The sequence below is a fragment of the Urocitellus parryii genome, chromosome 1 (assembly GCF_045843805.1).
Source record: "Urocitellus parryii isolate mUroPar1 chromosome 1, mUroPar1.hap1, whole genome shotgun sequence".
Taxonomy (NCBI): Eukaryota; Metazoa; Chordata; class Mammalia; order Rodentia; family Sciuridae; genus Urocitellus; species Urocitellus parryii.
Window position 1 is genome coordinate 270,100,206 of NC_135531.1, and position 144,179 is coordinate 270,244,384.

The 144,179-nt window shown below is 41.3% G+C and overlaps 2 protein-coding genes across 2 annotated transcripts in view; both read right to left on the reverse strand.

The window, feature by feature from the left end:
• Positions 1–20,432: 20,432 nt before the first annotated feature.
• On the reverse strand, positions 20,433–72,393 carry Ap1s3 (adaptor related protein complex 1 subunit sigma 3). Its single transcript, XM_026390447.2, has 5 exons — positions 72,333–72,393; positions 34,593–34,771; positions 33,175–33,283; positions 25,162–25,299; positions 20,433–20,676 (listed from the first exon to the last, which is right to left on the reverse strand). Exons 1-5 carry the CDS (start codon positions 72,333–72,335, stop codon positions 20,641–20,643), a joined length of 465 nt encoding a protein of 154 aa, XP_026246232.2. The 5' UTR covers positions 72,336–72,393; the 3' UTR covers positions 20,433–20,640.
• Positions 72,394–105,423: 33,030 nt separating this feature from the next.
• The window catches only part of Wdfy1 (WD repeat and FYVE domain containing 1), a 46,350-nt gene continuing 7,594 nt past the window's right edge, over positions 105,424–144,179 (reverse strand). The window contains exons 2-12 of the mRNA XM_026390367.2: positions 135,822–135,889; positions 131,025–131,098; positions 126,122–126,176; positions 122,381–122,531; positions 120,500–120,612; positions 118,459–118,585; positions 117,257–117,362; positions 113,398–113,499; positions 111,511–111,641; positions 109,481–109,589; positions 105,424–108,711 (exon numbers count right to left, since the gene is read on the reverse strand). Coding sequence (XP_026246152.1) covers positions 108,652–108,711; positions 109,481–109,589; positions 111,511–111,641; positions 113,398–113,499; positions 117,257–117,362; positions 118,459–118,585; positions 120,500–120,612; positions 122,381–122,531; positions 126,122–126,176; positions 131,025–131,098; positions 135,822–135,889 — 1,096 coding nt within the window. The 3' untranslated portion in view covers positions 105,424–108,651. The remainder of the gene's footprint in view (positions 108,712–109,480; positions 109,590–111,510; positions 111,642–113,397; positions 113,500–117,256; positions 117,363–118,458; positions 118,586–120,499; positions 120,613–122,380; positions 122,532–126,121; positions 126,177–131,024; positions 131,099–135,821; positions 135,890–144,179) is intronic.

The following is a 144,179-nucleotide window of genomic DNA, read 5'->3' on the forward strand; positions in this document are numbered from 1 at the left end:
GGAGCTGCTGCTTGCTTCCTCTACCCAGCATCACAAGTGAGTATCATACATCACATGTCACTAGTCTGGGAAGAGATCCAAATCTGAAGTATGGTTTCCACTGAATGTATGTTGCTTTTGCATCATCATAAAGCCAAAAAAAAAAACCCCACAAATTAAACCTCAAAGTCAAGGACTGCCTGCACAGTCTATGTGCATAAATCTAATGGCAGAACTTCAGGCACTGCGATGGGAGAGAAAGACAATAGGTTTGAAGGACTTTCGGAACAATGTAAGGTAGGCACATATATACTATTGATGTGAAAAGCTTCTTCTAATTAGTTTGATGCTGATCCTGACCCAGTTCAGGCCTCAGTGTAACACTGTCAGCCAAACACACAGGACTGATGAGTAACGGGAAATAAATTACAATTTTCCAAATTATAATGAGAGAGAGACCTGCCCTGTGAACTATCACGCTAGCAGAGGGCACTTTCCTAGCACACAGGTCTGCCAAGGAGAGCAAATTGATGAGAAGATTCCTGACAAATACTAAATAAGAGTTGAGCTGATATTTTCAATGAACTCTGAGAAGCTAGTGAGTGGCCTTTTTCTTCTCTAAACAGAGAAAACCTTGGTCACTGAGAATGAGAATCCCAGTTCTTTGGGAAATACCTAGTTATCATAGATAAACTGTAATTCTCTGACTTTCTTTTGTGAAGTTGATATAAATTTACATCTTCTGAATTCCTTATCTTTATTTGACTCCAAAATTTCTTGCTCTGCCCCCTTTTCCTTAGGGGGCATCCCTATACTGGATGTTTTATCAGTCTGCCTGAGATTCTGCCTGCTTTAATCCTGGAGAGAATTTTAATCAAACATCTGCCCGATAGTTCTCCAAGCTATTCTAATATTTAGTCTGGAATCTCCCAAAGTTGGATGTACATCAAGAAAGTAAGACTATTTCTGGGGTTCACACTAAGTCAATCCAAGCTCCTAGCATCTGTTGGACATGCACAAACACATACAAAGTAGAAGGGGGCTCATCAGTCAATTTTCCAGATCAGAAATAGGCAGGCACTTCCTCATTATCAAAATATAGATTTACAGTTTTAGAGGTGGAGTCTCCAAATGAAGCGAAGGTTAAGTGTTGGGCATATTTTGATTTTCACTCTGTAGAAAACTGCGTGTTTTGATAGTAACAATAACCCCAATTACAAAGAATTGAAGTACAAAGAGGTTAAATGACTGCAGTGCTGTCACCGCTCGTGATAAAGCTGAGATCTGAACCAAATTCTGTTTCAGAAGGTTCTCTGCACTCCCTACAGTGTGTCAGGGTTCAAATGCTGCTGCCTCTTGGCTCTAGGAATCAGCAACTATATTGCAACTGACTTGCTCTGACTTCCTTTTCTAAAGTTTATACAAACCATAGGTTTGCATCTTTGTCAAGAAAAGTGAGAATTAGTTGCATGAAGGACAACCTACCCGTTCCTTAATATCACATTCTCTTGTACATTTATTTCCTTTTATGATTCCCAAAATAAGTCAAATGAATTTCCCAACATGCCAGATATAACTGAATGCTCCTACAACCCTCAATGAACCTTCATTTTCTAGCCCCACCATCTACTTTCTTCTGCGCTTTCTCTCTTCTTCTCAGATATCTGAATCTCCTCAGAGCCCCAGGCCCAGCTCTGAACTATCCCTACTCCAAGCTTCTAGATTCCAACAATCCCAACCGCTTTCTTGGTTCCCTAATTTAGTTTCCACCTCTGTGATATGATGCTTCTGGATTCCTTTGTACCCTATTAAACCATTTTTAACATTAAATTCTCTGCTAAAATAACTGATACCTGTGTGTTCATGACCATATCTTGATGGATTCAGTAGCCTTTACCAGGATTGGAATTCTCTCCAACCTCACACGTATTGTGTTAAGACAACTGAAGTACTTGGTATTTTCTGCTCATGGAAGTCCAACCAACACAATGGCATTACAGCTGTGGACCAGTGTGTCATTGTTTGGAATGTCAAAATCATCAAGTATCTCTGCAGATACATTGTGGGGTATAATAAGAAAGATGACAAAGCCCTGACCCTATACTAAGAAGATATACACTCTTGGCCCTGTCAGGTCAACACAAATTACAAACTGGTATGGAGAAAACTAGGTCAATCACTGAAAAACAAGTGTCAAGGGCTGCAAGATTTGCATCAGTAAAAAGATACCTCTGGACAGATGCTACCCTCAGAGTCCTCAGCCAATTCAGTTTCTGATAATCCACAGGTTTTCCTGGCATCTGCTTTCCTTGTGCACAAGTGGAAAAGGCAATGATATAATTGTGGATGTGACAAATTTAACCACCCCGACGTCTTACGTCTACGTCTCTGAGGTCCTTTGGGGAGATGACTTAGAGGAAGATGTACTTGTGACTTCCTGGTATGCGTGGGTTTAGGAGTGTGTGAAGGTTTAAATCAACCAGTAATTATATCTTCTGGGAACTCTTCATCTATTGGGCATTGAGTGAAAGATGCAAAGATGATGACACAAAGGGTCTGCCCTCAAGGAGTGATTTTTTTTTTTTTCTGAAAGAGGACAACAAGTAGAAGTAAATATACACAGATAAATTGTAATGTGATCAGTAAGTAGCATAATGGAGACATTAGATGACACAGGAGTACTCATTCAGGAACAAATCTATCATTTTTAGAAAAGGCCCCTGAGACACTAACAGTCTTCCTTCCGATTGGCTCGAAGCCCACATTAGCATTACAATCCAAATCGTGTTACAGTGGGACGGTGGGTGGGTTCTTTCTCTCCTCTATGCTTTCTTGCATTTTCCGGACTCTCTGTAATATGCTTACACGTATGATTTGAACAAATCTTATTTTAAAATCCTTTAAAATAAAATCCCATTCCATTTGCTAGCGACTCAATAATCCTCCTTCTCCTCTGTTTCCCAAAGTCTGATACAAGTGAGGACGGTGATGGTGACGGTGATGGATGGTGACCTAGCTCTAGCAGTGACCAGCTATGTGATCTGAGCTCTCTCTCTGCATTAGCTTCTTCAAAAGTAAAGTGAAAATGATAAGAATATTTCCTGGGTGAGGCTGAAATGAAATGCGTGAAGAGATTCAAAGCCTCTAGACTGTTAGAATTCAACAAATAGTAGCAATAATAAAAACTAACAAATAAAAAAAAATCAAGCTCAACTGGTATTTATTGAAGCCTCACTGTGCCAGGCACTATGCTAGCATTACAGTGGTTTATGTCGTCTACCCTCCACAACCAGATGTATGTTAACGAGGATGTGATTTTAATTTCAACCACTTCAGCTACACACAGAGGTTTGAGTAGTAGACACCTTCACCAGCTGCTCATTCTACAATTCCTGCAGATCCTTCCACCTAGAAAACAATGGCACAGATTATATCTTAACACCGCAAGCTTGGGTCTTTCCTCAGCACAGAGGCAGAAGCTTTGAACTCCTCCAAGGCGACCTAATCTTGCCTCCACTATTTCACCCATTGGAGTAGAAGCTGACTCCAGTTTTGACTCAATGGCAACTCGCTGTCACATGATCTAAGTACTGCCACAGCTCTGTGACTAACTTTCAATGAGGCTTTGTTCTATAATTAAAAAGAAGGAGAAGAAAGAAAAGGGAAGGGGAAGTGGGAGGGCTAGGGAAGAAGAAAGGAAAAGGTGCAAAAATAACTACTTTGAATATGCTCCTCTCTGGAAGTAACAGGTAGGGGTGCTTTTAACTGTAAGTATAGATGTTTCTAATAAAATATTCCTTGCTTCTGGTTCATCCAGATAAAACTAGATCAAAAAATAAAAAGCCAATACAAGAAGGACAGGCTGAAATGGGAGCTTGATAGAAAGCACGAGATAAACTTTGGGTCACGGTTTATACAAATTGCCTGGAGCTCTTGACCCTGTATTTAGCCTTCTGAATTGAAGCCCACACACCATCACAGTCACCGAGGAGCTGGGCATAACTAATGGGCGGGCTGCTGAGTGTCTTTGAAGGCATAAGTCACACATCAACATCAGTCTTGTTCCTTTCTTTGAGTCATTCCCTCTCCAGGGACCATTTCAAGTCATCTGTGAATAGACAGTTTAGCTAACTAAAAATTTTAATTGTCTTAAAATTGATCCTGTAAAAATAAAGCAACTGAGCCTAGGGAAATTGTATTCTCTTTTCTAGGTGTTTTTCTTTCTTGTTGCCTTGTCCATCAGCACCATAGCAAGTCCTTCACTTCAGGATGGGCTGACTATCGTGAACATATTCTTGTACCTTCAGAAAGGACCCGTCACCACTGCTGTGCACCAAGCCTTGTCATCAAGCTCTGGAGATAAAATGGTGATCCACACAGAGCCTCTGGTTTCAGGGAATGCATGGTCTGGAGGGGAACAGACAGATTCACACTCTGGCCACAGAGGATGCTGAGACAGGAAGCACCAGATGGTGGGAAGCACCCAGTCTGACGGTATACCCAGGAAGTGTGGAGGCCATGATCAGGAAAGGCCCCCTGGGGGACACGTGGGCTGAGATAAAAAGAATTTAACATCAGCCCTTTCTCCAACAGATGTTTACTGAGGATCAGCTCTGCACATTATAGACCCTGTGGGACAGGACCGAATAAGAAAAAAAACCCTGCCCTCAGGTAGCTTATACAGAGAGATGAAAAAGGAATGACAAATATATACTACAGCATTAGGTAGTGAGGATGGCTCAAGGAAATGAAAGCAAAGCAAGTAAAGAAATAGCAATAAAGCAATTAAACAATGATATAGTTTCAATAATAAATCAATAGAAAACAATGGAAGAGTCTGGAACTGCCACTTTGAGTAGCAGCATTGAAGCACACACTCCAATATGGTAGGGAAGCCAGCCACCAGTCTTTACTGACAAATGGCAGCTATAACAAACCACAGGGGAACCTCTGTGGCATACAACCCTGAGCTTGTCCTCCGGCACAGCCAGGGGGTTTAGCCAGGTGGCTCTGCTGATCATAGGGTGACTCACAAATCAGGGGTGAAACCAACATGAGCAGAGAAAAAGGGCAAGCAACTTGAGTCTAGAGGAGGTGGCAGGAGCTACATTCCTGTAGGTGACAATTTTAAAAAAATGGGGATTTGAATTAAGGTGTAATGGGAAGCTTTTGGAGGCTTTTGAGAAAGGAAGTGCCATGATTGAGATGATTGTTTGAAAAAGATCCCAGAATAGACCATAGTGAGTCAAGCAGGGCAGTGACCAGCTGAGGGGCCATTATGATATCCTGGCCACAAGTTGGGGTAGTTTGAAGTAAAGTAGAAAAGGCAAAGGAGATGAAAAGAGTCAGAGTTTCAAAAATATCTTAAAGATGCATCTGGAAAGCCTTAGAGGTGAGTCAGTGGAGGTGGAGGTGGAGGTGGGTCAGTGAGGGACAGAAGTAATTAAGTCCTAAAAGTGGACCCTCCAGGAAGCCTGTGTTAGTCAGCTTCTCATCACAGTCCCACAGCACCATGTGATCAAAACACCTGATAAGAGCAACACAGAGGAGGGAGCTTTGTTCTGTTAAGAGGTTCAGTGCATGGTTGGCCTGCTCCAAGGCAGAAATATCATGGCAGAAGAGCATGGTGGAGGAAGGCTGCTCTGCTCATGGCAGTAGGGAAGGAGAGAGAGAGAGAGAGAGAGAGAGAGACAGATGGGAAGGGGCCAGGGGATATAGTCCAGGCCACACCCCCAGTGACCTACTTTCCCATCAATTCCCACCTACCTACAGTTACCATCCAGTAGGCCATTCAAATTATTAATCCACCAAGTGGATTAATCCACTAATGAGGTTATAGCTTTCCATATTGTAATCATTTCACCTCTGAACATTCCTGCAATGCTTAACTCCCCAGCTTTGCAGGGGACACTATGGTTCTAAACCATAACACAGCCCCACAGCAACACACATGCATTCTCTTGGCTATCCCAGACACTTGCTTAGAGAAATGACATTGCCCCTGTCTTGCCACTCTGACAGGTGGCTACCAGCAGATTCAATATAAAATGGCCCAGTCATAAAGTTCGGCTGTGAGTGAGATCACTAAGGGCATAACCAAAGGGATGAGAACAGGATTGGGGACAGCTGTCTCTGGCTTGAACCCAGGCTCTCCTGGCTGCTGCTGAGGAAGACAAGTTTCATCATGGCTCAAGGTAACTCACAGCTGTTGTGGGTTTGTGTCCTCCCCTGTCACTGGTGTGCTCTGTCAGTGCTAGGGGAAGGGCCTGAGAGGTCATAGCTGATTGAAAGATTTGGGCTGTTTATGTGGACTTGCTACCTAGAAGTGAGCTGCTTTGCAGCAAGGCAGGAGAACCCCCAGAGGTCACCAGGAGAGCCTGGGGTGGGGCTCCATAGCAGCCTTCAGAGAGGGGCCACTGAACGACCCTAAAGGTGAGTGGCTTGTTTCTCAGTGTTGCACAGATTAGCTCTGCTGGACTAGAAGCTCTAACCCACCACAATTTCTCTTCTAGGTCACAAATTCAGAGTGGCCCTGTGCAGAACCCTCTGAATCAACAAGAACATCAGGACTTTGAAGTTTCTGAAAGACACAGCCACATTCCTCTACCGCCCTCCTCCTCGGGTTCCAACTCCCATGCCTCCATTTTGAACCCATTCTTGACCAGTATGGGAACATGCAAAAGTCCATCTTTAAAAACGTGGCCTCTTGTTGAGCTATTTCATTGGCAAAATTTCTCAACACATGCATCATCCATCCACTCATCAATGTCTTGGACTATTTTTTTTCTGATCAGGTGTGTATTTCAGAAGAATATTGGTTGTCAATGAGGCAACTCAGTTCCATTCACTTACATATCCATAACTGGGTTTACCTGACATTGACTTCCTAAATGTCAGACATGAACCTCTTTTTCACATACTTTTCTTCATTGAATTCCTATGACAAACTTAAAAGAAAAGGGAATTTCCTTTTTTTTTCAGTTTTACTGATGAGTAAAAACAAGAAATTGGACAAAACCCAAAGTCCCACAGAAAATAACCGCAGAGCTAGGATTCCAACGCAGAGCCAACTCCACAACTTTACATATGACATTATGCAAATAATCCTACTGTATTTCTAGCACTGAACTGGGCGTCTGGATGTGTATCACAGGTCCATGTGTATAATTTTATGTTCAGCGGTAAACTCACACCCTAGTCTCTTTTTACCCTTTAAAATAAATACATTGAATCATAACTTGATCTTATTTTAAGCCCTTTCATCTAAAACTATCAGTATTTTTTGTGCTTATTTTTCAAAACTCAATATACATAGGACGGGGCATGCATTCCTTTTTCTTTTTTCCCCCAGAAACACTTGTAAGCAAAGTTTGGGGTCCCCTCACCCCATTCAGACCTTTGAGGTAGCAGTGTTGGGCATTTCTCTGGATTCTTTTTGCTCTTTTTTTATGCCCAGGATCCATCTCCCTTCTTCTCCAAACACTGTAATTTCCATGTGGGCAATTTCCACACTGCCACGTTGGATACAGGCATAATCTTGGCAATGGTATGATTCTGACAACCTAACTATCTCTGTAGACACTGAAGGGTGCTTTTGTCTACCCTCTCCCTGGCATAGCCACGGGTGGTTATGTGATCACACTGGAACCATTTATACTGAAACTCGGGGGCCTGCAGGACACAAGACACCAGAATGATCTCAGATCAAATCTGGTGGTGCTTTGGGCAACATGGCGGCAAGAGTTCTGGGGCACCAGTAGCTGCATAGCATGGTGTCTGTGCAGGCAGCAGCTCCTCAGCTGTTTTTGCAGAGCAGTGTCCACTGTGGTCCTGCTGCTGAGCTCTCTGGAGCTACCCTGGGTCTTGCCCTTTCCCCAGCCTAGCTTTCTTGACTTTGGCTTCTTGACTGTCATCAAAGTGATATGATTTCTGACATCCTTGCAATGATTTTTTTTCTTTTCCTCTTTCCTTCCCTTTCTTTTCAACTCTTCTCTCCTCCCCTCTTCTTCTGTCCCCTCCCCTCACCTCTTGTCTTCTCTCGCTCCTTCTTTCTTATATTAAAGCCATTGCTTGCAATCAAGAACCATGCTTATATGCCAAGTATTCCTAGTGTCTGAGATATTTTTTCCATTTGTTCATCTAAAACTAATCTTTAAAATCACCTTCAAATGTTGTCTGCAAATCCCACAAGAAGGCTGGTCTTATTAAATCATCATCATTCTTACCTAAAAGATTTTTACCTAAGTCAGTCATCTACCACATTCACCAAGCTTGACTTCAAAAAATTTCCAAGTGTGGAGGTGCCAACAAATGATCTGGGGAGAATGGTGGGTTGTCTATTAACATCTACATGAACTTGGTTGAATCAACACTTCCTATGCCTCCATTCCCTTATCTGTAAAATGACACTTTTTAGAGTTGTGAGGTCCCCTCACACAGTAGCTGTCCCATAAGTCATGGCTAACAGGCATCATCCCTGAGGTGAGTTCCAAAAGAGGAATTGTGACTTGTGTGTGAGCAAGACCAGCAACAGGACCAGACTCAGCAGAGATCCTTCCAAAGTGAAACCAGCATTCAACTGCATATTTGCTCTGGCACTTTGGCTTTAGAATCAGTCATAAATAAACAAAAGCTGCATAAAATGGCTACTGAGTCCATCTCTGTTTGGCTTCACCCAAGACTGGTGTTGTCCTTCTCCTACCCCTGAACCACCAACCAGTGAACAAGGAAGGAGATACACAAAGCACTTGTGGATGTTCCTGGAGGCCCAGGTTTGGCCTGACACTGTGCCCCAATGGGTCTCTCCATCTCAAGCTGATTGTTCTATTCCAAGCTCATTCATTGATTCTTGTCCTAGTGTAATTCACCCCAAGTCCTCTTTTCTCATTCATTGATTCTTGTCCTAGTATAATTCACCCCAAGTCCTCTTTTGACTTAAGTGGGGTATTCCTAAAGTATGGGTGTCTGAACAGACGCATGGGTGAAGAAGGAATGAGCGAACAAATCTCCCTTTTCCCTGGATCTTATCCTGTGACCATCTGAACAAATCTGCCACCTGACTCTTGGCTTGTGTCATCCACTATCCGGCTATGATTCTAATCACCTCTGGTGAGAGGCATCTGGTGTTAGAAGTGCACTCTCTGAAGCTGTTCAGAACTCATTTTCTGTGGCACTGTGTTACTCCCCATGGTAGGAAAGACATGGACACAGCACTGTCACAGCCACAGCCTTGCTCCATGTGATTCCTAGAGCTTTTGTTTTTCTCTCAAGAGAGAAGAAGGAGGAGGAGGAAGACGGGGAGACTAAACCACATAAACAAAGCTCGCCTGCTCCATACACGCATGTATTGTAACTTGAGGAAAAATAATACACTTTGTGGAGACATCTTTATTTCCAAAGAAAAATGTAGACTCAAATCAGTTCAACATATTGACAAATATTAATTGGGAACCACTACAGATTCATTCATTTACTCATTTGCACATTAAAAATCTGCTTATGGGGATGGAGATGTGGCTTAGTGGTATGAAGCTTGCCTTGTGCAAGGCCCCAGGTTCAATCCCCAGAACCTCAAAAAAAAAAAAAAAATCTACACAAAGAAATAAAAATCTACTTTCAGAGAGGAAAAGGGCCAGGGATTAGGAAGAGGGGAAGGAGGGGAGAAGTACTGGGGAGTTATATTGGCTAAACTGTATCATACTGTGTGCATGTATGAATATGTAACACCAAATCCCTCCTTTATGTACAACTATAATGCACCAATAAAAAAAAAAGTAGAAAGAAAAAAGTCTGCATTCACAACATGCCAGTTATGAGTTATGGATACCAAGAGTCCACTCCTTGCCTTCTGAGGCCCCTCACAGTGCCGTGTGGTATGCAATACACCTACCAAGAGCAAAAGGCAATTAACAAAAAGGAGGGGTGCCTTATCTACCTGGGGAGGTCCAAGAGGGTGACCCTTAGGTCCTGAAGATGAGAAGGTATCCTCCTACAGATAATGGGAAAAGGACAACTCAGGAAGCTACTGGGGAGGCCAGGCTCTCTGCTAAGCAGTGTTCTAGGACCTGTCCTCAAAGAATGTATTCTGGTGAAGGAGAAGAGGCAGATGGGATAGAAAATCAGTGCATAAATACACACACATAGGTAGATAAATAGGTAAACAAACAAACCAGTAGGGTAATTGCAGATAATGTGTCATAGAGAAAAAGAAACAGGGTTGTGGAAAAGAAAGTAACTGTGGGGAGACCCCGCTGCTACTCAACTTCTGGGATCCAGTAAGGGCTCTCTGAGGAGGCGACATGTAAGCTTGAGGTTCCCCAAAATGCATAAGAAAGCATATCACTTATTGGGGCACAGGGGAAGGTGAGGAACCAAGAACAGTGAGACTGGATAGTTCATGAAAAGACCTGACTCCACACCAAGGAGCAGAGACATTTTCCATCTTATAGGAACAGGGAGCCAAGGCAGGGTTCAGAGCCCCAGAGAGCTAGATCTGATCTGGATTGTAACTCTCCTGGGAAGTCACTGGCATTAGGCCTGGGTTCAGAAATCCTTCTCAAATTCTCCCTCATCAGAAAGACTGAAACATTATTGAGTTAATAATGTAAATTATATTTGATGCTGTTCAACAAAACATATTATGTCCCTGATTATATTTCTGGCCACGGCTCTGAGGCCAAACTTACAGGAACAACCAATGAGGCCATGAATCTCCATAGATGCAGGGACTCTGTGGAGAACACCTTGTGGTGTCCAGATTCAGAGAGACCCACGCTGCAATTACAGTAATGAATTCCACACATCCACCACATTCTCTGCAGAATGTGGTAGTCGGGCTCCAATGGGAGGCCAGGAATGGAGATGCTTCCTTAGACAGGAAACAGAGTGTCCTGGGATAGAACAAGCCCCCAAGTAGACTGGTATGCAACACACCTACCAGGAGCAATAGGCAATTAACAAAAGGAGGGGTGCCTTATCTACCTGGGGAGGTCCAAGAGGGTGACCCTTAGGTCCTGAAGATGAGAACGTGGCCCTGGGTGTCACCTCCCTACTACAATTGTCTTAAAATTCAGAGAGCACAGGTACCAGGAGGTGTCTGGATCCACCCTTTTAAGTAAAGTTCATCTTCTTCAAAGCAGGATATCATCATGTTTTAAATGTGTAGCTTCATCAGCAGCTGCATCAGGCACAGGAGTTTTAAAATGTTGGTATCTGGGAAGCCCATAATGGCTTCTGAGCACCAGCAAAATACAGAAGAACAGGCCCGGAGCCTTTCTCCACTTCAGCCCCACTTTATTGGGGGAGAAATATCCTCTCACATGAATTAATAGCACATAGCGATTTGTTTATTCTGGGCATTTAGATGGCTTTCAGTCTTTGAATCTACCATATAACTAGTGCAAAGCTCATCCAGATTTTCTGCCTTATGGGTTTTTCTCTAAGGTAAGACCAGGAGTAAGCAAGTTTGTTGTAGAAGGAGCCAGAGAGTAGAAACTTTAGGTTTTATGGACCTCAAAGTCTGTCTCCTCCTCCTCCTTTCCAACTCCTTCTCCTTTTTTATTCTTCTAACAACCCTTTAAAAATATAAAGACCATTCTTATCTTTGTGGCTAGTCAACAGTCCACAGATTGGATTTTGTCTGTGGAAAATTGTTTGCTAACGGTGTTGGCAGTAATGTGGAGAGACAGGCTTGCTGGCCTCCAGGTCACATGAGATCTTAGCCTGCTGGGGCTATTAGGTTCCAGGGATCACAAATGGCCTGTGGCCTGTTGAATCTGGGTAATCCTATCATTTTAGGATTATCCTTATTATGTCAAGGGAAGAAACTATTTTGAACCTAAAATTTGTCTAAGTTTCTATTTTGTTAGGTTTGTCCTTTTGGTGCCCAGGGTATTATTAGCTCCATGATTACTCTGTCTGGCAAAGCAAGAAAGTTGTCCTGGCCAACTGCATGCCTGTGGCTCCCAGGGAAGGCTTTGAGAGAGGTGTCAAGGGAGAAGCTATGTGAACACAGGGACAAAGATGTCCACCCCAGGAACCCATGGAAATCCATAAGGAAATTCTCTTCTTTCAATATAATATGTAAGAAATGGTATTAAAGTGCAACTTCTGTCATCTGCTCACATAATGTTGCCCAGTTGCAGGCTATTTTCTTTGTTTTAGCTCCATGAAGCTATTTTGAGTCATGAGTCCTCTTCCCTACTAAAAGCCAGGCCAGCACTCCTGATGCTCATGAGACGGATCCAGAAGAGAAATCCAGAGCCGCAGCCAGTATTTGTGCAGAATTCACCAGGCTCCAGTTCCTCCCTCGAGTCCAGAGGAGGAAAACAAGGCAGGGAAAAGCAGTTTCCGAAGCTGGCAAGTGGCAGAGTCTAGTTATAGACCTTGATATTCCAGGTCCAAATCCCAAGTCTTCAATCAGTTAAGAAACTCTACATGCTAATTCCTGGCCTTTGTGGAGTGAAATAGTGAAACAATTCCCCAGGCCTTGGAGGACTCAGATAACCTCCTCACCTTCCCCCCAGAAGGGATGGATGGATCTAGCAAGACTCTCAGACTTGCTGCCTTGGCAGTTAGAAACCCCAAATCTACACAATTCCCAGTGATATATAGTGGCATAAACAATCATATATATATATGTGTGTGTGTGTGTGTGTGTGTGTGTGTCCCCTTCCCTTGGGAACATGAAGATACCTTTTAAATCAGAAAAAAACAAAGCCTTACTTACACTGATTCCAATGTTAGAGGAGAGTCTGTCTTTGCCTCAGCCATGGCAATTCTGATTCTCTCTGCATAATCCCAATAGAGCATGAGGAAGGTCTGGCCTTCTCCCAGAACCCTCAAACATCTTCTCAAATGCTCCCTCCAGTTGTCTCTGCCTGGTCTCCCTAGATCTCTGTAGAAACATACCATGCTACCAAAAACAGCATTTGAATCAGGTGGGGTATGGGTGTTTCTATTCACTCTAAATTCAGGCTCAATAATTCACTAGCAGGACTCACAGAAACCCAAAGTTACTCTAGTTGCAATTACAGAAAAAGTAGAGATTAGAATCTCCAAAAGGAAAAGGAACAGGAGGCAAGAAGCCAGGTGCAATGTTATAGATGTCCCCTCTCCGTGATGTCCCATGAAATGTATTTAATCTACCAACAACAGTGTTTGACAATGTGTGGCCAACCACTGAGCCTGGTGTCCAGGGGTTTTACAGAGAGTTCCTTGCAACAGATTCCAGGCCATAACTCAGAGCAAACGTGGGGTTCACAATAAATCTCACCATTAGGACAAACATAACTGGTCACACTGGTGGCACAAGTCATGGTCCAAGGCCTGCAGCATGTAAAAAAAAAAAAAAAAAATACTCTTATCAGAACATCCAAGGGCCCAGAGGTTACCTCCCCAAAGCCAGCCAATTCTGAAAGCAGGTTTTCATTTGGAATGTGCAGGATTTGAGCAACACACACCCAAGTTAACTCTTTCATGAACGGGTATCTTCAGAGAAAAATTATGTCACCTCAAGTGGCTCCATTCAAGGACTAAAAAGAGACAGTGAGACCCTGATCCGTAGTGAATGCGTCCAGGGTGATGTGGTGGTGGGAACCTCACAACCACTGTCTAAACACACTTCCTTGAAGCATTTTTATTTACGTAAGTAATGAGCGAGTAACGCCTCTGCATAGCAGTAGGAAGCTCACCGCCTCGGCCTTGGAGAGGTTCATGGTTCTGAGGAGGTACCCATTGCCACTGCCTGGTCATGTTTTCTGACCCATGGTGCTCTTTATTCCTGTGGCACCCCATAACATCCACCTGTGCTGGGGAAGAAAGTGGTTTCCCAGGAGTCGAGGTTGAGCTGAGCCCTGAGTAGTGATCCAGTTCCCGGGCCAGCAGTGAGGGGAGCAATCCCAAGGCAGTCAGCGAGTGGTAGGGTCACGAGAGCTCGGGGCACTGGGCTTGGAGACTGCCAGACTAAGGAGGCTGCTTTCCCGTGTCCTCTCTACTGCCCCACGTTTGTCAGGCTGACTGTTACAAGGTCGCTGTTGTAAGGCAGATCCCTCCTCCAACCTTTTTATATCAGCAGAGAAAACAATCCTATTTGTGGCACATTTCCTTGGAAGGAGGCTCCCCTGGGGACAAAGGACCCCTGAGGACACCTGTAGTCAATGTACATCACCTCCGCCTGCCACAACACACTGGCTGGGAAGCCCAGGTGGAAGGCAGGCTGTCTATGGAGAGGCGATGGCGAAGGAGTCCTGGTATGAATGATCTGCTTTCCCTAAGGACAATTAAGCAAGAAAGAGCCTAATATGCTTTCCCCATCAATTTATTTCCCATTTAGTTTTATTTCTCTAAATATTAATATTTGCATTATGATTTCTAATGAAGCCATTGAGAGTAAAGAAGTCAGTCCCATTGGATATGTTTTAAAAATAAATTCTCCGTTGTCCCATGAACACTTTATCATGAAGTCTGATTTTCTACTGCCTATAATTAATTTGCCTTTCTCACTCAAATGTAACTATCTAGAAGGATGGGAAGAAGTCAGAATCAAGGTTTGACTTTGGCTCTCAGGCCTCCTTCGCAATTGCTGTTCACTCTAAATTCTTGTTTCCATTATATTTCCCACTATATAAATAACAAAAAAAAAAAAAGAGACAATCAAATAAATGGGAATCTTTACATTTATCCAACATGAAATGCCACATTCTTTCTTTCACTATTGCCTGCCTTTCCTTATCTACTCATCTGTTTAAAATTTTTTTTTTAAAGAAAGAAACTGCTTTCCTGTCCCTTATGAGTAATATCTTAGCAAGGTCTGGTGTACCAGGTAATTGGCAGTCGATCATTCCCATGGCAACTACCACTTTCGGCTGCAGTCCAGCTTCCTTTAAAGGTATTTTTCCTTTCTGTTTACAAGTGTGCCTTCCCAGGCTTTGTTTTCATATCACTTGCATTTGCACCGATTTCATAGAGTGTCTATGAGAGAAAGTCAACGTGTTTTTGTAGCAGAGGATAAAAGGAAGACTGCTCCTACCCTGTGCATGAGGAAAAAAATAAGAATTGAAAAGGACGCTTGTATTCTTAAAAAGCTGTCCTTTGAAATAACCAAGTGCTACAGTCATAATCGATGTGACATAATTAAAAATACAGAAAGAGCTCATCATTGGGTAGTCACGTTAAAAAAAAAAGAAAAGAAAAAACACTGTTCTTCTCTGTACAACCCCATCAACCAAACATGGCTTCTCTTCCATCATGTTGGCGAGAGAGGGCTGTGCCACCCAGATGAATGGCTTCTCACAGATGGTACGGAATGAAGGCGGCCCTGGAAAGGTGGTAGATCAGCTTTTGGTCCCACCCACTTGTTTCTTTCACAAGGACACAAAACTCATCCTTCAGATCACCACTGAGTCCTCAGTTTTAATTTTGATCACTTTACCACAAGGACAACTGTAGCCAAGGAATCATTATGTGGAACTTAGTCTTTTGGATTCATTTTTCCCCCATTTTTTATTGATGCATTATAATTATACATAATGGTGGGATTCATTGTTACATATTTGCATATCAGCATTCAACTTTCATTGTAACACTTATTGGTGTCTTACTGTGTGAAAGGCACTGATGTGAATGGTTGGGACCCAGCTATAGACAAAATAGAAAAAAATCTTGAACAATAGAGTATCATCTGTCACCTGAACTTTTAAAATTTTATCATGCTTCAGAAGTGCAATGCTTTAATGTTCTTTATGAACTCAAGACAATATAAGAGATAATACAGTCCTTCTTGGCCCAAAATAAACTTTCCTGGTGATGTTCCCTGGAAACGAACAGACTGCTTGCTGGCTTCGTGAACTTCTTGTGTTTCTAGCCCAGGAGTATTAAGAAAACCACATGGTTTAAAGGAGAGGTTTTCAATCTGATAGCTATTAGGAATGGTGCGTGTTTAGGACATCAATAGGCCACTTAGGAAATCTGAAAAGACTCCCTCTCTGTCTCTATCTCTGTCTCACACACACCCTGAATTTTTTATGTCAGCAAGAGGTAAGACACATATTTAAATATCTATCATTTCATATCTGGAGCCACAGTTACCCTGGGAGACACCAATATTATGCAAAGAGAGTAGAAAGAAAGGATGAGACAAGAGGGGATTCCTGAAGAAAGTGACACTTGAGTATTTAAGAAACTGGCTCTACAAGATGGAGCTTATGGCATTTGAGGTAAAAGGAATAAATTGAACAAGAAAGAGCCAAGGAGAAAGTAACATATCAAACTGGAAGAAGTGTGAAGGAGGGTGGATTAGGTGACTTACAAGTTCAGAAGTAGTCAGATCAAAGTATTCCCCAAAGCAGACTCAGCCAAGCATGGTAGCACGGGCCTGTAAACTCAGCGACCTGAGAGGCTGAGGCAGGAGGAGCTCTACATCAAGTCAGCCTGGGCAACTTGGCAAGATTCTGTAATCTTCCCACCCCCACCCCCCAAAAAAATTAAGGGATAGGGATGTGGCTTAGTGGAAAGACATCCCTGGGTTTCATCCCCAGTGAGATAGATAGATAGATAGATAGATAGATAGATAGATAGATAGATAGATATTTTTTTAAGGCAGAGTAAAGTGTTGCAAAAGCAACCACAGAAGCAGGGTATAAATCCAGTATGGGGATCAAATGCAAATGTTCCAGGGTTAGGCTAGAGTGATGGGTAGGTAGGTAGAGTAATAGGAGCAGACTCTGCAACTCCATGCAGAAAAGCAGGCCCAACACTGCCAGCTCTTACAAGTTTTAGAAGAAACTAGATCTAATTTTTATAAGATCACATAAATTTTTACACAGTGAGAAAGTAAAATTGTATGCAAGATTAGGGTGGCCTGTGGGACCCACGTTCTATTTATGAAAACTTATGTGACATATGAATGACAACATCATACTTCCGCTTCTCTGTTTGGGTGTGTCTTCTTAGTAGCCAGCTCTGTTTATTATCCACTTGCTTCATGCATTAGGTGGGGGTGGGCTCCAGACTGTGGCCAACACCCAGGAGTTCAGTGGCTTCACACGACACAAGTCCAAGTCCGTTTCTACCACACACATCATGCCACGTGGCTGGCCTAGATGGCTGCCTTTCCTGACAGCTTCGTTTTAGGTTTCCTCCGTCTCACGACTCTGCCTTTCTGGATCCTGGAGTCTTTTCCTTGAGCTGTGAAGAGGGAAAGTCAGAGAATGGAGGGCCACATTCATGAGCCAGACCTGCAATGGGGCTCATATTACTTTGACCCACATTCCACGGGTCATAATTCTGTCATTTATAAGCTCAACTTCAAAAGAGGCTGGGAAATAAAGCATAGGTCTATGCCCAGGGGGAAACAGGAAGTGACTTGGTAAATAACCCTCCAGTCTCTGCCTATTTTTCAGTGTTATTTTCATCCAGTGCTTGCTGTTTCTTCCTCAGCCCAAAACCAAACGTGAAGCTCTTTTCTCATGGTGAGATACCACCAAGGGTGACATGATAAGCTTTAGCTAAATGTTGGAAGCAGTCACAGAGCTCAGTAGTTTTTCCAGACTATTATTCAACACTAGCAGAATATGTATTCTTTCTCTGATTTCTCCTCCCTCTAAAAGGTGACACAAATCCCACCTGCACAAGTCAGCAACACAAACTTGGTCATTCACCTTTTGCCTGTATTCCAGGAGCAACTCTTTTCTTTACCCCTATAATATAATCAATCATCTCAAGTGTTCCCAACACACTTCACCTGCATCATTTAAAAGGGCGAAAAACATGCCTCGAATATCATTAGCTTGTACTTTATACCAAGAAAACAGACTCATCAAATACTTTCATGGGTAATACCTTTGAACAGTCAAAGTTTTATTAAACAAATGTTTAGCACTGGGACCTGATCAAAGAATAAATGTTAAAGTCCTGATTTCCTTTCCTCTTCTGTACAATGAGAGGTTTGAACTAGCTGACCTCACGACTCACGATCCCACCTGACTCTGATGTTCCACCCATTCTAAAGAGCAAGCCCATGAGGTTTATCAGGGGCAGCCAGGACCAGCATGCAGATCCCCAGGTCCTAGTGATCCCCATTGTGATGCTCTAGCTGAATACAAATAGGATGCTTAGCATTATGGCTCAAAGCATCCCTGCAAGTACACTAAGGTCCACTTGTTTTCCTTGAGAAACAGCAGAAAAGCATATAGAGAGAGATTAAGAAAAGTTAGGCTCTAAATTTAAACAATGACTGCACCATTAAATGTAGGTTTAAAAAAATCAGATTATCGAAATGCACAGGAATAGTGACCAAGAAGTCAGTAGGAACAAGTTGCTGTCCCTACTTGGGAAGTTTCTTCTTCATGGAAAGTAGCAAGAAAATGATAGGGACTTGGGCCAAAACTTAGGGGTGGCAATTTCAAGCATTAAAAATCTGGTTAAAAATATATATTCATAACAACACATTCAAGTTTCTCATTAAAATTTTTTAAAATATTTTATTTGGAAGCATTATACAAGCTGAATGTTTATTGCCATTCCTTGCACTTGGTACCCTTGTTATAATTATACAATATAAAGAAAACGTAATGACTATTTTCACCAAAACCCATAAAAGATGCCCCCCAAATTCCTCAAACTTACCCCAGTGTGCCCCAAAGACATAATCATTTTCTGTATGTGACAGGAAGTCTGAGAATATCTATGCATAGCTAGACAGTCTCTAATATGGAATTATCCAGAACATATTTAGTACATTTAATGAGGTTCAAAAAATACCTTCATCCAAAAATAATAGAAAGGAACCAGAAAAACTGTGATATATTTACATGAAAGTACAAAATCTTTTATAAAATTGTCTTGAAAAACAGAGTTTTACCATATTTACCAAAAAAAAAAAAGTTAAAGAACTAAAGAAACAGTAAACACAGTGATAAAAAATGATAAACTTCAGTCTGATGCCATAATTGCAATCATATTATTAATTTGAGGAAATAGTTAAAAACCCAGTGATTATTCCGTATACTAATCTGAATTATTTCCTTTAAATAATGGTTATATTGGGGAATTGGTCAAGTTAGCCCTCTGTTCTTGTCCTCCCATCTTGCCTTTTTCCCTGAAGCACTCTCCTGAGATGACCCACAGAGGACGTATTTCCATCATGTTCTATGAGGGGATGCCATATGGAATCTGCTGGCTTGCCTTAAGAAAAGCACTAGGAGGCACTGACAGCTCCACTATGAGCGATACCAGCCCTTGAGACTCCCATTGAAAATGTACAGGTAAGATTTCAGAGAAAGGCACCAAGACAGAACAGTGCAAGCTATTTCCCCATAATGCGTAGGATCACATTTTTGTGTTTTGTTTTGTTTTTTTGGAAACGAGGACTGAACCCAGGGGCACTTAACCACTGAGCCACATCCCCAGTCCTTTTTTATGTTTTATTTAGAGATAGGGTCTCGATGCATTACTTAGGTCCTTTCTAAATTGCTGAGGCTGGCTTTGAACTCACAATCCTTCTGCCTCAACTTAATTGAGCCACTGGGATTAAGGCATGTGCCACCAGGCCCAGCTCAGATCATATTTAGTACCTAGTCATGTAGAATTTTCATTCCAGGAAGCATTAAGGTAACATATTTACAGTAATGACAAGCAGAAAATTTGGGGAGGGGAGGAGGAAAATCATCCACCATTTAGACTGCAATGATAGCTAATAAATGCCCTTAGTAAGCTTAATAAGCAATGACTTAAAATATATTAAATTTACATTAAAAATATTTGAAATAAAACCTCTCAAGCAACTAAGAGTGCTTTTAACATAAGAGATTTTTAAGATAGTAGTAGCAATAATAATTATTGCATTGTTATTAATCCCTAATATACTATTTTTATAATAAAGAATGTCATAGACACTAGATCTCTGGATCTCTAAAAATCTTAATAAATATATAGAGTTTGTAGAAAACATAACCTTACTGGAATGTCCCTTATATTCAATTAAAAGGTAAAATTAAAACCTCAGCCTAGGTAGCAGCTCCTAAAGCCTCAAGAACACTTGTTAAGTTCTATACTTTCTTTGGTTATCGTCTCTAATTCCAATGCTCAAAAAATAAATGAATTCAGAACATTAAAATAAGATACATTGTATCTGGTCTGAAATTACAGTATTATTAAGTATTTGAAAAATATCCAGCATTAGGTATGAACTCAACTATTAACATAAGTTTGAATTAATATATACTTTTAAAAATTAAATATTTAGGAAAGGCATTAATAATATATACTTTACTTTCAGAAGCACAGGTTATCAACAATACAGTTTTCAACCTGTCAGTAGGAGGTCAAATGCAATGCAAATATACTGCAATCATTTTTTTCAAAATTAGCTTTAATATATCACATGGAGTTAAAACATTGCAAACAACTATTCATCCATTGGGTTATTCAACAGTCGTTTCAAGAAACCAGGCACACAAAATGTACTCATATATAGTATAATACAGATGTGTAGCAATTATAAATATATCATGTTAAATGACTTCAATTTGTGCTAGTTAACAAAGAATCCCTTTAAGTTATTTTTGGCATGGTGCCAGAGGCTTTGTCAAGACTGACTGTAAGGCATTGCTTGTTTGTAAATTTATAATTCATAGCACTCGGAGTCTTCAAGTAGATGTACAGTTAAAATGTAGGTTTGTTCATGTATTCTTCCATTGTCTGAAAGAGAACAATGAATTAGAACAATTTTCCCTTTAAGCCGCATTCTGTAGCAAACAGTAAAATCTTTTTCATTCTTTTGGATATATTTTGCCATTATTGAAAAAAGTTTTCAAAAGCATTTGTGGACATAAATCTTTGCCTTCTGATAGAGAAAGGTGGTTTGAAGTTTAAGCATCACTTGTACACATGACCTTATGGCTGGAAAAGCTAAGCTTGATCATCCGATGAGTGTCTGCTAAGAGAAAAGCAGAAACCACACCTGCCAAGAAGCACTGTTGACTCAAGGTGAATGTGTCTGCTAAAGAATCATGAGGACCGCATCCAGGAATGTGTCTAGGGAGGCCTGAAGGGCACTTGCAGAGCACATGTCCTGCTCCCTACACTGTGCAGAACATCCTTGGCACACTTACTGCCAAGACATAAATGATACATACATCATGATTCTGCAGAACGGTGGCCATGGGTTTTGAAAGGCTTTCCTCCTAAGTATACAAATCATGGTTTTTCATCCTACTCATCAGTTACCAAGTTTGCCAATAAGAGACAGCTCCATATTTCTTTTCCAGCATTTTTTTTAAAAAAGTGTTTAAAGAGATTCACAATCATAGATACAGTAATGTTGCAAGTACTATACTGTACAAGATGGGTTGACTTTCCATCGCCCTCCCTCCTACCACAAATACCATATGTTGTTTGAGAAACACCATAGCCCCAGGTTGAATCAATAAAAGAGCTCAGAAGGGCAGCAAGTCTTTCCTGGGCAATACCCTGCCTCTTCTGTGCTGAGTTGCCAGCAGTTCTATTAGCAACCCCTTCCTCACTTGTTCTTAAGTTCAGACCTCAGCGTCTGTGACTCATTCGAACCTGCCAGGAGAGACACTGACAGCATGAGCCAAATAGACCAAGGTCATAGCCAACCAAGATCACCAGGGGGAGACCGTAGTTAGAAATCAGCTTTTCTAACTGCTTCTATCTGCCTTCTAGAATTCAGTGATCTTCTGCTGAAAATACTGCTACTAAATCACCCACACTTTCTTCAAAAGCTCTTAGGCCTCCTAAAAAGCATTGGCCAATAGAGGCCCATATCCTTAAGGCTTCTGTCCTGTATCTCCTCCTAAAGATGTCACCCATGTCTTTTAACTTAGCTGGGGTATCATGCCAGCTAACAGACCATGACAGTTTTATGAAACATGGAATTCATACCCTTTGAAAGGAACACAAAATTACAAATATAAAATTAAGTATAAAGTTTACTTGAAATGATGAGAGGTTATTAATATTTAAAAGATGGCAAATATAACAAAATCCAGAATAGCATGCTATTCTCATTGATTAATGGCCAATGCTCTTCTAACATATCTTAGATTCACTGTAGGGCTATATAAAATACCTTCCTTTTGCAAATTTGACTAAAATGCATGACAATATGAGTACATAGTTCCTTTCTGCAGTCTTGAAGAAGCCTGAGTCAGTCAAAGGCCCTGGAGTTGACACCTCACTGGCTTCGGGGCTCACTGGCCTCTAGCTATCAGCACTGCTCACACTACCAGATGACACAGGCTGCTGACTGCTGTGCTGACTGCCTTGCCTGAGCCCAACTGTCACTCAATCTACATGAACCAGCAACCTCAGAGGTGGTATTTTCTTGAGTTTGTCACTTGAAAGGTTTGGAGCAGACTTTTAAGACAGAAACATCCCTAAAGAGGTGTGCCCTTACCTTTGCAAGAAGAGGGCTGGAGTGTTACCTTGGGACACCTTCTGGCTCTGTCTAGCACTGTGGTGTGCATCTTGTGCATTCTTCACTGTACATGCTATGCCTACTGCACTCTGGTTTGGCTTAGCTGTTAATGTGCTAAGAATGGTGACAGTGTAGGGGCACACTGAGCAGGTTGCTTTCACATACCATTTGACTCTCCCTTCTTTATGTCATCTCTTTGTGTAAGACATCTGCTGATGACTGCCCCTACTGGTAATTCTAGGAATTGCAATCCCTGTGGGTAGTTATCTCTTAGTTGGAATTTCCTTTGTTTCTAACAACTTTATGTCATCCCCTATCCACCTTGTTACTCCCTCCCAAATAAGTCATCCTCAACCAATTAAATTTTGACTTTCCTTATTGTCAACATCTAGCCCTGGTACACTCAGAATAAGCCTGGAGCATCTAGAGCTTTGAGACTCTGAGACCATGAGGTCTTATTAAATGAGTAAAGACAGCTTTTATTTATTTATTTTTATCCTAAAAAACTTAATTTATTAAGTAGATTGAGGAAAAGACTCCGGACCTACTTGGAGAAGGTACTGTGTTCTTAAAGTAAAATCAATGTCATGAAGACCTTTCCTAGCCTACAGTAACAACAAACATTTGCTTAGGTCCAAAGGACAGGGAATCAAGAAAGCACTTTTTTTTTCCTTTTTTGCCTTTATGCAATTATTTTCTCCTACTCATTCTAAACTTTGTGAATCAGGCAAGATAGATAAAGTTAATTTTCAGCAAGCTCACCAAAATGCCCATGAACTTCACTGAAGGGAGTACCAGAGCCCAAAAAAGACACTAGTGACACTTTCTCTATTGGTGGGTGCTATTTATTCAATCAGAGCTATTTAAAGGCAGCATGACATTGCTACTTACTGGGGAACATAGGGTTAAATGCAGGTCCCTGAGACCCACCCATCAAGTTTGTCCACTCAATCACCAGGGACTTGAACTATCATGTCCCTTAATGTGAAAGAATTTACTCGTAAAATACCTGCTTTTCATATTTAGATGAAACTAGAAACACCACATTCACTACAATCTCTTTAATACTCTCTTTCCTACAGAAAGGGGAAATTTCAAAATAATCCAGGTCTGTCTTGGCCCCAATTCAGGAAGCTTTAATTATTGAAGCACCAAAGACCCTGTGAGGAGTCTTTTCCTCCTGTATAGAGATTCCACGTTAGGTACCCTAAGGACAGCATTTTAAATAACCTCTCCCTCTCACCCTCGCTACTCCTCCTCCAGCATATTTTACAAAATATGAGATTCCATGGGATTTCCAAACCACAGATTTCTCTAGTACCTTGTAAAAATCCCCTTCCAGTGGCATTTTGGAGAGAGCCAAGTAAACCTCAGAGAATTGAAATGCATTTTTAAGGTGAGAACACCTCTAGTAATAAATGCATGGCCTCACATGGAGGCACACGGAGCTGCTTATGGGTGCTCACTCAAATAGGTGTCCTTTTTCAGGTCCACTCCCCTAGAGACTGATGCCCTCCATGAGCAGGAGCAAGAAATCAGCTCAAAGGAGTACCAAACATGCTGGAAATCATTCCTAATGTTGTTAACTTAATCAGCCTCTTATTTCCAAAGAGCAGAAAGAATGGCTTTAATGCCAATTTTAAGAAGGTACTTAAGGATGCTCTGGATCCTTTTGACCTGCTGTTATGAAAACAAAGATGCAAAGACCCCACTGACACTCTGGGAGAAGGACCTAGCCTTGGCCAAGCTGGGATGGAACCCAACCCCACCCCCCCCCAGGCACATGCCTGAGCCCGGGCTGATCAAATCATCTGGTTTTGGAGAGCAGAGGTCAGTGGATCTAACTGCTCTTTATCACAGTGTCCATGGGAGGACTGAAGGAGGTAGCATAGGCTAAGTTCCCCATTAGATATGATGCAAATCTGGGCTGCTACTAAAAGAAAAATCCCACAATATAAGAATCACAGAGAGTCAGGAGCAGTACCAAATGGATTCTTCAGAGCCCATTTATATCTCAGCAAGCATCCACAGTGCTTCCAATTTATTTATGCAAACAGGAGCACACGTTTGGCCTTCCCAGGAGGTGTAAGAAATTTTAATTAAAATGATAAATGCCATGTTCAATAACAAAGACCTAATATTCCTGGCAAATGAAATAACTATGTACTGCTATTCTCGTTTCTCAGGCAGCACAGATATTTCAGTGAAAGTCTTTTTATACATCCCATAACATTATTTTTTCAAAGGATAACACCAAGAATTTGATACCTTTTTGATAGTGAGATATCCTAACACTAAAATGTTCATCCAAACAGGACCCATCTGCTTGGGTTCAAATCTGTATTGCCCATTTATTAACTGTGTAAACCTGAGCAGGTCATTAATCTTCTGATGCCTCTATTTACTCATCTGTAAAATGGAGTAACAGTAACTTCTTAGAGTTACTGAAAGAAACAAGCTAATACATGTGAATTGCTTAGAAACTATACTCAGCACAAAGTACCAACAGAATGGTGGTTAATATAATATTTTTTTGAACCTGAGGTCATGTTTGACCACATTCCCATTTTATTTTTTGAGATGGGGTGTCACTAAATTGCCCAGGCTGGCCTTGAACTTGCAATTCTCTTGTTTTAGTCTCCTGAGTAGCTGGGATTACAGGGCTACCCTGTAATCTTATTAACAGTATCGTCACCACCACCATCATCATCATCTTTTCCTATGGCACGGAAAATTGTACTGACCTCTTGTAACATATCAGAGTCTTCAATAGCTTTGACAGCAGTTTTCTTGGATGTTTCCTGAATTTCTCCACCTATTATAAATTCATCAAGGATAAAATATGCCTTTTCAAAATTAAAGATAATATCCAGCTCGCAGACCTGGTGGGACAAAAACAAATGTTTTGATAAAGTGGCAGCAGCAGCAGTGGAGACCCTCCCCAGCAGCCCCAGCTTTCCCACAGCTGCACCCATGCACACCCAAAGACGGGAGGATCAGATGGTATTTTAAGCACAGAAAAGTAGAACTAAGGAATCCCAGGCCCTTAATAAAAGTAAAACCACATTCTATTAAAGCAGACCTTGTCCTTAGAAAATAATATTTTATGCTGCAACAAGAAATTTGAGACTCAGTGGAAGAAGGAGGCTACTCAGCTCCTCTACCCACCTGCAGCAAATAATTGAACCCTGGCTGCGTTTCAGGCACAAGGGCAGAATTTCATTTCTCCTACCCTTTGGTCTGAAAATCTTGGCTTTAGGACTTTCTCCTAGCTTTAAAAGCTCACTCTGCAAATTAGCTCAAAAATGCTAATTTTTCTCAAAATTAGCCCACAAAACAATGTTTTTTAAAATTTAGAGTGTATCAACCTCTCCCAGAAGCCCCATCCCCAGGGTTTCTGGGTCAGGGCCAGAGTGCCACCCTAACAGATTCCTAGAGAATGCTTCTGGCCAGCTGGACTTCACATTAAGAACCACTGTCACAGACTAATGCAGAGTCTGATAGATCTCAGTGTGTAAGTATAGAAAGTGTCAAGGCTACTGTCATACTCCAAATCGGGCTCATTTCCTAGGCTTCCACCAGACAGCAGCTCAAGCACTATCCTTGTGGGTCTTCTGCCTTATTCCAAAGATTTTGACACCTGACCTTCTCTTTGTACCCATAGTACACCCACCCACCTAGAGCTGCCCTCTTTTGTTGGCTCATTCAAAGTCTCCAGTCCTCCACCACCCTGACCTCACTCAGGAGCATCTGATACATTTCACCAATCTGCCTCCTGAACCTCCTCTCCCTTGCTCCCCTGACCTTGGCATGCTCATTAATGCCTGTCCACCTCTATCTCTGATGATTCTTTCTCAGGCTCCTCAGATGATTTGTCTCCTCCTCCCCAATTAAGAAATATTTATGAGTACTTGGGACCTATCAATCATCAGAACAGATGACATCTCTGCCACACACTGCCTAGATTCTGGCCATCTATCTTCTCCTTAAATATTCTGTTCCTCAGCACAGCCTCTTCTCTTTGCAATATTCACATTCGCCCAGACGATCTCGTGGGCTCTCAGAGCTCTGTCCAGCACCCAAGTGGCTCAACACACTCTGATGTCCAGCCTGATCTCCATCTGGGGTATCAGGGTAGACATTTCTACCTGGATATTCCTCCATCCAGATCGCCATGCCACACATCGATCTGAACTCTTCCTAATTGCTCAATCTAACCCCTTCTAGAGTTCAGTTCATTTTACCCTCCCCTCATTCCTTTCCATCCCTTGGGCTTGCCCTCCCCTTTAGTAACCAATTCCTATTGACTCTACCATCTAAATAATCCCTATCCTTCCCTCTCTCCTCCCACAATCCCCCCCACACCCCCTGTTCCACTTCACAGCTGCTCAGACCTACAACACCCCTCACTGGGCCCATTGTGATGAGCTTCCAGGTGGTGTCTGTGCCTGCTCAGAACCATCCATCACTCACACTGCTAAAACACTGATCTTGTACCTCTCTGGCATGAGGTCATGTTCAGGACCAGGTTCAGTTCCTTACGAGCACACAGGGATCTGACTATCCATCCAGGCCCTGCTCTCTGCTCTCCTGTGCCCATGCTTCTCCTGAGCTACAGCCACAGGTACCACAAACTTGCCATGTTCTTTCATGCCTTCGCCCTGGCACATTCCAGCAATTCCTAGAATGTTCTACCAAATGCCCTTTCTTTTATCTTGCTGCTGGCAAAACCAAGCTCATATTTCAAAGCCAAACTGAAAAGTCTCAGATGCAATGATTTCCCCAAATCCTCTTCCCATTCAGATTCCACATGGCTTCCCCTCCGTTCTCACATCTGGGCACTGGTGTGTTCTAACCTACTGTCCGTAAGGCAGAGACCCTGTTTCAGTCAGCTTTATGTCCCTAGAATCTGGCACACAGTGGAGCACAATAATTTTGGAATGCAATGAATCTGGAGTAAATGAATGAGTTGGCTATCATACAGCCTTGTTTTTATCACACCAGGGATTAATGACTCCCCAGATAAACAATTCTCTGATTCCACCAAATGCTATAACTTTATATAAAATGGGTGTCAATATTTTAGCAAATTGCTCCATATATTTAGAATTCAGGTCAATAAACTTACAACACAGAACTGGTTTATGTTGACAGATAGAATTGAATCTAGAAGCATATGAACAAATGGATAGAATGCCACTGTAATGGATGGCCAGCTCAGAAAAACTCATCTAACTCATCAGCAAAGGTTACAATCTCCTCATTCATTAGAAAACAGCATTCATCAACAATAAGCAGATAGAGAGGAAAATAGATTATCTGTATTTATCCCTTCCTCCCTCAAGAGTCTCTCTTTATGTGTGTATGTGTGTGCCCACATAAACATATATGAATAATTCTAAAATTAAAATCTGTCCACTAAAACATCACCCTATCACTTCCCAGACCAATAGGTTTCCCTCTTGAGATCCCCCATCAGGGAGAAAATGGCATGATAAAAGGGTATGTCCACAGTTTATGAACTCTTTGTTTTACTTCTCATTGTAAGAATTTGAATGAGAGTGGAATGAAGTTTTCCAAGTGAAAATCTGGACAGATCAGAAAACAGTGTGCACCATGCACCACTATAAACAAGGGGGAATTACAGCACACACCAGGGAGGAGATCTGCAACATAAATGATGATGGGGAAGGGGAAGGAGATAGTGTCCATGACACAAAAAGAATCCTTGCAAATATCTAAGATTAGTATCGCAATTGGAAAAAAAAAATTTTAAAGTAAAGACTGTTTAAGAAACAGTTCAGACAAAGCAAGAAAGGGAAAATGCCAGCACACATTTAATGCGGCCTGTAGCTCGCTAGCAATCAGAGAAATGCAAATGTAAATTAAAACAACATTCACTGCTGCTAACGTATGGATATATAGGTTTTTGCACCCACTGTGAGTGGAATTTATGGATTTTATAGACTATTTCAGAGGGTCAAATTGTAGTATCTATCAATTGTAAACATTGTAAAACTTCCACAAAGAATTTCTCATATTATACTCAAACCAGTGTACCAAATATAATGAACAACAAAGATTATGGTAGTATCATTTTTTTTATCATTGGTTGTTCAAAACTTTACATAGTTCTTGACATATCATATTTCACACATTTGATTCAAGTGGGTTATGAACTCCCATTTTTACCCTGTATACAGATTGCAGAATCACATCGGTTACACATCCACTTTTTTACATATTGCCATACTAGTGTCTGATGTGTTCTGCTGCCTTTCCTATAGTATCATTTTTAATGATAATTTGAAACAACTTAAATTCTATCCATAGGAAGTCGTTAAAATAAAATATGTATACACCCACAGGGGCATGGGAATTCTATATAGGTATTGGGAAGAAGGAGATTTACAGGGATAGATATGGAAAGAGCTTCAAGATAGACTTGTAAGGAACAACAACAACAACAACAACAAAAAAAAAGTTGCAGAGTCACATGCATAATGCAATCCCATTTATCTAAGAATAAAAATTATGTATGTCTTGAAGGACATGAAAAATGTGCATTACTTTGTAATTTTCAGCAATATAACTAAACAAAAAGAAATCACAGTAGATTAGACATCCACACACAGGAAAGAGGGTATGAGAAGTAAGCAGTTACCAGAGGTCAGGAGAGGCAGAAGTCGGGAGTTACAGGAGCGATAGCAAAGGAGCCTTAGGGTGCAAGGTGGATGTACATCAGGAATCCAAGATAGACGGGAGCCTCATCAGGACAAACCAGCAATCAGAGTCTAGCAAGTGGACCCAACAGATACTAATGCAAGTTCTCTAGGAATTTGTGACACCCCACTCTGAGAGCGGCACCTATCCCCAGGCCCGTGGGGTCTCCTCCAGTAGCCATGGGGCAACAAATTTACTGCACCTAGTTTCAAGGGATAAGAATAAGGTAAGGTGGTATGCAGATCCAGTTACATAAAAACATACATACTTTGATATACAGTTACTACCTCTAGATCATTGAGAGAAATGAATAAACAAGTTCATTGTCATTATGGAGAATTCTGATAATGAGCAAATATTTCGTATACAGCAACTTCAAAATGCTATTCTCTGGTTAATCTTTGAGACTAACTCCAACTGAGAATAAGAGATAACATCCCTGGAGAACCTTATGCAAAATTCAAGTTTCTTCAGTTATTGCTTCATTACTCAAATACTTCTAAATTCCTCAAGATTCTGCCTCAATGCTTACAAGACTCCACTCTACCTAATTATGTGAACACCTGTGGCTTCCTGCACCATGTTAATATAACATGAACCTCTGTACTCATTTTTTCCTTATGTTATCTATAGCATCAAGAATAAAGTTGACAACAGCAGAATCTTGACTTCCTTCTTGTGTTTTACTATAACACGGCTTGTGGGTCTTTTCTTTTGGCAGAAGCCCTGCTGCAGTGAAGTTATTTCTGGCATTTCACCAACTAAATCCTTTTGAGTAGAGTCTAAAAGCACCTGCCCTTAACTGAATTTTGTTCCAACGTCAATACAAAAAAATTCAAACTGCATGCAGAAAATGCTTCAGACAATAAGAAACTACATAAATACTATAAAGCTATGTATAAAATAAAAAGTTATAATACAACATATGACTATACGGCAATTTAGAGTTTATAAAGTTTTGCTCTTTACTTTCTCTTTGACCCTCATAGCGAGCAGCTCCATGAGGCTAGCAAAGCAAATACTTCTATTAACCTTTCTGAATGCCATTTTTCTCATCTGTAAAATGGAGATAGATGATGGGTCTTAAATCATGGGTGAGTTAGTACAAGCTGACAACAGGACTCGGCAGGATGCTTAGTGGTCCCTACATGAAGTTCAAAAACTTGCTGGGATGGCCACATCTGGGTACTCTGAGTGCATCAGTAAAACTTCATACCACAATCAGTAATGGAAAGTTTGGTAGGTATCTAAATCCTCAAACAGACGCTTATCTACTGTGAGACTCTAAGGCATTTCTTCTTAGCCTCTATAAATTGGGGTTAATGCTACTTACTGAAGATCGAAAGATTAACTAGTTAATCCTTGTAAATCTCCTTGGAATTGAAAAGTGCTAAAAAATACATAACTTAAATTAGTAAAACCAGAGATTTTGATTTCTCTGTCTTTGGAAGATAATATTTGCCTGAGTTATAAGAGATGCTAAGGACAATGCTTTACCTTGGATAATAAAAGGGCATGGTTAAAGGGAACACAAGAGGAAAAGACATATTATTTCTGAGATGATGTCAATGAAAATCGGCACTTTGCTCATCACTGTTAATTAATAAGAATTGAACACCTACTGGGCACAGAGCCTTGAAGGGCTCTTAGCTGCTCTTAGCTTAATCAAAGATTCATTGATTTTTTTAGTGAATTACATTTTGGCTCATGACAAAGATCGAGCTTCTAAAGGATACCAGAATAGGCTGGAAAATTAATGTTAGAGAGCTGGGAATTCACTCTGACTTTCCTTCTACTTTGACTGGACAAAACATTGGTGAAGGTCATTCAAATTCTCTCGAGATGTGACATGCTCTGAAATACTTGGTTGAATTTCGGTTAGATACACCGAGATCAAAACTCAGCCTCAGTTCACATTATCACCCTTGGTTTAATCTAAGAAAACAGAACAGGTCAAATCAGAGTTCAGAAACAAGGGAGAGAAGACAGGTGATGGGAAATTTTGGACTTCAGAAAACTCTTCCAGACCCTTGCAAAGGGCCATGTCTGTAGTTTATTTCAAAGGAAAAATAGCAAAATGCTAGAATTCATAGAAATAAAAGAAAGTGTTAAATTATCTCACATTTGAAACGTTACTTTACATCTGTAAATCACTCTTTAAAAAATGAAAACTCGGTGAAGCAGGAGAAGGAAAAAGAAAAAATGGCATAGCTGTCTTATTACTTCCATATCGACCCACAATTAAAATCCTTGAAGCAGCATTTTAGGACTAAAACATCATTTACAAGGGAGGAAAAGGTGGGGGAAGGGAAGGAGAGAAAATTCTTTCAGAACCTCTCCCAGGACTCATTCTTAAGAAAACTATTGCAACAAATCTGATAAAGCCCTGATCAACTCTGCAAAAACTGCTTTTTCCATTACAGGGAACACAGAAGACTCTTCTGGGAACAAATTCTCCTAACTTTTCTTGATTAAAAAAAAAAAAAAAAAGTCTTTAGTGAGCAAGAGGATAGGGCAGAGAATATTACGAGAGAAAGACATTTTCCAAATCCAATGATATGTTTCTTGAAATGGTGAACTAGATTAAATGATTGGCTAAAATCTGGCTCAGAGCTGGTTACAATGGATGGAAGAAAACAAACAAGACAAAGTCAGGACTTCAGTGACTTGCAACTTGGTGGTGAGGCAGCTCTTGTGTTAGGAGTGCTTTGACCTGTGCCATGTCCTGAAGGACTGGCGATGGCAGGTATGCGCAGTAGGAACATCACAAGGTTGGAGGAACGGCCAGGGACTGAGTTCTGAAAGCTGAAATGCCAACCTAGGAGGTTTGAATTCTATTCACGACAGATAATGAAAAATGACTGCAAAGGGAGGCCATGCCTAAGAAAGACGGCCAAGAAAGAAACAGAACAACCCAGAAACAGAAAGGACCCAATGGGAAGTTTAGAAAGGAAGGCAAAACTGAAATCCCAAGTGAACCTCTGCTAGTGAGAGTGGAAGGGAAGAGATGGATGGTAGTCTAATTTGAATAGACAGAGGTAGATTCTACAAAAGGGTAGGAAAAAAAAAATAAAAGAACCCTATCCTTGGGCACCGGAGAATTCTGGAACATAATAAATTTCAACCTCAAGATAGAACAGGTAGGTTCTAGACTGTGAGATGCCCAGTGAAGCCCATCACCAGAGATGCAAAGAAGAGCCAGCTGGTGAAGGATTTCAGGAGAGAGAGTCAGTAGATACACCAGGAGAGTAGGAAGGAAAGCAGGGCATTTAGAGGGCAAGATACAAAGGACAAGAGCCAGCAGAAATCATTGCCATGGCAAAATAAAGAGGAGGGAACTTAAAGAACACATTGCAATGAGGAAGGATCCAGGGCTGCAGAGAGGGGAGGGAAGGTGGGGACTCAGGAAATGTCACTGGTGTTGACCAGCAGGGAGAGCTCAATGGTGGCTTTGTGATCTCTCTGGAGCAGAAAAGACAGAACCCCTGCTGTATGCTAATGTTGAATGAATGGGCTGAAGGTTCAGGCAGATCGGGTATGATATGAAATAAGGATAATATTGGTATAGTATGTTACTTGGCAGCAAATGCAAAAGGATTCTGGAACAGCAACGTGAACAGAAAGGATTTGGGCTTTTTCTGTTTGGTGTTTTATTTTTCCTTACATATTAACAACATTAAAGAATATTTGTAGCATGGGATAAAAGGCCAGAAAAGGGCTAAAAAGTCAAAAGGAAGAGAGATATCAAAGCCAGTAAGGAATGAGGAAGAGAGCATCAAGGACCCTCCATGACTAAGTTCTGGTTCAGTGAAAAAGGTAAAGACCCACCCCCTCCAGAAAGGTTTGTCTTTCATTTACTAAGAATAACAGGTAGGGAGAAAAGCTGTGTTCCGATCCAAGGTGGACTCGTACTATCCTGGGAACAAATGCAATTCATATTTCAGACTTGGGAGAGAGAAGGAGTGTAATAAGAGAGAGAACTGAAGCAGGAGCTGAGATGGAGACTGAGTCTAACAGAGCAGAGCAACACTTACGTTTCCAAAGTATTTGTCCAGCAACTCCACATAACGGTGAACGATCTCTAGTGTCAAAAGCTCATTGTCTTGATTTTCTACTGCACAGCAAAAATACAAACTAGCATACCTTGAAAAAAATAAAGAAAGCAAAACAGGATGAGACGTTAAACAACCAAAAGATGGTTTTTCCCAATGAATACACAGTCCCCTCCACTTCTCCAGAGAGTCTCCCCTTCCAAGAATTAAATTATTATTCATCACATCCAATATGCTCCCTAAATATGAAACAGAATATATACAAACATTGTGGTGATCACATCACTTCTGTTAATTACATGAAAGGCTCTCAACACAATTTTACCTTGAAGAGCTATTATCAGGGGGACAGAATTCTTTGGTCCCTGGAAATCAGGGTGAGTAAAATTCTCTCCAGCTTATAAACTGTGCTTTGTAAAATCCAAAGCCCTGACCCATGCTCTCAGGGGCCCTTGCTTCGTGCCCTGGTACTTCATAAGGCTCTTCAGTCTTTCGGTAGACATCCCTCAATTTGTCAGCTCTGAGCGTGGACCCAGCAGAAGGATCAGCACCTGATGCTAACTTACTCCATTAAATATCAGTCTGCAGAGGTCACCTCCATTTTTCCTTCTAGGTTTTATAAGCACCCTCTGCAAGGACACTTCTAATGTTTGCTTTCCTCCTGGAAACCACGGTGTGAGGCTGGATGCAGGTTCAGTCAGGTTGGCCATGTTCTGGTCCTACTCAGGCATCAAGCTTCTGGTCTCCATGGGCAAAATCACTCCCTCGCAGGGCTCAGTTTTCTCATTTATAGAGATTCCTTTCTAGGATAGTCTTACCGTTTCAAACAGATGCAGTAAAAAGAATATATAGGCTTTAAAGCCAGAAAAACCCAGATTTGAGTTCTGGCTCTACCAATTACCAGTCAGTTACTGTGACTGGAAATTAATTCCTTGAACTGTGTCTTCCGTTTACCCAAGTACAAATATGAATAATATGTATATAAAAAGCTGCTCCAGTAAACACAGTCCCCATCTCTCTAGCACATGAGCCTGAATTGTCTCCATAGCATGTTACTTACTAAAATATCTTACTTAAACCAAGGAGTACACTCTGTGACAGCAGGAGAGTTACTTGTCTGTATCTGTGGCCATAAGTCAGAATGCCGGGAATATGACAGGGGTTCATCCAATATTTCCTGAATCCATCTATGCACAATCAACATACGGTACTAGTCTTTAGAATCCATCCTAGCCCATGGAAGTCATTTTAATAATAAGAGTTCTTGGCTAGTTGGCTTAAAGGTACAAATATCTGAGCCTCAGCCTTCCAAGACTTCAGGTGTTGTAACCTAATATGTTCACGATTAGAACAAACCAAAGCAACAGTGAGAAATCCAGTTCTTATAAAATTACTCACACCTTTTATAAACAAGTTTTAGCTCCTTCCAGTCAATAAAACTGCTTGTCCTGTGACCACGAGAGAGAATAATCTGAACAATTTCCCGAGTGACCTTTTTCCTTTCTTTGTCGGGGAGGGTGGTGTACCATTTCTGCAGCCGCAATTTCCCTTGTCGACTGAAGAGCAATATGAAATGTATCTAGAACAAATAAAAAAACAGGGAAAACCAGAACTTGGTCAACCGAGTCATTCTGCAGAGACACAGAAATTCAGTGGGGTTCACAGGGGAATATAAATGAGAACAGATGAGAAACATTATCATGAAAATCATCTCATTTGACAAATGACATGCAACCCATCAGAGAAAAAAAGTGATGTGCACATCACAAACATAGCTTACTTCTATTATAGGGGATGGATTCTGTTTTAAACTTCAATTCCTTTTTAAGACTTCAAGAATCATTTAATGACAAATATATCAAGGGAGTAGTAGTAGTAGTCCTTGAAGAAAATAAGCAGGGCAGGGAGAATGTTAAAATCAGTGGAAGGATTTACTTTAAAAGTTACATCCTAGTTACAGATCACAATTATAGAAACATAATGATGATATAGAAATAAAGGAGAGAAGGAGAGAAAATAAGGATGAGGTAGGGGAAAGAGAAACCGAGAAGGGGACCATATTTAGGTCTTAAATCTGAGCTCTGCACTCTACTTTGTGGGCTCCTTGGCTGAGAGCTTTGGATCAGCCATCTCAAGTTGCAACTGTCCTTGGCATCGCGGCAGATTTTTTTTTAACAATTTAGATAGCATGATGGCTATACTAGGAAGCAGCCTGATTTTATTTTCAAATGTTTCAAAATGTATATTTGCAATGAAAGTTTATATTTAAATAAATTCTAAAAGCTTTCAATGAGGGGAAGACATTGTAACATCTAGAAATATACTTTTAGTACTTGGATGGATGGTAGATTTTATTTTCAGAAATTGTCAGATGGCTGATGCTTATCTTAGGAGAGATTAAATTTCCTCAACCCACAGTATTAGAGGGTCAGGCTTAAAAATCATTATTTTGGTTTTTAAAAAAATAAAATGCATTGTTTTGGTTAAATGTGTCATAGAGGGGAAAATATATGCTGGAAACCAAAAGTAATTACATTTAAAATTTTTTAACAAATATTTAACTCTTCTTTTACTGAAGGATTTGGCTCTAAATGTTATAACTTAGGCCTAACATCTCCCAAGGTGGGATAGCTGGGGCCCAGACTAAAACAATTCTTCCTTCAAAGCTTCCCCAAACCCCAACCTACAGAATGTGAGGACTTAATAGCTGATTTTCTGTCTTAGAAATAAAATATCTATGATAGCAAGATCCTGAGGACTAAGACATCCATTGGTGATGAGAAACCAAATTAAAAAGCCCTCCTTATTCTGCAGCTTTAAGAAAAACCATCTTCAGACTGAAATTTTAAATACCTGCTTTGCACAGAGCACTTTCTTAAATACCCATTTCACCATCAGCACAGGTATAAATAACTCAGTAATGGAACACAGTAGATATTTCCTAGGAATCATATGGAGAAGGTATTTTTGGTTCGCAGAGATATCATGAAAGTGACTGCTATTTTATAAGTATAAAATTGAATGACTGAGAGATCAGAAACCTCAAGTTCTTGAGGTTATAAAAATGTGCACCAAGTTCAAAAGAAGCAACAGATCAACTCAAGTTTATCCATGAATTGCATGGCCTAAGACGTGGTTGGAAGATCTAGTCCTCAAGTTCTGTTCTAGTGAAGAACCAGGCTTGTGCTGTGGAGGCCGGTACCTCTCCAATCTCAAAAACACAGCTTAAGCCAACGGGGAAGAATGAATTGTAGTGATTCGCCTCCAGCAATTAATTTTATCCTATTTATCAGTTTAGTCCTTCAGGGCACACTTGACTAACTTGTTTCAAGAGGTTAACTAAATACTGTTTTTGATTAGCATTAGCTTGAGAGTAGGGAAAAAAAAAAAAAAGCAAACGGGAGGGTTTTTTCCAGTATTTGCAGAGATAGTCAACTTCAAGTTGATGTCAAAAACAAACTTCACCAGTTTCAGAAAAGAACACCCCAATGTCCCTTTTTAGCAATATTTCTGGGAAGAACAAAAATAACAGGCTGATAATACTCTCCCATAAAATCAACGCTCCACAAAGACCTCCCATCCTCACCTCAAAAGGGGATACTTCTGCCAGTCACCATTTTGAGGGGTCTAGTTCACAGATGATCCCACAAATCCAAAGATATCAGAAGAATCAAGACTTCCTTGCCCCCAGAGTATCCACTGGAGCAATTCCTCACCTCAAAGGGCAGAACCTCAAATTCTCAGTAAGATCCAGGAGTTGAACTATTCTGGGTGTTTTCTTATTATATACTTTTTAATGCCTACAGTTGCCACTCAGTAAGAAGGGTGGCCTGATCAGGTTATAGCCCTCACAATCGAATTCTGTCACCACTAATGTTCCTGCATCAGCACAGGAGCTTTTGGGGACCCCCTCGGGTCCAAACTGTAACAGGCATTATAGCAAAAATGCACTGTACTTGCAAACAAAGGATATGAAGGCGATATATTATTAATAGTTATTATATATTAATAGTTGCTACTATTAATATTAAAATTATTAATAATCATTATTTTAGAACAGTGGAATTATAAATGTTATTTTCTTCTTTGTACTTGACTGGATTTTCCAAAATTCATATGTATGATTCTATGACTAGAAAAAAAATGCTTAATAAAAAGAATCTTAGTGATTTCAATAAAAATCAGTCAGCAAGGCCTAATACTAAGTAAATGTCAAAGTTCTTTCAACAAATAAAATTATACCTCAAAGAGATGGCATGCAATTCAGGGGAACCTGCAGGGTGGCAAGAGCAATCGGGTCTGTGTGGCTGCCAGAGATCAGACGGGGAGAGGAGCTTGGTGGGGCTGAGCAGAGGGCTGTCGGCGCAGGGAAGGTACCCATGTGAGCTGTGACGGCGGGGGGTGTGGCTTTACCAAGGTTTCCAGCTGCTAGAATGTCCAAGACGAAAAGAGGACCTTAAAGGGCTTTGGGTGGACTTACTACTGAGTGGACTTTGAGTGATAATGATGAGTCAGTGTAGGTTCATCAGATATCACAGAGGTGCCCCCAGGTTCAGGGTGGAGACTGTGGGGGAGGCTACAGGTGTAGGGGGAGGGGTGTATGGAACATCTGTCTGCCTTCTACTTAATTTTGCTATGAAAATACCTCTAAAAATAAAAAGGACAAACTAACTAGACCAAATGCCTTCCCGCCACAGGACTAAGATGCCAGCCGTGCATAAGGATAGAGATGGCAGTTAAGGAGTACATAAAAATGAGCATCACTGCCTTGTCAGGACCCTCTAATCTTTATTTCTGATTTCAAAGCAATGTTATTTAATTCTGGCAACAAAATGAAGAGAAGGAGGGAGGGAGGGAGGGAGGGAGGAAGCATGAACATGTGGTTTAGGGTCTCTTCACGCTACCTGGAGCACTGTTTTGCAACATCAGGCTGTGACCTCCTGTGTTGTGAAATAAACAGCAGATCCCAATCGCCTGTTTTGAGTGAAACAGAGCCTGACAGAAGACACGCCTCAGAGCAGTCACACCTGTTAAGGGTTAAGGATTGTGACCAGAAACTTTTGTTCCAATGGCATATACTTGTACTAAGTAGAGGTTCAAAACCCATTTTCCTGCTATCATTCATGGCTAAAAGAAGGAAGAGAAGAAAGAGGAGGAGTGAGGGGAAAGGACAAGGAGAAAGATGACAAGCATATGAACACAGCAACAAGGTCACTGACAACAAAGTGAAAAGTAAAAGAAATGTTTAATATAGAAAAGCAACTTTTTATTTAGTGTTAATATTTCAACTCAGAAGAATATTGGGTACCAGGAAGAAGAAAAAAGTGTATATATGTGTGTATACATGTATATAAATACACACATTTATATTTTAAAAGTTTACACACACACACACACACACACACACACACACACACACACTTTTTTTTCCAAGTACGGGAAACAATTATTTGGATAGGACTCTGTATGTGCCAAACCATTACATTTTAAATAGTCAGAAAGCCAACCTTCAAGAAGGGCAGTAAAGATTAAATAGCTAAAGTCCTTATGAAAAATAGAAAGATACCACCTTTGAAGCAGAAATGGATTGAAGCTTCTTTTTTGTCATGCTGACACACTAAATAATCAAGTAAAATGGAGAAAAATACCTCCTTCGGTTACAGGTGTCAGTTTGAAAGCCCTTCATGGGGCAATCAGCACCCTCACCTCGTTTCAAGATTAACCCAAGATAATCTCAGGAGAAGTAATCACATCAGCAGCTAAAATAAATGGATTTCAGAGACATCTGTTGGCATAAATAATTTATTCATTTGACCATTATTTGTGGTGTGCCTAGGAGGTGCACTACAAAACAGACACGTATAAGAGAATTGGTTTTCCCCCTGGGAAGCTCATAATTGTGATACGAAATCAAAAGAAATTTCAAGGTAAACATATGGAATTAAGCACAGGCTTTTATCTCCTCTCCTACCCCAACTACCACTGATGGGGCAAGAGTGGAATTGAAAATAAATGTATCAAGCCCCTGAGACTAAGAATGGCAGGGGAGGTGGGGGTAGCCTTTGGATGATGGAAAGGAGACAGAGTGTGATGGAGACTTAGTAAAGCAGGGGCAGCTATGACGGAACAAGGTGGTCTCCAGAGAGAAGCAGCTAGTTCTTGTCAGCGAATGCCTGAGAGCAACACTTGGAGGCACATATCCTTAGAAAATGGGGGCTGAGGAAAAGTCCTGGAAACAGGAGGCTGACCCAGAAATCTTCTGGTAGAAAACTGGTATTTGCTATTTGCAGAATTTTCAGGGTAAGAGCCAAGTGAGAACACAAGTCCATGCACATACGCCTACACACGCACACACACACACACATACACACACACACACAGCAATACATTCCCAATGGCTTTGTTAAAGGACACGGAAATTTAAGGAAGGTCGTGCACTGGAAAACCTAGGCACAGCTTCAGCACAGACATGTGAAAAGCGTGTTGCCCTACGATCTTGCGTGTCAAGATATCACACGAGGCAACAGGAATTTCTCAGCTCCATTAAAATCCTGTGGGACCACTGTCATATATTGCTGTCCATTCTTAACAAAAATCTCACGATGTGCATGACTGTGCACTTCAGAGTTGTATCAACACTCTGAGGACTGGCACAAACCATCTAGGTCCTTAAGTCATTATAGACGCCTGCAACCCTCCTGGATCTTACACCAAATCCAGAGGCAGCAAAGCCCTGCATCTTCATTTAAGAAAAGAAAGTGTTTCTGAGCCTCCACCTCCAGCTTTTTTTCTAACATAAAATTTCTTCATTCAAGAAACTGATTCCTGTACATAATGGTGGGATTTGTTGATATGCAAACAACATAACATAAGTTGGGCGATATCATTACCTAATATTTCCCCTCCCCTCCCCTAGGCAAGGTCCCTCTCCTCTCCTCTACTAGTCTCCCTTCAGATTTCATGAGATCTCTACCATCTCCGCACAACCTCTCTTTTCTTTTCCTTTTTCCTCTCTAGCTTCCACGAATAAGAGAAAACAAAGACACTTGACATTCTGAGCTTGACTTATTTCACTTAACATAATGTTCCCAAGTTCCATCTATTTTCCTACAATTGCTTAATTTCATTTTTCTTTATGGCTGCATGAAATTTAATTGTATATACATACCACATTTTCTTTATCTATTTATCCCTTGATGGACACCTAGCCTTGTTCCATAGTTTGGCTATTGTGAATAGTGCTGATATAAACATGGGTATGTACATATCTCTGTAGCATGATGACTTTAATTTGGGGGAGTGGTGTAGCTAGGTCATATGGTGCTGCCTCCAATATTTCTTAAGAAACAATTGGAGGATGTCCCCCAGAAAAGGAAGGAGTAAATGCAAGAGTGTCTATTCTCTTGGGCAAAATCCAAAGTGAAATCCAAATTGAAATCCAAAGTGAAAGTGTGGTGCAAGGGAAGGTGAGAATGATGTGATGTGGTGCTTGGCCAAGAAAGCAACCCCTGTAGAGGGAAGGGGAGGGTGGGGGAGGAAGCATCCAGAGTGAAGGCAAAAAAGGAAGAGGATGTTCTGTATAGTTGAAAAGTATTGACAGGCTTCTGAAAGACCTGCCAGTGCATTGGAGAAGAAATAGTGACAGATAAACAGAAAACTAGGCAAGTGGAAAAAAATGAGATTATCAATCTAGGAAAAAATGATACAAGAAAGAAATCATGATCATGGTTCTTAAGACTATGTTGAAGAGAGAAAGTGTGGGGTGGTGTGTGTGTGTGTGTATGTTGGGTGAGGGAGGGGTGAATGGAAGAGAAGGAATGCTCAGTTACCCTAATGGGAAGAAGTCAGGAGATAGTGTAAACAACCAGCACAGCACATTACTTAGAAATATAAACAGCAAAAGAAAAGGTTGTAATTATTTAAATTAGTTGCCTCTGAGAGAAAAGCCTAGAAACCAACAGGGGGTCCTTTTTTATCACAAATTATTTGACTTTGGAAACTATGTGCATGTGCATGTACTGGATTACAAAATAAAAGGTAATTTTAAAAAGAATAAATTAGGGGGATGGAATATCTATTGATAAACCTTATTCTGGATGTTGTCATCCCCTCTCCTTCCCCAGAGAAAATGCACAAGTTTAGAAGGCAAACACATAAATACATTAATTGTTCTAAACTATTCGGTCTACACTAACATTTGATTTTTTCTGATGTAGTTTTATTTTTCAACCTGTACCAGCTCGTGGAATAAGGAGATTCCAGGTGGAGTAGGACATTTTAGTATATGTCTTGATTTTACTTCAAGGCAAATAACATTTGGCCTGAATTCTTGTATTCCTAATACGGTTTTTTTTTTCTCTGCATGGTTGAGGTATAAGTGAGGAATAAAAATTGTATACATGTGGCATAAAATGTGATGTTTTGATATATGTATACTTTGCGAAATGATTACCACCAGCTAACTAACATCACCCCCTAGTTATCCTGTGTGTGTGTGTGTGTGTGTGTGTGTGTACTGAGAACACTTCACATCTACTGTCTTAAGAATAAAAGCATATACTACCTTATTCCTAACTACAGGGCCATGCTGTCTATGTTATTGGCAGAAACCATTTATCCTCGCTGAAACTTTGGACCCTTTGGCCAAAGCGTCCCATTTCACTTTCCCACCTAACACAATTTTTAAAGAGAGGACTGTTAGAAGTTTTTGCTGATTCTGTGACTCTCCTTCATGTTTTAATAAGTCACTTTGTGTGCCCCTCATCCTTTGCCTTTGGATTAAAGAAGTCTCACCTCTTAAGCTTCTTTTCCTATCCTGGGTTTCTTAATTCCCTTATCATTTTGTGTTTCTTCCTGAATAACTTCATTCCTTGCTCATAACAGGGACTCAAATATTGGAGGAACTATTGAATTTTGAGATGTGTCAACTAGTCTTGGATAAATATTCAGGGTAAAAAAAAAATCACCTTGAGTTTTTGATAAGGGTTATAGAACACTACACTTTTCTTAAAATAGCTTTCCTTATAAAGCTTAGGATTCTATTGGGCATCATAAACTCACCACTGGGGTTACTATCTGTTATGGTTTGAATCTAAGATATTTCCCAAAAGATTGAGAGAATCAGCCATGTTCAGAAACGGGATGATTAAATTATAAGAGCTATAACCTAATCAGTGGAATAATCCATTTTGGTGGATTAGTGGATTAATCCATTTGATGAGTTCATAATTTGAAAGGACTATTACAGTGTGGGTGGTAACTGTAGGTAGATAGGGCATGACTAGAGGAAGTGGGTCACCAGGGGAGGGTATCCTTGAGGACTATACCTTGTCCCTGGCTGCTCCCTCTCTTTCTTCTTTTCTGCTTCCCAGATACCATGAGCTGAGCAGCTTTCCCCAGCCATGCCCTTGTACCAAGATGTCATGCCTTATTTCAGGTCCAGAACAATAGAGTGTGCCAATGATGAGATGAGACTACTAAAATCATGAGCCCAAAATAAATTTTTCCTCCTCAAGGTGTTCTTGTCAACAGTTATTTTGGTCATAGTGATAAAAATCTGACTAACAGAGTGACCCTCTGAAACCCACTGGCCTTATGCTACAAATTAATATTTTAGTTCTTTCAGATGTATTACATGTCAGTCCAACCAACATGGTGTTTCTGGTTTGGTCCAAGGTGTGCTACACTGTAGTTATCCCTAGGTCATCTAGGTATGGCTCAGGGCATGCTGAGCATTTATTAATAGACAAAGCCACATCCCCGGCCAGAGGTACGTGAGCAGTAGAGTAGTTGGGATGTTAGAGGGGAAGATTTTGACAATCAGAGGATGAAATGACATTATACACACTAAGCTCTTGTGCAGAATGTGGCGTGAAGCACTCTAGTAAATCACTAGTCACTAGGGTATCATCCAGGAATTGGCCCCTCCCACTCACTATCATTGAGGTCAACAGAAACCACTCTCCCTTACCCCTTTGGAATCATACTGTTATCATCCCCTCACTGTTTTCACTCACAGCTCCCATATCCTGATGGGAAGAGTCTGTGACTGCATCTCACAGGTCTCCATGAAGGCCTTCTGAGATTCCCTGACAGCAAACCACCCAACTTCTGGCTGACTGCTACCTTATTCAGTCACCTCATCTCATTAATCACCTCTCCCAGAAACAGCCCAAGCTTGCAGATGAAGCACTCACGGTTCTTTTCTTCCTTATGCCTGTTGAACAATGGCCTTCTGATCATGTATTTAATGATCCTGTGCAAGGTGCTTACTTTCAGGTTCCCCATTTTTTAACTTATGTTTGTACATTTTTTTTACTGTCTTTTCTATAATTAACAGCAGCTATTTTTTAAATTTTATTTTTAGTGTTTACCTTCCCTGCTGATTGTCAACTTGAACTGCATCACTCCTTCATGGTGAATTACTGCTCTGTCCCTCCAGTTCCCATGCACAGAAGCGGCTCAGGGAAGGGGGAGTTAGAAGACAGGTGAGGCACTGAATAAAAGGTCAGCCCCCCTCTCCTGGCCCCATGTCATCAGCTATGAAAGGAGAAGAGGTCACATGTTCAAATACCTTTCCTGGGTTGGGCAGAGGCAGGTAACATATTAAATGTGAGTAAAGATTCAAGTAATAAAATAGAGGGTGGAAGAGACAACAGCCACTGCAAAGCACACATTCCAGAGAAAGTGGCAGCCACAACTCAGCCATAGGTGTTGCTAAGAAAAAAACAACAAGATACTGTTGCCCATTGTCTAGAAAACCTGAAATCTGGATGATCATGTGAAGTGTTGGGATTGTTCTAATGTCAGCAGTTAATTATTATAATAACCAAGAATGCATCATTCAAGCTCAACAAAGCACTGTGAGTGAGCTTGTCCACAGGCTGCTTTGGGCTGCAGGCCTCACTGCAGCCGCTGAACCAGATGACCAGGGAGACTCACTGCGCCAGCATTCGGCAGATTTACTAGGAGCAAAAGATTTCTCTCTTTTGTGGTTTTGAAAACGACCCATATAAGGAGGCGATCCTCTGACCCCAGGATCTTACTTCCTCATCTCCTCCTAATATTATTATAAAATCTGTTCTGGGACAAGTTTCTTCTGTTAATGTTTATTCACCAAATTTTACAAGTTTTGCCCCCCTCAAGATTTCTAGCCTAGGTTTCTGTTGCAAAAGAAAATATATGTGAATAATTAAAATCTGCACAACCGCAGACCTTTGTCACAAAACAAAATATAGGAAAGAGACCACATTGATGGGTGTATTTCAGTTCTTTTCCCAGTCCTTGCACACCATCTGGTGGCAGAACTCTCTGCTTGTAACAGGTGAAGTGCTCTGTGAAGGAGGCAAGTTGAGGAAGTTGGTTGCAGGGGGGAACAAATGGAATGATGCAAAACAACACATTGAAGTATGCTGATTATGTGCCAGCTCAGAGTAATCCACACATTAAAGAGTAACTACTGAGAACTAGCCAGAGGCCACCTAGATGTAAAACTTAATTACCTCTATGAAGAAAATTCCTCATAAAATTGTCTGTTATCCATCAGCCTCTATTGTACGATAACATTTACCAGAAAAGAAGAAAAAAGGACAAATATACTGTTAGAGTGGATATACTGAAAGGACAAGACAATTTTATGTCTTCTTTTTTTTCCATTCCTAAAAACCATCATGATTGTTTTCTCCATCATTACAATTCAACTTCACAAAACCAAATCATCTACATTCCATAGATAAAGTCAGTAGATTCCATTCAACTTAGCAAATATTTATTCAGTATCTACCACAGTGAGGTATTTCAAAATTAAATAATCACTCATTCCTAGACTCACGAAATAAAAGGACATTTATTAGGACAACAGAGCTGGCATGAAGCAAGCCATCTCGGCTTAAAACTACAGAAATCTCCTTATGAATGTAGATGTAAAAATACTCAACAAAATATTAGCAAATCATATGTAATAATATACAAAAGAGAATTATACACCATGACCAGTGGGATTTATTCCAGGTATGCAAGGCTAGTTCAAATTTTAAAATCAATTAATGCATCCTATTATATCAAAGGGCTAAAGAATAAAAATTGCATGGTCATATCAATAGATGTGGAAAGAGCATTTGGCAAAATCCAACACCCATGCACATTAACCCTCTTAGCACATTGGGAATAGGAGGAAATGTCCTCAATGTGATTAAGAATCTGTACAAAATCTAGAGCTAACATTATAGTTAGTGGTGAGGACATTATAGTTAGTGGTGAGGAACTAGCAGGAACAAGAATATTCAGTACCTTAGAACACTTTTGCTTGTCCCCCCCTAAAAAAAAAAGCTAAAACACTGACTTCTCTTTATTTTTCCCATTTATGCAAGCAATTATAACTAGATCGATCCTTTGCTAACATCAGAGAGATACTATAATAGTTGACAGTTGAAAGGTTCTGAGCATATGGATGCCAGCCACCATGCCAAACATTTCACATGTAATACTTTATTTAATCTTCTCCCAAGCTGAAAGTGGTCATTATTATTATTATCACCTTTGATTAATAAGGAAACTGGAGCTCAAAAAATGTAAGCACTTTACTTCAAGTTGATCAGCTAGAAGTTTCCAGAGTTAGGCATTTAACTCCAAAGCTCACTCTCTCAATAGCTGTGCAATGTGGCCTTTTGGGGGAAATTTTTTTAAATTAATAAATAAGTAAAGTGGCTCCAATTAGGCTGGTCTCAACCACTTTTAAATAAAGTATGATATTGAATCATCTTTACAATAATGACAGATCTTAAAGCTCCTTTGCCCCATCCAATGCAAAAGGTTTCTGCGCCAATCATAAAAACAAGTAGGAGACTCCAAAATGTCCTATGCTTACAGAGATTAAGATAAAAGAACTAAATTCAACTCAAAACAATAATGACTTTAGCACTGAATCACTCCAAGTCATGACTATTACATATATCACAGAAGAGAAAATCAGATGGGTGGGGAAAGTTCTGAACAAAGTTGGTTGAATAGGCAACTTTTTGCTAGCAGAAAAACATATCTGAAGTCATCATCTGAGTAGTTTAACTAGATCAAACATGGGCCCTTATCTCTTCTTGTACAAATGAGAACGAGGAACCTGAACTTGGAAAAAATTACCCTACCAAGGAGCCACTACTTCCTGTGGGATGATTAGATAACTAAACAGGCTTTACATTGGTAGAAAAATCTTTTCTCTAACAGAAATAGAGTAAGAAGATGGCAAGGAGGAGAGAAAGAAGGTGCAGCTGTCACCTTTGTGCTTCCTAAAGCCTCCTTGTGGTGCAAAACCATATCTAACTTCTTGTGCTTTGTAAAAAGTGCAATTTGAAAATCAATGCCGTTCTCGAAGGTGGACTCTCAACTGTTTTGCTTTGAAATCTCAATGAGTTGGGTTTTCTTTTTCCTATTATACTTTTTAACCATTGTATTATACGTAATTTGGCTATTTCTTTTCAGAACTTTTGCAAATAATGATTCTGAGATTAAGTCTCAATATGTTTGGTGCCTTCACCAGTCTGAGTATACCAGAAACTTCCACTTCTAATGCTGATTGGACAAGGACAGAATCAAAATGGTGCAAGAGAGTTCACTCTCTGTTAAGTAGAGATTATACCAAATCACACAGAGAACCAAAAAGAATGTCACACTTCTGGCCTCTAAAAAAAGAAAAGAAAGCTAGACTTGATTCAAGCACTAGAGAAACCGCATAGCTCTCTAGCAGGCATGGCTGCCAAGTTAAAAAGAAACTAGACCGGTTCCAACTGAGTAAGTAACCACATGCCTTCATTATTGACAGTGCTAAGCCCAAAGAACACCTCCCAGTGCCCTCCAGCAAATGCAAATTCATGCCACCAGAGACTGATGGTCATAGTTCAGGTTTTGATATAAACAAAGGATTATCTTTATATCACTTTTATTTAAAATTTTTATATATTTTATATCATTTTACCTAAATATAAAATAAACCAGATTCTCCCCTTTCCTTACTGCCAGAGTTGCCTTTATGCCTTCAGTATTTACAATATATGTATTTATCATGTATATATATGAATATGAATATACACACGTGTATGTAGGGAGATGTGATTAAGACTTAACTTTCTTTTGGGGGCTCCAAAAACTTGAAATATCATTCATGTTTACTTTTACATTTCAAGAAAAAAAAAAAAACCAATAGCATAGAACATTGCCATGGTTCTCTCATATTTTTTGCTGTTTTTTTTTTTTTTTTTTTTGGTGGGGGGGGTTGCGGCCGGGTACCGGGAATTGAACTCAAGGACCACTGAGCCACACCCGCAGCCCTATTTTGTATTTTATTTAGAGACAGGGTCTCACTGAGTTGCATAGTGCCTTGCTTTTGCTGGCTTTGAACTCGCCATCCTCCTGCCTCAGTCTCCCCAGCAGCTGGGATTACAGGGGTCTGGCTAGATTTTTTTTTTTAACCTCCCTTTTTATGTGTGTGTTTTTTCCCACATTTTCCATAGTAATTTAGGTTTGCTGACATAATTTTTAAAAAAATGTAAGCTAAGATTGCTGCATAAACAAAGAATACAGTATCTACTCGAGGAATACAGTATCTACTTCTTCCAGGAATGCAAGAACTGGGCTTCCCCGCAGGCCAGCAGTCAGAGGCAGCGGCCTCACCAGCACGCTGCGCTTACCGCTCCACCCAGGAACTGTGGCTTTGCCCAGAACCTGCGAGCGAGCATCCCTTAATCCGAGTGAATGGATAGTTTACATAAATTCTTCCCCACAGTGGCTCATAAGTAAGACCCAGAGCACAGGAAACCCGCATGGCTAAGATGCGGCTCCCAGGGTTCAGACAGCCCAGTCTTGCCATTGGGATTGTTGGCAGCTGCCAGCCAACAGGACCCTGAGGGCCCAAGGCAGCTGGGCAGAGCAGCGCTGCTCAGTCCTCTCCCTTCGCAGGCCACCCCGCTGAGTCCTCCCTGTCCTCCCTGCGCAGACCCCGCCCCTGTCCTCTCAATGTAGACCCCACCACTGTCCTCCCTGTTCAGACCCCTCACCCTCACCCCCTGACCCCAACCCACCTCCTCCCTTTGCAATCCCTCTCCCGGTCCTCCCTGTTGTGACCCCGCCCCCTCACACCTGACCCCACCCACCCCTCCTCCCTGTACGACCCCTCCCCCTGTCTGCCCTCTGTCCTCTCTGTGCGGTCCCCTCCCTCTGGACAAATTTTTAAATCATAGCCTAAGTAATAGAAATTTCATCTGCAGAGGGGGAAGAGGGTCACTTTCGTCAGTCAATAGGTCACCTGAAACACTGCAGAAGAGCTCTTTTTAATAACCTTTTCATTAGAAATTTGTAGGATGTCTAATTCCTAATTTTCAATATCTCATCTTTTCTGACGGCAGACCTAAAAGATGCCTAATTTCTGACACTCTATGGCACACTAGACTATGCGCTAGAAAACAATTCAGGCAGCTAAATTTCATTAGAAATACTTAATTTCCTTCAAGATACTCAATTTATTTTTTAAAAAACTGTGGCAGACTAGTGGAATTTTAAGTGGATCACATTTAGTAAAATGGTAACAAACTATTTCCAACCACTGCTTCTTACAATCTGCTATTAATGAAAGAGCTAGATATATTTTGGTCATAGAAAGGACCTGTTCCTGCTCAAAATACTCTCTCCAGGGAGAGCCAGACCCTTACAATGGCCTAAAAGCCCTACTCAGCATGCCTCTCAGGCCTCCAATGTCATAATCCATTCTTCCTCTGGCTGACCCTACTGCAGCCACACAGGCATGCTCTACCTCAGGGACATGTCTTCTGCTCAAAGTACTTTCCCCAAATATTTCATGGGTCACTCTTTCGCCACCATCAAATCTGTTCAAATTCTTCTTCTCGGTAAAGCCTACCCCACACCCTACATAAATGCATCACCACCAGAGTGCACCACTCTTATTCTCCAACCCCACACTGTCAGTATTCATGGTACTTATGATCTGTCGTTTTATGTATTTATTATGTTACTGTCATTATTTCACACTCGACGTGTGAAGTCTACGGGGCTGTGATTTTTGTCTCTCAGTTCTAGAGAGAAGCCACTGGCCAAAGTCCCATTTCTCAGTAAACTGTTGAGGCAGAACAAGAATCTAGAGACCCTGACCTCAAACCAAAGCAAAAAGCAGCTGCACCAGTGAAAGTCTATAGACTAAGTGGCTTAATACATGACAGAGGGCAAATAAGTGGCACCTGACCCCACCCCACTCTCTTGTAGTTTCCTAAACACACTGTGCCTAAGATTGCTCCTGGACCCCAAAAGCAGTATTATTTCCTTTCTTGAAACAACACACAAAATAATGGCTACCTAAATGAAAATACGCACTATCTCATTAGAAAGAAAAGAAAAACCTAATCAACAAATAATTTGCAATGCACTGAAAACTCCTACTAACTCAGCATTCATTAGCTACCTTAGAATAGGCCACTTTGGCATTAGACTGCACCCTAGTGGACTCACTCATGGCAAGGCAATACTCATTCAAGAAGACATTCAGTTTTTACTATGCTTTCATTTTGACTCCATTTTTGAAACTGTTCAGATGTTTACGTTTTTATTGTGACAAAATAGATATAATACAAAATTTGCCCTTCTAGCCATCTTTACACGTAGAGGTTAGTGGCACTGGTGCAGCTACAGTGGTGCAGCCACCCCATTCATAGAGCCCAGTGTTGAGGTTCATCCCCACTCTTATAGGGGTGGGGATTTCCTCCTTTCTATGGCTCAGTAGTACTCCATTGCACACATTACACATGCCTCAGTGTGCTCATCCATTCCTCCTTCAGTGGACACCTAGTCTCCTCCTCTTGTCTACTGTGAATGACGCTGGCTGCCATGGGTACGGATGTACAAGTACCTCTCAGAGTCCCTGCTGTCAAGTCCTGCTGGATGCTATGGCAGTGCTCTGTCTGATTTTTCGAGGCTGCCCTGCTGTTTCTCACAGTGCTTCCCACTTGGCATCTCACCAGCAGAGCACAGGCTCCAGTTTCCTGTCCTCAACAAATCTAGATTCTCTGCATTTGTGTCGGTAGCCATCCTAATGAGTATGAGATGCTATCTCATTGTGTTTTTGATTTGCGTTTCCCTAGTGATTTGTGATTCTGAGCATCTTTTTATGAGCAACTCAGTCCTTTGTACTTCTTCTTTGGAAACATACCTGCTCCAGCCCTTTGCCCTTGTGCATTGGCTCTTTGGGGCCCATCTCCAATACTTCCATCTACAAACTTGGGGGAGCTTTGGGTCAATGGTTACTCAGGGCTTGGGTTTATGCCCTGAGGCCTCTTGGACATAAGGGGTAGAAAATCAGAATACGTGACTTGGTATTTTGGGGGGCTAAGTGGTTTAAGGCCTGCTTGTTTTCTGCCTATTTACCACTGAGCCAGTAAAATAATCGCCTTAGAAAGCAACAGGGCACGCTGGCACAAGAAATGCTCAACAGCTTGGATTCTGCCAAGACCCGTTTCTGTGTGATTACGCAAGGTGACTGGCATCTTGGGGGGATGAACTTGACACAATGTCCAAGGTTCCTTTCAACTCTAACTACCTGACACTAGACATCTACCCACAGGCAGCGGTAACCCTGCATTCTTGAGAATAGAATATGGAGAGGGGTTCTTGGTCATAAATCATTTTTTCCATATTTCTTAGAAACCAAATGCCACAGATTACAAAATATCACATTTATTGGCCAAAGTCTTCCCCATCTGCATACATGCGTGTGAGTCTTTGTAAGGAAGGAACAGCGCGCGGATGTGGCTCCTTCCTATCCACTGCCCTTAGAGAAGTGGTTTTTAAGTGTGGGGTATTTTTTTTAATCATAAAAATTTTAGAAACAAATAAAAGTTAATTACAAAGAGACAAAAGTAAAATCTGAGCAGCTCCATTAGAGTCTGGGGAGCTTCGTGGGTTTCCATGGAGCTTGCATATTATAAAACCTCAATGAGCAATTTTTTCTATGACTTCCAAAGTCTGTCTATTAAAAGTTTTGCCTATAGATGTAAACATGCAGTCTTCTCATGGGTCTGCATTTTCTGTATAAGCCAAAGAATAAGAAAGGAAGTAGATATTGGGAAAGGAAGAATAGTACAGCAAACAAAAATAACATATTGCTATTGTGCATTATCTGGAACATTATTTATTACATGTCAGTTATGTGCTAAGGGTTTTGATACCTGTATCCAAAAAACACATGAACAATGATTATAATTATGATATAATTGTTATTTTTCATCTTTTAAGACAAGGTAATGGGGCTGGGGGTGTAACTCATTGGTAGAACACTTGCCTAGCATGCACAAAGCCCTGGGTTAAATCCCCAGCACCACAAAAAAAAAAATATATATATATATATATATATATATATATATATATATATATATATATATATATATATATGAAAGAGGTATCAGAGGCTCTGAGAATTGAAGTAACTCACTATACAGCTATATAAATGGGAAAACAGCTTAGATGCCAGGCAGGCTAGCAAAATATCCCCAACTCAAAATGTTTTTACCAACTGTAGTCCTGCTTTGAGGATACAAGAAAACTAAACCCACTTTGACACAGCCCTGCATCCCTTCCCTAAAACACTTTCCAAAAGATGGACCTCAGAGCCACAAAGGGTCTCATATTTAGAACTATGGCATTATACAGGCTGTCCTAGAGAAAGCCCAAGGAAGCCCAAAGACAGAGACATTCTCCACGTGTCTATAAACATGTATCCCATTACTAAGCCAAGCTCCCAGCATGCACAGTGGGCCTACAACATTTTTGTAAATCCTTAAAACTTTTTGCAAAAGGCAAAATGAAGTACCTGGTTTTTTATGCATGATACATGCCTCAACTTGTTAAGCGACAGACTTTAAAATGTGCCACAATATTGATTTGGACTCCTCTTTATTTTTTCACATGCCTAAGGCTTCAAGAAATGAAGTTGGCCTGGGGTTTCCGAGCCTGAGAAGCCCAGACCTTCTGTGACTGAGAGGAAGACGGTACTAGCAAGTTAGAGAAAAACCACTAGGCAGAAGCTGTGGTGACAGGGGCATCACTAGGTGACTCTCATTCTGAGCCTTATTTTCTGTTAACAGTGGGAAGTGGTCATCTCTGCCTTTCCTTTTCTGTCCCACCACATCTAGTTCACAGATGCCCTTGTCTCTCTGCACGCTAGATGCCACTTAATTCTGAATCCAAATATACTTGAAAGGTACTATTTAAACCGTCCCTGGCCCTCCTGGCCAAAATGATCTGAAGCATATCCTGGAGACTCATTTTCCAAGGACCCTACCCAGCTTCACAAACCAAACTCTTGCTGATCATGTAAACATACACTATTTGCAAAACATTCTCCTGTTTCAAAGATAGAAACTATTAGTTATACTTCAATCAAAAGGAGGCTTGTACATTAAACTACAAAATATCACATGATCTCTAAGATGGTTCAGGAGATTGTAGGCTACTAATAAGAACAAAGACCCAATTTTTATTTTAAATGAATGTGATTTAGTATTTGACCTCTATTTAATTCATTTCACCAATAGGGTTGATAGAGTTAGTAAAATAATACCACTGACTCTGAAAATAAATATTAGTGTTTCATAAACCAAGTGGAGACCCTTTGAGTACTTTTTACTATGGCACTAAGGATGTGGCCATCAATTCCCCTTGCTTGTAAAGTCTTGGTCCTCCGCCCCATGACATATTTTCTTTGGGAGGAAGAGTCCCGAGGAGCTAATTCCAGAAGAAGCCAACCGTGGTTGATTATGGATCCAGTTCAAGGAAATCTGAGAGACCGAGTTAATTAATTCCAGGCAGACCCAAGTAATGATTCTTTAGGGTCTGACCCAAAGGTAGAAATCACCTTCCCTCCTAAGTTTGCAAACCATCTTCTGGTTCCTGAGGACTGTGGTACTAACTGATAAAATGAGTTTGTGCATACAAACTAATATGAAAAATCAAGTCGATGGGTCCTTGTCACCTAAGAATTCTAAATATTTTTTAAAATTCCACAGCAAATATTCAAGCATACAGACCATTCTTAGGCAAACATTATTTTGCATTCCACAAAACACAATATTATCAGAAAGAACTTTATCACCAGTTGGATTAATTAGTTAAAATGAGGAATGCAGAGTATTTGATGATAGGAGATGATTATTCCTTCCAACTCTATGCATTCAGGAAAAAAAAAGTTAATTCAATTGATTACTTGTCAAAAACTAATCAAGGCCTGGGTACATTGCTCAGTTGTTGGAGTGCCTGCCTTACATGCATAAAGCCCTGGGTTTGATCCCTAGGACAAAAGAGAGAGGGGGGGGGGGGAAGGAAGAAAGAAAAGAGAAAAAAAATGAAGAGTTCAGAGTCTTTGGATGGGTGTCCCTCAGTTCCTGTGCCGATGACTGAACTCATAGGCAAAGAAGTGGCAGAGGGGCTCCATCTCTGCCCTGCCTGACTCTAAAGCCTGAGGTCTACCTACCATCCATGCACCATCCCTCCCACCAACCGGGTGCAGCCTGAGGCATGTGCAGTGGGACTGGAACTGCTAGTTACCAACTTATGTCTCCAAGTCTGCTTATGTAGGAACCTAACATCAGTGTGGACATGCTACAGCTTATTTACAAATGGCTAGGCTCAGCGCCACAGCTGGCAATCAAATCAAGTGCTTCACAGGGAGTGAGATCAGCCCTCTGCAGAGGAAATGGTGCACTCAACATCACTGTGGCATAGTCTTAGTACACGCAGCTGGAGTGACACCCGGAAAGTGGTTACAGACGAATAACTGAAGGAATGTGTGTTGGCAGCAGTGGTCTATTCAGAGTGCTGGGAAAAGAAGACAATTGGAAGGATTTGTGAACACGGGTGTGTGTGTGTGTGTGTGTGTGTGTGTGTGTGTGTGTGTTCCTGGAGCGTGAGCCCAGGGCCTTGTGCATGCTATGCAAGGACTCTGCCAAGGAGCTCCACCCCCAGCGCTTTTCACTTTGAGACAGGATCTTGCTAATTGTCCAGGCTGGCCCCAAACTTGCAATCCTTCTGCCTTGGCCTCCCAAAGACCTGATAGTAGGAATGTGCCATTACATTCGACTACAACATTAATGCTACATATTTTTAATTTAGAATTATATTCTGTACTAGAATTTTGGCTATGGAAGCTAAAAATTTAGAACCTTGAGTGAAAGTGACCCAAAAAAAAAAAAAGACATAAAATTATCTTTTAACTGTAAAATTATCTTTTAACAGTTAAAATTTATTTAACTGTGAAATAATAGATAATCACAGAGTAGGACTTCCTTTTCTTTACAAGGCATCTTGAAATGGTATTTTTGTAGTACCCTTGAAAGATTTATAATTAAATGTCAGCTTTTCTGCCAACTGCTATAATTATTTATGGGTGCCAATGACTGTGGTTGATTCTGTAGCTACACATTGCTAAAATTAGGTTAGATTTCTGAATTTTAAAATAACTATTTAAAACTATTTGGCAAGGGAAAGAAGTGAGAAAATAGTGTGCTTTTCTGTACTGAGTGACGTAAAAAATGATTATTTCTAGCAAAAGGGACCTGAAAACATCTGTTACATTGTCCCTTAAAAAAAAAAAAAGTTCATGCAATTTGACTATTTGGCAGGTGCGATTTCCAAAAAGAATCAAACAAACAAGTGTTCACAATCGAAGGGGTAGAGTCTCTCTGCACGTGGCCGAGGGCTGTGACCCCCAAATAGGCCAGCACTGGGTGTGGTTTCACGCTGGCTTTGCTACGTGTGTGTAGGGAGCTGGAATGCTCCAGGTAGACAGCGCTGCCCACCTTCCATGGCATCATGTCAGAGGGCAGAAAGGAATCTTGTTTGGGGGATTTGAGCATGAGGCCTGGCGCGCCATCAAATAATTAGCCCTGGAGCCACGTCAGTGCGACTTAAAATGTGTCAAGCTATTTGGCCGTGAACAAGGCTTAACTGTATTACCACTAAATAATGTCATCTTCAAAGTAGCCAGGGGTTCTTAAAGACTTCTAAGAGAAAAACAACTTTGAAAATCTGCTTGGGCTGGGGATGTGGCTCAAGTGGTAGCGCGCTCGCCTAGCTTGCCTGCGGCCCAGGTTCGATCCTCAGCACCACATACAATCGAAGATGTTGTGTCCGCCGAGAACTAAGAAAAAATAAATAAATGTTAAAATTCTCTCTCTCTCTCTCTGTCCCCCTCTCTCTCTCACTCTCTCTTAAAAAAAAAAAAAAAAAAAAAAAGAAAATCTGCTGAAATTTTTGGGCCTTTACATCTTTCAGGAAATGTACAGATACCCATTTTTCCTTCCAGATGGTCCTCGGGCCTTGGGTATTTTTAATAAAGCTATAATGTGCCACCTGTATTCAATACCAAGCCAGCTGTATTTTGATTATTTCAAGAAATTCTTTTAAGTGTCGACAACATTATTTGGGGGGCGGGGGGCTTCAATATGATACATTGCCTGGGTATGCAGATTAAACAACTTAATACATCCTAAAGTGCCCTGCACCGGGGCTGCATGCAGTAGGTCATTTTTACTGTTGAACATAATTGTCATGTTGGTACATGTGTTTTAATCTCCCTGGAGGACCATGTTCTTGAGAAGCTAGATGACAATCAGATTTCTTGGAACAGCTCAAAATCAGAATAGCAAAACTTAGTGGGGGGGGGAAAAGAATTAGAGGACCAACTAGTTGGTCTAACTCATGGCTGTTGCATCTGTCTTCACTCCAGCTAAACAAGGTACCTGTTTATCTTCTTATTTATTCTACTTAATGTAACTCTTGTTGGAAAGATTTAGTGTGGCCTTTAAAAAAATCAAGGTTTTGACCCTTAAACTGATACATACGCATAAGATTACTCTAATGCAAATCCTATTGGCATGTTTGCTGAGCTAGTTTTCTCAAAAATTATTGTCACGATTTAAAAGACACTTTTGATATCAATTTACTAATAAATTAGACAATCCCAGTATGCAAGGTTTAAAAAGTTTTTCTCTTAAGCCAGGCACAGTGGAACACTCCTGTAATCCCAGTGATTCCAGAGGCTGAGGCAGGGGAAGATCACAAGTTGAAAGTCAGCCTAAGCAACTTAGCAAGACCCTCATCAGCTCAGCATGTCCCTGTCTTAAAATAAAAAATAAAAAAAGCTCAGGATATAATTCACTGGTAAGGTGCCCCTGGGTTCAATTCCCTGTACATCCCCCAATTTTTTTCTCAGACTTAAAAGTTATTTATCTTGCAGAGGATAAAGGTCTTTTCTCAAATGCTTTATATAGGCACCAGAGTTGAAGTCTTCACTTTCAGTCCATTATGTTTTAAAACATAAATTCTTGGGCTGGGGAGATAGCTCATTTGGTAAAGTGCTTGCCTTACATGCAGAAGGCTCTAGGTTCAATCCCCAGCCCCACAAAATAATAATAACAATAATAATGATAACAATAATAATTATTATTATTTAATTCTTAAATAGGCATGGGCTAACACACTGCTGTGTACCATGTGTTATTTACTGTCTTAATTTTCTTTTAAAATGGCCTCCATGCACAGCTAGGTGCACTCTGTGTTGGCACAGAAACTAGGCAAAGATAGCTTCAGTTCTTCTGGGGTATGGGTGGGATTGCTTAACTTATCTAATGTAACAGAAAAGGAACATAAAATCTTTTTTTTTTAGAGAGAGAGAGAGTTTTTTTAATATTTATTTTTTAGTTTTCAGCAGACACAACATCTTTGTTGGTATGTGGTGCTGAGGATCGAACCCAGGCCGCTCGCATGCCAGGCGAGCGCGCTACCGCTTGAGCCACATCCCCAGCCCCAGAACATAAAGGGCAGAGATTTATTTCAGGTTTTTGTCCCAAGCAGTACCTATGTTCCAGACCTATGAAATGGAGATTCTGAAATAGAAAAAAACAAAAACAAACACATACAAAAAAAAAACATGTCAAGCTATCTGGACCTGCCTTCAGACAAATGACAAGAGAGTTTCCTCTGTCAATCTACATCCACAAAATGATTTTGCTTCATCCTGAGTCTAGATTTCCAGGGTGTGTGTGTGTGTGTGTGTGTGTGTGTATGTGTGTCTGTCTGTCTGTCTCTCTCTCTCTCTCTCTCTCTCTCTCTCTCTCTCTCTTTGGTGGTGGTGGTGGGGGGTTGGGGAGTGTCTTGTAAACTCATTCCCACACAGGCCAGGCCACCCTGTTTGCAGCCCTCAGAAACATCTTGCAAGAACCTATGTCACTGCCCCAGCTCTGGCTTCTCCCACTGTCCCCCAGCCCCACCCCATCCCTGCAATCTGAAACATGATCCTTACTAATCCAAATCTGTAAATCTGTAACATCTTTTCAGGACCCCCTCAAAATTTACCCTTGACCACATCTTCATTTTCGATATTCCAGAGGCCCACTGTTGAGTACTGCATAGGAGCTACTCTGTTCACAGATGCTTTCCCTCCCACAGGCCCAGAAGCATGATCAAATTTGTTAACTTTGTTCTAATAATCTCCAGTTCTGATAGTCAATGAGTGTGTACCTAAAGCAAAATGGTAGAGCTATGCTTTGACACTTCACCTCCTGAAGCCAAAACTGTGCTTACTGTGGCACCTAGACACGTGCAAATGTTTGTGAATGAGGCACAGCCTCCATACACAGCTAGGTGCACTCTGTGTTGGCACAGAAATTTCATGCCCGCTTCAGACATGGAAACCCCACAGCAAGCTGCATTGGACCAGCCAAGCCCCTGAGCAGCAGCAACACAAGGATACAGAAATGATCACTTTTATGTGGTGCCAGCCTTGCTTCTGATACGGAAGCATTTGGAAAATCACATACATTAGGTTTGGAGAGGCATGTTATTCTTTTCTTGTAGCAGATTGTAAGAGCCAGAAAGGATTTTTAAGATTATATCACAGGCACAAGTTCTCCTCACTTGATAGTCAAGGACAGGTCCGGGGTTGGCTGAGTGACCTGGTGAGGAGTACAGAACCGGGGTCCTTCTCTTCAGCCCAGCCATCTTGCCCAGCCAATGCTCTTCTTCCTGCTATTGATGGTCTCTTAGGCTGCTGGCAAAATCAGCTCCCCTATTCCATCCAACTAAAAAGCTTCTGCACAGCAAAATAAACAATCAAGAGAATAAAGACATGACCCATGAAATGGGAGAAAATACTTTCAAACCATACACATGAGAAGGGGTTAAAATCTAACATATATAAGAAACCTAAGCAACTCAACAGCAGGAAAACAAATATCCAAATTGAAAAATGGGCAAAGTACTTGGACAGACATTTATCAAAAGAAGACATATAAATAGATAACAAGTATATGGTAAAAAATTGCTCAATATCATTTGTCACCATGGAAACACAAGTTAAAATCACAGGGAGAAATCACTTTACACCTGTTATAAAGACCTACTATCAAAAAGACAAAAAGTAAGAAATGTTTTTAGCAAAGATTCAAAGAAAAGGATCCCTTATACACTATTGGTAGGAATATAAATAATCACAACCATTATGGAAAAAAAATATTCAAAATACAACCACTGTATGACCCAGCAATCCCACCACTGGGTATATATCCTTTCCCAAGGAAAGGAAATTGGTGTGGTGAACAGATCGCTGCACTCCCATGACCACTGCAATGTTCTTCACAATGCCCCAAATACAAAATCACCTAAGTGTCCATCAATGGATGTCTAAAGAAAACATGGTGTACATGCACATTGGAAAATCATCAAAAAAATCATTTGAAAAGGAGAGCTGGGCCCAGCGACAGAGGCCTGTAATCCCAGCTACTGAGGAAGCTGAGGTAGGAGGATCACAAGTTCAAGGCCAGCCTCAGAAGCAACTTAGTGAGGCCATTTCAAAATAAAATTTAACAAGGGCTGGGGCTGGGCTTAGTAGTACAGTGTCCTGGATTCAGTCCCCAGAGAAGGAGAAGGGGTGGGGGGGATTCTGTCATTGCAGCAACATGTACCTGGAAGACGTTGTGTTAAATGAAATAAACCAAGCACAGAAAGACAAACACCAGGGGACCTCATCTATCTGTGGAAACTAAAAAAGATGAAGTCATAGAATAAGAAAGGTGGAATAGTGTTTATCAGAGGCTAGGAGGAAGAGGAGAGAATTGAGGAAATATTGGTCAACTGATTAAAAAAACTTTAGTTACAAGGAGTAAGATTAAGAAATCTCATACTAGACAAAGGTGCCAAAAACATACAGTGGAAAAAAGATAGCTTCTTCAACAAATGGTGCTGGGAGAACTGGATATCCATCTGAAGCAAAATGAAAATAAATCCCTTTATCTCACCAACCACAAAACCCAAAGTGGATCAAAGACCTAGGAATTAGTCCAGAGACCCTGCAACTAATAGAGGGAAAAGTAGGCCCAAATCTTCATCATGTCAGATTAGGCCCCAACTTCCTTAACCAAGACTCCTAAAGTGCAAGATATAAAATCAAGAATGAATAAATGGGATGGATTCAAACTAAAAAGCTTCTTCTCAGTAAAACAAACAATCAATGAGGTGAACATACAGCCTACATTTGGGGAGCAAATTTTTGCTACACACACGTCAGGTACAGCACCAATCTCCAGGATACATAAAGAACTCAAAAAACTTAACACCAAGAAAAAAAAATGCCTAATCAATAAATGGGCTAAGGAGCTGAAAAGACACTTCTACGAAGAAGATGTACATTCGATTAACAAATACATGAAAAAATGTTCAACATCTCTAGTAATTAGAGAAAATCAAAACTACTTTAAGATTTCATCTCATGCCAGTCATAATGGCAGTCATCAAGAATATAGACAATAATAAATGTTGGTGAGGATGTGGGGGAAAAGGCACACTTGGACTGCAAATTGGTACAACCAATCTGGAAAGCAGTATGGAGATTCCTTAGAAAATTTGGAAGGGAACCACCATTTGACCCAGCTCTCCCACTCTTCAGTCTATAAAAATCAGCATACTATAGTAACGCAACCACATCAATGTTCATAGCACCTCAATTGACAATAGCTAAACTGTGGAAGCAAATTAGATTCCCTTCAATAGATGAATAAAGAAATTGTGACACATATATACAATGAAATATTACTCAGCATTAAAAGAGAATAAACTTATGGCATTTGTGGGTAAATGGATGGAGTTGAAGAATATCATGCTAAACGAAATAAGCCAAACACCAAAGGCTGAATGTTCTCTCTGATAAGTGGATGCTGATCCATAACAGGGAGGGGGGAGGCATGGGAAAAATGGAGAAACTTTGATTGGGCAAAGGGGAGGGAGGGAGGGCAGGGAGGGGGCATGAGGGCAGGAAAAATGGTGTAATGAGATGGACATCATTACCCTAGGTACATGTATGACTGCACATATGGTGTGATGCGCTACATCGTGTATAACCAGAAATGTAAAGTTGTGCTGCAGTTACGTAAAATGTATTCTGCTGTCATATATACCTAATTAAAATAAATTATTTTTTAAAAAAGAAATCTATTGTACAGCAGGGTGACTACAATTAATAACAACATATGTTTGAAAACTGCTAGAAGAGTAGATTAAAATGTTTTTACCACACACACAAAGATAAATATGTGAGGTAATGCATAGGTTACTGAGTTTAATTCAGCCATTCTGCAATGCATGCTTATATTAAAACAACATGTGGTACTTTGTAAATAAAAACCATTTTTATTTGTCAATGTAAATAATAGGTAAATTAAAAATATGTATTTTCCCCTTCTCAGAGACCATAGTGAAGTGGTGGAGGAAGAGAACAGGGGGCCAGCACATCAGGTGCTGGAGGGAGATGCCTTAGGAACCAATGCATAGGAGCACGGGTACACACAGACACGCCAACACCTAAATACACCTGCTGTGTCCGCAGCATCAGACCCAGTCTGCCCAGAAGGCAATGCCAGCCCCAAACCCCTGTAGTGGAGCGAAGTCAGCCCCCATATGAACATGGGCAAGCTTCAAGCTACTTTTAGCCCATTTTCCCAAATGCTGAATGTTTATTTTTTTAATTCTAGAAAATTTTAAAGATATTCTTTTTAGTTATCTGGAAAATCCATTTTACAAATAGATTTTCCAGATAACTAAATACTAATAACTCCCTGATAAAACTGGATAGAGAATTTCATGGTGGGCTGGAAGGTGGGTTAGAGGAAGAGGAAAGAAGCAGAGATGGGCAAATCCATTAGAAAACAGTTTAGTGGGGCTGACCTTCACCCAGCTCTCCTCCAGGACTTAGGTTTTCTTAATAGCTACTCCATTTCTCTACATTCTCCCCACTAGCCCCTCCCCACTCACACACATATCTGACATCCATGCACACACACTTAGCCAAAGGCAGGGCCACCTCACCCTTTAGGCTCAGCCCAAGATCTCTCCCTTGAGTGCCTCCCTTGTCCGCTGAATCCCTTCAATTACATATTTTTAACAACACACCTCAAACTTAATTTCCACTCCCATACTAGTCTATCTTTGCAATGCACGTGAGAAATTTCTCCTCAGTATTACAAGGAATCTCTGTAATGGAGAGACAGATCTTACACTGTGGACATTTCTTTCCTAAAAACCACCCCAGTTAAGAACACAGAGATGGACAGATGTAGTATTTCTCCATTTATCATTTCCTCTAGATAGAAATAATCAGCTTTGAACATATCAATAATATCTATTAGTTGTTTCATTTTTTCTCTATAGTCAATGTGCCCTGCTTGGATTTTCTCCCAGAGAGGCAGACTAGTCTTGTTTGATTTCAAATTGTTTATGGAGAAAAAAGATGCTGGAAATAGAAGGCAGACGTTCCAGGCAATTTTCAGTATGACTTTGAAACTGAATACAATATTAAGATCTTGGGACCCTACTCCTATTACATAGCAATTCGTATTTGATGTTTCTTAATGTAAATTTTTTGAACTCTATTCAAGATGCCCTGCTTACTATGCTCAACATTGCATGGTAATGACCACTTCAGGGTTTATTAAGAACTTTCATTTTCTTCCTACTTCAGCCTACTCAGCACTCATTAAAAACTTTCCCCCTGGGATATTCCACCTTGACAAAGAAGCCTTCAGTTGTAAACATGATGTGTTATGGGGTGGCAATGGTGTATCCACATGCCCTTTCCAAGTTTACCACCAACAAAGCTCAGGGATTAGAGAGGCACGGTGGTCTCATTATGTTTCCAAGCCTCCTAGGACCCCCCCACCCCGCCCTCTTTATGCAAAGATTGTTGATGCAGACTAGATTATCTGCACTCTGAAGCATTGAAATAATGAGATCGAATGGATTTTGAAAGACAGGACTCAAACACAGTGAACTTGGACTTGAGGAAGTGACTTCTTAGTAAAGAAACTGAAGGTAAATATTTGTGTTACACAAAAAAGAAGAGGAGGTCTACACACAGAGTTTTGAATCACACTGTTTTTTCAAAAATGTGATATTTTTGTAACCCTTTATGTTTCCCCAGCACTCTAATATTTTCAATTTATATCTAGGTTTTTCATCTACTCAAATACATTTCTCAGAGGGTAAGGTGTGCCTATGGACCTTCTTGAAGATTGCTCCTAGCCAGGCTTGGTGGCATACTCCTGTAAACCTAGTGACTCAGGAGGCTAAAGCAGGAGGCTCTCAAGTTCACAGCCAGCCTCAGAAACTTAGCAAGGCCCTAAGCAACTTAATGAGACCCTCTCTCTCAGGGGTAGGGTTGCCTACCTCACTGCGTTCCCCTTTCCACCACATGGCACCCACACCCTCCTTTACAGGTGAACAGCTACAGGTGTCATGAAAAGCTATGCACCTGTTACTTTTCTGGAAATGCTTAACAAAACATCTACATAGGGAAATTCCTCTTCAGACAGCATGTTCTGCTATCACATGAAATTCTGATATTATCTTAGAAGAAATACTAGTTTCATTCAAGTCCCCTAATAAAAATTGGCTCTACTGATTTTCTGGGAGGGGTAGAGAGAAGGGCAGTGGGTAAGCAGCAAACACTGAAATTGGAAGCAGATTAACTCCGTGATAATCTGAATCTACTACCAGGCCTGACAGGTCCTTCCTGACTTTTTAAGGGCACGACTTCTTAATTTTGCAGGCACAGTCATTGTCTACCAAGCACCCCAGTGATCTGACAAGTATCTCTCTCTGCATTTTAATGCATCAGTCCTGTGAAACAAAAAGAAATATCATTTTATCTCATTACCCAAAGTCTCTTTTCAGAGCAAAGTAGGAAGATGGGTCATGTTTCTATTTTTTTCTCCCCCTTTATTCTTCATTCTTATGTAGATGGCAAAGGAGTCCTAGAAGTCTAAATACACCTGATGTGTCCGCAGGGTACACAGGTAGCTAGCTAGATGGTACCTGTGTGTATAGTTGTGTGTGTGTGTGTGTGTGTGTGTTTCAGTCAGATTTTGTGTTTCTATGATCAAAATACACAACAAGAACAATTTAGAGGATAAAAAGTTCTATTTGGGGCTCATGGTTTCAGAGATCTCAGCCCACAGACAGCTGACTCCATTACTCTGGGCCCAAGGTAAGACAGAACATCATGGTGGAAGGGTGTGGTGCAGGGAAGCTGCTCACCTTATGGCAGTCAGGAAGCGGATGGGGGTAGGGCTGCAGGGAAGGTACACCCTCCTGGGGGGTACTGGGGTGCCAAGTACTTCCAGCTATACTCCACCTGCCTGCTGTTACCACCCAGTTAGTCCATTCAAAGTAGGATGGCTTATTAGGTTATGGCTCTCACAATCCAATCATTTTACCTCTGAACAGTCCTGCATTGACACAGGTGCTCCAGGGGACACCTCATATCCAAACCATAATATTCTGCCCCGACCGCCCAAAAGCTCATGTCCATCTCACAATGCAAAAATGCCTTGAGTTCATCTCCAATTGTCCCATGTCTTAACAGTTTCAGCACTGCCCAAAAGTCCAAGTCCAAAGTCTCCTTGGAGGCTCAAGGCAAATTCTTGGGTGTTAGCCTCTGTAAAAATCATAAGCAGGTTACATATACCCAATATACAGTGGCACAGAGTAAACACTCCCATTCTAAAAGGGAGGCATGGGGCACAGAAAGAAGAGATGAGACCAAACAAGTTGAAATCCAGTTTGGCAAACAGCTCTCAGAACTCCCCCACAACTACTCCTCATACAGCATCTGGGACGCGGGGCCACACAATGTGCTTTCCAAAGGGTTTGAGCAGCCCAATCCCTTTTGCCTCCTGATGGCAGCCCACGTGGCCTCTCCTTTAGCCTGGCTCTTCCACAGCCAGCAGCTTTTCTCAGCAGACAGTCCACGTTATGTCATCTCTTAATTCCTTGGGTCTCCATTCAGCTTTGGCTTCCCCCCAAAGCTTCATGAACTGCCCCTCCAGGGGCTGCCCACAGGCATTCTGACCCTGCTATCCCATACCTGGCCTCCGAGGCCTTCCTTTAGAATCTCAGTGAAAACCTCCCTGACCCGCTAACTCCAGCATCCTGCAGAGCCCTCACCACATGGAGGAAGCCAAGGTCTGCTGCCAGTTCATGCAGTGGTTGGGCCCCTGGAATCCTGGCTCCATGGTCTCTGAGCAGCTGGGGTGCTCAACTTCCTAGATTCCCTTGTGCAAGCAAAGTGCTCCAGTGATCTCTTCTCTGAGGAATTTTCTCTTTTAGACCCCTGGAGCCTATAGTGGGTCTGATTTGGCGAATTCCTGAGATGCCCTCAGCCATCTTTCCCATGTCACTTGGTGGAAGTACTCAGCATCTCTGTCAAGAGTACACCTTCCTTGGCCCCAGTTCTACAAGCACTTTTCAGGTCAAACTAATTCTTTATTATCCTTTAGCTGTTCTCTGTGCCCAATTTTCATAGTAAATATGATAAAAAGCTGCAGCAATATACACGCCACTGACTGAATGCTGTGCTGCCTTGGAATTTCCTCTGCCAGATAAACTAGCTGACCACATTTAAACTCAGCCTCACACAAAGTCTCAGAACTGGGCAAAATGTGGCCAAGTTCTTTCCGGAATATAACATGAGTGGCCTCTATTGGTCAAATCCCAATAGAATCCTTGTTTCCCTCTGAAACCTCACTAGTATCATCTTCTCTGCCACATTCTGGTCTTCTGAGCTCCCACCATAATTGCCCGTTAAGCTCTGTTTGCAACCTTTTAAAGACTTCCAGCTTGCATCTCTAAACTTTTCCAAAGTCCTCCCCCAAACCATTTCCAAAGGCTTCTGAACAACATGTTTCAGTTAGTCACAGCAATAACCCCACTTCTCAGTATAAATTTCTGTTTTAGTCAGCCTTTGCATCACTGTGGCCAAAATACCTGACAAGAATAACTTAGAAGAGGAACAGTTTATTTTGGCTCATGGTACCAGAGATCTCAGTCAACAGATGGCCAACCCCATTGCTCTAGGTCTAAGATGAGATAGCATATCATGTGTTTGTGTTTTCAAAGGGCCACTTCTGTTTCCATCTCAATTCCAGACACACCAAGGCCTCAGAAGTTACAAGGCACAGGAGAAAATGAAACTGTTTTGCTGGAGAAATAAAATAAATGACACTACTTTAAAAGTTATTTTTTTTAGGCTGGGGTGTGGTTCAGTGATAGGGAGGTTGCCTGTCATCACAAAGCCCTGGGTTCCAACTCTCTCTCTGACTCTCTCCGTCTCTCTCTCTCTAACACTCACACACACACACACATCATTTTTCGTGTACTTTTTAGTGTATCATATGTACATAGAAAAAAGTGAAGTATTTTGAAAAGAATACACAATTTAAAAATGAATCTTTTTACACATCAGATACCTAGACCTCTTCCCAGAAAGAATTGCCTTCTTGAATATCATTCTGGAAGTTTTCATCTCTTTATTTTATACCAGAAGATAAATAATGTACAGAATCTTAAGTGACAAATGGTATCACACCTGGATGAGGGGCTGGAGAGGCCTTGATACCCTCACCCAGGGTGCACCCCACAGGGTCCTGATGTGGCAAGGCCTCCAGCAGAGCTGCCAATCTGAAACCAGGACAGAGGTATAGCCTCTGAGTACTTCCCAGTCACAGCTGGCTCAGGAAGTGGACAAGGGCCAGGTGAGCCAGCGGGAAGAATGGCCTCACTTTTTTGAGCCAGAAGGGGGACAGGGGCCTTAAGTAACCACCAAAGCCACCCCATTCTCCACCCCACTTGCCTCAGAAACATCTGCAATCTCCATGGAGTGAGAGCAAGACAACACTCTGAGCAAACAATGCTCGAGAGTAAGTTCTTCGGTGTGAGTGATCTAAAATGTTCACAGAGCTCACAGGACCTCCCACCAAGAATGTGAGCTCCAGGAGGGCGGGGTGCTTTGGCTTCTTCAGGGCCATCTCTGAGGCCTCGACTCTGGCTGGGTTCTGTGGACACAGGAGCATTGCCCAGAACCCTGCATTCAGAAGGACCTGGCACTTGGTTTAATGCTCCAGTGCCATTGTCTTGAAATTCCCATAAACTTTTTTTTCCCTCATAAACTTTATGTTTTCATTTTATACTGGGCACTGCAAATAATGAAGCCAGTCCTGCCTGTCATGGGACAGGAACCCAATTTGTGCAATATACAAATAAACAAATTAGTAAAAGTTGCCTAGAATATGGACCAACCTAGAGGCCAAATCTGGCCCTCCACCTGTTGTACATAAAGTTTTGTTAAAACCCAGCCTTCCCCATTGCATCTTGTCCGTGACTGCTTCATTCTGCAGTAGAAGAGTTGAGTAGTGGTGACAGTGTGTAAGACCTGCAAAGCCTAAAAAATTACCAACTGGCCGTTTCCTGGGAAGGTTGCTTTCCCTTGCCTTAGAACTGTCTTATAAATGTTTCTATCCAAATAACAGCAGAAAAGGCAGGTAGGCTCAAGAGACCTGTAAGGTGACTTGAGAAGCCACCTGTAAGCAAGCTGCATCTTAGGTCTTTAAAGCATGTGTGTGAATTTTGCATCATGAACCCAAATATACTTGTGTTTTAACATACAGATATTTTCTTTCAAATCTAGCCAATGCTCCAAGGATAACTCCGGTTTATCCCTTGACATCCCCCTTCTATGAGGATGAGCACATAAAGGGAACAGGCAGTCCAGTTTTCACATCATGATCTTAGTTCCTCCTCTTTGATATACCCAGGGTAGGAGGAAGACTCTTTCAGCATGTAAGTGGCTACTGAACTTCCATGTGTACAATCATCTTACCAGTGCAGAAATCCAGGTGGAGAAGATGCAACAAGGTCAGTGAACTATAGAACACTAATGTCCTTATTCTTGACTGAATGTACTTCAGGTCCATGCCTCATCACACTGGAAGAATAATGAGTGATCATTTTATTTTCCCCCAGGCTATTTTCAGAAACTATTTGGAGAGAGCAGGGGTCAGACCCCAGCTCCACCTGTCAGCAAGTTCACAAACTTTGACGGAGATTTTTCAAAGGCCAGCTTCCTCATAGTGGTCAAGGACATTCAATTTCTAACTTGAATAATCAGTGGTACTCGGTGACTGTTGACACTGAATTCTAGCAGCCCCCCAAGACATACATTTCTCTAGAGAGTTGGGGTGCTGGCTAGAGAGAATTTTAGAGACATTATCTGTGTACATTCTTTGACATCACGGGATCAGGGGCATCAAAGGAAGATTTTTCTGGGTCAGTGGCTGGTATACTTAAGGAAAAACTGAGAACTCCACCTGGAAAAGGTATCACAGAACAAGATATTCCAGAAAGAAAGATTCTATGAGAGACGTAAGAACTGGCCCCGGGGAAGATATAGTGAAATCTCTGGTCTCTGGAAGGAATTGTGGTTGAAGTAATAGGAAAATAAAATTGAAGAAATGATTCATGTCAAGAAGTGCTTACCTTGGGGGATTCTTAAAGGAGTTTTGTGTGGGGGCGGAGGGATTACCAATTATGTTTTAAACCATAATGAAAAACTTCATGGGACCCCCCCAAAACAGGCATTGATGATTCAGTGCAGTATTCAGTGCACTAGCACTAACTGTCTCCTGCCAGCTGTTGTGGGGAGGCCACGGCACAGGAATGGAAGCAGTGGACAATATTCCCCCCCACCCCCCACACCAAAGAATGGGCACCATGGGAACTCAGAAGTAACAGTCCTGACCAGGAGTCCATTCAAGTCTGATGGGGCTGGGAGACCTGTGGGTAGGGCCTGGTGTGGGAAACCCCCAGCACAACCAAACCCACAAAGGTCATTTCTCTCCCCGACTCCCAAGCCCTCTACCCCACCCTAACTGTTGGCCAGCAGCCCAGTCCAAGTCTCCCAGGAGGACATCATGCATGACTCTAATGGATTCCTTCACCCTCAAACTGGAATTTAAACTGCCAAAATAACTACATACTTAATACAATTCATTTAAGCATCAAAGAAGTTGATTTACTGGGGGGGGGGGGGGTGGCAGGGTCTCCTCCCTCACCCTCTGCAACTCCCTTGAACCTTTCCTAGTTGTGTATACACAATGAGATTACAACTAGCAGGGCAAAGGTTTTTTAAATCTGATTTGGAAGAAGTGTGTGTTATATCCATTGTAATTTACTGTACTAGAAATATAAATTCTGGTAAAGAGATGGCTGCCCAGTTCAGTTGGAAAGTTCTCTTTCTTTCAAGTCAAATTTAAAATCTAAAAATACTCAAATATTTTATTACAAGTCTTTCTCACACATTCTGAGAACTGGATTTGCAACACACAAAAAAAGATGATTTTGTGTATTTCCAAAGGGGTCACCTTTGGGGTTTCTTTCAGTGGGTGAATCCCCTGCTATGCTCATCAGGAAGCTGAAAAAAATCACCTCAACTTTTCAGAAGTATGTGCACAGCATAAATCAAAGTCCACTTGCATTTTTACTAAAGGTGTCTCCAAAGCCTTTCAATCACCACTCTATCATTCTCCATAGCTATCTTCTTAAAGGAAAATCCTCCTCCATCCATCAACATTGTTGACCATTCAATAGTAAAATTCTTATCAGTAAGATTTAAGCACACTGGGCTGAGAGCCCCAGGGATTCCTGAAGCCCAAGAGGCCTAACATCCTTTTCCAAGGTAGAGATTTCTAAAACAAAAGCAAGATAAAGTCCACAGTTGATTTAAACTCTATGATCCAGATGCAAACAGTACTGTGTCCCAACTACAGGAGATATGAAACCAGGGTTGCTGGTACATGGAATCAAGAACTGCTTCGTGTACAAGTACAAGGTGGCCTGCTGTAACCATCTTCCAGCTTCCTAGCAAAACAGCCAGGAAATAGGAGCCAAGCAGGGAGACAGAGGGGGTCACAAACTGGCCGTCAATAAAGAGGGCTGAGCACTAGGGAAGGATTCTTTCCCACCCATGACAGTAATGACATGAGAGTTAGTGGCTCCAAGCACTTAGAATGGGCAAAGCTGCTCCACGTCCTTTCACCAGCATCTACTCATAGTTCCTGTACCAGATCCATGACAATAATTATGAAATGTCTTGGATACTCTTAAAAACTGAGAACCTCAAAGATGGTTCTGTGTGTGTAGGTTATATCCATTGCTATTTACTATATTAGAAATTAAGATAGAAAAAATTAGGTATTTATTAATTCATTTAAAAATAATAATAGGGGCTGGGGTTGTGGCTCAGTGTCAGATCGCTCATCTAGCATGTGTGAGGCCCTGGGTTCGATCCTCAGCACCACATAAAAATAAATAAAATAAAGGTATTGTGTCCAAGTACACCTAAAAAATATTTTAAAAAATAAAAATAAACATATTATATGTTAAATAAATAACATTTTTATAGCCAATAAAAATATTTTCCAGGAGCTGGGGTTGTGGCGCAGTGGCAGAGCACTTGCTGAGCACGTGTGAGGCACTGGGTTCAATTCTCAGCACTAAAAATAAGTAAAATAAAGGTCCACTGACAACTAAAAAAAATTTTTTTTTTTTAGAGAGAGAGAGAGAAAGACAGAGAGAGGTTTATTTATTTATTTATTTTTTCGTTCTCGGCGGACACAACATCTTTGTTGGTATGTGGTGCTGAGGATCGAACCCGGGCCACACGCATGCCAGGCGAGGGTGCTACCGCTTGAGCCACATCCCCAGCCCTAAAAAATATTTTTTAAAAAATTTATTTAAAAATTCCAAAGTAAAAAAATAAAAAGAAAAAAAAGAAACTTGTGAAAAGAATGACATTTTTGTTTCATTTCTGTAAGGCTCCCTAATGCCTGCCCTAAGAAAGACAGTAGGACTCTCCTATCTGCCTCTGTTTTTAATTTTTTGTACTATTTCAGATCACATAGGCTTGAAACTTCATTTGCAGTCTTGGAAGAATGAAAATTAAAAGTCAAATTAACATCTTAATATTATTATAAAATGGCTTTGAGTTTGCAGACCTCCAAAAAAAGTCTTGGGCACTTCTAGGGGTTCCCAGGCCACATTTTAGTACCCCTACCTTATCAGTTAGAAGCAACTGTTATCCCCATTGCACAAAGGAACAAACACAGAGAGAGAGAGAGAGAGAGATCAAAGAATTGTGTAAGGTCACACTACAAGAACAGCTCAGAGCAGGTAACTGCAGAGCCTCATTTGGTCACTACCAGGATGCAATGAGACCCTATATGTAAGGGGCTGGACATTCCGCTTGGTGCTCAATAACAGTGTTTTCCATTGGGAAGGCCTGGTAGAAAAGATGGAGAAACTTCCCATATTTTTGATCAACTCATCATATGACACCAGATAGAAAAAGTAAAACTCACACCAAGTGTTGTCTAGAATTTGGGGGTCATTTCCTCACAGACCTGTTCCAACCTACAGGATGGAAACCATATTTAAGGACTCAGAAACTCAGGGCCTGATTCCACCCTCCATTAGGCAAATGAGCTGGGCTCACAGTTACCTTGTTCCTTGGAAACTTGAGCAAGCCAAGACAGCTGTTTCATTATTTACAGTCTCCTTTTTATATCATGTTGTACTTACAAGGAACCCCCAACATGCAAAACCGGTGCCTTCAGTGTGTGCTACCAAGCCTCCCCTAGGAACAAGCATCTAATCTTTCCGTGGATGCTCAGCACTCCATGGCTCTCCCTATCAATCAACTTGCTTAACACCATGGCCATCTACTCCTACCTATAATGGGCCAGTTGAGACCACAGCGGGCCTGCAGGTGAATTCTCTTCCACAGATTTGGGAAGTGAGTTCACTTGGGGAAGTGGGACTTCTCAGTTCAGACCCCTGCACTCTCAACATGCTGTCCCTAACAGAAGGCAGGAGCAAGAGAAGCTCTAGTTACTTCTCCATAAAGTGCAGGACACCGTAACCCTCATAGCACTGTACCACTTTCCTGGCTTCCACGTTGCCTCTCCCCAACACACACACACACACACACACACACACACACACACGTCCATTCTTCACCAATGGCCCCAAAGATACAAGCATAAAGTGAATAAGATCACTTTTCTTGCTAACATGCTCCCAAAGTTTCCCTACTCAGTTGGAACAAAAGCCAAAACTTAACTTTGGTTTATAAAGACCCGCCTCTTCTGGCCCTGCCCACTTCTGCAACAAGCGAGGATTGAGGTCGCGAATCATTCTACCTGCAGCGCCCCTCCAGGACCTCAGAGGCCCAAATGTCACCACCTCCTCCAAGACGACTTTGCCGAATCAAAAGTTGCGTCTCCACCCGGTAGTGCTCGCGACTTCTGGGCACTCCTTAGTCTCGGAAGTTATCTTTATTTTGCTTGTTTATTACACGGCTCCTTCCCTTCGTATCCCCCTCCTAGAAAATAAGCTCCCTGAAAGCCGGAGATCCACCTGGTCCCCCGCGACATCCCCAGCGCTTGGCACGGTGCCGGCTTACACTAAGCGCTCGCAAAAGTGAATCCAATGAATGAAGCTGCGGAGCGCGGCTGCAGCGGGGATCATGGGCAGGGGTCCCAGGCGCGTCCTCATTGCCCGGGACAGTAGTGCCGAGGCTCCTGCTGCTAGGAGACCCTGACTCTGCTGGGCCCCCACCCCCTTTCGAAAGACGCTCGCCGGGCCCTGGAGCCGCAGGTGCCTCCCGGGAGCGCGCACGCCCCAGGGTCAGCGCCGCAGCGCGGCGCACTGGCACTCACCATGGTGACCCGGCCGCCACCGCCCCTGTCCCGAAAGCACCGAGCGCGAAGGACCCGAGGGCCGGAGCCGAGCGCAGGAGCCCGCGCGGCTGACAGGTGAGGCGCCCTCCTCAGACCATGGCTGCTTCCCACAATGCCCTTGAACAGAAAGTTTGCAGACTCCTCCCCGCGCGGCAGCCCTCCTCCCCTCCCGCTCCTCCCATTCTTCTTCCTCGTCGTCTCCTCCCCCATCCCTCTCTCCTCTTCCTCTTCCCCTTCCTTCTCTTCGCGCTCCTCCTTTTTCTCTCCTTGGTTTCTGCCTCCCCCTCCTCTCCACTTTCCCTTTCTCTTGCCCCGCCCCCGTCACAACTTTCCCCGCCCCGCGCCGCGCCGACCGCAGCAGGTGCAAATGCACCTGCGCGCGCCCCAGTTACCGCCGAGAGTCCTCAGCCCCGAGACGCCAGGGCCGCGAGCGCGCATAATCCCACCTGTAGCTCCCTGTGCCAGGAGCTCCAGGCTGGGGGATCTGCTTTCTTGACTGCCGGGCAAAAGTGCCCTCGGTACACTGGGCAGGTGTTTATCCGACCCGGCAAAACTGTTTTCCGATACACCTGCGGAAGGTGTGCGAGATCGTCTTGTTCTACAACATGTAGGAAGGGAACGGTTGGCAGATCCAGGAGAAGAAGCGATTGTTAACCCCCGCCCCACCCCCATTCCCATGTTATTTTTTAGCATAAACTTGCAATCCAAGAACTTGTTCCTTGGAACAAGACCATTTCAAGCAGGTCCCCTTTAAAAAGTTCTCTGTTGCGGTGTTGAAGTTTGGTTTTCTAATTTCTTTCCACTTCTTTATTTTTCTTAACTCTAGGATTTTTATCTGGGACCTCAGGAATCTCCTCGTCCACGGGTTGTAAGCAGAGCTTATTTATGTTCTTTGGGGGAAAAAGAGGGGTGTGTGTGTGTGTGTGTGTGTGTGTGTGTGTGTGTGTGTGTTTTACTCAAATTCCTAAAGAAATATGCGACCCTAAAAAGGTTAAGAACCATGTGTGATTTCTGGACCTCCAAACCTGTGGAAGCCCTTCTCAGTTATCTATTCAGTACTTTCCACAGCTGTGGACCCGGCTCAGGTGGCCTGGAGGCAAGAGAGAGGTCCTTCTGCTTACACATTAGTGAGGAGCCCTGTATTCATGCGCATGTACTAGGTGCAGGTGGCAGGCCTAGGAGGAGCACCCCGGGGATTCAGCTGGGAGCGCACAGCAGATAGTACTCCTCCTGGAGCTTGGTCTCTTGTGGGACAACACATAATAAATACGTGAATAAAGTATGACAAAGTAAAATGAGTGTTAAGATACTGTTGCTGGGCTAGGTACAAGGAAGTCACAGTAATTTAGCTGGGCAGTTGGGGAAGGCAAAGGCTGCCCACTTGAGGAGATGATACAAGACCAGGACACAGAAGGCAGTTCTCTGAGGAAGAAGAAAACGACAAAAACAAACAACAACAACAAAAACCACGGGGCTGTCCTTCTGGGTGTGTGTGTGTGGGGGGGGGTAGGGGGTACTCAAAGAAATCTTTGTGGCCAGAGTTAATGGCAGAAGATGTGATTAGTGGGCAGCAGCCTTGAGCAATGGATTTCCTCTACAGAAGATGAAACAACTGTGTTAAACACACCCAGGAGAGAAACAGGCCCCCCAGAGAGCCTACTCCAGATGCCTGATTGGCACTTTCTGTACACCCTGACAACCCTTTCCAGCCTGGGGTGGTAGCACCTGTAAGGGCATTGGAAGAGGATTGTTTAACAGCAGTTAAATCCCAGGCTATGGGATGGTTTTACCTGGTAAGAGAGGAGGAAACTTCTTCTCAGAGGTACTTTCCAATTCCTCATGCTCCCCAGGCCTTTACCTAGCTAGTCTAACTTCTGTGCCTCTCTGCTTTCCCCGACCTTCAGCACAGGGCCCAGCTCTGCCACTCACCTTGAAGAGCCTATGAAAAACATCAGAGCCTTCTTTTTGGAGGGTTCTACTGCTCATGGGAAAGAGATGGGATTATAAAAGAGGAGTTTTAAAGCTCAAGAGAGCTCAGTGTTCTTGCCATGACTGTTCAGCCTAAACTTAAACCCACCAGGCATGGTAGCACACACTGTAATCCCAGCATCCCAGCGACTTGGGAAGCTGAAGCAGGAGGATGGCAAGTTCAAAGTCAGTCTCAGCAACTTAGTGAGACCCTGTGTCAAAATGAAAAAAAAAAAAAAAGGGGCTGGGCATGTGGCTCATTGATTAAGAGTCCTGGGTTCAACAATCCCTGGTACCAAACTTAAAGCAGGAGAAATTTCTTTACCATTTGGCCCATGTTGGAGAGGGTGAGATTAGAGAAGGAGCTATTAGCATCCTTTGTCTTCCCTCTTGACCTTGCTAAAACGGGTAGAAGACACTCCCCTGGTTTAGCATTCTTCCCTCCACATTCTCACACCACACCCAAAGCCATTCTAAGAGAGAGACCTACAGTGGGCTGGACACTTCACATAACTTAAATTATCTTATCTGCCATCAAGAAAAGCCCTAAGAAAAGAGGTACTGTACTCCTTGTACAGATGACAGCCTGAGGCTCAGAGGTGGAGAGGCCAGAGCTAGCTCAGACAGCTGATAAGAGGCAGAGATAGGCCTGAAATCAAAGAACTTCTACCCAAGCTGGTTCCCCCAGGAGCCCGCCCCCTTAGACCCACTCAGGACACAGCAGGGGGAGTTAAGTAGTGTGCATTTGGATGCCTGCATTCTCAGCAGAATTACTTGCATATTTTAGTTTGCCCTCCCTATCCCATCTTCTCTCCTTTTGGAGCTCTTGCCTCCATATCAGGTCCACTAACATGCAGACCAACCTCAGGGATGGCCCAAAGGAGGCCCGGTAGCTCAGGATGTTCCAGTGCAGAGAGGAGTGCCCTGTCAGATCCCTAAGGAGCTTTGAGATTCAGAACCTACTGGACTACCAGAAGCCAGTACACATCATGGTGTGTCGCAACTGCTGCTGTTTCTGAGCAGGGTCCTGTGATTAGGTGGGTATGATGTACTCACAGTGCAGTGCCCTGGCATTTGGTCAGCTTCATTTAGGAGTTTCCCTGCTCAGATCATTCCATAAACACATTAACAGAAGGTATAGAGACAAGGTAGCAAAGACCACCCCTGAGTCCACAGTAGAGGAGAACAGCAAATTACAGACATGGTAATAAAGGAAAAGGCTAATAGTGTTCTAACCAAAATTCTAACTCTTTAGAAACAGAGGGAGATCAAGCTATTAGTTTAAAACAATAAAAGACAAAGAAAGACCATTTTGAAAGTCAGCTTCATGGCAACACACATACTTGATTGACACCTGCTCTGCTCTTCTTCAGGACCCTCCTGTTAATGTCTCAAGTCCTGACTTCTCCAGGAATGCCTTCTGATGTGACCAGGAATTCACTGGTCCCAGTGAAACCTGTAGCAGGAGGCCTTCTGTTCTTTAGAAACTCCTTTACCTTTCAAAACGGGGCATTTTTACTCCAGATGGAAGGACCCTACCCAATATATTTCTAGAGATTATTTCAAAGAACTTTTCAACTAAAAAATAATATAGGCCCATTGTGGATCTGGAAAATACAGAAAAACATCAGTTTAAACCTCACTCTTAACTTCACCGTCTAAATACAACCACTATTGTATTTGGTATATTTCCTTTTGGATTCATGTTCTCTAGAGAGAGAATAAAAGAGAGAAAGATTTCATTTTTAAAAGAAAAATTGGAATTTGAATGGATTTAAATGTGTCCCCTCCCCCAAAATTTATATTGAAACTTAACCCCCCTTTGGGAGTTTTCAGAGGTGGGGTCTTTGAGGCTGTAATTCATACATGAGGGTTCTGTTCTCTGGATGAATTAGTGCCTTGTAAAAAGGCTAGAGGGGGCTGGGGTTGTAGCTCAGTGGTAAAGCGCATGCCTAGCGTGTGTGAAGCACTGGGTTCAATCCTTAGCACCACATGAAAATAAATAAACATATTGTATGTCCATCTACAACTAAAAAAAAATATTTTAAAAATAAATAAATAAAAAATAAAAGGGCTAGAGGGAACCAGTTTAGTCCTGTCTGCTATTTGAGGACATAATGTCTGTTCCCTCCAGAGACAGTCAAAGCCCCACCTTGGAACAAAGGATGGGCTTTTCCCAGCCACCAAAATTCCTGGTGCCATGATCAATGGTGGACTTCCAGCTTCCAGAACTATAAGAAATAAACTTCCATTCTTTATAAAGTACCTGATCTCAGGTAGTTTGTTATAGCAGTACAAATAGACTGAGACCACTACCATATGAAATGTTTTGCATCCAAGTGTTTTATTTATTTTTTTAGTAACATAGTTATCAAACAGATATTTATTGTGTCCACTCTGTGCTGAGATCCATTCTGGGCATTGCCATAGAACAGTAAAGAAAGGAGATATAGTGTCTCTCAAAGTGGGTGTCAGTGTTATGAGGAAGACAAATTTTAAACAAATAATAATATACAAAAAAAATGTGTAATGACCACAAATGCTAAAAAGGAAAAGATTAGATGCTGTGTAAACATATAATAAATCATTCCTAGCAGACATTTGTCATTTGCTTCTTCAAGGTCCCTTTCCCCAGTTTCCTGTAACTCTTGGCTTGGAGTTCAGGACCTAACCACACATGAACTTATAAATTTCCAGGTGGCACATGACTCAGTATTGGCCAATCAATATTTTGCTTTCCAATAACAAGAATGATGGGTTCTAAAATAGGTTGCCCAGAATCAAGTAACTCAAACCAGGAAGAACAAATCTGGGTATATTTTTAGAACTGTCTTGGAGAAGTACCTCCATTCTTCCTAGTAGGTTTGAATGTGAAAAAAGAAACTGGAGCTTCTTCAGGTATTTTAGCACCATGGAGGATGAACTTTTCTCTGGAGCCAACATCAAGGATACTGGGCCTTGGGCAGAGAAATAAACAAGTCCTTCACAATAAGTCTTGAGGCCTGCATCATGCCTGAAGCTGACACTGAACTTTTTTTGGTTACCTGAAGCAGTTTGGCTTGTCCCTTGTGACCAACATGATTCTGGACATAAGTCAGGGAAGGTTTCCCTGAGGCAGGGACAGTGAACTGAGGCCGGAAGGGTGAGTGAGAGGGGAGGAGTGGACAGCCAGAGGAGCAGGAGGAGCAGGGTGTGCATGGGCTCAGGCAGTAGACCAGGAACATTGGATCAAGGAAGTCAAGAGTTGGGGAGGGGAGGGTCACACAGAATCGGAGGTCAAGACATGGCAGACCACGTGAGGCTTACACAGCTGAGAAGCGGCGAGGTCACATTTTAGAGATGTTTCATAAACATCCCATTGGTACAGATGTGAACAGAACAGGATGGCTCAGGGGGAGAGGAGACAGGATGCGGGGAGCCTTGGTAAGAAGCCCAAGATATTTCCAGTGGGAGATGAGCCGGTGGCGTCTGCTGGGATGGTGGCAATGGATTTTCCCCTTAATGTTATACTGTGAAAAATTCTCAATATCAAATTCTAATTTAAAAAAAAAAAATTCTAATTTAAAAAATGATATTTAAAGGACATATAATATTCCATTCTTGGAGTATTCATGTTCTCTGTTTCCCTGTAACTGAATAAGTAATATAATTCCTGGCGTCTCTGTCCTTATAACTCAATACAGAGATTGTGGCCAGTCTTGCAAATACTATAGCTGAAGGAATAATATGATTCCCAGAGTCTAAGTTCTTATAATAAATACAGAAGCCATTTCAGTTTTACAAATACCACAACAAGAATTCATGTGCATATAATTCAATCTTCTGGTTACATCAGGTGTAATTCAAATTACTGGTTTAAAAATTAAACCATTTTAAGCCTCAATATCTATCATCTGAACAGATAAATATAAGAAGGACTGACCAGTTTACCCTCATATAAGAGAGTCCCCATCTGTCCAAAATTCCCTCCAGAAAGGAACAACCTGTGAAACTGGAGTTAAGAATTTTTTTTTTTTTTTTAACAAGGGATTGAACCCAGAAACACTTAACCACCAACCCACCACATCCCTAGCCCTTTTAAATATTTTATTAGAGAAAGGATCTTGCTGAGTTGCTTAGGGCCTTGCTAACTTGCTGAGGCTGAGTTTGAACTCACAATCCTCCTGCCGGTTACAATGGTAAAAGGTGCAGTGGAGGGGGAGAAATAAAGAATAAAGCTTCTGTCTTTTTCAATACTTTACTCACTCACATCACTAAATACAATTTCACTCTATAGGTTCTTAACCAAGAAAATGACAATCCTTAATGCCAAGCAGTGCAATAGACATTATCAAGCCACAGCAAACAATTCTAGATTAATTCTAAGCACTGCAAACACACCTAATCATGACAGGCTAATGCCAGACATTCCCTCTGCACGCTAAGTTCAAGTGTCAGAGCAGAAGTCTCAAGCCTTAGGCTTGAAGTCCAGCAGATGCAGGCTTAGAGCACAGTGATCAGGTCAGGAACCCAGGCAGGCTTCTCCTGGGATGGAGCTGACGGCTGGTCACAGGGAGAAGTGCAGTTCTCACCAAGGTCAAGATGATCAGACAAAGGATGATAAAGGATGGAATCTCAGTCAGATCTTCATCAGGCCCTCCAGCTTGGGTGCATCATTGTTGGTTGGTTGCATATCTGTTCATTTGCTCTATTATTTATACTAAATTTGGGAGCTTTTAACCCCCCTTTCAATCCTTATCAGCTACCACTGGATTTCTCAGTGACATCCTTTACCCTGGGGTTAAAACATCTAACTGAGGGTCCCACCCTGATCTTTTTGCCTTTCCCTCTTACCAGATGAGGACAGGCTTCACCCTGAGTTTCTCAGGGTAGGGGGAAGTGACTTGTTTGTGTCTGAGGGCCATACTGGAGGGCTCCGTTAGGTGTGCCTGGTGAGACTGCAGGTTTCAAACTGGAGTTTTTTAAATGGAGTGGGTTTGGCTCAGGCCTAAGGCCATCCTCACACTACCTTAGCCTCCCGAGTCGCTGGGATTACAGACGTGTGCCACTGTGCCCTGTGAGAATAAATTTGAACATAAAAAAGTTTTCATTTGAATTTAACTGGAGAAACTTCTCCACAGTGCAGCAGGCCTGACTCTAAATCCCTGCCCCTGCACCTCAGTGGCACTCTGGCTGCACTCCTCCAGTGACTTCCTTGCCTTGCTAGAGGACTGTCCTGCCCCTCCTCTTCTTTCCTCCCTCTCCACTGTTCACTGAGTAAACAGAAGCCATCCAAAGAGAACTTCCTCCTCCCTAAAACACCATGCCGTCTCTCACCTCTCCCATTTCTCCTCCCTCCTGTCCCTACGATGAATGGTCGGTCCAGGCCCTTGCTTCCAAGGGGCACAAGGTCACCCTCTTCCACACAGTCTAAGCTCTTACTTGGCAGTGGCATCTCTGTCCCTGGGATCAGTCCCTGCAATGCTAAACACGCAGTGGTGTTCTCCATCTTTTAAAAACAAAGCAAAACCTTCCTGGCTCCAGACTCCCTTCTAACAGCCACGCCCCTTCTCTGCACCCATCAACGTGTGTCTCACGCAGTCACCCAGGCCTCCCTCTTTGCAGGCTCTCATCCCACATCCTTTTGAACCCACTCCCACGAGGCTCTGCCCCCAGCACTCTACTGAGCTGCTCACAGGATCACCAGGGAGCGCTCGCGGCCCACTCCAGTGGCAGCTGTCTGGGTTTCCCCTCCGTCCATCAGAATTTGACCAGACTGCTCCCAGCCCCCTCCAGGAAACACCTCTCTCCCCTTCTCCTCTACTTCCTGGTTCTTGCCTCTTGTTTGATGACTCCCACTCCTTCCCCCCTCCACCCCCATCTTCCAAACCTCTAAGCATATCATACTCAGGCTCAGTCTTTGGACTAAGTTAGGATAGTGGGGATTTCAGAGTCGCTAGTGCAAGTTTGGACCAATCTTTAAAGACACTTATGCCATTCCAGTAATTGAGACAATCTAGTTACAGGTTTCAAGTCCAGATTTGGGTTGGGGGAGGGAGGGACTGGAGGGGGGGGTTAGTGTGCAGCGGGAACAAAGCTGTACTTGAAGGAAGTTGATTTGAAAGAGATTTGGCTGCAGGGCACAGGGACATAATGCTAGAAGGAACTGTTTGAACAACTGCGTACCCAATTGGGCGGAACTTTAAATGTGAAATTATTAGAGAATGACTCAAAGATCTCTACGGATATTTTTGAAATTTGAATTCAATCATCTGGCAATGAGATTCAGAATAGTATTTGTGTGCTTAATTCCTAGAGACACACGTACACATGAGTGCACACACACCAACACACACACACTCAGATCACCCTGTCTGTAAAGATTCAGTTCAATTAGGTTATGACTTGCACACATACTGAAATCAGCAAAGGCGGAATACAAACTCTTGAACTGTTTCCATTTCTACAACAGAGTGTTTACAATGTGCTTTTCATGCTGTCTGGATGTGTAGATGGAAGGGTGTAAGCCCCAGAGCCATGTGGTAGGACCTTGACCGACCCTTGAGGAAGGCGAGAAAGCCAGAAAGTTACGTGCCCAGTTGGCGGTCACCTGGCAGGTTCTTCCAGTGGCTCCACCTAGTGGGGCTGTCCTCTGCAGAGAAAGGGCTGCTAAGCCCTGCTGGTTCCTCCATAAGTTAATTTTCTCCATTATCTCTTAAGACCACAAATTTGCTTTTAAAAATGCAGCCACCTGCATACCACTGAGAATGGTGTGTTCTACCACCCCTTCTTGACATCCTGAGGGATGCACGCAGACCGCAGACCAGTGACAATGTGAAATCATGAAAGAATGAGGTGGCTGTCCCTGCAGCTACCTTCCTCTCTGCCACAGAGGCTTAATATCATCTTAATCCTGTTGCCCTAGATAGGCTAATTAATACCACGCAATCGTTATTTTATTCTATTACAAATGCTAGATTGTGTTTAGAAAGGAGAAAGGTTACATGGTCAAAGGGAGAGAGAGCATTCTGTCTGTGAAATTATGTGGAGCCCTTCCTGACGCCTATTGAAGTCTTACCAATAGTCACTGGAATCTGACTGACTTGGTATTATCCAATGAGGTCCGTCAGGAAGGGAACAAGGCCTTTCCTTCAGAACAGTGCCCAGGCTAATGACAATCTGGTTAAAGGCTAACTACACTGAGATAAGGGTCCTGGGATAAGGAGCAGTGCCTGAGTTAGTCTTGTTGGGTACAAGGTCCTTCAACAAACATGCTGATGGTTATCAGGGTTACACCAGCCAGGAAGAAGAAATGGCATGCAGAGACCTTAGACAGGGCTGAAAATCACAGCCACAGTGGAGAACGCAGTGCCTGTCGGGGCCCGGGCCAGGGCCAGGTGTACCGAGCACGACTTGAAGCCTGAGAAGCCTCGGAACACACCCCCTGCAAGCGCTGGCTGTCCTTTGGATGCTGTGGTCAGTATGGGGTCCTGGTTTGTGAGGATCAGCATCATTCCTGCTGCGGCACCCCATTCTGGTCTTTTGCTCCCGTTTCCTCCCTCCCACATCCATCCTACTTTAGAATCCAAATGCTGAAACACGTGCCACTCTCCAGAAAGTTCTCATGGTGGCTGGGCAGATTGGTGGCATACACTCCAGGAGGAGTCATAGTGACAGTGACAAATCTCCCAAGATGCAGCAGTGACTTTGGGCCAGGGCTAGAGCTGGGGAGGAGAAGAGAGCCTTGTACAGGAAAGGCCTTCAGCTTGGTCTGTGCCTGGATGCCATGTGAGGGTCTAGTATCGCCAGCCTCTTGTTGAATGCACCCAACTCCTTGGTTTTTACTTAATTCAACATCAACCAGAGAATTGTTGGCCCTGATGCTCCAGATAATTAGCAGGATAAGAAGCAGTTTTTAGTTCTGTAGCGTTTAGATGAACTCTGCTTGGCATCCTGGGGCTGGGTGAAGCCTAAGCATTGAGAGCAGAGACCATGGGGGAATGTAGATGTTCGGCAATGAACTTCAGGCCAGGACTTCAAAATCCAGAGCTTGGAGTGGGAAGGAGGACAGAAAACAATCAGAGTCACCTATCCCTCATGAGAGTTAGGACAGGGAGAGTACTGAGAGCCAACCCCTGCCCAGGGTACTGTGGCCTTGTAGAGCTGTGCTGATAACTGTCCTGATAACTGTCCTAGACTGTCTTCCTGAAGGAGAAGGAGATGTGCAGCCAGATGTTCTGAGTGCCAGCCCAGCCTCTTCTACATGGGGTGACTTTGGGCAAAGTGCTTAACCTTGCTATTTCCACTTCTTCATCTGTAAAATGGTAATAATAATTCCTGTGCCTTCTAAAGATGCTGACAGAGTGAAATTGTCAGTATTCAATAATTACAGTTGTTATCCCTACCAGAAATAAGTTTCTGTTAGCCCTAACTTTATGGAAAAGCTATCTTGTCTAGTGACAAAATGCTTCCTGAAGTGGTGCCTGCTTTGAATGCTTAGACACAGTGGCCAGGAATTGAGCAGGGTGGTGTGGGATGTCACTGGCTCTGCAAGCCACACTGGAATTTCACATGACATTCACCAATAAGCAGGATGGTAGTGTGCACACACAGCCAGGATCTGGAGGTCATGTGGTCTAAGACTCTTAAGAGTAAGTGACAGGATGGAGTTTGGTGAATCTGCAAAGGCAGCTTGTTACCGGAGAAAGCATCGGCAGGCTGCTGACTCCCAGATTCTGAAACGTGAGAAAATACATTCCCTCCCATAGAAAGTGATCAGGTACTTTGCTTTCTGACGCTGTCCTTACAATAGCGTGTCATCCTAAGTATCTAGTTACAGGTTGGCTTTTTCTAGCAGGTATCTAAAAGCAGTGTTAGCAGGTAGGAAGGACTGGCTGTTCATCTTGCCTTTAAAACAAACATGCTGTCCTTTGGAGCTAGCTTGTTAAGACTGGGGTGAAGTAAAAGGCTGCCAGGAATTCATGGGGCAGTGGGGTGTTCTCTGCAGACCCTTCCCCTTCATCTGTTTCCTCAAACCTCACTATTTTCCTGCACCCTCCTTCCCTCTCAGCTACTCGTTTTAGAAAGTGCTGGGATTGCTTTACACGTTCTGGGTATGTTACTAACCCTCTTCTAGAGTGGAGGAGGCAGACTCAGAATGGTCACACAAAGTGCCAAGATGGTCTCACTAAGAAAAGGCAGATAGTGCTAGGATTCACCCATGGGATCTCCTGGCTCCAAAGCCCGTGATCTTTCCACTGTTGTTACCTTGCAGCCTCCAGCATGGTTGTTTTATTTGAACCTTGAGTTTTCCTTTATTCTTGTTCTCTTCACTCCCTGCTTATTTGGCTGCATTTATTCTGATCAACCTGTACTAGTCAGTTATCTCACTGTAACAAAACGCCTGAGGCAATTAACTTATAAAGATAAGAGAGTTGTTTTTGCTTTCTACTTTGGAGATTCCAGTCCTTGATCCAGTGATCCCATTGCTTTCAGCCTCTGCTGAGGCAGCACATTATGGTGGCAGAGCAACTCACCTTGGGTCCCAAGGGGAAAAAAAGGAAAGAGGAAGAGACTAGGATTCCCAAAATCACCTTCAAGGGTGCACCTGCCACGCCCCCAGGCCCACTACCTAAAGGTCTCACCACTTCCCAGTAGTGCCACCAGGGGGAAGAACTTTTAAGTCAACACCCAAATTACAGCACAGATCCTTGGAGTTTGTGGGGAACGTTCCTCGGTGCCTATCTTGAACACAATGTTCAGTCCTCTTCCTTCATCATGAAGTTGGGAGTTGCCACCTTGAACATGGGCCAGGGTCCCTCTGATCAGAAGAGAGAACTTGAACACCCCTGGGGAAAGTCCTGCTGAAGCTTTGGGGGAGCCAGGAGGTCTCAGTCCCCTCCCACCAGAGCCGGTGGACCCCGAGCTTGGCTGTGTGCAGAATCACTGAGGGGACATGCTGCAGCTTTGCTGCCCCTCCCTACCTGCCCAGAGGAATGCCCAGAGGATTTAGGTCTGCCCAAAGGCTTCCAGGGAGGTGCTTGTGAGCTCAGACTCCACTGCGAGGCTGCCTTGGTTCTGCCTCACCCCTTATTAGCTGTGCAACTGTTGCCTAACGGAGAACTGGGGCCAAGCTTCCTCATCTGTAAATGGAGACGCTGTTAGCATCGAACCCATAGTTTTGTTGTGAGAATTAACCACAGTAACACCTGAAAAGGGTTTAGCAGGGTGTCTGGAATCTAGCACGCACTTAGGAAAAGTTAACTGTTCTCACTGATACCAAATTTGGTGAACCACCAGGGGGAATGTAAGATCTAACTTGGGCCAGGTCTGCCTGGGACCACTGAAGCTTGCTGACCCTCCCTCTCTGCCGGTGACAGCCATGTTCCACTGGCTCCAAAGCAAGTGATTCTTCAGTCCATCTCAACTACTCCATGACTTGCTTCACACTCAGTTCTGTGAGCAGTGGAGCCCTGAAGACCGGCGGGGACAAAGCCCAAGGTCGAAGGCAGAGGATGCGCCTCCCTTTTTCCAAATGACTAGAAACCTTGCATTAACTATTGTTAATAACCAGTGAGTGATCAGAGCCTCCTGGAGCTGCTCTCCTTCTCCCACCATTTTTTAATTCCCTATTAAGCCCAAGGCAGCACTTCCATATGACGGTCCTCTGTGCTGGCCCTGTGCCAGGTATGAAGTACCAGTGCAGGAGACGGTTGACACTGCTGTCCTATGTACAGGGACAGGCAGTAAAGCAGTATGCAAACAAAAACAGTTTAATGAAACTGTGCTAAGTTCTATGGTGGATAAAACCAGGGATAGTGAGAGGGAACGTACTAGGTTGGGGAACTCGGGAAGAGACTCTCCAAGGAAGGGACATTTTTCCTAAGGCCTGAAGGGACCTGCCAGGTGAAGGGGACAAGAGGGAGACAGGTGAGGACTGAAGGAAGGCAGGAGGGGCTGGAGCACAGGAGGATGCAGGTGGCAGGAGATCTGTTTCCCAGGGGAGGCAGGCCTTGGGAAAGCTGGGATTTCAATAGAAAAAGAATCTCTTTCTTTAAGTTTTTTGTGCAAAATGGAATCCAGATCTCATTAGTCCACACCGTAAACGAATTCAGGAAGGGAGCCTTGCTCTACCCTCTCCTACCGCTTTCTCTTTGGATTTCTTTTTAGATGACGTGGGCCTTCACAGCCCTGGGCAGCGGGGCTTGGCTTCCTAAGCCTCCCTTTGCAACACAGGAACTCATTTCTCTGGGGGGTTGATTGCTCTTGGGTGTTTCCCATATTTTTTACATCTCCCACTTAGTAGCCACTGAATATTAGCCTGGATGGTCTTCTCGTATCAAATTTGCATTTCCAGACAAAGTGGAAGTCTGAACATTAGCTCAGAGTGGAACACGTGGTAAAGTGAGGCTCCCAGGGCAGTGAAGGAACATTTTCTATTTTTGTCCTGGGCTTTGAAGACCAGACGCTGCCGGTCTGCGAGGGCGAGGTGCAGACAGCTTTCAAGGAAGACCAAGGTCATTGGCCAAGACGTGGCAGTGGAGACCTCCTGTGTTCGTAGTGAGTAACAGCTACCAGTGAGAACCTTTTTAGGTTCCCCTCTCTGCTAAAGAAAATGAGTCATTACCTGGGAACACTCCTTCCTGCTCCAGGGCCACTCTTCGGAGCTTTGCTCATTCATTAACTCAGGGAGTATATTTTGCTGATGGCTGCTGTGGTGGGGACCTGAACCCTTCCCCCAAGGCTCATGTGTTGAACACTTGGTCCCCAGGGCTCTGGGTTCATTAATGGATCAATCTATTGATGGTTTCATAGCTGTGGCACTGTGGGGAGGTGATGACATAGTGGAACATAGTTGGAACAAGAGGTCACTTGGAGGAGAGGGTGGAGGATTGTGCCCTGAGGGTCTGTCTCCTCTCGAGCTCTGTTTCTGGGCCACCATGAAGTGAGTGGGTTTCTCCACTGCATTCCCTCTGTCATGAGTTCTGCCTTACCCTAGGCCCAAAACAATAGAGTTGGTCATCCTTGCACTGAAACCCCTGAAATGGTAAGCCAAAATAAATATTTACTTCTTAAAGTTATTTTTCTCAGGCACTTTGTCACAGCCACAAAAATCTCACACCACACCTTTCCATAGACAACTTAGGAACCAAGAAAGTCAGCATTATCATTTGTAAAATCAGTAAATTTTGGACCATGGAATATGCAGAGGTGTTTTGATTCTAGAATCCCAGGAGAGCTCCACTCTAGTCCTATCTTCGCCTTGACTGGGACCCAGATGGTCAAGTCACAGGCCCTTACCATGCCTCAGGGTCCTCAGATAGAAGTAGGGCTTGAGTGTTCTCTCGGATAATTTTTCTGTGACTCAACATTTGTAACCTTCAAAATTTCCCCCCAGCTTCACAGGCTTGAAAGAGTCACCACTGGGATGTGTCCAAGTCCATGGCACTGCAGAAGCTGGACCCTCAGGCCTGGGTCACTCCCATGGCACTGTGGACTCTGTCCCCAAAAGGAGGGGCCTAAGAACCAGTGCCAAGAAGGAACCAGAGAAGACAGAGCCCTACAAGACAGGAGTGGGAACCAGGTCTGGGATCCACTCGAGGATCCGCCCTCGACAGGATCCCGCCAGCCATGGAGACAGGGCCTCCGACACCTTGCAGTGACACTCATCAGATGTTAAAGTCTGGTCTTCTGGTCCCTCTGGCACATAAAAATCCCTAACCTGCACCGAGCACTGTGAGCATGGCGGGCTGTGAGAACACCTGTGGGCCTCAACTCTGAACCTCACAACTCTAAATCACTTAACTCTGAAGGTGATTCTTCTCCCCGCGGACAGACAAGGAGATCAGAGGACCAAGGTCAGACACTGGCCCAGGAGCTCCCTGTGCTGCTCCTAAGGGGGATCCCACTGGAGGGAGTCAACCCACAGCCCAATACCTGGGCACCTTCCACCCCTTCCTCCCAGGTCCCTGGCTGCCTCAGGCTGTGCGCTCAGTGGATGAGCACCTGTTGCACAAGCCAAACTGGAGATCACTCAAGGCCCTGCTGAGGAAAATTCCTGGGCTCCATGCCCCCCCCCAGCACCTCCCCTTCCTTTCTGGGCCCTGACAGTTCTCAACCCTACACCTCTATTTCCTGTTCTCGAGGGTTTCTCCCCGGGCCTCACCAACACCCCAGCCCCACTTAGTTCCTAATAGGTTCCCTCTTTCAAAAAGCTAGGTCACAAGCCCCCCAGGGGCTGGGAGAGGAGCTCTTGAGCAGCACTGCCCAGCACGGGCCTTATGGAAAAGTACCCTGATGTGTTCTTTCTAGGTCATTAACCAGGAACTCGGGATGGGACCAGGCCTCACATCTCAACCCTCCCCCACAGAGGGTTTCCCCCAGTGCTCTCTTCTCCATTTCCCTCCCCAAATCAGGCTCCAGCTCCATGTCACCCCCATCACCCCAAGTGAAGGAGGGGAGAGGAAAGGAACAGATATTTATTATCTGCTGTGGAGTCTAGACTGGCTTCTTTATACACCTTAATCTTCAATGCATATCGCTCTACACATTTTGCAGGTAATGAAACCAGCCAGTGCACCCAGTACTTGCATAACATGCAGATGTTAACACAGCCAGTGAGAAGCAGCACTGGAATTCAAAATGTACATTAAAATTGAAAGAATTATCCCCAGTGAAGGCTGGGGCCCAAGTCCAGGACGGGTTCCATAGCACCTCCTCTGGTCCTCCTCTGGGATACCAGAAACTGGGCAGAGCAAGAGGATGAATTTTGCAAGAAGAAAGAGTGGAATCTGATGACCACTTCTTCATCTGTAAAATGGGAATAAAAACAATTTCTACTACAGAGTGTTCTTAAAAGTATTAGATTAAATAATCTAGGTCAAAGGTGTGTGATCTGTGTCATCCAGACAGGCTGACCTCAAGTGAACACAACCTAAAAGTATAAGCTGATAGCAAATATTTTTTGAATAGAGATCTGTTCAGCTCTCAGGTTTTTAAATGAAGTGCCTAAAATCAAACAGAGAAATTGCACGGCAAAGGAGAAGCAGTAAATAGCCAGAGTATAGAGCACTATAGACGCCATGAGCCCCAGTAAAGGGCCTGACTCTTCTCAGGCTGAAATGCCGCATTAGATCAAAAGGCAAAATGCAGTAAGATATTTATTCTCTGCCTTTTTCTTCTTCTGTGCCTTTTCTCGGGATGCAGTAGTCTATTTTATGAAGGTAGACATTTTCAAGTTTACTTTTATAAAAATATGGTAAATTGGAAAGGAACATTCTTATTGAGGTTTTTGGAACATGACAGTTAGAGGGAACCAATGTGGGGGAGTTACAAATCAAAGATAAAGAGATAAAATATCATGTGCCTAGCTTCCTGCTCACAGTGTTCTACCTGTACATCTTTAATAAAGTGGTTCACACATCTGCTTCTATGTAAATGCAGATGAATATGTATGTATGAAAATGTAAAGAACTGGAGTCTCCCAGCTGAATACAATGTAATAATCATTCATTTTCCTTCTCTTACTCCTTGGAAATTCTTCTAAAATTACAGAAGGGGGATTTAAAAAAAAAATTAGATTTGCTGGATCGGTCGGTGGCACAGCCCTATAATTCCAGCTGCTCAGGAGGCTGAGGCAGGAGGATCACAATTTCAAAGCCAGCCTCAGCAACTTAGCGAGGCCTTAAGCAACTTCACAAGACACTGTCTCAAAATAAAATATAAAAAGTGTTGGGGATGTGGCTCAGTGGTTAAGTGCCCCTGGGTTTAATCCCCAGTACCAAAAATATATAAATAGGCTTCAATCTAAAAGTATGAAAAGGATAGTCAATTACCTCAGAAAAATTTGTTAGCCCTGGAATATCTGACTCTGTGGACCAGGGAAGGTGGAAACCTAAGCTGTTAGTGGGGGAAGACAAAGCCCACTCCATCAGCACCACAGAACCCCTCAAGGATCCGGGAATTCAAGGCATGGGTAACCCTGAAGGGAAGGTGGCGCACGGGTGAGACAAACTACAATGGCATTGATCAGGAGTATAGACAAGAAGCAGTTGGCCCCTTCCAACTCCCTCCCCTGCCTCAGGATCCTGGAAATAGTGTAATTCTACATCTTAAAAGGTGAGATGTCATCCTCCCTAACTCAGCACCCAGAAAGCTGGGTCTTATACCTCCAAGAGGGACAGGGAAACCCAAGAGTAAGGACCCACCCATCATGACCACGGTGTCCCCCAGGGAGACAGCCCTCTGGTATTTCCAGAGAGGCCACCTGTGCTCTCAGCCAGTGACATCATCTCTTGGTGCTTTGTTTTTGAATATGAGCAGCCTGCCAGGGATACCCAGATAATCCAGGAAAGCTTCTGCCATGCGGGAGAGACGGAAGCAAACTGGAATAAACAGGACTGAGGCTCAGGAAAGACAAGACAGTGGGCAACTAGCAGCAAAACTAGCAGAAAGACAACAGAGGATTTTGCACTCATTAAACTGGAATAAGGTTCATCTATTCCTCCCATACTCCTCCTCCCTACCCCACTATGAATCAGCCTCCTTATATCAGAAAAAACATTCAGAATTTGGTTTGGGGGGACTGGCTAACTTGACTTAGGATTATCTTCTCTAACTCCATCCATTTAGATAGGGCAGAGGGGTAGGAGGGGAATGGAGGGGGAATGGGGGTAGAAATGAGGGTGGAATGAAATGGACATCATTACCCTAAGTGCAGGTATGAAGACATGAATTGGTGTGAATATACTTTGTGTACAACCAGAGATATGAAAAATTTGTGCTCTATGGGTCTAATATGAATTGTAATGCATTCTGCTGTCATATATAAATTAAAAAAAATAATAATTAAAAAAAACTGGAACAGGAGGCATTTAAAAAATTCAGAGAACAACACAGTGCTCTCGGAAATCATGCATCTAAGAGAAGAAAGGAAATGTAAGTTAAAATTGAAAGAATTATCCAGAAAGTAGGGGCGATGATGAAGAGATGGAAAACAGGAAAGGGTAGAAAAACTAGAGGTTTTTGCCAAAAACGTCCTCCATCCAAATGTCAGAAGAGCCAGGAAGAACAGAGAAGAGTTCCGGAAGTGGTTATGAAGGAAATGCTGCAGGAAAAATTCCCAGAATAGAAAGACACATGCTGTCAGATCAAAGGGGCCACTGAGCGTTCTGCCTAATGAGAACAGGACCCACGCGAGGCAGTGCATTTGGAAGCTTCGGAACACTGAGGATAGAGAGGAGATTCTGAACTCTGAGAATAAAACAAGTCAATATGTGTATATGGGAATGGATTAAATTTCCTGTCACAGGAGAACCTAGGAAGCAATGTAGAAATCCCTTCAGCATTTTGAAAAAGAAATATCCATTCTAAAATTATCTACTCAACCAATCATTCAAACATTAGGAAAGAACAAAGCCACTTGAAGGGAGGCCCCTCCCAGCCTGGTTGCAGCTGAGGACTGGGGTGACTCAGTCTGACCAATGTGCCCTCTTGGCAGACAGCTAATCTGACAGGGACGGAAGAAAGGAGGTGTAAAAAAGGAGGGAGGGAAGGAGGGAGGGAGGGAGGGCTGGAGGGTACCCAGGAAACAGACAACCCAACCCCTGTGAGTTGGTCTCACTATCCTTCTCCACCATGACTACTTGAGAAAGTTCCCTCCCCTTCTCTCCAGACATCTTAACCTCCTGCATAAACCACGTGGGCCCTACCTCAACAGCAGCTCATTCCACCATTTTTTCGCTTGAATAACCCTTAGAACTGTGGACACAGTCCCTAGGGCCTCCTTGCCAGTCCACCTGGTTTCCACTGTCTTCACATCCTCTCCAGTATTCAGGGCTCCCACTCCACCTGACGTGTGGTCATATCCGGGTAACTGAAGCTTCCTAGGAGGATGGACTTTTCCTTCCTGTGGAACCCTGTGAAGTGCTCAAAAGACCCCAGTATTTTTATTGAAGTCCAGATAACTGACAGTCACCAAAACTTCAGCTAATCGTTTCTGTTTCATCCCTTCCCAGCATAATGCAAAAGTTCAGGAGGAACAAGGATTCATCTCTTCACTGCCATATCGCTAGCATTTTATTTAAACTAATGCCAACACCAAAGAATGCAAAAATATATATATATTTAAGTGAACAATTGAATCAGCAGTTACCCTCTTTGATACTCTATATCTTCAATGCCCTTTTGCTTTGACTTTGTTGAAATCACCAAATGGCTTTTAATAATCTATTTTCCTTCACCAGTGATGCCTATGAAGAATATGTTGAGATATATTTTATTTACTTTTTCATTCAGTTGACTCTAAACAAGGCCCCAGTGCCAGAATTAAAAAAAAAAAAAAAAAGAAGGAGCCAGGCTTCAAGGCTTACTTGGAGTAGGCACACTTCCGGTTATGTCCTTCAGGTTTTGATTTCTAGACATTAAATACAAACAGCAGATAAGTTTTGCAATAGTATTTTACTTTCTGGGATGTAACTTCTCCCTTGGATCATGCTTGGCTTTGAGATTTAGGCAGTAGGTGTTAATCAATCCAGAGCTCTACCCTTAAGGGGTAGGATGCAGACAAAGAGATTAAAGAGCCATTGAAATGATTATCAGAGTGCAGAAACATCTTCACAACTAGGGAGGATTTTCCTAAATGTGCAATTGCATTCTCAACACAATTAGGTGCTTAATTGTTTGCTATCCTTAGTTAATGCATTTAAACATATAAAGTGTTAGACTTTAAAGAAGAAAAAAAAATACTGCCTTTTGGAAATCTAAAAAATATATGAAATATCTTCTTATCCTCTACCCATTATGTTAGTAAAGTTATAAATCATTCAAACTCACTTAAGTAGTAAGTAGTATAATCTGATTAATATTATTTTTCTAAAAAATTATAAGTATCTACAAATTATACTTGAAATGTGGCAGAAAAAGACTTCACACAATTTAATTACAACCATGCCACCCAGTCTGGGTTTAACGAAGACAATCTTATTTCCACTGTGGGGTTGGGACAGGCTTGTTTAAAGTCCCTCAATACTCAGATAATGGAATTCAGTCAAGAAGCAGGGCTCATTATCAATAGATAAAATCATTAATAACCTTCATAGACATGATTACCAGTAGGAAGCAAGAGCAATAGAGAAACCCCCATTTACCAACAAAGATGACAAAAAGCACTTGAGAATTCAGGAGAGGAAATTTACCATGAAATGTATAAAACTTCATTTGAGAAAAGGCATTCTACAAATTGTAGTAGATTTGAACACATGGAAACATTGATTTTACACAGAATTGCTCAATAAGTACAAGCAAAGTTCACATGGAAAAACAAATACATGAGAGCAGTCAGGAAACATTTAAAAAGAGAAGCTACTACATGGTACTAGCCCTGCTAGAGGTTAAGACACCACAAAGGCTTCATAACTAAACAGGCAGCACATTATGTGAGTACAAGAACCAGCAGAATGGCACACAGAGTCCAGAAATGGACCCAACACTTTTAGAACTTTATTACAAAGGCAACATCTCAAATCACTGAGGTAGAGATGTCTGTGTAATGAATGGTACTGAGGCCCTGATTTGCCCTTTGGGAAAATGCACGATTTGATCGTACCTCACACCACATATGAGAATAAACTCCATATACATCTACATGTAAAAAGAAAAAAAAAAACAGAAGTACTAGAAGAAAACATCTAAAGCTCTCTTTAACCTGGACATTGGGGAGGTTTTCTAATAAGAGCTAGAATCAGTAAAAAGAAAACATTGACAAATTTGATCACCTAGGAACAATAAATTTCATGGCAGACAAGAAAAAAAAAGGAAAATTTTTTTAAATGAAAAACTAGAAAAAAATCAGAAAAATGAAAAGTTATATTCTATTTGTGTACAATGAATCCAAGTGCATTCTGATGTCATGTTCAACTAGTTAGAGCAAATTTTAGAAAAAGAAAAAAAATGACAAACTAAAAAAGAAATTTGCAAAATATAATAAAAAATGCTATATCCCTAATGTATAAAAACAGACCTCCTCAAAGTCAAATGTTTTCTTTCCTGTGTGGAAGCAAGAGAGAGAAAGAGCAAATGGGAATTGGAAAAAAATAAATAAATAAAACAGATCTCATGAAAATAGAAGGAAGACCATTAGACCATTAGAGTGGTGGGAGGGGATGGATGGAGAGGGAGGGAGGAAAGGACGACCTGGGAAGTACTGGGGAGTGAAATCTATCAAATCTGTGCTATGACCATTTGTGACCATAGAACAATGGATTCCACTTGCATATGTAATTATAAGGCACTAATTAAATACAGTAACAGAAGAGATCAATCGAGTAGAGCAAGCGGATCAAGGGAAGGAGGGGGGCAAAGCAAAGGCACTGAGAAAGGAGACTGATCAAATTATGTTATGTACATGTACAAATATGGCCTATTAATCCCACTTTATGTAGAATTATAATGCACAAATAAATTTTTTAAAAAGCTTCTTTAAAATTGATGGGGAAAGAATCAAAACACCTGATAGACAAATGGGCAAAAAGGCATAGAAATCAAATTTACACATGCCCGAATGCAAGCTGGTTCAATGCTTTGCGATTTGGCAACACCTAACAAACCTACATATGCATTTACTTTTGACACAGAAATTCCATTTTTAAGAACTTACATGAAGATATACCTCTGACAATACAAAAATACACATTCAGAAGTAGAGGCCTAATCACCACAAGATTGTTGATTATTGGAAACCAGTTATATACTCTTAGCTAGGAGGCAGTTTCATTTAATATGATGTAGGCTTCCTGTGCAGCAGTACAAACCGTCAGCAAGATCTCTGGGAACTGATGTGCAGCGATTTCCAGGATACACCGTCCAGTGAAAAATGCAAAGTGCAAAAGGGTATTTACAGTATGCTACTTGTGTGTAAGACAAAAGGGGAAACAATGCACATACATTGCTCTCTGCACAAAAAGCGCACTGTTAACCAGGAGCTGTACAATGATATAACTCTAGACAAGAGGTAGAAAAGAAGTGGAAAGGATGGAAAGAATAAGGTGATGGCAGGTCGCTTCTCCAAGTAGAGCTTTTGTTAGTTTCAGCATTTGAATTTGAGTTGTTTCACACCTATATTAAAGTTTTCCAGGGAAACAGAACCAATAAAATGTGTGTGAGAGAGAAAACACAAAATTTTATGGAATTGGCCATTGCAATTATAAAGACCAGCAAGGACAGAATCTGCAGGTTTGCCACCAGGCTAGAGACGCAGGCAAGAGCCATGTTGCACATCTGTCTTCTGGCAGAGTTCCTTCTTACTTAGGGGAGATGAAGCTGCGTTGAGGCCTTCAAATGACTGGATGAGGCCCACCATGCCATGGAGAGCAATTTGCTTGACTACTGTCTACTGTTTTAAATATAATTTTATTCAAAAAACACCTTCACAGAAACATCCAGAAAAATATCTGATTAACTGTCTAAGCACCATGGCTCAGCCAAATTGACACAAAATTAACCATCACAATAACCTTTTATTTTATTTTTTTTTTGTTTTGTTTTTTTTTAATATTAACATTTATTTATTTTTTCTTAGTTCTCGGCAGACACAACATCTTCGCTTGTATGTGGTGCTGAGGATCGAACCCGGGCCGCACGCATGCCAGGCGAGCGCGCTACCGCTTGAGCCACATCCCCAGCCCCCACAATAACCTTTTAAAAAAAAAGGAAAAGTAAGGCTGGGGAGGTTCCTAACTTGTGATACAAATAAAGCCAAGTCTATTTCACATGAATAACAAGAATCACTGAACAAGGTTGAGGAGAGGACTAATCTAAGCAACTGGGGACAGGGTGTGGACTACATCCTCTCAGGCTTAAATCTAAAGAACTTTTAATTAGGAAACAACTTCCTCCCTCTTCCCTACCCCTTCCTGCCCCCCTCCTGCCCCCGCCCCCGGCACCAGTTCCTTTTTTCCATCTCCTCCTCCTTTATGTGATCAGGAATTCTTGAACTATGTTCTGCATGGTCTGGGATTCAACAAGTAAATAAACAAGTAACTACAGTAGGGATGCTGGGCGATAAGCTCCCCACTGCTGCAGAAGGACGTGTAAATCTGGGTAAGGCACTGATAGAATGGCCCCTGTGGTACTGACCTGGAATTGGAGTCACCATGAAGAAGACGATTAGAGGTTTAGGTAGAGGTGACAGTGTGGGCTTCCATGTGTCCTATGAGTGTCTACATGTGTGTGTGTGTGTGTGTGGGGGGGGGGTGTCTGTGTCCAAGGCCCTCTCCCTTGAGGAGACCTAGAAGACCTTGAGCAGTGCCAAAGCAAAGCACAGCCAGCACCCAGATCCGGTTTCCAAGTGCTGTAAAAAGAATCACAGCTTTTCGAAGAAATGGCAGGCACCAGGACTGATGTAGGGCAAGTACAAGAAAAGCAGAGAAGGTCTCCTTATGCCAAGAAGTAAGGAAGTGCTCAAGGAATGAGCACAGCATAGGAACAGCTCAAAGGGTCCCCACTGGCAAAATCTGGAATAATGTGAGCAACAAAATAAAAGCAATAGCAACAGAGTCTAACCTAGTGAATGCAATGTAACCCCACGAGGCTACACAGATTGATTCATTTATAAAGAGGAAGCACACAAGCAAGGAAATAGATGGAGAGACACAAAGGGGTTTTTGTTTTGTTTTTTTCCCCACATTTGCATTGATACATTATAATCCTACAGAATGGAGGAATTTGTTGTTACATATTCCTCCATTCACACAATGTAACAATATAATTTGGCCAATATCATTCCCCAGCATTTCCTCCCTCCCTAACTCCCCGACCTTGGTCCCTTTCCTCTATTGACCTCCCTTTGACTTTTAGGAGATTCACTCCCATCTTTCTTTTCCTTTTTCTTCCCTAGCTTCCTCAGATGAGAGAAAACATAACTACATTCTGGGTTTGACTTATTTTGCTTAATATAATAGACTCTAGTTCCATCCATTTTCCTGAAAGACATAATTTCATTTTTTTATGGCTGAATAAAACTCCATTGTGTATGTACGTCTCATTTTCATTTCATTCATTCATGGATGCTTGGTGGTTTCATAGTTTGGCTATTGTGAACTGTGCTGCCATAAATATAGGTATGCATATCACTATAGGATGATGACTTTAATTCTTCAGGGTAAATACCAAGAGTGGTATACTGGGTCAAATGGTGGTTCCATTCCTAGCCTTCTGGGGAACCTCCATACTGATTTCCATAATTCACAGTCCCAGAAACAGTTTAAAAAAATATTCTCCACATCCTCTCCAGCATGTATTGTTTTCTTGAGGACTGCCATTCTGAATGGTGTGAGATGAAATTTCAGTGTAGTTTTGATTTGCATTTCTCTAATTGCTAATGATATTGAATTTTTTTTCATGTGTTTCTTGGCCATTTGTGTTTCTTCTTTTGAGAAGTGTCTGTTTAATTCATTTGCCCATTTATTAATTGGGTTATTTGATCTTTCTGTGTAAAGTTTTTTGAGTTCTTTATATATTCTAGTTATTAATCCTCTGCCAGAAGAATAGCTAGCAAAGAGTTTTCCCCATCTGTAGGTTTTTCACATTTCTAATTATTTCCTTTGCTGTTCTTTTTAATTTGGTGGCAGTCAGATACATTCTTCTATATATGGATATCCAGTTTTTCAGCATCATTTGTCAAAAAGCTTGCTTTTTGTCCGTTGTATATTTTCTGCACCTTGAGATAAAGCTATACTTTTATTGGCGAGGGGGTGGGTACCAGGGATTGAACTCAGGGGCACTCAACCACTGAACCATATCCCCAGCCCTATTTTCTATTTTATTTAGAGACACGTTCTCACTGAGTTGCTTAGGGCCTTGCTTTTGCTGAGGCTAGCTTTGAACTCGACATCCTCCTGCCTCAGTCTCCTGAGCCACTGGGATTACAGGTGTGTGCCACCACGTCTGGCTGAGACAAAGCTTGCAGCAGAAAGCAGTCAGTTAATGTTGAAGGAATCTGGAATAAGAAAATCTTTAGCTATCTTGGAGAGTACCAAGAAAACTGTCAAGCAAAAATTATCAATGGATACAAAATTAGTGGTGAAGATTTGAAGAGTAATTTACAAAGTCTCAAAGTATCAATTACATACATAAACCATAAAGGATTAATATATGGAGAATTTGGGAGGGCATGTAGGGGTTTTTGTATTATTCTTACAACTTTTTCTAAAAGTTAAGAAAAGAAACAGCTCTGTAAATGATCTGTAAGTGATCATAATTGTGGACAAACAGCCATCTGCATGTCATAGATAACAGAAATTTCTAAAACATATATTGAAAAGTTGACAAGCACATTAAGAACATTTACCTTGAAAGATTTATTTCTGTGATAGATTTTGTAGTTTAAAAAATATATCTTAGTTACTTTAAAGAACCCTATTGAAATAGTTTTCATCTGGGGTGAAATCATTACCAAATTAACAAAAACTGCAACATTAGTTGATTCTTCTCTAATAATTAGCAATACTGTGTCAAACCACAAAGTTTTTTTTTTGTTGTTGTTGTTGTTGTTGTTGGGGGTAGGGTGAAGGATAAGGAGTCAGCTTTCATATCTTGGGAAAAGTATGTTTTTTAAAATTTTTTTAAATTGTAGTTGGACATAATACTTTTATTTATTTATTTATTTATTTTTATGTGGTGCTGAGGATCGAACCCAGCCCCTCGAACATGCTAGGCGAGCAACTTACCCCTGAGCCACAACCCAAGACCAAGTATGTTGTTTTTCTTGGAAATAAAAATAGAAGTTTGGGGCTGGGAATTTAGCTCAGTTGATAGAGTGCTTGCCTTGCATGCACAAGGCCCTGGGTTCAATCTCCAGCACAACACACACACACACACACAAAAAAAAAAAAAAAAAAAAAAAGAAAAGAAAGAAAAAGAAAAGGCTTTAAATATTTCAGTTTAAAATTATGTTCATATAGAAAATGATGTCATAAGAGTTGCAGGTCTTGGAGCTAAATTAAAAACCTAATTAAAATCAATATATTCCGTTCATAGTTATGACTTTGAACCATGTAAAAGTATTATAAGATTAAAATCTAAATTTAAAATGAAAAATGCATCAAATATAAATTACTATTACTCATTATTATTACAAAACAATTCAAAATATGTTCTTTGAATTTTAACTTTAATGAGACCAGATCCAACTTTAAGAGTCTCTATCAGTATCTGACAGAAATTTTGAATTTACCTAATCTTTGAAAATTCAACAAACAGGAAGAATTTAAGGATGATGATGTCTATATCTTATGAGAACTTAAAAATGGTGTTGGTGGCTGGGCAGGGTGATGCATGCCTAAGGAGGCTGAGGCAGGAGAATCACAAGTTCAAGGCCAGCCTCAGCAACTTAATGAGGCCCTGCCTCAAAATTAAAAAAAAAAAAAAATTAAAAAGGCTGGAGACATAGCTTAGTGATAAAGCACCCCTGAGTTCAATTCCCAGTACCCTTCCCTAATGATGTTGAAATTGAATAACCGAAATTTTACTTCCCTGAGGAGTATACAGCCTGTCAGTTTCTAGACAGAAAAAAATGTCATTTACCAAGACTTGACAAGCTGAGTTCTGAATCTACAGTCTATACTAGCTGAGCACATGTGCTGTGCAGGTAATACTCTAAACACTTGTACATGAATTAACTGAGCTGTAACTCTCTCCCAATGAAGAGGCAACATCATAACCTTCTCTTTAAAGATAAAGAAACTAAGACTCAGAAAGGTTAAGGGACTAACCCAAGATCACACAGCCAAAAAGTGATGAAAATGGGTTCCAAGCCCATGCATGGCACCATCAGGGGCTGCACTCTTACCAACTATATCACCCCCCCCTCCTTCCCGAAACTCAGATGATACTTTTAAAAAGGGCCTGCACCTGTCACAAAAAAAAAAAAAAAGAACTAAATTTTAAAATGTATCAATTCTATTTATCACCACTTCCAAGGAACAAATTATGAGAATTTACTCTAGGTACGTTCATACTTCAGCAGGGTGTTCAGGAATTCATCAAGAACTATCTGCTTCTCCTCCCGCAGAGTATAAATAAAGGGTTTCAACGAAAGCTCAGGGAACTTGCACTGACAAGGATGACAGTAGGCCACTTTTAGGTAGACAAAAGGCTGGTAGAGAGAGTTAAAGAACCGAATATATTCACCAAAAGCAAAAAAAAAAAAATGGGCTCCCAATTCTTCAAAATGCTGGGCTGGTCTTTAAGGATGTCTCATGATCCTTGCAGTCTTTATGACTCCCACACACAGGTGATTCTACAAAGTCCAGAGGAATGTGGGGTGGATTAGAGAATCGCTGGGCATTTCTTTCATCGTGGACTCAAGCTTAGAATTAGAAGCAATAATTATTAGAAATGAAAAACTGCTTGCCTGACATCTGCTGTGCTCAACTCCAAAACTCCACTTGGGTTGGCTGTTCTTTCACTGGCTCATTCATGGGACAGTAGTTCCCTGGCACACACCATGCACCAGGCAGGTTTCCAGGTTTAGGACCAGGGCTGTGTTGTGACTTCCAATGGGTCTCAGGGCCACTTTTGCCTCTTGGACACTTTTCTCTACAGCCACATTAAAACTGGATTTTATAACTAGATGGACATAAAAACCACTGAGTCCAGGCTGGATTACTATATAGTCATGCTTTCCCCTGCTGCTTCTAAGAGAAATGAAAGTTAAGCCATTTTTGAGGGCCATTTGAAGTATCATGATGCTTATGGTTTACTGGGAAAGATAAATACTAATTCAGGCATTTGTACAGAAGTGGAGGACATAGTTCTGGATGTGATAAATATTAAGCAGATCAGGGTAATATGGTGCAGGGTCAGGATTAGGAGGAGGCAACTGAGGCTCCTGGGATGGAAAATTGGGGGCGTGGAGGCCGTAGAATACTCTATTCTATGGATCGGCCCTTGCAAGACACAAGAGTGAGAGCCTCCTTACCTTTTGCACCATCCGATGAAGCCACAGCAGGGTTGACGGTGAGCAAGATCCATTTAAATTAGAACTGAAATGAGGAATTCAAGATGAAAAAGGCTTCAGGCAGCCCACACACCACTTAATGTGCTACTGACTTCCAGGACAGTAAAGGTACCAGTGGAAACCCTCTGCCTTCTAAAATGGCGTAGTTAGAATCTTACACACTGGGAGAATGAGATGTCTGCAGTCCTCTTTTTTCTATCAGAATTATAATCATTCCACAGAGTATTCTGGAACAGTGTCCTCCCCCTGCACACCACATTCCCAGAGCTGAACACGCTGGGAGGCACAGGCATTGATAAAGTAGTAAGTAACCTGCTAGCATTTCCACATTTCTTCGGTATCTTCCTTTTATTAAATGAAAGTCTATTAAATAGAATTCTAGCAAGTCCTAAAACGTAGTTTATTAGGCATTTTTATTAATAGATCATCTAGCATCCTACAAATTCAGATACCAAAAAGAAATGAAATGATTTAGCACAGCAAAAAGAAACTACAAGGCACTCATGCACAAAACTTGGAAACTATAGATATTTAAACAGCTAAAGTTTGAAATTATGTATCCACAATCAGAAAACTACACTTAGAACCAAAAGCAGTCCGGCTTCAATAATTTTGAGCAACCATGTGTTCAAGCTGTGCCAGATGATCAATGGTAAGAACAGACTATTCAACCTGAATAGATGGGGTAAAGGGGAAATTTAGAAGGCGGTGACATCCTTTTATCAATCATTAAGTTTGTTTTGTACAATGAGCAGTTAGGTAACGTTATGGGAAAGAAGCAAATAATAAGAATGCCCACTGAGAATTGAGCTTTGGGTTGAGGTGCGTGGCTAGATGTTGTAGAAGACAGGACAAGTGGCTGCCAACAAGGGCTGGAGTGAAGTCCTGGCTCTTCACTAGGCCCAAGCATGCTCCTGACCTTGGTTTCCTTGTCTTTAAAATAGGGACACGTCCTCAATATATCCAGGACAGGACTCCCACCCACTCATCCCTTCTGCCACCACTACCCTGGACCTCACTGCTATCATTTCTCACTTGGGTTACTCCATAGCCTCTTCAGTGGCCTCCCTGCTCTCAGACTTACTTCTAAGACTATGGACAGCAGAGCTTCCTGAGTGACCTACTGATATGTAAGTCTGATCACATCTCTCCTGCACCAAGGGCTATCAGTGGAGCCCCCTCCACATTTAGAAAGGCCAGCATCTTTGCAATGTCTCACCATTTAAATTAGAACTGAAATGAGGAATTCATGATGCAGCCCCCACTGAACTTCCACCTTTTCTGCTAAAAACACTCCCTGTCATTCAGTCCACTGTGCCACTCTGGGTGTCCTTGCTCTTCCCAGAGACATCCAGCTCTCTGTGATCTCGGGAGTCCCTGTTCTAGGACATCCTTCCTTGATTTCAATATGGCTCTCTCCCCAGCCTCCTTTACATGCTCTGTACATGTACCACTCTGATTATCAGTTTCATTTGGCAAGTTACTCTCTGGCCACTCCACCACTGGCATTTTCTTTCTCCAGAAATCAGCTCTTTTTCTCTTCTCATAGCATGTATTAATTTCTAGCATACTATATGATTCACCTATTTATTGAGTTCATTTATTGTCTGTCTCTATCTGCAAGAATATAAGCGCCACAAGAGCAGAGATTCTTTGCTTTGTTCATTGATGTTTCTTCAAGAATCTAGAATAGTACTTAAATATAGCAGGCACTATTTTTTTTTAGTAAATTAATTATTTTGGGTCAATAAAATCACAATATGTAGGATGTAATACACATAATTTATAGGAAACAGTTGTTTTCATGTATATTCTTAGAAAACTGAAAATTATTAATTCAGAACTGTCCTGAATTTTCCAATCATGGCACTTAATTTGCATTTATTTGCATAATGGGCAAAAATGTATTAAAATTCAGTACCCTTAAATTTGGCCAATACAAAAATGTAAATGTGCTTATTCCATACTGGGTTAGCTCAAAACTGGATTCAATGTGGTAAAAAGGAAAACGTCAGTATCTTGAAGAAGAGTAGGCAGACATTTTGGTAGAGGGGAACATGGAAGGAATAGGAAGAAAAAATTAATGAAGACCATGATGACCTAGAAGCTTCCAGAGTGCCCTTATGGAAATCCACCTTGTTTTTTAAGGAAGCTCCTCATCTGTACTTACATCACCTTGTGTCCAAATCAATTCCTCTGCTTGGAAGAGTGCTCTGCACTCTGGTCCCCAGAGGAGGACTTAGGAGATCACTGTTCAGAATACTATTGCTGTATAACAAATCACTCCAAAACTCAATGATTTAAGACAATCACTTTATTGTATTCACAATTTGGCTGGCGAGGAATTCAGCAGAAGCTCACCTGGGTAGTCCATGTTCGGAGCATGTCAAGCCATTGCAGTCAGTTGTCGGCTGGATGTGCAACCACCTGAAAGCTCAGCTGGGCTATGTCTTGGATGGTACACTCACAAGTCTGGTTCTCCGCTGGGAATTCAACTCAGCTGTTGACCAGATACCTGGTGGTCTCAGGTGTCAACTGCATGGCATCTTCTGATCTAACCTTAGACACTGCAGTCACTTCTGCCATGTTCTTAGTGAATCACTGATGTTCCAGTGGGGTCACTGAGTTCACTATGGTTGGCCCAGATTCAAGAGGAGGGAACACAGATCCTACTACTTAGGAGGAAGGTCTGCAATTTGCAGAAGCATTTTAAAACCACCAACGGCACTCGTGTGAACATGAAGCAACAAAGCAGAGCTCTTAAAGTCTCGTGATGATCAGACCTCCTTCGAGTTTGATGTTTTGAGGAGGACCAGAAACACTTTATGGTGCCTACCCCCAACCCTGTGTACTCATCATTTATAATCTACTGCCCTCAACCTCTGGAAAGTGTATCAACAGTCTGACACATGAGGTGAGGTGGACAGGAGTGATGGCTGCAAACTGTTCCATTACCAGCTTGTTTCCTAAGAAAATTCACAGATTTCTATTTAATTTATGCACAGAGTACCCAAATGGTACAGACAGAAGCATCATTATTTGTTAGCTACTTTGTGCCTGGCACTGGCTCATGATGTCATATGCTCAAACTCCCTGTGTTACTAAAGTTGGGAGGGCAGAACAAGGAGTGTGATGTAGTGAGAGAGGAGCAATCCAGAGACCACAGTAGATGTTTGGGGGGATGATGAGGAGCCATTTCAGAACCTGAACTTCTGTGACTGGGACGGGAGTTGTGCGGGGTTTGTGGAATGGCATGATTCGAGGCACACCCAAACAGTCTTGTGGAGAGTGAGCTGATGGGACAGTGGCAGGACCAGGACCAGTGTCTGGGGGGCTAATGGAATCACTGAGAGGGAGTGGACTGGACTGCGGAAGCAGTAGCTGAATCACGTGAAGTGGCCGTGCCGGGGATGTGTAGCGAGGGGGTGCTTGTGCTGAGGCTCGTGTCTACAAGCTTGCCTATGCTTTCAGCACACACTTGCAACTTGTGTTCATTTGGTAGACGGCCAGCTGACAGGACTCCTGCAGCAAAAGATATTAAGATGCTCCATCTGACCATGAAATGAGATATGAAAACTTACAAGCCCCCAAATCACCTGAGTAACAAACTGTTTTTACACAAGTAGATGAAGAAACAAACACATTTCTCCTTGACCATATTTCTTCCTTTTCCCTTTCTCCCTCTTGGGTCAATGCAAGCAGATGTCCCAACTTATTAGAAGGTGCTCTCCAACTTCTCTAGTTCCAATAACTTGAGGGAAAGTGCACAGCAGAACTTTCTACATGCTCAGCCTAAGGTGGCATTTTCAAAGAATGGGAAGAATATAGACTCTTAGTTTTATAGACACTTAGTTTTGTTCTCCATCTGTTGAGTAATGAATGATACACACACAAAAAAAATCAAAAAACTTAAGGATTAAAAAATCAAAGGGTCAAAGTCTTTAAGGATGCAGTAGATCTTTTTGCTGGGCACTGAGGATCCACAGACTGGGCCCTCCTTTCTGGAGGACATGCACACAAGCATGCACACAGCCTTACTTCAGTGGACTAAAGCAATGAAGATGCATTTCTTGCTTGTGCTAATTCCATCACAGGTTCAGGGCAGCTGTGTTCTATGGGACGGCTCGGTATCACACTTCTGTCCACAAATGTCCCCATGACTTCCATGAAAGAACAGTCATGGAGAGAGCCTCTTGCCCACACTGAAAAGCTTCATCCCAGCTACTACTGCACTTGCTAAGCAGATCACAAGGCCTAACCCAACCTCAAAGAGATGGAGACATCTGATCCCAGCAAGAGCCCAGAGGGCACACAGCCAATGTACTACAGCTATGTGGCAATTAAAAATAACAGCATGTAGAACAATTTTTAAACATGGGTAAACCATCTACAATGTATCAAGTGGAAAAATAAGTATATTCCCATTAAAAATAGATCTGTGTGTATTTATTTAACATATAGCATAAGTTTAATAGTGTTTTCTCTGTGTGGTAAGATTAGAACATTTTTAAAAACTGTTTCATATTATTTGTTACTTTACTTTTCTTATATTTTAGAGAATATTTTAATGCAGAGAAGAAACAAAGCTATATCTGTTCTTGAAAAATACAGTAACCTGACTGGCTAGGACAACTGCTCATTGCCTTAGCTAGGATTCATTCCTCCTGGGCCTGAGCTACCATGTCTTAACTGCAAAACTGAGCTGCTGAGAGGCAGAGCTCACATGGAGGTGCTGTGCAGACAGCTATGTCCTGAGCCTTGATGACGCAAGCAGGCCTTCCCAAACTTCAGCAGAGAGCCAGCCCACCTGCCTCACACAAAAGCTCATGACATGCAGGCACAGTAAGGTGGGGCATCTGCAAAGGCACATGCTTTCCAGTCAGACGGATGGACAGATGGAATCTTCTTGGTTTTCTCATCTTCAAATGTAAATGGTGAGGGAAGATGATGCCTTGCATAAGGGTTACCAGGATTCAATAACATAATGCAGGTAAAGCACCCAGAAGAGAGGGTGCTAAATAAATCACTGATACTACCATGATACTATGTCAAGAGCAAACACAACAAAAGCTAAATTAAGCAGCGTAGTAACAAGCAAGGAATATTTTATTGTATGTATATTCTCAAAAAAAAAAAAAAACCACAAAAACAGCATCCACAATAGGAGCAGAGAACAAAGTTTTCTAGCCTCTCTGGGATATGCAGGGCACCATATCTTCTAGAAACGCTAGTACAAGAACAAAGAGTACTAATTAATATCACCCTCTGCTTCCCCAGTCAAAAAAGGCTATACAGGAAAACACTTTAAATTGTACTCTAATATAAATTTGCTGCACAATTAAACTTCAACTTATTCAAAGTTATTGTAAACTACATAAAATAGAGGAGGCATTCGATAATCTGCTCACAATTAACAATTAAGCAATAGACACTTGAATAAACATAGCATGTATTACTTATTTGTTAAACCTCACATATCTAATGAGCAGATGTCATTAATAACTGGTTTCTTATTTTTCAGGAGAACACCAGATTCAGTAACAGAAGTAGAAAGAACTTTAATGAAAATTGATTTTAGAAAATATCTCCTGGAGTCTGAGCTGCTATAGTTTGTATTACATATTTGGGTCAATTTCAACAGTTTTAAAAAATATAGATACTAACAAACTGAATCCTTAAAAGGGAGAACAAAGTGGTATGTTCTAGAGTAATATTTTTTTTTGTTTATATCCTCTAGGTAGCAAGACAGAAGAAGGACGTAGTAAACAGAGATTTACAAGGTAGTGAATAATAACATGTTTCTACCTAATGCTACAGAGGTATTGCTATCACTTAGACTTATTTAAAAACAGGGACGATTTCAAAATATGCTGATAACGAAGAATTGGCATTTCTTTATCACATACATTCTAGATCTAAACATAAAGATCTTGTCTAATTTTTTGTACTTCTTAGTCCCTATTTGTACAAATTAGCTTGAAGATTCAGGAATGGAAAGAACAGTAAACTGCTACATGAAGAACTATCTTAAGCGACCCGTTTAAGAGAAACACAGTCAAAATAAGGCAGTAACTATCAGCTATCTGTATCTTCCCTGTGCGCCTAATCAGTAACACTGAGAAAATAATCTTCTCCCCTCTATCAAAAATATTACTGCATTTGCAACCTCACAAGTGACAGAGACAAGATCAGTCTGGCAAACACATTTTTTTAATGAAAAGAGATCACAGGCTCAGGCAAAGAGTAAACCATACCTAAACACTCTAGAATTTTCTAAGGTATCTCACGCTGATTCCTCCTTAAATATAATTTTCCTCCTTGATTCATATTAATGCCTTAGAAGGCCTAAAATAACTCTGTGCTCTCTATGGAGCACAGGGTTGTTCATTAAGACTTTTTTAAAATAAAAAAGTTGGAAAGCTATGGTGTATTCTCAGCAGCTGTGATATTCTCTTCTATCTGCCACAGACATTAAAAGGTCATATTTTACAGAAGTTAAAGAAAAACACAGCCAAAGGGCAGCACTGCTCCACAGGGTAAGAGCTCCAACATGTTCTACTCTCCTTTCAGGACTTAGTACCCAGAGAAAAGCACTTCTGTTTGGGGTGAACCACTGACTGACTGAATACATGAAGTTGAACATTCAACCTTGTGGTTAAAAAGTTACCATTGTTCAATTTGTCTTCCACAGTATGTTAGTAATGTACATTTTGCAGAGTCTAGGAAGTGTTTTTCAAAGAAATACCTTTTTCAGGTGATGTAACAAAAAATTATAAGGAGCAACAAGATCATTCTTATTTCTCAAGACAATTCAGCTTCCAATGCAGATCATTCCAGAACATGGTGCACTGCTGCCTTCACTTTCCAAAGTTATTTTTTTTGTGTCACACAGCCATTAAAAAAAAAACTTTGCTTCATTGCCTGTCTTAATTTTTTTGCCCCCATAAACCATGTTTATAAAGCAGATTTAGTCCTTTAGTTATCAAACAGAATGATGACATTGTCTTGATATGATCCCACTGCAGTGATGCAGAAGTTTTTTTAATCCATATCCATAACAGAGATATTGTTGCTAACTATTTTTACATCAGTCTTTTCAAAAAGTAAGTCTTTCTGCACTCACTTCCATAACCCAAAACCAAAGATACACGTGCTGTTAAGGCAACAGACAGAGAACTATCGGACTATTAAAAGACGGGTTCCCATTCCCTGCCTCTTCCTCATTCTAGTACTCTTGGTCAAAAGCTTTAAAATGCATTTTAAACAATAGCTTTTGGCAGTTGTGAAGATGATCTAAAAGTTAGGGATTACTGAGCAGGACCTGATGGTCACCCATTACAGCTGTGGGCCACTAACTCCCTCCTATGACATGGATAATACCAGTTACAACTAAAAGTCAGCATCACTTACAAGCCCTGGAGTGCTTTTCTGAGGAGCATATTAAATTCCCACAATCTCGCAGGGGCCCGTCTTGGGACTACAGGTCTGAAGGAGGACTGGGCTCCATGAGGCAGACTGCTCTTTCCCATCACCACCATATGGCAGCTGGGTCTTCATTAGTCACTACTAGCTGATGAGAACGCGTCGGGTGTTTGTGTGACTCTAGTTAACAGCACCATAATAAAGCTATGCCCTCAGCACATTTGAGGGAAAGGGAAAAATGTGGACTGTCTTGGTTACTAGAGAAATTTCACAACTCAATAACAACTGAAAAAGTCACCCATGGCTACTGGCTGGAAGAGAAACAACTGAAGCGAGCTAGATGCTAAGCACAGAGTACGGTGCTACCTGCAGAGAACAGACATCTGTAAGTTAATCAGCAACCACGGACAGAGAATATTCATGTGTTACCAGCCACAGGGAGAGACCTCTGGTTTCCTAAGTTCCTGCTGCACACCTGGAGAAAGGGAATACAGGTTGTCCTGACCCCAACACCTGCTCCAACAATAGGCTCAAGGGCCCTTGAAGGCCCGCTAGTCTGAGTGGACATGTATTTGAACTTGGGACTGCTTTCAGGAAGATTTAAGCATTAACTTTTTGTTCTATTTATTTTTCCCTCTAAAACTCTCATTTACAAGATTACTCTTTCCTTACCTATGAGGTCACTGTTCATGAGGAATTTCTGTTGAATTTCATTCCTCAGGGAACCACTACAGACAGAGCTTTTCCACATTAGTTCCACAAGTGCCCCAAAACACACCTTTACATTTTTTTCTTTTAAAAAATGTTGATTTGTTTTTAGGTGGCTACTGCCCATGCTTGTGACAGTGGCTGTGGAGCTACATGGGAAGGATTTCACTTGGTGGAGGCCACTGTTGATATCACCCAGCTCCCGGATCAGTGTGGAGAAAACCCAGTTGCCAGGCTGCAGCCCACCACAGGCGTCATGTCCCATATCTACAAGGGAAATAAGACACATGGAGAAGGCAGCACTGACCATGAGGCTAGTATCAAGTCTACGCTGACAAACAAATTGCTGCTAACCTAAAAAAGTTGTCAAATAGTCAATTATCCCATTCTCCTCTCTCATTACAAAACCTCTTAAGATCTACAGAGAGATAAAACATGCAGTTTACTATGACCTGCAAGAATCTTATATGCAGTATAAGAAAGTAACATTATGGTAATGTTTTGCTATACATTTAAATTTTTTAAAAATCCCATTGGGAGTATAAAATATTTCACGGTTTCACAACTCAAGAGGGACACTAAGTACAAAACATTTGTGATAGTGACCCAGAGATTTAATGAAGAAACATGTGGCTGTCCCTTACAATTAGACTGCCCTCGGTCCACAGGTAAAGGAGCATTCAAAGGCCTGGAAGGCATAGGCACAGGCACCAGCAAAGGTCCAGGCCCACTGGGAGGAAGAGACCTGGGGACAGCCCAGGACCCCAGGATCTGAGGGCAGGCAGGCCTGGCTAACTCACTTTGCCGTCCTCCCACAGCAAAGGGAAACCCCAGAGATTCCCTGCCACCAGGGAAGCAATTTGTCACAAGCATGCAATTTGTCACTTGGGGTCTCAAGTGGGCAGTAGGTTGCTTATGAAAAGGGAAGGCACATTCACCAGTTGAAACAGCAACTGTCTGGAAATGTCTGAAGCTCATTCGCAGTGTGACGATGGAACAGCCCAAACTGAGATGCTGAGACAACGCGCCAGCTTACCTTTACAACACGGTCGGTCCCACAGGTCACCATCAGTCCCCTAGCAATGTCCATGGACATGTGGGAGATGTTATGTTTGCCTTCATGAAAGGTTGCTAGAGAGGTCCGACTGACAAAGAGAAAAGAAGTCATCGAATCACCTTACCTCCAGGAGTGAAGGGATAAGGGGTCTTGTCAGCAGTATAAACAGCATAAACATTGAAAATAATACTGCTAAAATTAGATTCTAAAAATGTGACTAATTTAAATAAAGACTAATTTAACATTAAAGGATGACAGAGAGCAAAATAAATTATAAGACTGTTTTACCAAAGGTTTTATAAGACACTCAAAATAGCTTATTACTTTCAATTGGAAAGGCTGATGCATAAAATGCAAGCCTTTAACTTAGACTAGGAACTGTTAAGATCATATGGCACAGGCAAGGCATCCATCCGAAAGCTGTGGGATTCTCTGAAACCCGTTTGCCTTCCATAGGTGCAGTGCTTGCTTTCACAGTGAAGGCACCCACTGTGATCTACAGCCCAGCAGCCGTTACTCCCACCACTAGCTCATTTTACAACACTAGCCACGACACATTGGCTTTCCAATTTGAGCCTCTGCCCAGGTTTGCCCATCTACTGCTTTAAAAGTGATTGAAAGGGGGAAAAAAAAGGCAATCGTGGTTTTGTCCCAGCAGAATCAGGTATGTAGACAGATGTACACTTACAACAAATAGTTACTTAAGAATAGAATGCTGGGACTTCACAGAAGAAGAAATTCGAATGGTCAACACATATAAGAAAAAAAGTTCAACATCTCTAGCAATTAGAGAAATGGAAATTAAAACTACACTGAGATTCTATCTTACTTCAGTCAGAATAGCAATTATCTCTTGATAATTGATAATACAAGTAACAATAAATGTTGGTGAGGATGTGGGGGAAGAAGGCACACTCAAACACTGCTGGTAGGACTGTTGGTACAACCACTCTAGAAAGCAGTAAGGAGATTCCTCAGAAAACCTGGAATGGAACCACCATTTGACCCAGTTATCCCATTCCTCAGTTTATACCCAAAGGACTTAAAATCAGCACACTATAGTGACACAGCCACATCAATGTTTACAGTAGCTCAATTCACAATAGCTAAACTGTGGAACCAATCAAGGTGCCCTTCAACAGATGAGTGCATAAAGAAAATGCGGTACAGACAAACAATGGATTACTCAGCCATAAAAAAGAATAAAGTTATGGCATTTGCTGGTAAATTAATCTGTAGACTATCATGCTAAGTGGAAATAAGCCAATTCCCCCAAAAGAAGAGTCAAATGTTCTCTCTGATATGCAGATATTAACACACCATAAGGAGGAGAGAATAGAAATTCATTGGATTAGACAAAGGGAATAAAGGGAAGGGAGAGGGGATAGGAACAGGAAAGATAATAGAATGAATCAGACATAAATAAATACATGACCAGTATAATTCCACATCATGTACAACCAAAAGAACAGGAAATTATACTCCATGTATGTATAATATGTCTAAATACATTGTATTGTCATGTATATCTAAAAAGAATAAATTAAAAAAATAAATTTTAAAAAAGAATAGAATATAAATATTCAGTTATTTATAGAAGAAAGTGTACTGGTCTGTAGAGTTTTCCTAGTAATTAAGTTTGTACACACATGTACACAAAGGTCCGGGCGCTGAATGTTTTTGTAGACAGCTAGCTCAACTGCTGCCATCCACATGCTCTTGGACTTGCCCCTGCATGCTACCCTACACGATGCTGAGACTCAGGATTGTCCAGTTCGCTATTGGGCTGGTCCCAGCATTCCTCATGAGAAATCTGTACCACTAATGGGGCAGCTTGAGATGAACAGTGGTAGTCATAAGTCATAATACTAGGCCAGAGTTTCCTCTTTAAGAAATGGTTTATGAAATTCAGAAGAGACAAACACTTGGCAGAAGAGCCTGTTCGTATTTCAGGTATCCATTAGACAGAAGCAGTAAGATGCAGTAAGACAAAACATGTGAGCACTCACTCTTCATCTTTGATGGAATCATAACAGGAATCACAAACACGGACTTGGAACTCGAAACCCATGACCGGGTAGCTGGAGCGCTTGCTGCTGCACTTCCCACAGACGGCCTGCCCACACTTCCTGCAGTGATGCTTCCAGGGTCACCAGAGGAGGAGAACAGCAGTTAGCCTTGGCTATAATGCACATGGGAAGCTATGCTTTGAATTATAATCACCCAATTCAATTTATCAATCAATAACTTCAACATCAGTCAAGGGTTTCCAGATAACCTTGCTCCACTGCTCATAACCTGTTTTCTATTTCTTCATATTATGTCTATTTCTTCATATTATTTGTTCATATTATGTTATTATTAAAACTGAGTTCAAGTTCATTTAGGAGCCCAATCACTGCAGAGTCTGTGAAGGATAATCTATTCCTCCATCAAAGAAAAATTTTAAGGTTAAAATGTATTATGTCCTCATTAGGACAAAAAAAATCTTTGTTTGTTTATTTGTTTGTACTGAGGATGAAACCCCTCTGGGGTTTAACCACTGCTTAACCACTGAGCTACCCCCCGGCCCCTTTAATTTTTTATTTTGAGACAGGGTCTAAGTTGCTTAGAGTATTGCTATGTTGCTGAGGCTGGCCTTGAACTTGCAATCCTCTTGTCTCTCCCAAATTGCTGGGATTATAGGAGTGTGCCATCATGCCAGTGAAAAAAAATCATAATAATCTCTCAAATTGTGATTCAGGAAATAAACTTAGAGAACATTCCAAAAACAGTCCTAATTATCATTGCTGATTTTGTCACATTCTTTTTTTTATTATTTGTTTTAATTAGTTACACATGACAGTACAATGACCTTGACATATCATACATTTGAAGCAGATGGGAGTCACATTCTTTTACCATTAAAATTTCATGACCAGCATCTTTTCTGTTCTATTAGTTGTTAATGAGTAAAATTCATTCCTTCATGTGTCCTTTAGAAGTGAGGAATACTTCTCCCAACAATTACAATGCACTATCTACTGCTAGACATGCATTGCAAGAACTCTACTAATGACAGAATTCAGGGGCTATTCCAGAGCATTAGAATGTTAATGAGCACTAAAATAACTCCTGCATTGGCTGCCCATCTCAGATTAGATCTTATGGTAGGGTAGCTTTGTGAGTGAACTCAAAGGAAGTTTATTAACACATACAAATAAAACTTTAGGCTGATCTCTCACAGAGATGCAACCAGAACAAAAGGAATAAAATCATCATTCTCTTTTACGTACCTGCAAAAATGCATATTCACCCTGAGTGAGGAGCTACCTTCAAGGCTGCTGTAGAAATATATTTTGTTGTAGAACTTTATTATTATATGAATAGAAAGTGTTATTTGTACCTTGGAAATCTATAGGCTATTTGGGACATGTTTTTTTGATATAAAAAACAAAAATCAGTCCTCAAACCATATTTAACAAAAATGTTCCAGGTATGTTTGCACTGGAACAATTTAGAATAAGCTAAATTTCATAGGTCAGAATATGCCAGTGAGGACTAAACTGCTACTTCTTACCTGACTGCAGCAGCATAAAGCATATAAGTGTGTGCTCTAATTTGTTCTAATTTATACGTGGCTGGATGAAATACTGACTTCACTAACACTCATAAACTGAAGGAGTATCAATTTAAAAAACCTCACTGTTTCTACATAGGACAACACCAAATAGTTGCGTATCAAGTCTCACTGGCCCCAGGAAAAGTGGTGCTCATCATGAGTCACATGATAGTGATATAAAAAATGTAGGAATTCACAGAATTTCCAACAAAGTGTGATTTCCCTCGAAGATCAACAGATTCATCAAACATGGAGATAACACCCACCCCCTGATGTGTCAGCATTGCCCACTCACCTGTCTCAACCCCAGCGTTTTCGTGTCCCACATCTGCTTTATGTTCCAGAAAAAGGGCTGCTCACATTTTTGACAGGAATCACTTTCCAACCACTGAGGAGCCTGGGGAGCAGAAAGTCACAGTCAAGGTCAACACATCTGTACGTTTGCATTGCTGTTTCAGAAATTAATGCAGGAGTAACAGAATTTGCTGGTGCCAGTATTTCTTTTTCAGTTCCACAATATGTTGGAGCTGGTTGCCACAGTCAATACTGTGCTTACATTCTGAGTCACCACCATGATTTCAGCAATGTTACAGGACTGCATTTCCCCCTCAGCTTCTCATTATGACACTACTGGCCTGTTTTGATCTTCACATTCTAAAAACTATTTCTTGGTTCATAACAGATTTAAGCCTGTCCTAAGAAGAACCAAAGTAGGTAGAATTGGAGGCAAGAATACAGTTACAGGAAAAACTGTTAGTCCTATAGGAAAGGGAAAGAAACTTAAAACAACAGACACAAATTTTATTACCATACAACACACAATGACTGTGGTCAGAAAGGTAAAACTGCATCATCAAGAAATGAGGAAAATATATCAAATTTGTACATTTTCATCAAAAACAGAATCTCCATAATGGGTTGGCATTTGAAGAATCATGTTTCAATGACCCAGAACACTCCTTTAACATTAAAGGTCCCTTTCTCCAGCAGTGTCAGTTAAGCAACACATTCATGGATTTTCTAACATCTTACCAAGTTTCTAAGTGACTTAATTTTAAGCAAGGGCATTTTTTAAATATATAAATAAGACACCTTTTAAATTCTCAATTCCTTTGTAATAGTCCTAGCAGGTGGTTATAATAGCTCAGACTCAGGCTCAGATTTCTTGCACTAAAATCCTGACTCTGTCATTTCCTAGCTCTGTCCTCAGGGGTATTATGTATCTTCTTTGTGCCTCAGTTTCCTCATCAGTAACATCAGAAAACAGTAGTATGTACCTCACAAGGCTGTGAGGGTTAAATGAGGTCATATTTGTTAAGTGTTCTGAATAGTGCCTAGTATGCAGTAAATGCCACCTAAGTCCAGGCAGCAGGCAAGTTTTTTTATATGCTTTATGTCACTGAATTTTCATCACATGCCTAGGAAATACAGAGCAACATTATTCCCATTTTATTGACAAAGAAACTGGCTCTGAGACTGAAGCAGCTGTCCATGGCCTAGGAGACCCAGGAGACCTGCCTGGGTCACTCTGCTTGTCCACCAAGCTCTTTGCTCTACCACATGGGGTCTCCAAACATGGTTCTGGGATATGTCAAACAATAGAACTGAGGTCTTGCTTCAGGGAGCATAATTCCTTCATACTCAAAATTTGCTGTTAAACTATAAGCTATTGTGAGCAATTCTGCTGTTTATTATCCAAGGAGAAACAAGCTTTGTTTTGTGTGAAGAAGAGCAAGAGAGAATATTAATCAAGCATTATGACTGCTTCACTCTCTTTCCATATCTTGTTCCATCTGCCTAATCTAAATCCATTTTACTACTACCACTAACTTCTGCATTCGTTAATACTGCATTTAATGTATGAAACATTATACTAGTTGATCTACAAGTTTGAAAATGTTCTCTTTTCAAGGGGATTCACTGCCTATAAATACTGTTCCTTGTTCACTGAGAGTTTGTACATGCTTCCAAAAAGGAACCCCTCTAATTATAACCTAGCAGGTAGGCAAATTTGCTTCAGGCCTGATGGTGCAGGGGTGGCTGGCAGCTATGATGAACTGGAAATGCTCCAGGCAGTTGTCACAGGTGACTTGGAAAGAAATTCCAGGCAAGCATGGTAGAGCTGGAGAATGTGGGCTCAAGCCTCTGTGTGCTTAGCTAAGGAAATTCTATAAAATTATACGAAGTCCTAACCAGGGTAACCTCAGAAATCACAGGCTATTTACCTTTCTACTACATTTATTTGGCCAGGGACAAAGACTGCTAAAAATAATGCATCTTTTTGACAGTTTGCTTTCCTACCTCTTCCATAGATGACTATAAGGAAGTAAACTGCCCACACAGGAAGCACCTTGACTGGTGGAATTATTTTTCAGTTCCGGAGATGTGCAAATACAGTCAGTCCACAATTATGTAAGCTTGAATAAAGGGTCTGCTTCTATTTTCTAAATGTTTTTTTTTTTTTTCTAAAAGTAGTTCCTGAGGATCAGAACAGTGGAAGAAATCCAATGGTGAGCCCTTAGAGAGCCACTAGGAGCACTAGTTCCATGGTCTTCTCTTAATACCTGTCTCTGAGCTTTCTGTTCTCTAAGAATAAGATTAAGAAATGATGGGGAGAATCACAGCCTTTGGGACAGCAGTCCCCTGTGTTTCTCCTTTGCCAAGAAAGCAATAAACCTTCTTTTTCCTTTTTCTCAAAAAGCGTGTCCTTATTATTGGATTGGCATCGAGGACAAGGATGAAATGTCTTACAAGGTTACTAAGAAACCAAAGAATAACGATGTCTCTGTATTATGGAGTGTATTCTATTATTTATAGGGAGACTATTTCTTTCATTAGATTACAAGCCTCTTGTGGGGAAGAATCTTTGTGTACAGAACTTAGTAGCCATAAAGTAGAGAAATGAGTCATGCTACTTTAAAAAAATAAAAAAACAGATTGAACCCCCTTGATTATTTCTTCTGGGACACGCTAAAAATGGTTTATTCAGTGAGAACTAGACTCACAAATACCTGCAGCAACAGAGCAGGCAGAGGTGCAGGGGTTGGTGAGAACTCTGCATTAGGCGTGGTGTCCTCTTTGAGTGTGCGCCGTATACTGCACTCTAAACTGATCAAGGGCAACCCTGGAGTGTGGATCTTCACCTAAGCTCCCAGACAGTATGGCTACCCTGTAGCAGCTTGATAAATGCTTCTGAAGTTAAACTATAATCATTAGCCTCACTTAGACTTTAAGATCTTCTCTGGAATCAGCTCTTTGGCAATTGTCATCATAGGCTCTAATGCCACAGAAAAAAGACAGATAGTCCCAGTCCTGGCAGAGATGAGAATGGAAATCCTGCCTGGAAACCATCTGATGAAATCTATAAAAAGCCTTTAGAGCGTACCTACTCTCGCAACAGAAGGTCTATTTTCGGAAACTTGCTTGAAATAAATTATTGAATAATCACATAATGACAAGGTCAAGCATATTCACTGCAGGCATAACTCAAAAAAAAAAAGACAGATTGTGTAGACCTTTAGAGTATCTATTTAAGAAAATGGAAGAAGACTTAGAAATCAACTCATTCAATGATTTCACTTTTTGGGAACAGGAATAGACACTCAAAGAAAAGAAATTAAGGTCTCAACTAGTTAGTGGCTCAACCAAGTTAAAAATCATGTTGCCCGAAAAGAACATTATGTCAATATGGACTCAGTGGAGTGGAGCTCAATGGAAAATAAGAGAAATAAGCAGAGAAACAGAAACATTTTCCCAGAAAGACAACAAGTACATAGCTACTCACTGACGATGGTCTCTGACACACCTCAGGGCTTCTGTACAGGAATGCTTCAAAGCCCTAGGGTGCTTTGGAGGGTCCCCATGTAGCCCACATCGCTGGATGTGCTGAAAGGCTGGCTGTCTCAAATCCTCCCAGTGGATTTATTTCTCAAGGCTAACATTAGCCTAAATGCTATGTGACTGTACACACTACTCGTCATTAGTGGAAACCCCCACATGGAGAGAAGATGCAGTGCAAATGACAAGCAGGACCCTCAAACAAAAATCCATGGGTGGAACAGGGGGCAGCCAGCATTTACACTGCAGGGAGAAAACCAAGAAGCAGGGTCCTCAGGGATCTCCGTCAGCATTGCTTCCCCTTTGCCTGTTATTACCTCTTCTCTGCTAACGTCCATGTTCCACACTGCAATCCCACCATCCGAGGAACAGGAGACAAGCTGCCTGGTTAGTTGCAGGTAACACAGCGACTGCACCCTGTCACTGCAAATACACATGACAGATCACATGTCTCAACATGGAAAACACAGAAATTTCTTCATTTAAGCTCAAATTTCTCCCCTAAGTTAGGAAGCAGCATTTTGTCGCTACTGGTATATCATGGGTTGCACCATAAATTTCACTTGGCATTCTAGTACTGATTACATGGAATCACAGTTTTCTACAGAATAAACTCCACTGCTTTCAAATCTGTTGTTTACAACTAAAAGTCAGAGATGGGATAAAGACCATGATTTTCTGCACCAATTGTCATGACTTCTCCTTCTGGTACACAAAACTTAACAAAGAACAGAGGTGTATCTGTCCTATTGAAATACAGTTCATGTGAATAAGAGATCACTAGTAGCATACACACACACACACACACACACACACACACACTCACACACACACTCACACAAAAAGGCACATGCATGCACAGATGGGTAGAAAAAATCTGGTCCCTTCTAGCAGTCCTATCAAACCACTTCTCTGGATGCCCAGGCAATCAATCTCCTGTTCTGTTAACTTTTGTACCCAATCTTTCCTTGGCTAAATTGCAACTTGATTATGACTACAGTAAACAACTATCACCTGACCAGCAATGAGAAACAAAAGGAAAAGTGGGTAAGAAGGGTGCTCCTTTTCCTTTCAAGACTAAACTGTAGGACAGCATTACAATGTCGAGCTCAGGTGAGTCTGACTATATCAGCAAGCATTGATTCTTAATGAAATATATTTTAGAAATTAAGGAAAAAAAAACAGGCACCCACTTCAAAAATAGCTTAGTACTACATCTCATGAGATGGTCAAGTCCTCATTTCCAGTCTCTAACCCATGCCTGCCCTAGGCAGACATTTCAACAGGGCCACTCCTTGGGAGAGAAGAGTGGCAAGTGCTCTTTAACTAAGAAGGAAATAAATCCTATACTCTTTTTACATTTTACTGTTTAATACCTGATGTTCCAATTGACACGCAGTTAAAAGTGGACTCAGCCCTATGAACTTGCTGTTTGGAGAAAGTCTGGATATAATGATAATGCTCCCCCAGTTCCCCATACACTCAGCCCCTTTCCCCACCCCCACAACCAGTCACGCACTGATGGCCCTGCAGCAAGAGCGTCCGGCCTTTCCTGCCTCCAATGTCCCACATGATGATGCTGTTGTCAGATGCTCCTGAGAACAGTAACCGCTGAATAGGATCCCACCAGAGGCAAGCAACACTCCCTAGGGATTTAAGAGAGAGAGGAGGGGTTAAACATAACTCTACATCAGGATGTGCACATTTGACAGCTAGAGATGAAAGCCTCTAAGCAAAAATCTATCTTCACCATACAAAGGGTCATTCAATCACGTTCTCATGAGTCACAGCAAGGACACAGCAGATCCATTATTCAAAGTTGTAAGATTAGCATTTTCAATTATGCATCACACAGCTATACACCTTTTTTTTTGGCAGTACTGGAGATGGAACCCAAGGCCTTGCACCTGCTAAGCAAGTGACCAATCACTGAGCCACATCCCAGTCCAAAAATTTTTCAAGAAGTTTTTCTTTGTTCTATACCAATAAATTATAAAGTATCTATACATAAAATGTTAGTATAAAAGAAGCTTTGGGAGAAAAATAAATCTAATATTTATGAAAAAGACTAGTAGGGCTTATAGTGGCCATTTTCTAGAAGATAAAAATGTAGGTTATTTCAGCTCTCTGGGACCTCAGAGGCATTTTACCCTAAGATGTTTATGTTTTAAAAAAATCAAATTAAGCGCCTTAGGGGAAAAGTCTCCAGGTGTGCCAAACTATGATGTCAAGGAAATCAGGTAAAACATCTAAATCTTATACTTCACATCCTGAATTGACCACCTGATCAAATTTGATAGCACTACAAATTTCTCTTTCAAGGAATCTCTTCATTTTTGATTTGTTGCTGCTTGCCTTAAAAAAATTAATCAATAGTAAAATTGAAACAATTACACAAACTGATAATAAATTTTATAGATGTACAGAAAACTAATGAAGCCATATTTACAAACAAACAGAAACTAGTTTCTCCCCTAAACTTTTCCAAAACAAAAGTAAAGAAAAAAAGGGAACTCTGCAAAACTATCTTCAGGTCAGTTGTAACAGAATTCTGACACTCTCTACTCCTATGCCTCATATACTGGCTAGAGGCCAAAGAGGAGATACACAGTATGAAAACTGTAAGTTGTTACAGAATACATTCTGCCTCTTAGAAGCCTGAAGGTCACAACAGGATTAATCATAAATGGAACATGGTTTCTTCAGGGACCTATGCTTTTCTGCCCAGATCTTTTAAAACCTGCTGTTCTCTTTGCTTCCTTTCCCCCCATGAAGTCCTGGTTCTGATAGAGTCTATCTTTCCGACATGAGTTAGCTAGAAAGCAAAGGATATGATTAGCTTGTTACACTTAAAACACTGTTGTTATAAATAAAACCATCATTAATTATTTCATCAAATCTCCAATTCTTCAATTTAACCTCAAAGAAGGCCTCAAAGTTCTTAACTCTGAGACTCATATCACTCCTTGCATTATAGCTTAGCATTCAATGAAAACAATTTATTATACACATGCACATGGCAATTTACCCACTGCAGTCAAACAGTTTTAAAACCCTCCACAGAACCTTGTCAACTTACTGTTCTATAGAAATAAGGAAAATTTACCCAGGAATTTATCTCTCCCAGTCCCTACCCAGGGTATGTGGCCAAGCCAGCCCAAACATTTCTTCTAATTGTATTAATCTAACAGTTCTTGCTGAATGTCTTAGAAACTAAGAAATTAAATAAATAATAATAATAATAATAATAATAATAACAACAACAATTCTTACATATAAATAGTTCTTAATATTTATTATAAAATTTGAAGATCTAATGAAAACAAGTTAATTTAAAAAGATAAACAATGCAAGGTATTATCCATTCAAGCAATTCAAAGGGTTCTTTGGAAATAAGAAACTGATCCTGACACCCTACCTTCCCTTAGTCTTCGGCCTAAATCCCACTGAATTGAAATCTGACAGATCATGAGGAATTGACCATGCATGAATCACAAAGCTGAGAACTGAATTCCAATAGCCATATTAGGTGAAAGACCTTTGGGAGCCAGGCAGCCTACCTTCATGCCCTTTGAGGGTTGTGATAACTGAACACGTGTTCTGTTCAAGCTTCAGCAGGGTGATCTGTCCAGAGTAATCGCCAACAAAAGCGTACTGAGTATCAAAATCATATCTGAAGAGATGCAGTCAAGGACATGTAACAGAACTTGTCTCAAAATCCTCCCATAAAAGAAACATCAGCTTTAGTCAGAATTTTAAAACAACTTTGCATTTTAAAGAGATTAAGTACAAACCAAAAACTATAACAAGAAAGGAAATACTCAAGCAAAAAATCACACAATATCTAAATACTGAAAGAAAAATTTAAAACAGCTAGAATTAAGAGGAGAGTTAATATTCAAACAGCCAACAAGAATTTATTGAGTTCCTATTAATCTATCAAGTAATATCCTAAGAACTGGCAACAAAAAAGATAAAACACCCTCACTAGAGCAGAATGGCTCTTATGCAATATTTCTGAAAGTAACGTCAAACTGAGTAAACACAGGACAAGAGCTTATCTTTCTTTTGGCTTAGATGATTTAGCTTTAAATGAAGAGGATGATTTCCTTTAAACTACTGTGAACAGTTACTTATGATAATAGTAAATTTCAATTTAAAATGTATTCACTACTGGAAACAATTCATTACTTTCTCAGTTTGTGGCCACAGATGATTTGTGGATATACACAATAAAATATCTGCTATTTACAATAGGATAACTACTACTACTCCAAAATACCAGGTCAAAAGGAGCACCACAAGCCAAGCCATGATTGTGATTGTGTGCCATTAAGAGAGGCCTTGAACATGACGGAAATTCTAAGTTTGAACATAATATATCTGAATAATTTTACCTTGTTTGATCCTAAAGTGGATGGTAGTATTTTAAATGCTTATTTTAAATATCCCATGCTGTGCATTCATTTGTAGCAAAAATTTTTAATAAAAGCTTTCAATGGAAAGAGAGAACTTTATTATGCCACTTATCTCTGAAAGAGAATCTACCAAGGGTATTTGCCTACTGTTGATAGTCTTGGTCTTGCCAGCATTTGGATACCAGCAACCAGAAGTGGCCTTAAGAAGGGCAAGTTCTACAGGAAACAAATTCCACAGAGTGGAATTCTTTTTTTTTTTTTTTCTTTTGGTACTGGGGAATGAACCCAGGGGCACTCAACCACTGAGCTATATCCCCAGTCCTTTTCTGAATTTTTATTTAGAGACAGGGTCTCACAGAGTTGCTTAAGGCCTCACTAAATTGCTGAGGCTGGCTTTGAACTCACAATCCTCCTGCCTCTGCCTCCAGAGCTGCTGGTATTACAGGCATGTGCCACCACACCAGGCCCACACTGGGAAATTTTTAAGGCAGTAATTGTTAATATTTTGGTCATTCTGAGAGTGTCATAAAGATTTGGGTCCTCTCCAGACACACACACAAAAAGTATTAGACACAAGTTTTGTATAAAACTCCTTGTAACCTGTTTTTGAACCTCAGGGATATGTACACATCTCTATTATCTACTATACTTCCTAGTAAAGTCTGCAAATAACTAATTACTACAAGATTAATTTTTTTTTCTTCTTCATAGAATAAAAAGTCTTTCAATTTGTATTGCAAAGGAATGAAGGGAGGAGCTTATATTAATGAGGGCTTAGGGGTTCTATAATTTTGTACTAAAAACATTAGCACTTCCCAGTAGAGAACAGAAAATTCATTTAACTATTATATTAATAAACCCATTTTATATCAAAGAAAAGCAGATACAGAAATTCTTGGGTTTTAGATAAAATGTGTAAGAATCATTCAGTCTTTGGATCTCAATTGACAATGATGATCAGATTCAAAACTAAATCCTGAGACGAAGTCCTAGGAGGGAGAGATCCAGCGCTGTGGAGGATACTGTAAACACGAAGCCCAGGAAGTGAAGAAGTGTCGCCCCAGCATGTTCCCACTCCGGGTGCACATCCAGCTGACACACTTGTCGTGGCCAGTGCTGATGACCCACTCGGCGGCCAAGCTGAAGATGATGGCAGACACCCGGTTCTGATGAGCTGCAGGAACACAAAGGGAGTCTGTGTCCTTCAGGAAGGTGGGACCTTCAGAAGCAGCTCCCCATGGGGTAAGAACTGAGGCTTTCCTTCTCTCCCTGGTGGGCCAGCATGCTCCTGTGTGTGTCTAAACAGCCACCGGGGAGCTGCCTACCCCCTGAGCAGACTTCAGACAAGCCCCTCCACTGCAGTGTACCAGCACCGCTCCTTCCAAGGCCCCGTCCTCTGCAGCCCCATATGAAAGGATATCAAAAGCCAGGAATTACTGAAGACAGGAGGGATTTGAATAATAAAGTTTTTCTTTTTCTTTCTTTCTTTTTGTTTTCTTTTTTTTGCTATGATCAAAAGAACATTTTTACTTTGTTCTAAAAAGTCTTAAATATCAGTGAGTTCCATATGGAAAACAGCAGTCTTAACACAGCAATGTTTTTCGTTTATTTGCTTGTTTTTATTGTTCATTACTTCAATGTTTTGACCCTTTAGAAAACACTGGCACTGTAAATAAGAGCAGCTACAATTTTCTGAAATTAAATGTGTTGGAACACCTGTAATCCTAGCAGCTCAGGAGGCTCAGGTAGGAGGGCAAGTTCAAAGCCAGCCTCAGCAAGTTAGTAAGACTCTAAGCAACTCTGTGAAACCCTGTCTCAAAATAGAAAATTAAAAAAAGGACGGGGATGTAGCTCAGTGGTTAAGCACCCTCCTCCCCCCAGTTCAATTCCTGGCACCAAAAAAATAAATAAATAGATAACATTTTATTTCTGAAATAATTTCTTTGTGTATGACTTTTTACGTTTTATAAATACCAAGTATTTGTAAAGATCTTTATTCTAAAATAATAGTTGAGGATGAGAAAAATATTCTGTTATGTAACTTTAAAAATATTTTCAGTTCAATTATAAAGCATACTAGGGCAGTGACCTGAGTTCTACTTCATGAGGTACAGGAGCCACATGAGCAGGTGTTTTATAAACGTCCAGTCTGATGAAAGAAGTCAGAGGGTAGCCAGAGGAGCCACTTTGCTCTCAGCTGTACAGACTGCTCTCGAAGAACTGAGGGACTTTCTCCAAAAGTCCGTGAGAAGGTCAGGTCCAAGGAGATTATGCTGAGCCATTAAATACTCACGAGGGCCCCTGAAACTTACAGGAGTACTCCCATAGTAATAATCTTAAATTCAACTAAACCAAGCCCCAGCTAATGAATGACTCAGGAACTGATGTGTTTTTAATTTTTTTTCTGTTTTAATGAAATCCCCAATTTCCCTAAACCTAATATTTTATGCCCATTTTCAGATCGAAACACTGAGAAGCAAACATGAAGCTCATTAAATACATGCCCAGTCTTATAAGTAATGGATTAACTTGCTTAGTTGACCCAAAACACATTTTCCACTTAATCTACAGTTGTCTAACTCAGGACAATAGTGGCAAGGTTTATATTTGCTTATTGCAAAGGTATTGGAGTGAATAATCATTTATCTTTTCTCAGAAAGGACTGTCCTATTTCTGAATTATATACTTTCTGCTATTTTATTTTTTAGATGCCCTTTCTTTTATGAATGATAAAATTATATGGAAATGCTTATTTTGCCTCATTTTAAAACTCCCTCACTTAACCAAAAAAAAAAAAAAAAAGAATCTCTGATTAGTCCTCCTTGTATTTTTTAAAATGTTATTAGTCAATGAAATGTGAAGGTCCTAAAGCAGTACAAAACTATGCAGCTTTATAACTCATAAAGAACTTTGAAAAACAAGATATAGATAAAATGAGATCAGTAAATAAATAATTGGATAAAGAACTTAATGGCAAATTAAATAATTTAAAAAGGAATTTGCTTTAGAGCAACAACATTGATCAGGTACAAAATACGTGGCCTCCAAACGTCTAGGCATATATTTCCTAAAAAGAATTATAGATTCTTGATTTTTCTAAAGATAAATCTACCAGTGACAGCTAAAAATTCAAAGTTGTTTCTGTCACTGTAACAAAACTACAATGCTGTGCATTATTCAACATCGAAAGACTGTCCTTCATTGTCACAAAAGGCTCCACGCTGAAATGGCAAGTTCAAGAGTGCGGTCATTATTGCCTCAATTTTCTGCTATCTTAAACTTGGAACAGATGGACCAATACTCAAGAAAAAGCAATTTGGCCTTCTTAGTTAAGTTCAAAAATTTCCTTCCTGTACCCTGCTATTAAATCAAAATTCACCAAGATAGAACATATACCTAAAACATCCAGACTCCAATTTCACCTTGATCCATTAGTATGAAATTTAAAATTTGGGTTGTTATGCCTCCAGGCAAAGTCTCCAGGAACCTTTACTTGGACTGATAGTGCTATGGTTTAGATATGAGTTGTTCCCCAAAAGCTTGTGTATGAGACAATGCAAGACAGTTAAGAGGTGCAATGATTGGTATATGAGAGTTTTAACCTAATTAGGGCATTAATCTGCTGATGGGGATTAACTAGGTGGTTAACTGTAGGCAGGTGGGGTGTGTCTGGAGGAGGGGGGGTCAGTAGAGCATGCCGTTGGGGTATATATTTTGTCTTTGGTGAGAGGAGAAGTTTCTCTCTGTTTCCTGGTTCCGGGTCCTTGGTTGCTTTCCTCTACCACACTCTTCGGTCATGATGTTATGTCACACTTTAGCCCCAGAGCAAGGGAGTCAGCTATCTATGAACTAAGACCTCTGAAACTGTGAGCCCCAAATAAAGTTTTCCTCCTTTAAAACTGTTCTTGACTGGTTTTTTTGGTCACAGCAACAAAAGAGCTGACTAAAACAGATAGGAATCCACAACTTCATCAAATTGTTTTGGCTTTGCAAATTCCATCCAAAGTTGAGAACACTGAGAACTTGCTTTTGATAAATGTAATAATGTCTAAATGTACAAGACTGAGAAAAACTGAGGAAAATGTATATGCCACATATTTTTTTAAAGTAAAGGTGCTTATAATTCAATTATAAAATAGTACAACTCCCTGGAAATATGAGCACAATCATGTTAAGACATTCCTGAAAGATGACATAGTCAAAACAAAATAAAGCTTAAATAATTTTCAAATTGAGAAACTTTGACTATCAAATGCAAAAAATGCTGGACACACTTAATGAGCAGACAGTCTCAGTCACTATTTATAAGAGTGTAAAAATTGACACAATTGCTGGGAAGCAGTTTGCAAAACAGACCAAAACCATTACAAGACTTTTTAACGTTTGATCCTGTTATTCCACTTAAATAGACGTAGTCTGATCAGAATCAATCTCTCTCTCTCTCTCTCTCTCTCTCTCTCTCGCTCTCTCTCTCTCTCTCTCTCTCACACACACACACACACACACACACACACACACACAGAGTATATAGTATGTGTTATCAAAACATGAAAACAGTGCACATGTCCTTTTAGAGAAGATGGTTAAATTAAATCTCATACACATGCCCAATATATAAAATTTTACATATTAATAAGCAGAAAAGAATGGTAAATAACTGTGTCTCTCACATAATTGGAGGAAAAAAACTGAAAAGTTCATGTAAAAACCTAACTTTGATCATAAGAGGTGACTGCCAGTTTTGTGTGTGTATAATATAATTACCTGGGTAGGTCTTGATAAAGTTCATTTTATTAAAATCTTCAGAAACATGAAATTCCTAAAAGTAAACATATGGAATAAGAAAACAGTTATGTTTTAAAAACAATAGGAACTTAACTTTCAAAACAAAGTAAAGTCTACTACCAGTTGTCATAAGACCTGGGACTTAAGATGAGCAATTTAGGGATGATAGGAACTGTTCCTTGGCCCACTGCCTCTCCAGGGCCTGAATGAAATGAATAAATCAAGGGCTGCCGACAGACCTCGCACTTGTATCCACTTGCTCCTCCACAGATGAGTGCCATACATAACTTCTCCCTCTAACTGCAAAATTTTCTTAATTTGCTCTCTTGGCTATACCAAAACGAAACAAAACAAAACAAAAAAATCCCTTAGGACAATGTATAGGGAGCAAAACTACAAAACTCAGAGTTCATAATTACAGGTAAAATAAGGAAGGCACTGGGGATTCCAGCAGTTTAATGTACAAACATATCCCCCCAAAAGTAAAAGTTACAGATTGTGGATGATCTTCTTTTTATACTCCTGCATTTTCCAGATTTCCTATGAACTATATAACTTGGAAAAACTAAAAAATACATAACTTTTTAAATGAAAAAATAAGCTTCAACATAAAATTGAGATAATACAAAACTCTAAAGAGAATCACTAATTAAGAAATCTATTGATCGAGGCTAAATTGTAAGTTATTAAAGGTTTAGGTAACATGGACATTATGCATTGTTGACTGAACAGGGCATGATAAAAAACCACCCAAGTCATAAAGACTTCCTGGTCTCCACCTTACTTTGCAAAGTACAAAGATGGATCAGCATTGTAGGTATTAATTGATATTGGATGGAAAACCAACAGATCAATTGCTAACTAAAGCTAAGTTGGGTTTAAATCATCCTTTCCACTGAAGAGCCTTGGAATCTCAGGTGCTGTCCTGTAAATGCAGAGTCGACTCTCCAATCAAAAGCCTCCAGAAGAGTTTCTGGAGAAAGAAATGCGTGGCCACTGCCACCTCTGGAAAAACCACGTGAAAGCTTGTTGCACTTAACAGCCTCTTGTGTTACGTGTGTATGCACGTCACCATGATATGCCTATAAAATGTCCAGCAGATCTCTGCATCCACGACCACATCACGTGCTTATGGGAGCCCCTGCCACCTGCCTGCTGCAGGGTGAAATTCTTTGGAGGGAGCCCGACCTTCCTCCTGCCTCTTTCTTCTTTGCCCTTAAGTGCAATCAACGCTTCTTTTATACTTTAAAAAACAAAATGAACACAACCAACAATGAAACTCCTTTAACTATACCATACTTGTCCCAACCTTCTCAGCCAAATGCTTTTCTAAAGACCATCCAGGATGGATCGGGCTTTCCCTCCTGGTCACTCCTCACTCCACTCTTCTCCAACATGGAAACGCCTCTCCCTGCTATCGCCAGCTGCCTTCTGATTTATGTCCTGATCTCAGCCTTTCTCTGCTGCCCTTGCTACTAACCTCAAATGACTGCCTATCCCTTCCACCCGGCTTCCCTGGCCGGATTGTTCTGGGCCCTTTGTCCACTTTGCCTGTTTCTGCCCCGGTCTTTCTTAAGGGCTTTTTAGTCCTCTGACTTTCCCTTAAAGCACTCCAGGATGAGACCCTCTGCTATTCGTCATGCTCCTGCTATCCCTAGTTTATGTCAGTTACTTGTGGCACACTGGGCCAACAGACATCAAAACCCAGAGCATTATCATGCCCCTGCTTAATGGCTCCCTGGCTCCCCCGGGTGCTGTATTTCCCCAGCGCGTTCAGTCCTCGGACTCACCTAGGGCACTTGCTAAAACACAGATGTCCAGGCCCCTCGTAATTGATTCTGAAGCTATGGATCTAGCATAGAGCCAGGGAACAGGTATTTTTAAAGTTTCCTAAATGATTTGTGATGACTATGCAAGTTTGAAATGCTTGGTCTGTATGATGTAGTCTAAGCTCCTTAATACCATACTCAAGGACCACCATTTCTCCTCATCCCTGGGCTCCAGGTTTGTATATCCAGTGCCAACTCTGCACTGCCATTTGGAAGAGACAACACAGGTATCTCAAACACATGGGTGATTCCTCACTCTTCCTTCTGTCTCCAACTATCCCACCCCTTCAAGCCATTCCCTTCACAGTAAATGATGCCACTGCTCAAACTAAAATTCTGATGTCACCTGACTTCTTCCTCTTCCTCCCCCAAAACCCAACTTATTACAGATGCATTTAGGATGTACCTCAAATCCATCTGCTCTGTCTGCCTTCACCACCACCATCCTCTCTCTCAGACTGCTGCATCAGACTGACTCCCTCTTCTATTTTGTTGACCTTCAATCTACTCTTGCCCAATAATTACAGGGACCTTTTAAAAATGTAATTACATCTTATCATTCATCTGCTGAAAATCCTTTAATGGCTTCTCACTGAATTTATAAAGGAATTTAAAACTATCCAGATATATAAAGCTCTGCATGAGCTGGCCTCTGCCTACTTCTTCAATGGCGTCTGGGGTCCCTCCCTGTACCAGCACCCCCCAGCCATGGTAAACTACACAAATCTCCAGGCACACAAAGATCCCTTCTACCTCAAGTCTTCACAAACCATTCACTTCTGGAAACTCTTCCCTGGTTCTCCACAGGCTTGCTGTGTGACAAGGATGTCAAGACAATTCAATGGGAAAAGAACAGTCTTTTCAACAAATGGCGTTGGAATAATTGGATAATCACAAGCAAAAGAACGGATATGGAATTCTTCTGTTAGGTTTAGATATAAAGGGTTCCCCAAAAGCTCATGTGTGAAACAATGCCAAGAGGGTTTAGAGGAGAAATGATTGGGTTATAAAGCCTTAACCTCATCAATGCATTAATCTGCTTATGTGGATTAACTGGGTGATAACTGTAGGCAGGCAGGGTGTGGCTACAGGAGGCTGGTCACTGGTAGTGTGCCTTTAGGGCATATATATTATCCCTGGTGAGCAGAGCTTATTCTCTCTGCTTCCTGGTGCCATGTCCTGAGCTACTTTCCTCCTCTACACCCTCTATCAGGATGTTCTGCCTCATCTCGGCCCCAGAGCAGTGAAGTCGATCATCTATGGACATCTGAAACTGTGAAACCCAAATAAACTTTTATTTCTCTAAAACTGTTCTTGTCAGGTCTTTTGGTCACAGAGGTTAAAAAAAAAAAAAAAAAAAGTTGCCTAAAACACTTTCCTTACACCATATGTTAAAAAGTTAACTCACAATAAAGTAAAGATCTAAATGGAGAAACTACACTATGAAACTTTTAGGAGAAAACATAAGACTACAACATTATTCCTATGAAAATATAATGTAAATAACCTTGTATCAGGTAATGATTTCTTAGGTATTGTATCTAAAACACACAACCAATAAAGGAGAAAATAGAAAAATTGAACTTCATCAAACTTAAAAATTGAAGGAAATTCTCACTATGGACAAAAATATTTGCAAATCATGTATCTAATAAGAATTTAGTATCTATCTAGTACATGGGAAGAATTCTTACAATTCAATAATTATTTTTTTTTAAATGGGCAAAGGGTTTAAATAGATACTGCTCCAAAGAAGATACACAATGACCAACAGACATGTGAGAAGATGCTCAACATCACTAGTCAGTAGGGAAATACAAATCAAAACTACAATGACATGCCAATCTGCACCCAATACAATGACCATAATAAAAACAAAATAAAGCAAAACAAAACAAAAACAGAAAATAATAAGTATTCACAATGATGTAAAGAAACTGGAATCCTCATGTTTTGCTGGTGGGATGTAAAATGGTGCAGTCACTTTGGAGGAAACTTTGGTGGCTTCTTGAATGTTAAATATAGTTCCCAGCAATTCCATTCTCATATCTACCCAAAAAAGCTGAAAAAAAATGTGTTCATATAGAAATTTATAAACTATGTTTACAGCAGCATTATTCATATTAGCCAAAAAGTGGAAAATAACCCAAATTTCCAGTAACTAGTGAATAGATAAGCAAAACTATCTATGTAATAGAATACTGTTCCAGCACACAAAAAGGAATGAGGTAATGAATTCAAGCTCCAACATGGATGAACTTTGAAAATACCAAGTGAAGAAGACAGGCATAAAAGGTCACACATAACTCTATTTACACAAAATACCTAGAACAGACAAATCCCTGTACTCAGAGAGTAGGTTATTGATTGCCAGGAGCTGAAGAAAAGGGAAATGATTGCTAATGAATATGGGGTTTCTTTGGGGGATATAAATAATCTATAATCAGAGTGTAATGGGTGCAGAGTCTCATGAATATACTATAAAAGCATTGAACTATGCATTTTAAAGTGGTGCAATTATGGTATATGACTTATCTTTAAATTATAGAAAAAATAAACACACACAATTTGACCCATAAAAAACACCAGTCTATATAGACTGAAAATTTACATATCTGGTCCTTCAACAGGGGTAGCTTGGAAATCACTGCCTTACAGAGTTGAGTTGCTGGAGGAATAGCTGATAGTTGGACTTGTTCCCCATCCCTTCTGTCACAGACACATGGAGACACGTAGGCTATCCACCATCATGGCCAAAAGATGGGAGATGCTACAGATCTCAAGTTCACTGTATGAATACAATGCATGTTTATGGGCATCCTGAGCACCAAACCATCAATTATGACAGCCATCTGAGCTTTGTAGAAATAGCTTAAAATTAAACATCAATTAAAATTAATGTTTTTAGACTTCACATCCATGGAAACTGATGGAAATACTTTTGTACCAAATAATCAGACATTCACTGTTGACTTTACTTAAACTATCCCACATAAGTAAATACAGATAATCAATATAAAGAATGTAATGAATACTTCCTGGAAGTTACGTACCATTACAGCTCCGTTATCCTGGCCCACGAATATCCGTCTGCTATCGTGATGGTAAGCCATAGCAGAGCAAGGGGCTGCCAGAAAGACAAACACCACATTATCAGCAAAGCTAAGCCTTTTGAGTCATTGCTCAAAGTACATTATTATTAAGAAGAGCCATATGATTTAGGTTTTTAGAAAAAGAGCAAAATGTTTTATGAAAAATAATCATATAAGTTGAAAACATAAAGTTCTCTTTGTTGCTTCAGTTTTAAATTCTAATTCTGTAAATCTTCTCAATTATTCTCACAATATTGGGCAAAGTGAGCCAGCACAAAGTTTCATCTGATGGAAACTCCTATTTATAGCCTGGGAAAAGTCTGGCAACCAGTGCTTACAGTGCATGATCTAATACATAAACGCTTCATCCCATTACCCTTCCCAAAAAAAGGTAAAAAGTTGCTGGAATCTGCAGAAAAGGGGGTTGCCAGCCCTAGAATTCTCATCCCAGAGCATATGTGAGCATGCTAGGAAAGCCATTCCAGGATAATTATTTTCTCAATGGCCAAAATGTTCCCTTTTGCAATGACACACATGACCTGGTTTGCAGGAACTGTAGTTGTGAGGTATAGATAGGTTCTTTGGCCCCAGCAGTTACCCACCCGGGATAGCATCTGCCTATTTTTCTGTACACCTCCTTCCCAGTGGCTATCTCTCTCTCTCCCAGAAATCATGGGCAAGAGAATGAGTTTCAGAAAGGAAAAGCTTCAAATAGTCTTATGTTAAAAATCAGAAGTGAAGTGATTTAGAAAATGGGAAATTTGGAAAAAGAAATGTTTGGGTTCATTTTTTTTCATTTCTTTGTTCAAAACAAAGAGAACTTTATGTTATCAACTTATATGATTATTTTTCATAAAACATTTTGCTCTTTTTTTAAAAAACCTAAATCATATAGCTCTTCTTAATCATTCTAGCCTAAAGAATTATAATCACAATGGAAGAACTAAAATATTAAAAAAACTGCATGTCAGGAACAAGACAAAACAAATGAACTTGACTTTATTTTGCAATAAGACTTCTCATAAAAAAAGTAAAAGAAAAAAAATCGTCCAAATGAAGTCAACCATCTGAAATAGTTTTAAGTTCTCTTGCTGCAATGACTGACAATCTACACCAAAGAAAGAAAGTAATCTATAATACTGGACTGTACCTAAAAGCAAAGACATAGCCCTCGACATGATCAGATCATAGAAGAGGCTGTTTTAGTTGCATTCAAGAACTATGTAGTTGAAAAGGTAGACAGAAAACATGACCAACTTGAAGCCCTCACACCCTAATCCACCATAATGATGCTGAAGATAACAAAGAACAGTCATGTTTAAGAAGTATAACCATGAAGACACATGTGAATTCATATGATCAAAATGTTCTTCAATTACCATTTGCAAAAATCACTATGGCAAATCAAATCATGCTTTAATGATTTCAAAAGTTCATTATCATCGTTTTTACTTGCTCTTCTGTTGGTACTAGGTCTGGATGCATTAGTTTTAAGCTTCTTTTCAATGATTTTGATGCTTACTCCCACAACAAACTACATAAATATTGAAAAACGTTTCTTTTGTGTAAAACTTTAATGTGCTGAGTAATTTTATGAGATTAGAGAATTTTTGTTTAAAAAAGAAAATAAAAAGCTTCCCAGTTTATTTTTCATATAATGATATTCTGGCTTTTTTCCTAGAATGGAGTTTTCTACTGAGATAAGCAATAAATACTTTAAAAGGAAAGGAAAGGTTGGATATTCCTATAGTTTTGGAAACAAGAAAAACACAGGTCATCTTTCAAATCAGTGGACTTTAAAGAAGATATCATCGTAGTTCAAAATCAGATGCTTAAAACTCAGACATGAGCACCAGGTGGAGCCTGCTCTATGTTTTGTTAATTAGCTCTTTGGTGTTTTGGGAATAGAGCCAGGCTTTTTCATTTTTGTACTGGTTATGACTGCTTTCATGCTACAATGGCAGAGCTAAGTAGCTGTCACAGACTGCTGCACAGAATCTAAATATTTACTGTCTGGCTCTTTTTTTTTTTTTTTTTTTTTTTTTAAAGAGAGAGTGAGAGAGGAGAGAGAGAGAGAGAGAGAGAGAGAATTTTTTTTTTTTAATATTTATTTTTTAGTTCTCGGCGGACACAACATCTTTGTTGGTATGTGGTGCTGAGGATCGAACCCGGGCCGCACGCATGCCAGGCGAGCGCGCTACCGCTGAGCCACATCTCCAGCCCTACTGTCTGGCTCTTTGCATTAAAAAATGTGTGGACCTACTCCATAACTGTGGTGGGCAGCATAGTCTGGGAGTAGTAAACTCACATGGATTGGAATTCCAACCACAAGTCATTGGTTTAATCTCTCTGTCCTGTTTCCTCATCTAGAAAATATAAAAAATAACATCTATCTTGCATAGCTGTGTGATGATTTCATAAAATTACATTACCAGAAAAAAAAGGCATGAGGCACATAGTAATACTGAAACTGGGAGTTACCATTTTTCCTTCAGCTATACCAGGTTCTGAAAGTGATTTGTGTTTGGTGAATGACATTATGGAACATAGTTGTACTAATGCAATGATGTATGAAGGCCTGGCTTACTGCGGGCTCCATTGGAGCACAGGCAAAAGTTTAAACTGGTGTACAACCACTAAAACATACTAAACTGCAATCAGCAGATAGTTCTTAGAACCCCAAACAGCAATGTTCTTGTATGATAAATGTAATTTTGAAATACGACAGCAGTTATTTCTCATAATTCATCCACTATGTTTTCTTCTGGTCGTGTTCTGGCAGTGTGGCCATCTCTCCTTCCAGAGCTGGAAACTACTTTGAGAAGGAACAGTCTCACCAAGTTAGGGAGGGACGGGACCAGAATGAGTCACAGCCATGTGCCCAAGATCTAACAGACAAGAGAGAGGAGAGAGCACACACTTCTACTGCTGGGGTTTTCTAGGAGAAAATAGCTGAGGAATTAAAAACTAAACACAGAATACAATCCATGTCAATCTCTGTCTCTATTTTAATGAGCAGGAACTTCAAGGGGGAAGACTCAAGGAGATTAAGCTTTGACCAAATATGAGCTATGGAGGGATGGGAGGAGTACAGCAGCAGCTCTAACAAGACTTTCCAAGTGATGATAAGATAAGCCCCGCACTGGAATGAGTTCTTCCAGCTGCTGCTCTCTCCAGCTATCGGGTCTATGGCTGGGCCACTGGGAAGTAAGGAGTTACCAGCTCTGTTGTTGTTGGGAACTTGGGGGCCTGAATATCGTACCATCTCTCCTGTTTACTTTATCAAACAGGCTCCATATGCACCTGTATTGAACATCAGCCACTCTGTATTTCAAGGTAAGAAATCAGAGTGAGAAGCAAAGGTTAAGCACTCCAGAGGACGAGTGGACGTGGTGACAGGAGGAAGGGTGGGCTGGCGCAGCAAATTCTGGTCAGTTTTCAAGTAGTCTATATATTATGAGGTTTTATCATTCTTTTAGTGGCAATTACCTTCATAAAGTATTCTAAAAAGTCTATTTCACTTTCACTTAACGATTAGAGAAGTTATCAGACCATCCAAACTATTGGTAGAAGGTAGAACAAATAAAAATTTTGATCAATTATGAACTTTTTGTGAAAATTAACACAGGATCCAAACAGTGCATACTCAATTGAATGCATGTACAAATGAGAATGTGCTAACTAGGGAGGTGCTTACATGATTAAAACTAAATATAGGTAATGTGCTGAATAACTGGCTGCTCTGTGTTCCAACAAACTCCACTTCACCAGCAGCAAGCCATCGAGCTCACACCAAATCCTTTTTTTTCTTTTCCTGGGAAGTCGGCTGAATATAGAAACCCTTCACGGAGGAAAAGCCTTCACTAAGAACCAAAGCCTCAAGGAAACCTGCAGCTACAGATGACTCTGAACAGCGGGTTTCAACCCACATTTGGCCTTGGGTGACATCCAGGCATTCTCTACAGGGCTTTGTTTTCAAGAAAGTCTGAAGAAAAGAAGTGGGAGAAAAGGATGTTGCTTAGATTTGCTGTGACTTTGTGTCACAACTCTGTCTTTACAATCATTCAATGGAAATGAAACAGACATTCTGGAAGACTGTATAAAGATTAACTATTGTCAAAGGATGACGAAACCTTACAATGCCTAACACACTGGAAGACTACTTGAAACCTGACCGTAATTCATCACGCCAGGCCACAGTACCTCCTCTCGGGCCTACGGGGCCTCTGAGTACATCACCTCGGCGTCTCACTCTGAATTCCAGGCGTTTTTAAAGTGTCCATGCACAGTTTTATCTTCTAGATGCATTTTTAGAACATACCTGACTACTGAGAAAATTCTCTGTTTAGAAAGTGCAGCATCTTAGAGCACTTCTCTCTGTGGTATCAGAGGTGGTCAAAGGTCAGACACAGGCTGTCATAATCGTGGGAGTGTGCAGACTGCTCTTTGGTGCCAGCATCAGGTACTACTGAGGACAAGCTTAACGAATGAAGGTTGGCTGAATTAAGACAAAGGAAACCGGGAAACGGGCCTTTCCCTCCACCTTTTTTTCAGTTTTGCTCACGTCTACTTTATTAGGCCAGTGGTCCTTTACAAAATACAAGTTTTCCTGTAGCTCATTACAGCCTGTCAGAGGTCTTTGGCAACTAAGAAACTCATTCTGAAATCTAGTAGCCATTTTTAGTCAGACATTTTGAAAGTTAAAACATCAAGGACATTAGAGGCAATGTCCTGAAGAGGAACTGGTCTGTGACTTACAGGCCATTGTGTGGTAAATGCTGGGCCAGTACTGGCCGCTGTCTCTTTTCAGCCATACTCGGATGGTTCTGTGGAGAAAGAAAAGAGTGGTCTTTAGAAATACTGTCTTCTTTTGTATTCCATGAAAACTTATTTTTTTAAATAATGTTCAATACCATCTCCTAACTGACCTTACAAAGCTAATCAAGTAGACAACCTGGACAAATATACATATATAAACATACACCTCTACAGTAGATAGTATGTCACGTATAGTACATATACTATATATACACAGTTACATATATGTGACCATGTATGTTGAGTTAACAAGAGCCTAGGAGTCAGGATTTCAAGTGACTTTAATAATGTGGAAATGTTCTTCACATAATGATAGACAAAGAAAGCTGAGAACTACTAATTGTTTTTCTTGGTAAAACCAATTGTGTGAACATAGTAACTGACTGAGTAGCAGTCACCAAGGAAAGCATCAGATCTGAAGGGGACGAAAGTGTGTGTGGAGAGGTGGGAGTTGGACAGGCCGTGAAGGGCCACGCTGATTCACCAACGGTTCTCCACCTACCCATCACCCCCGCGGGAAGGAAATCATCCCACACCACACCTCTTTCATCAGAACATGCACAGACCTGAGGAAATCCTGCTTGAGTGCAGGAAGATGACAGTGACCAACACAGGCAAAGCTTAACATCCCAGTCTCCTGCAAAAGGAGAGAACACAGGGACAGTCCCGCTGCTCTGTGCTCCAGAACTTCTAAGCTCAGGCACTGGCTTGTCACCTTTTTGGGGGCTCTCATTCTGCTGGTACTTGCCAGCTCTGCCTTTGCAACCACTCACAACCTTCTCATCATCCATGGTCAACTCTGCCACAGTCACATTTATACATATAATAGCAACAGAGACTCGCTCACAGTAGGTGCTGAATAAATGCTTCTAACTTTAAACTGAAATATATCAACACCAAGTACTGATACACACACTCACACACACACACACACACCACACATATATACGTGTGTGTGTGTGTGTGTGTGTGTGTGTGTATTCCCTTCCCTTTTCTTTCCCTTTTTTTATGTTCAAGACAAGTAAAATTGGTTTTAGAGATGAAAACATCAGAACAGTGGTGGTTGCTTCTGGGGAGGAGGCAGATGGCAGAGATGTGAGGAAACTTTCGAGAGGAACAGCCAGGCTCCAGAGATGGGGACCATGGGTGTCCACATGTGCTGGAACTTGCTCCACTATGCTTAAGATGTACGGAGACTACTGTAAATGATTAAAAGGAAACTGAAACTAGAGGGTGACTTTCATTGATCCAAATAAGTAAGGTGGCGTGGCAGCACAGTGAGCTAATGCTATTTTGCATGTGAACTGGATAAAAGCCTCAAGGCAACTGTGAGCTGATCAAGGCTTTAGCTCCAGCTACCAGTTCATAAGACACGAAGAGGACAGAGGAACATGTTGAACACCACAACAGGGCTGCGTTCACCAAAGAAAGACTATAGACAAATGCACAAAAGTCTATAGACAAATGTCACTGTTCTGTTCTAAACAAATAATAGTTCCTCAATATCACCTTGGCCTGACTCCACGGCAGCTTACTCTCATCTTCCCTCCTGGGCTCTGTCCCTGCTCTGCTCTGGTCCACTGCTATTATATCAAATGCCAGCTGCATATCCCCAGCAGCCACGCATGTCACACTGCTCCTGTGTTCAGCATCTACCGGTGTTTTTTGCAAATCCAGGGTTCAACTGACAAATTTAGTTCATGTGACTTCAATTCAGGCCCTGAGTTCCAGTGAGCAGTCATCCCTGAGCTCTTCCGAAATGTCCACTCAGACTAAGCACTCAGTCCACCTCCCTCACCACCCAACGGAGAACCTTTCTCTCCAGACTGTGCTTTTCTAGGCAGATGGCAGGATGGGTGCCAGTTCAGCACAACTCCTTCATCTAAAGAACCAATGGGAGCTTATAATGTGATCCTTAGGACTGGGCTTCCAACATGACCTTACTTATGTTGACTACACTCTGTGTTACTGCAAGCAGAATGCATATGATACATTTCAACACAGCAGATGAAGCCAAAAGAGGTGTACAGAGAGGCCAACTCCCAGCAGAGCACTAAGTCTATTCAAGGATTCCCCTCCATGTCCAAGTACATGGTAACACAGGCCAATGCACGTCAAGGTCAAGGCTTCATGCCAAACCATTTCCAGTTCACCAACTTCACTTACCAATTTGTACAAGGATCACCAAGGGTTAGACCTGACAGCTACTTGACACATTCTAAACCTCTGAATCCCAAAGGTCTTAGGTCATGAATGTGTAGGTAACCCAGATGACTGAGTAGTGCATGCTCTTCCCTCTTCCCTTGGAAAGGACAATATTCAGGTATCAGAGAACCCTGCTGTCAGAAGAAATCTTAGAGGTCACCTCTCCATCCAATCACTGAACCCTGAAAAGTCAAGTTTCATACACCTTTGGAATAATAAATAAATCAGCCCAAGGTCAAAATGGGACTTACTAGACCCCAGCATTTGGAGATAGTCTTATTTTCTTTGTAGGACAAACATCAGCATACAACTTGGTCTGCACAATCTGGATCCAGCCTAGGACCTGACTAGCAAACTGAGAAATTAGCCTTTATACACATTTCTTCAAATGTTTCTTCTGAACACTGCTTACCACATCCAGGCTGAGAGAAGGCCACCCTAGTGTGGGAATCAGATTTCAAGTTTAGGCCTTGACTTTGGCAGCTGGCTCTACCTCTGTATCTACACCTTCCATCCCTCGTTCCCTTCCAGCCTCTTCAAATCAGACTCTTCCCCCCTAGGCACTGCTAAATCTTCCACTTAAAAGATCAAATCAAATTAATGTTAAGTTTAAGCCCTAACACCCTAGTATTCTTAAGGCTCTACCTATTAAACAGCGTTGCCTAATTTCTGTGAGTGATATAACAATTTGTTTTATATACGGTCAGAACATTTCTCACTGACTTAACAAATAGCTGTAAAAATAGGCTTATGTCAGGCTACTTATTAGAAAAAATTGATAAGTTCCAGACCAAAAAAATTACTGTTTAGTAAACTCAAAACAAAATCTACCATTCAATAATTTGAAAGCAACACATTAATATAGTTTAGTCACATTTTACCAAATGCAAACTTATTTCAAATTCTACAATGATATTAATAAACCATCTAATTACCAAAGTGTCAAGATCAGATGGTTTTATTTTTACATAAGCCACAATATTTTATGCCAGATGAATGTCTAAGCCACTCTCTCCACAAAGATAAAATCAAACAGCTGAATTTTTCCTTCAGTATTTTGACAACTTTACTCCCACACACCTAAACTCATTTTATATTTTTCCTGTCACTTATTCTACCCATTTTTCTAGTGGCTGGATCTTCTTTGATATTCCAAGATCATGTCAATCTGAAAAGCAAATCATTCCTTAAAACCACAACTTTAGAAACATGTTCATTCTTTTCCAAGTTCTATTTTCAAGTTGTTTGAAAACAATAGCATGATGTTTTTTCCAAAAGGTACTTGGAAAGGAAATGTGCCTTTTTTTTCCCCTGAGGCTGTATAAGTGGTTTCCGAATCCCCCCATGCTGCTCTCCCTGTGGAGGGCTTCCACTGTCAGGTCCTCTGGCCTTCAGTATAACACAGGGGATCTCACAAGAGTTGGTAACGCTGTATGCACCGTAACTGCAGTGTGCGCAATGCTACCTTCCCTTCATTTGCTAACTGCAGAACTGTTCAGGTTTCACATGTTTTCCAGATAAATGAAATGACAAAGTTAGACCATATTTTGTTATTTTAAATATGTCAGACTAAAATGCTTTCATAATATATTGTTATGCAGGGATAAGTAAAAAGCAACTCAAAACAACAATGAAATGCCACTTCTAGGGACCTCAATTTTTTGTCAGTGTTAATTAACTCTTAGGCAAGAATTTTGCTCCATATGGTGAGAAAATTCATACTTTCCTGATAATAATAATCACACAAAAATAATGATAAACTTTGATTCAGGAATTACAGGCTTAGAATTGGTTCTAAAGAAATTATTTAATAGGGAAAAAAAGAACCACACATTCAAAAAGTTCCTATATGCATTAGTAAGGAGTAAAAATGAGGAGAAAAAGGTTAAATAATGAAATGGTTTAATAATATAGTCATTCATTAGCAAACATAAGATACTATATTATCCACTAATAATTTATATTATAATAATTCATAATGCCTATAGCTTAGTTATTAAAATAGGAAGACCTAGAGGCACAGGAAAAAGTTTATGAAGTGTTTGGCTTTTCTTAAAAAGAGCATATCATAATAAAATCATACAACTAAATTGTGTGTCCACACCGTGTCTGCTTCGCAGCCATGGGGATCCTGATCCAGAGCAGGAGGTAAAGAGAGGGAACGTGGTGAGACAGACAGGCTCTGGCTCTCATGAAGAGGCAGCAGATAGGACAACAGCAGGTCCTCCTGACCTCCCCAGCAGGCCAACAGTCACACACTTCACAAGGAGCCCAGGAGCACTGCGTGACTCCGTTCTGTCTGCTGCTCGAGTGTGGCCATTGGATTCTAGATGTAAAAAAGGTCCACTCTCTGAGTGTCTGTCTATGTCAACAATGAGAGCAATGAGGCTGAGGAGAACAGCTGGGGTCAGTCTCAAGCTCCTGTGTAGCCAGAGGCTCGGACTCAGGGGCGATTTCAAGTACACTGCAGCCACTTTCCTTCTTTAATGAGCTTCAGCAGGGCCGCTGAGGACTCTCGCTCTGTAGTCTGCGCTGGCCTTCAACGTCAACTCGTGCCCGGGCAGGCTTCGGAGTCTGCAGCACATTCTGCCAACAGTGAGTCCACCGGGAGTTCAGCCCTTTCCATGGGGGACAGGGCAGGGGGTGAGGGAGCCCTGACCCCAACAGGGAGACATGGACCTGGACACAGCTGGCGGTACGTGGGTAGGCTGCGGTTTGACAGGTTCATTCCCAAAGGAGCGAGAGCAGAGGGAGGGCCAGCAAGGCTGGGCAATGAGGTCAGATGTAAAAACGCAGGGAAAGAGAAGACTACCAAAAGGCATGGGGCTCCCTGGCCTGGAAGACAGGATAAACAAGTGTCCCGGCCGAACTTCAGAGATTCACTGCAGTGAACTGCCCTGGCACAGACAGCCTACCTCCTGCACAGACTGCATCAGGATTCACGCAAAGTTTATTGAGAACAAGACGCCTCATCCCCGAGGATGAGCAACACTTCTGCCTCCACTGTATATGAAAGGAGGCAGGAGCAAGGAGAGGTACAATCCTAACATCATACAAACCAACATCAGCCCTACACTGGACTGTCCGACTCCATTTAGTATTTCTGTCTGATTAAATACTAAATAATAAGTACAATAATTTTTATGAACAACTTTTCAGAAATTTTCACATTTTATCCTCCTAAAAAGGCACTCCAAAACAAGAAACCTGAAATGTTCAATTATGTTTTCCTGAAATAAATCCAGAGTGTGGAAAAGTCTACTCCTAACTTCAAAATTCAAAGAAATCCTGACTTTGGTGCTAAACAGGAATGATGATGCCAACACAATCTCTCACTAACTCGAGTTCTAGATTCAGCTCCAGCATAAAATACAATACACATATGCTTGTGGCATATAAAGTGCAAAGTATGGGCTCAATGCTTTACCCCTCTCTGTACCAGTCCCTGTGTAATGTACTTTGCTGTTCTTCCCATCGTGAGGTAGAACCTATTTCCCTGACCCTTGACCATGAACTGGCTGGTGACACTTTGGCCAAGAGAGTGTGGCTAAAGTGACAGAGGCCAGTTAGTGAGCAGAGGCTTTGCCTGCTCTCCCTCCCTCTCCTGGAAGCCTGCCACCTCGGATGAACCAGAAGGGGCAGCCTGCGGCAGGAGGAGTCATGACATGGAAGAGAGCCCCATGTCCCAGCTGAATCATCCTCAACCAGTCTGTAATCAGCTAACTTCCAAACAAGTGAAAGAGACCCAGCTGGTCACAAGCATGAGTGGGCCTTGGCTGGGTCACAAGGACTGGAGACCCAAAGGCTCATGACAATAACACACCTGCTGCTTTACTAACTCCATATTGGTCTGTTACATAGCAAGAGCTAACTTATACAATGTTATCTGTTCCAAAGAAATAGTAGTGTACCTTTAAGAACGTTTAAGACTGACCTCAAAAAAAAAAAAAAAAAAGCATTCAGCATTTACCAATGCCCAAGATTTCAAAGTGCGTAGTAAACAAATAACTGTAATTTAACTCTTCATGGAAATTTAGACTATCCATTTTGCACTGATTCTAATTTGAATCCTTGGATAGAAAAAAAGTTACAAAAAAAGCATAGATGAAGCCACTACTCTTAAATGCCGCCTTATAATATTTATCATCCTGTCTACAAAGGTTTATAATTCTGTATGCTGTTTTACCTTCCTACAGATGTATAAAAAATAGACTTAGGACCACAGTTATGATTAAGTATTTCTTCCATGGAGATTCATCTTTGATCAGCTAGAAGACACGCCTCATGCTCAGAATAGGAGAAGGGATTCCTTTTCATTTTTTCCAGTCCCTTTGTCAGACGCTCTCAAAGAGTTCACTAAAAGCAAGGTTACTTTAAGAAATCATCAAGCCTTTAAAGTCTCATCTATTTAAGTTATAATAAAGTAGAAACAAAACTAGATTCAAAGAATGATATTTCTTCTGAAAAGCACTGGCTCTCAAATCAGAAGGCATCTTGTAGGATTAATGATTAATATTTTAAAATCTGCAATTCCACATACATTTGGATTCAATACATATTTTTCAGTAGTCTCTGGCTGAAACCTCAAAAATCATGCCCACACTTAAGTGGTCTCAAATAGCACGCAGGTATTTTTATAAAATCACAAGGCCAAGTTCACCTCATCTAAAGCATCAGCTTTTCTAAACCTAAATATCTTTAATTTTTTTCTTAAAAACACCTTAATTACCCCAAAGTAGAAAAATTAAAGCACTGGTTATCTTTAAATTTTACACTGCCATAATACAGACACTTTTCAACTAATTAAAAACAGAATTTCAGCAAATACTATATGTTACAAATTAAGACGAAGGTCCTGATTTCTTTCAAATGCTGACTGACCAAATATTAATTCTGAGGAAAGCTGACTGGCCACTCACAAGGATGCTAACACTGTTTCACATCTTGGTATATCTCCAAACATTGCTGTCACTTATAGCATAGAACATATTTTTCCTAGTCTGACAGTACCTCCAATGGAAATAGAACAAAATGTGTAATTCTGGTACTCTCGATGGTTGCTAGAACATTAAGATGTTAGCCTGAAAGAAGAGGAAATGATATGGTCATCAGTGTGATCCACTTTTATCAAATAAATAGCAATTTCCTTCCAACCAAGTTTCCGGAACTCTGACCTCTTCATTTCTGCAGCCAGTCTCATTTGGTGACAGAGGAAAAACATAGTTACAGAGTTAATTCTCTAAACTAAAAGGCAGAGAAAACGGTCTCTTTCTGCAGAGCAGAATTAGACTAAGAAAAATTAAAATGTTCACCCTCTCCTACAATGTAGAGAAGAATACCAGACAACCAGGGCCCGTGAGGGCCAGGCAGGCCTGCTGACTCCATCTCAGGCAAAATGTTATCCTGGGAGGAGCGTCCCTGCCTGTACCCAGCATCTGCATTAGCCCACTCCACACCCACCCCAGAAGTCAGGGGGATGACTTTCCCATCTGCAGATGTTTTCGTTTTGACTAAGAAACCATTCCTGCTATAATCTTTCACTGTTAGAATCAAAACACTGGTGGATTCCTATGCCACCAAAAAGACTAACATATCATCCCTAGCACTGAAGAAAAGGAATAATCTAGACAGGTTGGAGTCAATAAGGTTCATGTAACACTCAGAAGACAAAAAACAAATTAAAAAGTCTCAAATTCTGACAGCCTAGAAGTTGTAAAATGTGAAGCTAAACTAACCCTGGGAAGCACAGTTTGGGGTAGTGAGAATCCGTAGCCCGTTTTAAATTCTGTCGCATGCTTCCTATTCCTAACAGGTATGTTTACTGTCTCCAGCTAACACTGGAGACACTACTGTGAGCTTTGCACTGTTTTACATACTGGAAATTTTTTTAAAGTCACCATTTAATTAGTAAACACAAACACATTAACTGGATACAGGCTATGCAGACAGACAAGATAAATAAATCCAAAGCAACAATAATAATATCTGATTAAAATTAATTAAGCATAACCAGTAAGACACTACAAGTGCTGAAGAAAGCCCAGAAAGGACAGAGGATGATGGCTGGTGGCTGGGGAACATTACTCAATGATG

Excerpts from the sequence above, each read along its gene's own strand:
- Ap1s3 (XM_026390447.2), bottom strand. Across the intron at positions 33,284-34,592 it reads CTAAAACTTGTTTATAAAAG|GTATGCTAGTTTGTATTTTT; the intron begins GTGTGAGTAATT and ends ATTTTTTTCAAG. Across the intron at positions 25,300-33,174 it reads TGGACAAATACTTTGGAAAC|GTCTGCGAGCTGGATATTAT; the intron begins GTAAGTGTTGCT and ends TTGTCCCACCAG.